Source organism: Ochotona curzoniae, unplaced genomic scaffold, assembly GCF_017591425.1.
Source record: "Ochotona curzoniae isolate NIBS_2020 unplaced genomic scaffold, NIBS_Ocur_1.0 contig_2754, whole genome shotgun sequence".
In the NCBI taxonomy this organism is placed as follows: Eukaryota; Metazoa; Chordata; class Mammalia; order Lagomorpha; family Ochotonidae; genus Ochotona; species Ochotona curzoniae.
In genome coordinates, this window is record NW_024465582.1 from 4107717 (window position 1) to 4235559 (window position 127843).

The following is a 127843-nucleotide window of genomic DNA, read 5'->3' on the forward strand; positions in this document are numbered from 1 at the left end:
ATCCTATGTGCTGTACTTCCAGTCCAGCTCCCTGCTAATGGCCTGGGAAAGCAACAGTGGCCAAAGTGCTTGGGCCCCTGCACTCAGGTGAAAGACCAAAAAGAAGCTCCTAGCTCCGGCGCCTGACTTCAGCCAATCATGGTCAGAAGAGCTCTCTGTCTTTTCTTCTCTCTGTAACTGCCTTTCAAAAACTAAAATATATCTTGTAAAAAAAAAAAGTCTGCAGGAAAAGTTGTGGGGTCAGGGGGTCAGGGAGGGAAGGTCAAGCATGCAGACAGCGCAGCATCAAGGCGGCCAAGGTCTGTTTGTGCAGAGTGCTGCAAGGAAGAGGGCAGGAGGCAAGGGCTCGCATCTGGCAAGGTGTGGACAGACAGCATATTTGAGGGCAATGTGAGGGGCAAACTAATGCATTTATTTCTTTTTCTTTTCTTCCTCACTCACTCCTGCTCAGTAGTGAAACTCTGCAGGTGTTTCAAGTGGACACACACACACTGTTATATGTTGGCATTCAAATCTAAATTTATAGACTTTGTCAACAACTTTACTTTCTGGTTTAAAAGATTCTGAGGGCTCTGTGATGGATGGGAATGGCCCATCATCCTAGAGAAGACCCAGGCTTTTGCAAGAAGAGGGCTCTATTTTGTCACCATTTGGGATACTATTTGTGTTAAGTTTACCCATTGCTACAGAACAAACTTCCCTAAAACTTAGTGGTTTACAACTTATCATGTCTCTCGTTCTGGCACTTTCCCCTGGGCTCAGGAGCTTAACTGCAGGAAATAACTGATGCCGGAGGCTGTCATGTCTGAGGTGTGACTGTCAGTGGGGCTCCTCTCTTTAGGAAGATAGTACTGACAATGGAACTTCCACCATCTTCCATGTCCGGTGCGAAAGGCCACACAGCGCTGTTTATGCTGAATGGAGAACCATGTGCCACCTGTCTGTCTTCAGGAGAAGCAGTGAGGACTGTGAGGGCTGTGCCAAAACGGCTGTACACTCCGCCACACTGTCACTGCTGTTGTTCAAGGCTTACACAGCACTCAGCTCTGAACATGAGACACAAGAAAAATGGGCTGAAAGGGTATGTTAGGGCTCAGAGGTTCATGTTCAGTCCAACTGCAATGCAATTAATTCTTCCTTATAACTATCAAAACTCACTTATAATTGAGTTGGAGAAACATGAGCCTTTAGTTTTTATGGGAATGGAAACAATCCACTAAGAGGAAAAAGGCCACAAAATCCATTAGCTATTTTTAAATGGACTATCACCACATTGTAGGTCAATTCCCTTTGCTTTCCTGACATCTAAACATTTCACAATGTTGTAGAATTATGCAAGAATTCAATTTCAAGAAGATGTGCACAAACGTGAACTTAGCTGTGCACTACAAACAGAATTGTTGGAGAAAGACTGGGATAATCCTCGTGCGTGCAGCAGCTCAGAGCTGGGCCCCTGTCAACAGAGGCTGCCAGACCTGTCCTACTCTGGTGGTGAGGAATAGTGCTCCGATGTGGCCCAAGGTCACACTGACATCTGAGCACCTCTGCAGTCTGGGCTAATTCCAAGAGATCCTGGGAAGAAAGAGCCACGCAGAGACGCCGGGTTGGGGAAAGCTTCACAGACCTGCCCGCAGCAAGTTCACGCTCTTCCCCACTCCAGCTTTGGCAACAAACAGTTCTCCTTGACCATGAATTTGACCCTCAAGGTAGTAAAGCTGAGGGTGGGTGTTGGGTGCAATGGGTTGGCCCGCTGCCTGCAATGCTGGCATCCCATATGAGTTCTGGCTCCCATCCTAGCTGCTCCAAATTTAGTCCAGTGCCCTGCTAATGTAGCTGGAAAGCAGCAGCAGATGGCTCAAGCCCTAGTGCCCCTTGCGCTGCTGACACCCACAGGGGAAGGCCTGAGGAACTCGGGGCCCACGGCTTCCTCTGGACCCAGTTCTAGCTGTCGTGACTGCCAGAGGATAGAATATCCGTGAGTGTGTGTATGTGTACATGTCTGTCTGTATCTATAACTCTGCCTTTCAAAAAATGCATAAACCTGAAATAAAACAAAATGAAAAAATCACAAAGGCTCCTATGCAAACCAAAAGAATCTGTAGGCATCTCTCCAAGTTCTGAGCATTCTTCTACAGCTGACTTCTAAGAATGCAGTATGATGAAACAATGCCTTGGGTGCTGGAAATGTCACAGCCAAGGTCATTCTCCCTCCGGTGGAACAAGGACCGAAATAAGCTGGCTTTGTCCTCCATCTGTTACACAGGCCAACGGGCACCCTGTTCACTCACCTCCTGCCTTTACTGGACCCACAGTCTGGCTCACAGCTCCTCCAGATGGCAGCCTCCTCCAACTCCCTCCTCCCAGACCGTGTCTCTGGGACATGAGTCAACCACCCTGCCCTACCCCAAGTCCTTGGATGGTGCCCTCTGTCTGTAGGTTCAAGTTGGAACTCCCTAGTGAAGCACTGAAGTTGGGGTCTCAGTTTGGCCTCCCACACCTGTGTAACCCATTCCCTCCTTCCTTCTCTCATCAAACACTCCCACATGCCTGGGTTTCAGCCCAGGCTTTTTCATACAGGAAGGCTCTTCCCTGACCTGCAGCCAGATCCCAAAGTCTCCCGGGGGTGGCAGCATGTTATTTTAGCTGTACAGCTATGTGCCAACCACAGCTGGGTGTTCCTGCCCACCTCTACACTCCCTGGGCTAACACAGCTGTGGCAGGGTGCGTGTGTGTCAGGACCATGGAAGGAGCCCTTCTTCAACCCCTCTTCACACGGGAGCTTCCCTGCCTCACCCGCCCTGGGAGGTCATTTCCTGGGTGCTGCAGTACATCCATGCCATGGCTTTTTGAACTGATCCTGTTCTCCTCCTGAGTTCTTCAAATTGTTAGACCTAGAGTTCCTGTCTGGCCCAGCTATTATTTCACCCAAAAGTGGACAGCCAAAAGAACTGGAAGCCCAAGTCCACCCAGAGGCTTACACACCAGTGCTCACAGCAGAGCAATTTATAACAGTCCCAGAGAGGAAGCAACTAGTACGTGTGTCTCCCCCATGAAACAATGAACGAAAGGAAGGGAGTAAGACACTGATACCTTAAACAAGGTAGATAGACACTGAGATGGGAACAGCCAAAGAAACCACTTAGAAAAGATCACCTAGCTGTCCTGGTACAATGGCTCAGTGGCTAACTCTTCATCTTGCATGCGCCAGGATCCCTATGGGCACTGGTTTGTGTCCAGCTGTTCCACTTCCGATCCAGTTCCTGCTTGTGACTTGGGAAGGCAGTAGAGGACAGCCCAAAGCCTTGGGACCCTGCACCTGCATGGGAGACCTGGAAGAAGCTCCCAGCTTTGGATCGGCTCAGTTTCAACCGTTGTGGCTACTTGGGGAGTGAATGGCTGTTGCAGCCATTTGGGGAGAGAACCATTTGCTCTCTCCTCTTGCTATGGGGTGTGAGCAAGAACACATCAGACATGTCTAAGGTTTATTAAGGAGTCTTCATTAACCAAGCTTGATGATAATAGAGCACAATAGCAAGTCACAAGTCCATACAGCAATCCACCCAATCATAATCCAACCAAACACAACCCCAAGAGGAACAAATGGTCATTACTCTCAAGTCCGTCGTTAAGCTGAAGACCTATGTCCCAGTTTCCCCAACAATATAAGTTATCCTAAAAGACATGCAACGAATAACCTGGACACACTTACAAAGCTATAGACATTCACCTTTCCCGGGCTTCTCTGCCCACATTCCATCACTGCTAGGCCTCACGTCTCCTGGAACTGCTGATAGTACACAAACCAGAAATAACACTGCTATATCTATTGTCCCATCTAAGCAGTACACAGGGACCATGCTCAGGGGATTACCCGTCCTGGGTCAGCCAAGAGCCAAGGTGGCAGAGCAATGGAAGCACCTGACAGGAAAGAGAGTGAGCCCCTGCTTCACGAGACTTTTAAAGGGGCTTGTGAGGGGAGTGGTAACACAACAATGTAATACCATCTGCTCTCAGGTGAGAGGTGAGCCACAGGTGGGCAGGAGAGAATACCTAGGTAGCGGTGGGGAGTGGCTGAGGATGGGATTAACATTCCGTTGCTGTTAGGCCCACCTTCAGGACAGAGGGCAGGGGACACAGCCACATTCCATTTGCCACTGTCAAGAGGAGCTGGCTATCACTGGCTGCACTCCATAACACTTCCTATTGCGTGTTCTCTTATACCTCCTCTCCTCTCCGTTTCTCTCTCTGTCACTCGATAAAGAAATAAATCCTTAAAAAAACATATCCAGCAATTCTGCTGCCTAAGTCAGCCTCTCGGCTGGTCTGGATTCCCTGGTCTCACTCTACTACAAGGAATAAGGTCGCCCTGAAGAAATGGTGAATCCCAGGGTTCACTGAGGAAGGAACAGCATGAGCCAGGATGTATTTTATTCTGCTAGACAGAGGAAGTATGAAAAGTAGCAATTGATCCATAACAAAAAGCTGAAAGCAAGTCAGATTGAAAGAGCTTGAACCAGTCAAATCCGGTGTCATTTGTACAACAATAATGATAGTATTGAATTACAGCACGTTTTCCTTTACTGTAATTACAGTCTCCAATAAGACTCCACAAACACACATTAAGGCAATTACACAAATGACAAAAATAAGCAAAGGGGGCAGGGAATTGTACGCTCTTCCTATGGTATAACATCAGCTACTGCGTACAGGAAATGTCCGTTGGGACCACCAGAGCAAACAGTTATGTGAGGGGAGTAATTACTCGTAGCTCAACGGTTCAGGTAAGTTTGGTGAGAAACAGGAAGGGGTATATGGTCTCTAACTGCACAACAGGCAACAGTAACTTCATAGTGAAGAGATCTGGCAACTGTTTTATAAGATTTATTTATTTATTTTTTAATTAGAAAGGCAGATATACAGAAAGATCTTCTGTCTGCTGGTTCATTCCCTGAATGCCTGCAATGGCTGGAGCTGAGCCAATCCAAAGCCAGGAGCCAGGAGCTTCTTCAGGGTTCCCCATGCAGGGTCGGGCTCCAAGAGGTTTGGCCATTCTCCACTGCTTTCACTGGTCACAAGCAGGGAGCTGGATGGGAAGTGGAGCCGCCAGGATTAGAACTGGCGCCCATATGGATCCCAGTGAGTGTAAGGCAAAGATTTAGCCACTAGGCTATTATGCTGAGCCTGAGGTTTGGCAAATATTAATGAAGCAATCAGAATTGTGCCACCAGGAGGACAGACAGGAGGCACCATTGTAGCCATGTGGCCATTTGCAGAGTGAGAGGTCTTACAGAGAGAAGACCTCTCTCTGTAAATCTGCCTTCAAATAAAAACAAATAAATCTGGCCCAGCGCCGTAGCCTAGCAGTGAAAGTCGTCACCTTGCACACACCAGGATTCCATATAGGTGCCGGTTTGTGTCCCAGAAGCCCTGCTTCCCATCCAGCTCCCTGCCTGTTGCCTGGGAGAGCAGTCGAGGCAGGGTCCACAGCCTTAGGAGCCTGCACCCACATGGGAGACCTGGAAAAGGCTCCGGGCTCCTGGCTTTGGATCATTGCAGCTCCGGCCATTGTGGCTACTTGGTGAATTAATAAACAGACAGAAGATCTTCCTCTCTGTCTTTCCTCCCCTGTGTATATCTGACTTTGCAATAAAAATTAAAAGATAATAAAATCTTTAAAAAAAAAAAAACAAATAAATCAAAAAAGAAAAGCCCTTTTTTTTTCTCCCTTAAGAAGTAAGCGATAGAAGTGAGTTCTGAACTGGGATGGGCAAGTCCTATGTCCCTAACGAGCAGGATGAACCTGGACCCTTCAACAACCCTTAAAGTAAGAGTTGGAAATCTCTGAGGGGGAATGAAATGGGACAGGTGGGTAGCTGGCTTAGGGTCACCTGCTGGAGGTCACACTCCCAGCTCTTTATAAATCTCCCCAACTGTCAATCAATGACTCCTCCTCCAGGACGTATTTCCCCTCACCAGATCTGGGTAACAGTGTGAACCCACTTCCCATCCCAAGATCATCTGAAGACTGGCTATTCCAAGGGCCAATCTGTCTCCGCCTACAGATTAAGGCAGAACCATTTCCTCCTCTCCCATCTTTCCACCTTTCCTCTCTGATCCTATCCACCCCAGAACATGCCCCATGTGCGTCTGGGATCTCCTCATCTTTTAAATAAACTTAAAAGAAAACAATGTAAAATTAATATATACAAGTATGAAGTGGTGCAAGGATGGATAGGGATTTGAAAAGCAAACAAATGTGAAAAACAGTAACATTTGGGGAATGGAGGTGAAATGTAAAGGAGTAATCTTGTTGCAACTTTTTTAATTGGAAAGTCAGACATACACAGAAGAGGAAAGACAGAGAGGAAGATCTTCCGTCCATTAATTCACACCCCAAGTGGCCCCAGTGGCAGGAGCTGAGCCAGAGCCAGGAGTCTCCTTTAGGTCTCCCACATGGAGGGTCCCAAAGCTTTGGCCGTCCTCAACTGCTTTCCCACGCCACAGCCAGGGAGCTGGATGGGAACTGGGGTCACTGTGACTAGAGCTGGTGCCCATATGGGATCCTGGAGCGTGCAAGGTGACAACTTCAGCTGCTAGGCTATCATGCCAGGCCCTGCAACTTTTTTTTTTTTAATAAGCCTAGAGTTATTTCAAAATAAGCAGTTTGAAAATTTAGCAGTCTGACTCATTGGGAGGAGGCCCTCTGTGGAGGAAACAGAAGGACATAGGCTGTGGCACAGCGAGCTGAGTGAGCCTGGCTTTGGGGAGGCCGCAAGCTGGTAGACTCAGGAACATGGGATACAGGAAACATGACTTGCGGGCAGAGGTTGGAAAGGAACCGGGGGCGGCCCTCTTCATATGTAGAGAAAGGCTAGTGCCCAAGAAGATGGGTGCCATGCACCTGGATTTGGCTCAGGTGCACATCGCCAAGGGTTTTTCAGGAATGGGGAAGGTGAGGCAGGCAAGGGAGGAGCCCTGTAGAATTGGCCTTGCTACTGCTGGGAAAGCAAGGGACGCCTCAGCAGATTCTCCTGCACCCGTTCCTCCTCCTCCTGTATTCACATGACAGAAGATCTCACTGACATGACTGATGTCAGAAAAGGTCCACGCAGGAGTGTGGTCTCTCAGAGAAGGTCCACACACGAGTGAGGCCACTCAGACGCAGAAGGTCCATGCAGGAGTGAGGTCAGAGAGGACCCACGTGTGAATGTGGTCTCTCAGAGAAAGCCATGCAGGAGTGAGGTCACTCAGAGAAGGTCCACTCATGAGACAAGTCACTCAGATAGGGAACGTCCACAATGTCCAGTGCCATCTGTGTGAAGTTCAAAACCAAGAAGGACATGGGAGGGTGACAGAAGTCAAGCCCTGTGACTGAAGGGCAGGAGACCCTCGTGGTTCCTGAAAACCTACAATATGGTCAGTCACTGCATATAAAGTGACTCCAGCAGACTACCTTTAGGACTCCAACTGGAAGCCTGGATGCTGGCTTCCCACCTGCTCAGGCCGGATCTAATCCCACCACCCGCAGACCCAAGGAGCACCCATCCCCGTGAGGAAACAGCAGCGATACACGGTCACCATCTAGTGACAGTGAGAGGCACCTGACACCCGAGACCTGCAGCCCCTTTGAGTTGCACCATCACCTCTGCTCTCCCTTCCCCCCTCCGCCCCCCCCTGCTTCCTGGTCAGCTCTCCAGAGGCCCCAAACACCCTCAGCCAGCAGAGCAGCTGCCCAGGAGACTCGGAAATGCACGGCACTCCCATCTGTCCATGATTAAACGTTCTCTTCCCTTCCTCAAACCCTGTTCTGGTATTTTGATTGCCACTGGGGACAAAGACTGAGTTTTCAGTCTGGGTGATAGTTACAATTTACTGAGTTGTGCAATTATTCCACAAAATTGAAGGAATAAGGAGGCATGAGTCCAATTTCTACTGTATGTTCTGGGGTCTGCACACACGGCTGATAACAATATGTTGCGTACCTGAAAATCGCAGGGAGTAGGTTTTAAATGTTCTTACCACAAAAAAGATAAATATGTGAATTAGTGTATATATTGATTAGTTTGATGTAAACATTCTATAAAATATCTTGTGTATCATAAATATGTACAAATGTAGCTATCAGTAAAAATGGGGGAAAAAATCTGGCCCAGCGCAGTAGCCTATTGGCTAAAGCCCTCCTTGCCTTGCATGCACCAGGTTCCTATATGGGCACCGGTTCATGTCTTGATTGTTCCGTTTCCCATCCAGAACGACGCAAAGCCTCAGGACCCTGTACCCATGTGGGAATCCAGGAAGAAGCTCCTGGTTCCTGGCTTCAGATTGGCTCAGCTCCCGCTGTTGTGGTCACTTGGGGAGTGGATGGAACCAGTGGATGGAAAATCTGTCTCTCCTTATCTCTGTAAACTTGATTTTCCAATAAAAATAAACAAATATTTAAAAGATTTAAAAACAGGAAAATTAAAAATGGGGAAAATCAGGATAGAAGGAATAAAGTAAATATGGTCATTTCCATGCAACATGGAAAAAGGAGCGACTTGTGCTGTGCACAGCTCGCAGTGGTTGTCTCTGCTCCATGTCCATGGCCTGTCCCTCCTGGCCACGGCATCCTGTGCGGCTTGCATCATGCCGTGTCCAAGCTCATAGGACAGCTCTGTGTGCCGGGCTACTCTGCAGATCTCTTCAGCTCGATGCTGGCACAGAGCCTTTGTGTGTAGTATTTTCTCAAAAGTGTCTTTCAAAATTAAGATAGTATTAATAGAATGTATCCTAATAGTTTTTAAAATGTTGCACTTACACCTTCTGCACTTTTGTCTGTGTGTGCTAATCCTAAACTGAAGGGTATAGCCTTCCCCACCCCCATCTCAGCATAAAGCATTGGGACTGAATCCACATAAACAAGGAATTCACACAGATTGCATGGAGATTCGATTTATGTTTTTATGTTGTTGCTAGGCAGCACAGCCTCAGCTGTGGCACCCGGAGACTGGCCAACCATGAACTGCCAGTCTGTGTGCAGGAGTGAAGGCAGTGACTCAAGCGTGGTGGACGGGGAGGATTCCCACTCCCTCTCCTTTTGCTCTCCACGGTGGCCTTGGAGCACAGGCTCCTTTCCTGGCCAGGGCTGGCTGCTGTGAGACACTCACCATGGCCTGCTGCATCTATCGTCATGGCAACTGCTTTCTTGGCTAACATGAGGCTCAGTGGGTGTCTGGCACTGACTGGAGGGCTCCCCTGCCATAGTGAAGAAGTGATGATTCACTGTAAGGAAGGCTGGTACTTGTTTGCCTGGTCATGGCTGCCACATGGGACAGATCTAGGGAGGAGGGTGACCACACAGGCCTCAGGGAGTGATAAAGAGCTCCCGAAGACAGGGGCAGGTGGGTGGAACAGCAACAGAAAGACCTAAGGCTCCATGGGAACAAAAACAATGTGGCAGTCCACAAAGACCACCCAAGTGGGAACAACAAAGCAGGCTGCTCAGGGCTTGTGTACAAAAGGAATTACCTCTCATCACTTGTGTTTGGCAGAGCCTCAAAAACCAGTAGAGGATGGAGAGAACATCTTCAGGAGCACACTGAGGGGAAGTTGGGGGCTGGACTGGAGGGAGGAGCTGCAGGTGCATTAGGGGAGCAGATTTTGCCCCCAAGTGTGGTTGCTGCCATGTAGGGAGCTGACACTGGCAGGCCAGTGGCTGCAGAGGTTGCAGTATGGCACCCTGGACAGGCTGCTGTGCCCTGTCTGACACAGTTCTGCTGTCCCTTGTGGGCTGGTCTTTCATGGTCACACTCTCAGCATCCACTGAGAAGCTGGACAGGTTGAAGGGAGGTCCCTAGGAGCTGATCAGCAGAGATGGGGGACCTGGCCGTGGCAAGGGGCAGTGAGGCTCCCAGCAAGGAAAGCAGAGGTGGTGGCCGAGGTGGACTCCTGCTGAATGTGGCCCTGCAGGTGGGCCTGGCACCTCTGACTCAGCAGAGTGCCATTGAACCTAGCCTGTGCTTCCAAGCCTGGCCTCGCCACTGGGCAGCTCCTGGGCTAAGCAACTCCCTGTGCTGAGCAAGCTCAGTCCCTACCCCATCCAAGGGCTGTGAGAAATGAGTGACTTTCTGTTTCTAAAGATCAGTTTTACTCAACCACTATCCTACAACTTCTGAACCACTGGTTATATGATCCTGTGTTTCGTTACTTTAATGAAATACTCAAGGAAGTCTGCTTTACTAAAGAGAGAGAGAGAGAGAAGAGATTTGAGCCACAATTAAAGAGGAACAGGCCTGAACCCAACACAGTAGCCTAGAAGATGAAGTCCTCACCTTGTACGTGCCGGTATCCCATGTGGGCATCTATTCTAATCCCAGCAGCCCTGCTTCCCATCCAGCTCCCTGCTTGTGGCCTGGGAAAACAGTTGAGAATGGCCCAAAGCCTTGGAACCCTGCACCCACATGGGAGACCTAAAGGAGGCTCTGGGTTCCTGGCTTTGGATCAGGTAAGCTCCAGTGGACGGAAGATCTTCTTCTCTGTATATCTGACTTTCCAATTAAAAAAAAAAAAAAAAAAGAGGAACAGGCCTGAGGGGTCACGGTGGGTAATGGGCCATGGCTTTCTGCTGGCAGTCCCAGGTGGCACACAGTACCACTTGGCAAAGACAGGGAGTGTGTGCATATGTCTGCCTGGCCTCTCTTCTCCCTATAAAACTATCACTATTGAGTCCTGGGGCTCCACCCTAAAGACCCCTGCTAATCTCCCCAAAACGCCCTCCTCAACACCACGGCTGGATTAAGTCTTCAGCCCCTTTAATACTTCTCAACATAGGAAGTCTTAATGGGTGATGCTCACACCATAGCACTGGCTACAATTTTATTATTATTATTATTATTATTATTATTATTATTATTATAAAGGCAGATTTCTAGAGAGACAGAAAGAACTTCCATTCACTAGTTCACCCCCCAAATGGCCGCAATATTGAGTTGGCCTGAGTTGATCTGAATCTAGGAGCCAGAAGTTTCTTCTGGGTCTCTCACGTAAGTGTAGCTTCCCAAGGCTTTGGGTCATTCTCTACTGCATTCCCAGACCACAAACAGGAAGCAGAGCAGCAGGAACATGGACCAGTGCCCATATGGGATCCTAGTGCTTGCAAAGGGAGGATTAGCCAACTAAGCCATCGTGCCAGGTCCTAAAAATATGATTGAGATCAGCGCCAGAGTAGTAGCAAAGCAGGTAAAGCTGCTAGCTGTAATACGGGCATCCCAGTCTTGGGTACCTCAGTTCATGTAGCTCCCTGTTAACGGCCTGGCAATAGCAGATGAAGATGGCCCAGATGTTTGGCCATCACACACTCACTCCATCAGGAAGACCTGGATGGAGCTCCTGGTTTCAGCCTTGCCCAGCCTTGACCTTGTGGCCATCTACAGAATGAAGCAATGGATGGAAGATCGCTCTTCTACTCTGCTCCTTCCTTTCTGTAACTCTGACTTTCAAAACAAATAAATCACTAAAAATATTATTAAGATCAGTATCAAACTCTGCTGTTGAACCTGTGAACTGAGTATCAGCAACCTGGACTTGAGGTGGGGTGGAGAGGAGTTTGGTGGATTGAAGGGGCCAGGCGGCAATGCGGTACAGTGGGCACCAAGGGGAGCACTCTCCTGGGGGCAGCTGCCATGCCTGCCCTCCCTCGCAGCTCCCCCTAGAACTGTGTGTCTCAAGTGATGGGGCAACAGTTCTCTAAGGAAAAGCGGCAAGGGGATCTGTACAGACACAAATAACTTGAGGGTGCATCCCACGCAGCTCCAACAAACAAAAGCTGCAAGCCTAAGGGATGTGGCAATCCTAGTTAGAACTCTAATGTTGCATGGAAGCAATCAACCACCTGTATCCATACCATTGGCATTCAACTGTAGAGGGAAACTATCTGTGGGCCTGGCACAGTAGCCTAATAACTAAGGTCCTCACCTTGCACACGCTGGAGTCCCACGTGGGCGCCGGTTCGTGTTTTGGCAGCCCTGCTTCCCATCCAGCTCCCTGCTTTTGGCCTGGGAAAGCAGTCGAGGATGGCCCAAAGCCTTGGGACCCTGCACCTGCATGGGAGACCCTAAAGAAGCTCTTGGCTTCGGATTGGCTCAGCTCTGGCTTTTGTGGCTTCTTCAAGAGTGAATCAGTGGATGGAAGATCTTCTTCTCTGTCTATCCTCTCGGTAGATCTGTAGATCTGACTGTGAGGGTGATCTGGCTGCCTCATCTGTCACCCCACTGACTGCCAGGGTTGATCCGGCTGATCTGGCTGGCTAGACGGGTGTCCCCTTCCTCCCTCACCGCTCCATGTGCGTCCCTCCCGAAGCTGCACGCTCAGTCAAAGAGGACGACCATCCCCGCTAGAGGAGGACCGGTCTTCGGTCAAGGGTATACGAGTAGCTGTGCTCCCCTGCTAGAACCTCCAAACAAGCTCTCAAAATAAATAAATCTTAAAAAAACCCTCATATCTGTGCTGAGCATATACAGCCTTCTTCCCTGGTCATGATTCCATACACAACCTAGTGTGACAACTATTTACATAGTGCTTATGTTGTATCAGGTATTGCGAATAATATGGAGATGACTTAGAATTTACAGGAAGACACACATAGGTTACATGCAAACGTTGCATCACTTGAGCATCTGCTTCAGTGTCCTCGGGGACCCTGGCCCAGGCCTCTGGAGGTAACCAAGGGTGACTACACAGTGGCCCTCTGGCTTTCCCATAAAGCAAAGCCGAGCCCCTGAGCCAGCCATCACCTTTGAGAGGGTGGGGATCAGGTCACAGGGCTGCCCGCCTTGCAAACGCTCAGGATGACTGTCTTCATCACAGAATGTCCTAGACCTGAGGGGCTCAGAACACTTCTAGTTCTCATGTTTCTGGGGAAACTTGGAAAGTTCAAGATCAAGAAACCAGCAGGGTCCTCTCCTTGGTCTACAGGTGGCTGCCTTCTTACTGTACCTGTGGCTAATCATGTGGGAGAGGGAGACACAGAAGGAGCAAGAGAGGGAGGGAGGGAAGGAGAAAGATGCACAAGCTCCCTCGTGCTCCCTCTTAAAAGGACAGTAACCCCTCACGGGATCCTACCCTCATGACCCCAGCTAAACCTAACCATCTCTCCAGCTTGGGGCTGGGGGTCTTCATCCTTTCTTAAGATTTATTTTTGGGGGCTGGTGTTGTGGCATAGAGGGTAAGGGACTGCCTGTGATGTTGGCATTCCATATGGGTGCCAGTTTGTGTGCTGGCTGCACTACTTCTGACCCACTCCCTGCTAATAATATAAGAAGCAGCAGAGGACGGCCCAAGCACATGGGCGTCTGCCAGTCACGTTGCAGAACCCAGAAGCTCCTGCTTTCTCTATGTCACTGTTCCTTTCAAAATAATTAAAGGAAGAACAACAGAGAGTAAAGGGAAGGAGTAAAGAGAGAGGGAGGGAGAGGGAGGAAGACCTCTTTAAGCTGTTGGTTCCTAGCAGCCCAGGCTGGGCCAGGTGAAGGTCCATGCCAGAACATCACTTGTGCCTCCCAAGTGGGTGGCAGGCTGGAGCATTAGCAGGGAGCTGGATTGAAAGTGCAGCAGCCAGGACCCAAACCAGTGCCACAACCCTCCCCACCCCTGCCCCAGGATTTTACCTTGTAAATGTTGAGGGGAAGCTGGGAGAGTGGAGCACAAATATTCCATTCCTGACAATAAAAAGACACAGAAAGACAGCGAGGGAAATTCAGCTTCAGAGTTGAATTCCATGAATAATCCCTCAAGCCTGCTCTGGGACCCTGAAGGCCGCACACAGCCGAGGACTGGAGACTGCACCTGCGTGCTCACGCCAGGGCTGGGCTGATGCGCACGCAGCTGCAGGTGTGTGTCTTCCAGCTGATTCTCTCACAGCTTTGGAGCTCAGAAGTCCGAGATGAAGCTGCAGGCTGGGCCTCTTTGTATTTGCACTCTGCCTCTCCCAGTTTGTGGTGGCAGCCGATCTTTCACGGCTTGGGGCCGTGTCACTGGGTCTCACCTACCTTTATCTTGCCTCTTTCACCTCTTTGTATCTCAAATTTCTACCTGGCTCACTCTTCCTTTTAAGATTTATTTATTTTCATTTGAAAGGGAGATTTGCAGAGAGACAGAGAGAGATCTTCATTTTTGGCTGTTTAGTCCACTCCACCCACCTCCAAAAGCAACAGCATTGAGAAGTTCACTGTTTACTGCTACCAGTGCATGTCAGGGGCCATGGAGCTCCCGTGATGCTCTGGAGCTAAAGCCTACGAGCTCATGCAGGGCAGCCTGACATCACTCTCAGAGAAGGGCCTCCTCGCCAGTCCGGAGATCCCACACGGCTGCGAGTGACGGCCACAGGGGTCTACGGCTGTGGACAGTTCTGTGGTGATATCACAGCTAAATGCTTATGTCTCCCACAGATTGATATGCTGAAATCCTCACCTCTGAGGTGCTGTGATTAGGAGGTGGAGCCTTTGGGAGGAAGTGAGGTTGTGAGAGTGGAGTCCCCGAGAATGGGATCAGAGCCATCACCCTCCAGTTTGCCAGCACCTTGTTCCTGGCGCTGGCCTCCACAACTAGCAATGATTTCTCTTGTTATACTCTATCCGAGTTGCTGTGCCTTGTTCCAGCAGCCCGAACAGGCTAAGCTAACTAACTGCATTCCTAGTCTGTGGGACAGACTGTTCATCCATCCCTGGGTGTCTGCAACCATGCGTGGTTCAACATTTTGCAGAGTGCATCTGGGTGCACTCCAGCCATGATGGTTCAAAGGTCCAGGGCAGTGAACAACACTGGTAACTCACTCCCCTCTCGTACGTACTCAACATGTTTCAATAAGTTCATGTCACCCAGAAATCAAAGCTTGATGTTTCCCAAGTTACTCACAACCATCTGCAACTCATGAAATAAATGTTGCATCTCAGCTTGTGGCTTGTATATGACTGTACACAAAGCCAGGACAGGTGCCAAGTGCTGGCCCTAAGTGGCCCTGACCCTGCTAGGTGCCTGTTCTGTTTTGCTCCAGGACAGGGGTCACCTATGTTTGTCCTGGGTCCATCGACCTTGTCCGTGCTGCCACAGGGAGTCAGGAGGCCTCAGACCAGCCCTCCCTCCTGAGGCCCTCCTCACATTCTTTCTCTCACTATAGTGCAGGGACATGCCTTGCCTGTGGGTGAAATTGGGGTAAGTGAGTACTAGACACAGCTGAGGCTCATGGTGCAGAGGGAAAGGCAGGGCAGTGGATGTGGATGTACGGATGGCGTGAGGAAGCAGTTCACAGCTTCTCTGTCCTCCTTCCTTCAAGGCCCACTATGAACCCTGAGTGTTTGCCAATCAGGAAGGCCTGTGGGAGTCAAGTCGGATTTTATGTCTTTATTTTGGCAAGGATTAGGAGACCAACATAGACAAAATCAGGTCTATTTCACTGGAAAAAACTATTACTGAGTTTTGTGATAAACAACTAAGAGGGTTTTGTAAAATATTTTATTTTAATGGATTTTTAACTTGAATACTTTTAATTGATAACATATTTAATAATCACTTTAGGGACTGGCTAAAGTCCTGGCCTTGAACACAAAGGAAGGTCTTCCTCTCTGTGTATCTGACTTTGCAATAAAAATAAACAAATCTTAAAAAAAAAAAGACGTCTCCACCGTACAGTCCTTGTTGTTGTTGGTTTTTTTTTTTTTTTGCAATGTTTGGAAAGTAATTCCAACAATATGTCAAAAATCTGTTCCTTATCAAAACTTCACTCATTAATAACTCTTGGCCTTCACTGACACTTCCAGCCTGTTCCACTGAGTGGTTTAACATATTTTTTCTATTTATATCATCTTTCTACACTGGTTTCTTCTTCTTTTTAAATTAACATGAGGGTGAGCTCATTGATTTCTAGTTTAATCAGTAGGCCACAACCTGTTACTGTAAGTATTTTCTTTTTTTTTTTTAAGATTTATTTATTTTTATTGCAAAGTCAGATATACAGAGAGGAGGAGAAACAGGAAGATCTTCCATTCAATGATCCACTCTCCAATAGACCGCAACAGCCAGTGCTGTGCTGATCTGAAGCCAGGAGTCAGGAGCCTCCTCTAGGTCTCCCATGCAGGTACAGGGTCTCAAGGCTTTGGGCCATCCACAAGCAGGGAGCTGGATGGGAAGCTGGGCTGCTGGGATTAGAACCGGCATCCATATGGGATCCCAGTACATTCAAGGCCAGGACTTTAGCCAGTAGGCCACCACACTGGGCCCTGTAAATATTTTCATACTCAACTTGTCGCCAATTTGCACAGTGTGAGCCAGCTCCCTTTGGGTTCTGTGTCTAGCTAACATCCACTTGCCAGTCCTTGAACACATCTTCCTGTTCGAGGTTCATTCTGTTGTTTCTCTGCTTTAATTCGGAAACGTGCCATCCTTTCAAGCATTCCTGGTTCTGGTGGAACATGGCATCAGAATCCCATGTGTGCGATCAGCGTGCTCAGAGCTGCGTGCTGATCCACCCCGGGGAAAGACACAAGTAATCATCCCATTCCCTAGTGTAAGCATCCCCCCTTCCGGATCAGCACTATGTACTCACAGGTGGGCAAACATTTTCTACTGAGGATCATTTAGATAGTTACAACACTATTCCTGGGACACACAAAATTATCAACGTAAAACCAGCCTTCAAGGGCAGGCGCTGTGGTTGCGGCATACTCACATTGCATGTGGGCATCAGTTCTAGTCCCAGCGGTTCCACTTGTGATTCTGCTCAATGCTGGAGTCCTGGAAGGTAGCGGAGGATGGCCCAAAGCCTTGGACCTATGCACCAACGTGGGAGACTGGGAAGAAGCTCCTGGCTTCCAGCTTGACTGGACCAGCTCTGGCGGTTGTGGCTGCTCTGGGAATGAATGAGCAGATGGAAAATCTCCTTCTCTGTTTCTCCTCCTCTCTCTATAACTCTAACTTTCAAATAAAATAAGTCTAAAAAAAGAGAGAGAGAAAGAAAGATCAGCCTGCTTGGGCCAGCACTGCAGTGCAGCAGGCTCAGCTGTCCCTTGTGACACTGGCACCCTATCTTAGCCTGCTTCGAGTCCTTGATGTTCCACTTCCAATCCAGATCTCAATAATGCACTTGAGAAAGAAGTGAAAGATGGCCCAATGCTTGGGGGCTCTGCCACGCACACTGGACCCCTGGATGGAGTCCTGGATCCTGGCTCCACCTGGCCCAGTCCAGGCTATTGTGGCCATCTGTAGAAAGAACCAGTTGCTGGAGTGAACCAGTGTCTGAAGCTAGGAGCCAGGATCTTCTTCTGGGTCTCCCATGTGGATATAGTGGGCACTATTTTGGCAGGCCATAAGCAGGGAGGAGTTGGGTTGGAAGTGAAGCAGCTGGGATTTGAACTGGCACCCATATAGGATGCCAGTGCTGCAGGCTACAGCTTAGCCTGTTTCTATCATGCTGGCCCCATGTGCTATATACACGTTCACACCATTAGCAAGTCAACTTGTTTAGATCAGCATCATCATGAACAAATAATGACTTGCGTTACAAGGACTATAATGTCACCAGGTGATAGGAATTTTCCAGTTCCTATAAAATTCACTATATTTTCCAGTTCACTATAAAATCACAGCACTGTCACTGTGCATGTGATGCCATGGATCAAAACATCACGATGTGACGCATAACCGTATTTCTACAGCTGTCTGTATTTTTTAAAGTGAGTTCAAAAGGCCAGTCCACTACAATCCAGCATCTTGGAGTTCTTTCAAGCCTCTCCCCCTTGCTTGCTTGCATCTTCTCCAACAAGGAGAAGTCTGGCCATCACTGTGCTTATGCACTGACCTGCTCAGTTTGAGCCATTAGCTCCCACAGGTGCTTTCTCTGTACTACTTACCTGCCCCTCTTTCAACCCCCATCACTATGGGGTCTCACTTTTAGAGGTGATGAGAAACAGGAGGGAAAGGAAGAGGGTATGCAGAGCAGCTGACAAGGGAAGTTTAATACTAAGATAATGCTATACATCGCTTTCAGTAATTTGGTGAAGGCAGTAGGCCAAGCTTGATATTACATACTTGTCTAATGATCTCTCTCTGCTTCCAGAGCAGCAATTTTACGCAGCTGTCACAAAGTCAGGTATTCTGCATCAATGTGGGCTCATGGTAAAAGCAGGAGTTAAATGATGGTGCCAAGAGGGAAGTTCCTAAGACAAATCGCTGAGGCTGTAAACTTGGAAGCCTGGCCCAGCTGTGTCCTAGTGGGTAAACTGCCTGCAGTGCCAGCATCCCATATGGGCACTGGTTCAAGTCCTGGATGCTCCATTTCTGATCCAAATCCTTGCTAATGTGGCTGGGAAAGTAGCAGAGGCTGATCCACGTTCTTGGGTCCCTGTATCTACATGGGCGAACCAGAGGAAGTACCTGGCTTCAGAACAGACCAGCTCCTACTGTTGTGGTCACTTGGGAAGTGAACCAGAAAGAGCTTTCTGCCTCTCCCCCTCTGTGACTTTGTCTTTGAAATAAATCAATCTTAAAACAAACTTGGAAGCCTAGAGTTGGACTCACCATTGCACGACTTTGGCTTCCTCTTCTATTAGGTGTCTGGCCAGCTACTTAGTCAATTGCAAGTCTGATTTGTCATTTGTAAAACGCGCATGACACTCATATTTACCTCACAGGATTCCTGCCGATGCTCACTGAACTTGACGGGGAGAATTAGTTATCATTCATTCATCATACTGTTGCAAAAATCCTTCTGTTGGTCTTTCCTACACTTCCCTTTTATTCAATTCATTGCTAGATGGAAAGTGCATTACTGGAATATAATATTTCTTTTTTTGAAAAGATTTATTTATTTCGTATTGGAAAGGCAGATGTACAGAGAGGAGGAGAGACAGAGAGGAAGATCTTCCATCCGATGATTCACTCCCCAAGTGGCCGCAACAGCCAGTGCTGCGCCAATCTGAAGCCAGGAGCTAGGAACTTCTTTCCAGGTCTCCCATGCAGGTACAGGGTACCAGTGCTCTGGGCCGTCCTTGACTGCTTTCCCAGGCCACAAGCAGGGAGCTGGATGGGAAGTGGAGCTGCAGGGATTAGAACTGGCACTCATATGGGATCCCGGCGCATTCAAGGCGAGGACCTTAACCACTACGCTATCGTACCGGGTCCTGGAATATAGCATTTCAATGATACAGTGTGTGCACACACACAGCTGGAATTAAGTGTATACCAGGCACTTAACAAAGAGTCTCAACAGAAGTAACTTTCCTCAGGTTGAAATTCTGTACTGGATAAAAGTGTGGCCAATCCCACTACTAGCTTACCATCTTAGTGGCCTCAGGCGAACAGTGAGAACCCTAGTTCTAGTGCAAACGCACACGTGCTGTTCTGTCTTCCTCCATCCTGTGGGAAAGGACATCTCTACACTTCCACCGTGCGGTGTCCTGCTCCAACCTGGCAGGTCCACAGTTCCACAGTCAACTCCTTGTGTAAGGGCTAGGCAAGTAGCTTGACCAGACAACTGTCCTTCCTTGGGAATTTTTAAAAAAAGTTTTATTTTATTATTTTTTTATTGGAAAAGAATATACACAGAAGAGATAAAGATCTTCTGTCCGCTGGTTCACTCTCCAAGTGGCTGCAACAGCTGGAGCTGAGCCAATCTGAAGCCAGGAGCCAGGAGATTCTTCTTCCAGGTCTCCCACATGGGTACAGGGTCCCAAGGCTTTGGGCGGTTCTCGACTGCTTTCCCGGGCCACAAGCAGGGAGTGGATGGGAAGCAGAGCGGCCAGGACATGAATGAGCTCTGTTTGCAAGGTGAGGATTTAGCCACTGAGCCATCGTGCAAAGCCCCTTCCCTGGAGATGTTTACACTGGGGCCAAAATCATCCGTGTCTGCGTGTATGATGGTGGGGCTGAAGATGGGCGCGGCTGAAGATGGGCCTGGCTGAAGATGGGCGCGGCTGAAGATGGGCGCGGCTGCAGCGGGTGAGAGGCGCTCCAGCAGTGCACTAGTGATCAGCTGTGCAGAGGGTGACTGAGGCTCCGCAGGGAGGCACCCTTCCCATCGGGTCACAGAGCAGGTGCCTGCTCTTCTCCCTAACCGTGCGGTTGGCTTCTGGTGGGCAGGAATCCATCCAAGGACTGTTGGGAGACTCAGCGTATGCCCATGGTAGAGATTCACCACAAGCTGGTTTATTACTCAGAGGTAGCACCCACATTCTGGATGCAAAACCAAACCAGACCAAGCCAGGTTGCGTAAGTCTCAGAAGGGCGTTATGATGAAGGGAGAATTAGCCACATGCTTCAGTTTCCTTGGGGCACCATCAACGGGGGCACCTGAGGATGGGAGGCCCCTCCATCGGCACATCTGCCAGCATCCCTGCAGACAGGCTCAGATCGGCCCTTTGGGGCTCACCTACCTGCCTGCAGGTCCGGCTGGTGCTTCCTCCGCTCACCTGGCTCGCCCAGGTCCTCTCTCGGCTCTGCAGGCCTGCTCTTGGCTGCCCAGCTTTGTCACAGGCCTCTTGTTGGCCTGCAGACAGGTTTGCTCTTAGTTCCCCGGGAGATGGGAGCATATGCAAGCACGGCTGTCTGCTCGTCCTCCCACCTCAGCCCTGTCACCCGGCGGGACTCTCCCTGCGACAGCAGTCCTCCAACCAGTGACACCAGCCAAGGGCTGCGCTCTTTCTGAAGGCTTCATTTCACCAGTTTTAAAATTCTAACCCTTATACTGCTTGATAAGGAGCGATGTGTGTGGGTGTGTAAGGGCTTCCGGACCCTTTCTCACACTTTTGAGAACAGATGACTAGCGTGTCTGCTAAGTCATATGCATGTTGTTGAAACTTTCCTTTTGGGAAGTTGGAGTGCTGTGTTTCTGCCCAGGCCCTTCTAGCCCGTATTCCCTCACCGGGAGAGCAGGCCTGAGGCGGAGGTCGCCTCCAGTCAGCGGCTCAGCTCCCTCCGCGGCACAGGTCGGGTACCCCCGCCAGTGCACTGTCCGGTCCCCACCAAATGCAGACTGTCGGACCCCGCGGGGACAAGAGGCGCAGAACCGTGAAGCAACGGGGGCTCACGGAAGCCCCCATCCCTCCCCTCGCTCCCGGCCTCCTTCCGCCGCCCGCGCCGCCCTCGGCGCCTCCGCAGCCCCACGGAGCGTGCGCCGCGCCGCGCCGCGCCGCGCCGGAAGTGACACCGCCCCGCGCGGGGCGCGCCCGCCCCTTCCGCCCCGGCGCCTCGTCCCTCGGCGCTCCCGCCCCCTCCCCGCCGCCGTCTCTGTCAGCCACTGTCCCTCTCCCCCTGCCCTCCGTCCTTCCTCTCTCGCACCTGAGCACACGCACCTGCCCGAGCCCGGCTCCCGGTCCCTCCTCCCTCTGCCCCGTCCTGGTTTGCCCGCCCGGCCGGAAGGCTCGGGCCCTGGCCGCGGGAGGCTCGCGGCTGCGTCACCGCCGCACCCCCCAGACAAGATGGACACCGCGGAGGAAGGTAAGTGGGCGGCCTGCGACGCCCGCGCCCCGGCCCGCGCCCGCTCCGGCCCCGGCTCCGTGTGGCTGCCGGGGTGGCGGGAAGCGGGCCGTTTGCCCGGCGGGCGGCGCGCGCGCGAGGACGGAAGGTGACCCCCCGCGTCCCGCTCCCCGCCGCCGGGACGGGGACCCGGGACTTGGGGTACGGGCCTCGGGACTTGGGGTGCGCGGGCCTCGGGAGGAAGGAGCTTGGAATTCTACGGGAGGGGTGCGTTTTCGCACACTGCCCCGACTCTGCTTGTGGGGTGTCTCTCCCTTGGCCTGTGATGGCCCCGTGGGCCCTACCCGGTGGTCAGCAACTTCTTTTGTTGACTTTGAAACTTGGCAGGAAATGCCCGGCCAGGTGACGGCGGAGCGGCGTGAACCCAGCTGACCCCTGCCGTAAACCCTTGCCCTCGAAGGCATCGGCTTGCTGAACCGGGGAGAGGGCAGGCCGAGAGCACCGGGGCTCCTGTGGCTCTTTGTGCCTGCTGTCCTTGACTTTGAACCCCTGGCAGCAGGACGCAGGGTTTTGGTTGGCTGGCTGTGTGTTTGGGAGGTGGTGGTCTTCTCGCAAGCTGCCCACTCCCGCCCCCGACTCAGTGCCCTGGACAGGACACATCCAGCACAGCGTACAGGAAGATGCTCCTGCTGCGGGCTTGCCCCTGACGGTAGTAGATGCTTTTTCAGCAGTTTCCGTGTTTTTAGAGTGAGTCGGTAGCGGACTTGCTACATGACCCCGCCCCTTGATGGGCTCAGAACAGTGCACGTACTTTTCAGACTTTTCAACCTAGTGGTTTGCGATTTTACATGAACGTGAATCCGCGCGTCACGAAGCCCAGTACTGGGTGGTCAAAGGTTTACTGCTGTCCGTGGCGTGGAATTGGAAAGAATTGGTTTATCATCTTTTGATCTAAGCAGTCTCCTTAATAGAGACAGGTGCAGTGCCAGGTGGCCCTGGCAGGTGCATCCACAGGACTTAGCTGGGCAGCATTGCCTCCTTTTACACATGTGGAAGTTGTAAGCTGTGTTCCCGGCCCTCTCACAGATCCGATCCTATGTAACCAGTTTGCAAGTCACTTGTCTTTCATTGTGCCATGTTGCTTATTGGTGGTCTTCGAACCCTGGGATCACCACCTGACCCTCCTTCGGAAAATGAGCACTTTGAACTTGCTGAGTCAGCAGTTACCTTGTTTGAGGGGGGTCCTTACGTGTACATTTCTCTACATGGATTTCACATTTTTTAGGCTCATGTTTTAATGAGTGCATCTGGGAAGGCAGGTGATAATGTCTCACTTGATGTGTATGACTGTAAATTAAATTTGTTGTCTTTTGCCTGAGTGTTTAATACCTATGTGACAGTGGTCAGTAATAGCTGGGGAATTGCAGGCACTGAAAGCAGGATGGAATCGTGAAGGAAACGCTAACTTCTTATTTGCTGAGGACTCTATCTGTGGTGTATGCTTTACTGAACACTTTGCGTCCATCTCATTTAGTTCAACATTTGTAGTTAGGAAGTAGCCCCTTTTACATAGGAGGAGACTTAGTGAAGAACCAGCCTGTTCCTGGTAGCACAGGTATTAACTGGCAGAGGCTGCCTGCAAACAGCTTCGTAGACTACGCCTCACGTGGGCTTTTGGTGGTGTGGATGGTGACTGTTCAACGTTGAAATGACTTTTTTGTCACTTTTGTTTTAATCACATGTTTTATTTAGGTGAAAGGGAGGGAGAGAGATGTTCAACCGCAAATTCCTGCCACAGCCAGGGCTGGGCCAGGTGGAAGCTCTGAGTGTTCAGACAGATCTGGGTCTGGCACGGTGGGGTGGGGAGCAAACCCTAAGCCTGCAGCTGCTGGCTGCGGGGTGCTCGCGAGGAGAGGGCAGCAGGGGATGTGGGCTCCCCAGCCCAGCTGCTGGCTGCGGGGTGCTTGTGAGGAGAGGGCAGCAGGGGATGTGGGCTCCCCAGCCCAGCTGCTGGCTGCGGGGTGCTTGCGAGGAGAGGGCAGCAGGGGATGTGGGCTCCCCAGCCCAGCCGCTGGCTGCGGGGTGCTCGCGAGGAGAGGGCAGCAGGGGATGTGGGCTCCCCAGCCCAGCCGCTGGCTGCGGGGTGCTCGCGAGGAGAGGGCAGCAGGGGATGTGGGCTCCCCAGACTAGCAGCATCTGCTGCGTCACACACCTGCTGCTTACACTCCTTTTATAGGATAGATCATTTCTGTGATTTGGCACATCCTTGTTTTGTGTTTGTTTCATGAAATTACTAGTCATGAAGTGAAAACCAATTTTAATACTCTCATGCCTACTTTTGTAAAACTCCACATTGGAAAACCAAAACTAGAAAAACAGGGATGGCTGCAGAACATTTCATGATTGAAGTGACTGAGGGGTTGCGCCAAAGCTTGTGAACAACAGATAGTCATTTCACGTCATGTGGTACACAGAGTAGCCTGGACTTTTATCTTCTTACAAATAAAAATATTTGCAGGGGATTTGGAAAATTAAAAACAATAAATGTAATTAATTAAAAAATAGTAATCTTACAATGCTATCACTGAAAACATTAGTATTGTTGTGACTCACTTTTCAATTTTTGCTTTTTGTATTCTGGACAAGGAGACGAAGATGTTACTAAGATACCAACGACGCTGGTAGGGAGCAGCGCTCAAGCTTCGGCTCACAGTAGCATGTTTTCCCTGTTAGCATTATGTGTAGCATTCTGATGTTGACAGCGCTCTATTTCTGTAGTAAACAGTACCAAATTCTGTGGTTTTTGTCCTTTTGTAGCACTTTTGTCCTGGATTTGCAGATCTATGAACTGGTTGTTCTGTTAAATTTTTTTTTTTTTGTAAAATAAACCAGTTCACTCTCTCTCTCTCTTTACTAATATTTTTGTTGAAAAGGCAGATATTCAGAGAGGAGGAGAGACAGAGAAAGACCTTCCATTCACTGATTCACTCCCCAAGTGGCTGCAGTGGCGGGAGCTGAGCCATTCCGAAGCCAGGAGCCTGGAGCCTCTTCTGGGTCTCCCACACGGGTGCAGGGTCCCAAGGCTTTGGGCTGTCCTCGACTGCTTTTGCAGGCCACAGGCAGGTAGCTGGATGGGAAGTGGAGCCGCCGGGATTAGAACCAGTGCCTATATGGGATCCTGTTGCATGCAAGGCAAGGACTTTAGCTGCTAAGCTATGGCATCAAGCCCGCTTTATTTTTAAAGATTTATTTGTACTTATTAGAAAGGCAAATATACAGAGATGAGGAGAGATGAACAGTAAGGTCTTCTGTCCACTGGCTCATTCCCCAAGTGGGCTGCAAGGACTGGAGCAGAGCTGATCCGAAGCCAGAAACCAGGAGCTTCTTCTGGGTCTCCCACACAGGTGCAGGGTCACAAGGCTTTGGGCCATCATCGACTGCTTTCCCAGGCCACAAGCAGGGAGCTAGATAGACGTTGGGCCACTGGGATTTGAACCACTTCCACATGGAATTCCTGCGTGTTCAAGACAAGGACTTTAGCTGTTGGGCTATTGCCCTGGACCCAGTTATTTCTATTTTTAAAACGCTTGTATATTTTTAAAGATTATTTATTTTTGGGAGACAAATATTCCATTTACTGGTTCACTTCACAAATGGCTGCAACAGACAATACTGGGCAAATTCATAGCCAGCACCTTGTCTGAGATATGGCCCATGGTGCAGGGGCCTAAGCATTAGGGCCATTTTGTTGCTTTCCCAGGCCTGTTAGCAGAGAGCTGGAACAGAACTGGAGCCCATATGGGATGCTGGTGCCACAGTGTGGAGGATTGGTGTGCTGGGTCACTCTGCTGACCCCATTTTTTCCTTTTTCTTTCTTTTTTTTTTCCTTGCATTACAACAGAAGTGTTATTTGGAAATACAGTTTGATACTGTGTAATCTGCTAACATACTAGGTTTCCTCATGCTGTGCTGTGTAATATCTTTTCTTTTTAAAAGACATATTCATTTTTGTTGGAAGGAAAATTTATAGAGAAACAAACAGACATAAGATCTTCCATGTGCTAGTTCACTCCCCAAGTGGGCTTAAGGGCTGAAGCCAAGCCGATCCTAAGTCAGGAGCTAGGAGCTTCTTCTGGGTCTCCCATATGGGTTCAGGATGCCAAGACTTTGGGCCACCCTTGACAGCTTTCCCAGGCCACAAGTAGGGAGCAGCCTGGACATGAACTAGGTGCTTAGATGGGATCCTGGCACTCATAAGGGAAGGGTTAGCCTTTTGAGGCATGGTTCTGGAACCACAGATTTTCATGGTTTTTTTTTTTTTAATTTATTTTATTTTTATTGGAAAGGCAGATATACAGAGAGGAGAGACAGAGAGGAAGATCTTCCGTCCGATGATTCACTCCCCAAGTGAGCACAACGGCTGATGCTATGCCGATCCGAAGCCAGCAGCCTCTTCCGGGTCTCCCACGTGGGTGCAGGGTCCCAAAGCCTTGGGCTGCCCTCGACTGCTTTCCCGGGCCACAGGCAGGGAGCTGGAAGGGAAGCGGGGCCGCTGGGATTAGAACCGGCGCCCATATGGGATCCGGGGCGTGCAAGGCAAGGACCTTAACCGCTGTGCCACCGCGCCGGGCCCAGATTTTCATGTTTTAAAGATAGTTTATTTGAAATACAAAGTTGGGGCCCCGGCAGATAGCCTGGTAGCTGAAGCCCTGCATGTATCAGGATCCCATGTTAATGCTAGTTTGTATCCCAGCGGTCCTGCTTCTATCTAGCTCCCTGCTTGTGGCCTGGGAAAGCAGCAGAGGATGACCCAAAGCTTCCCAAATGGGAGACCTGGAATAGCTCCTGGCTCCTGGCTTCAGAACTGCTCAGCTCTAGTTGTTGTAGCCACTTGGGGAGAGAACCAGCAGCTGGAAGATATTTCTACCTCTCCTCTCTGTATATGTGCCTTTCCAATAAAAATAAATAAAAAAAGAGGGAAGACAGATCTTCCATTCACTGATTCCCCCGCAAAAGTGGCCACAATGACTGGGGCTGGGTCAGGCCACATCCAGTTGCTTGGAACTCCATTCAGGTCCCCTTGTGGGTGGTGGGGTCTATGCATTTGGACACTCATTAGCAGGACCTGGCTCAGCAGCGGAGTGCCTGTGCTTGCATGGGTTGTAGGTGGTGGTGAAGCCCACTGCAGTGCGACCCAGTGACAAAGCACTGGCAGAATGTAATACAAGCATCTGAGTATATTTATGGAATACTGAAGTAACAGTTCTTCATGGTCTGTGGAACTTGTGTAAAAGAAGTGAAGCTACAGTGTTTCACAATCCAGTTTACCCAGCATGGGACACAGGAGGCCCTTGAGTTAAAAGAATGAAAGTTGTCAGTGAGATAGGCAGCTGTTCTCTCTAGAACCTCATGGTTGTCTGTCTCCGGACCTGTCTGCTGCTTTCTTTATACCAGACATCCACTTTCACTGCTTTGGCGTGCTTCCGGCTGAGCATATGTGCGTTTGTTTGACAAGGGTTTACTGAGCACCCGTTGTAAGCCGTTGCCACTTTTTGTTCTTGGTGTATGCAGGGAAAAAATTAGGAAAAACCTCTTTTAGAGAGTTTGACAGAGGAGAAAAGGAAGGTAGGAGATAAATATGTAATGAATTTATGGCATAATAGAAGCTTGTAAGCATTGTGGAACATTACTGGTTTACTCGTTGGAAGGGACAAGGTAGTGACAAGCCAGGGACCACTGTGACAGTGAAGCAGCGATGCCCACTCCCTATGGGTAGGGCATTCCGGGCAGAAGGACTGGCCAGTGGGAAGTAGAGTGTTCAGAAAGAACCTGAGAACAGTGTCACTGGACTGCAGTGAATGAAGCAGAGGAAATGTCGGTGTAATAGGGTCAGGTCATGGGACCAGTGGGATGTGTAGAGAGGATACTAGAATACAGAACTTAAAATTGACTTTTACTTTTGGTGGCATAGGGATTTAAGGGAGGGTTTTAAGCAGAGGTGAGATGTAAATTTGTCACTGGTTGCTTGCCTAAATGCTCGGTTCGTAATAAACTTGAGGATGGTCCAAAGCCTTGGAATCCTGCAGCTGTGTGGGAGATCTGGAAGAAGTTTCTGGTTCCTGGCATCTGATGGGCTCAGCACTGATCCTTGCGGCCCTAGGGGAGTGAATCGGAAGGTGGAAGATCTTTGTCTCTCCTTCACTCTGTAAATCTGACTTGCCAGTAAAAATAAGTAAGTCTCAAACAATAAATAACTACACTGCTTGGCAGCAGCTAAAGGAAACTGTGTGTCTACTTGGTCCTGATCTGGAGCCCTAAGCCCTCTCCGGTCTCCCCACAAGCAACTTGAAGCCCCAGTGGGAGTGGTAGATGTTGCATTTTATGTATTTAAACTGGTTACATTCAAGTTTTTTAGTGGATATGCTTTACATCTGACTTTTTAAAAAAGACTTTTTGAGATAAGTTAATTTTTTTTTTTAAAGATAAAACCAAATCTTTGTTTGTAACTTGAACTGGTTTGTTCTTATGGCCAGTGTAGAGTTACACTATGTGAATATACTGAAGTTTGTTTTATTGTTGCTAGGTAATTGAGGTAGATTCTGGTTTTTGTGTATTGTGAGTTGTGCTGCTATGAACATTTTTTTTGTACATCTGAACGTATGTATTTGGAAAATATTGCTTTAGGAAATAAAATATCAGTGAAACACTACACGAATATATGTAATAAACTGCTTACACAACAAAGAGGAAAAATTTCCTTTCCCCTACTTCTGATCCATCATAGATTTACAGTTTCTTATGCATCCTTCCAGAAAAAATATTTAGTCATGAGGTATATATCTGCCTTGTTGAAGGTTTTTCTGTTGAGTAATCAATGGTAGGGAAGCAGTGTTCGTCCTGGATTGACCAAGCTGTGGCAGTTTTGCTGAGGAAAGAGAGCAGTTGTAGCGCATCTCTTTGGCACTTTTCCCTGGTAATTTCCTAATGTGGCATGTCTGTGCCTATTAAAATTCAGGGCAGGCTGGCTGGATCTGAGTATAAACAGCCAAGTGTTTGCCATGTAGGTGTTTTAACTGGGGCTTGCTGCCGTTCTTTGAGGCCTCGTTGCAGTAACCTTGGCTTTTCCTGTTAGCGTGCTCTTGAGGGAAATTGATGTGGTCACATTTCATTGTGAGTGAAATGCAGTCAGTTCTGCAAAGGTTTATAGTATTGATTCTTGAACCAGGTCTGTGTAGAAGAATTTGTAACGAATGGTTTTAAGGTAGAATTAGGTTCCTGCTTACCTAGAAATATGCTTTTAGGGACTTGAGGCGTACTACTTCTTACCCTTTCTCATGAAGGTACAAGTGTATTCAGGGTCTCTCCAGAAACTGACTAGTGAGAGAAGCACATTCCTGCCAGGAGTGTTCCAATTTGTGTGTGTTACATAATCCTGTGCTAACACTTCTTGCTGTCTTTATCTTACAAGCGTTACAAATGAGCCAATGTTTGTTCCCGTGATGGTTGTTGAATTCCGCTTAGGATTTGCAGACTTTCCCTTCTGTCTTTGGGTATAGCTGACTGGGAGGTTCTGCTCTTTATGTTATTCCAAAGTTCCCAAATTCTTCACTGTGGTTAAGAGTTGTTTGTGTGTACATGGCATATATTGTTTAATTGTGTTTGGCTTAGGAGTTTTCATTTTACCATAGAGAACTCAGGGAACATCCTAGTTGTAAAATAAGTTAATTTAGAAGTTTAATATTTTGTTTTCTTTTGTCATTGGGGATAATAAAGGTTGCGAATTTTCTGATACACTAATGAAAAATTTATGAAGCTGTATTTTGGAAGAGCTGTTGATCTTCTCATTTTTTTTACCTTGAAGTACAGACGGATGTCTTTGGAACTGCTTGGCTGGTGGCGAGGGTGAGAGGCTCTCCTGTACTGACACATTGGCCTGGGCTCTCTTAGCTTCTGCTTCAGGCAGCCCTAGATGGGTTCTATCTGCCTGAGTTGAGTCCTGCCCCACTCTTCTGTTTCCAGTTTCTGGGGTGAGGTACCTTCTCAAAGGGGTGTCTCCTATTCTTGTCCCTGTGTTGTAGTGTTAAACCCTCATTTATGCTGTGTGGAATTCAAACTGAGTTTAATTAGTACAATAAACCAATAATACTGGAGTTTGAAACTGTTAGGACACTATTGGTGACTTGATTTTTGTTTCTGTTCAATAAATGAAAATGTGGTTTTAAATAAAGTCAGTTGTTATTGTTACCTGAACTTTATTTACAGAGTTCTCCCATGTAAGAACAACCTTTTAAAATTCTTAAAGGAAGTTTTAAGATTTTATGTAGACACATATCAGTCATAATCTTCAGTTTTGTATGCAATTGATTAATATTTTGCCAGATGATAGTATTTACCAAATTAAACTATTTTTTTTTTTAAGTTATAGCTCATGATTGTTCAATTTTCTTTTCCATTAACAGACATTTGTAGAGTCTGCCGGTCAGAAGGAACGCCCGAGAAGCCTCTTTATCATCCTTGTGTATGTACTGGCAGTATTAAATTTATCCATCAAGAGTGGTAAGTTGCACTGAGAAAATTTTATAAATCTCAAGGTTTTGTCATTTATGTAATTAGAATGATCATTTTAAGAAACTCTATAATTTTAAAAACTCTTAAAATATTGAAAAAGGAACTGTCTGTAGTTCTTAATACCATGCCTATTATTTTGGTAGATGACCTAGATGCAATTGAGTACCCTTTTGTTATTTCTACTATGGAGAGCTTATTTTTGGACATTGGAATTTTACTTTTCTGGTTTTGTTTGCATTGTGGCTTACATTTATGAAATACTTTTATCACAAGGAAACTAGTTTAAGTCTTTACCAGGAATTCTTGGGGTGGAATATTATCATGCAGCTGAGGAAACAAAGCTCAAGACCCACTTTTCTGATCCCTGTCAGAACTGATGGGACTGCCTGGAGATTCTTCCCTAGTTATTTAATTTGAGGAGTTACAAATTACCATTTAGATTAACTGGCTCTTTATAGTAAGATTGTCACTATTTTTTATAACATTGATACATTGTTTTGTGTTTTTTACTTTTAGAAGGGATTTATGAAAAGTTAATATTTTTTAAGTTTGAAATTGTGAGAATTAAAAAATTTGGAATTGTCAGAATTGTGAAAGCTCTGTAATATGTAGAGCTTAATGCAAGTAACATTAGTTTTCAATGAAACCTTGATGCTTCTTGTTTGTAAGCTGTTCTTAAGAGTATATTTGTAATTGCAGCTTAGTTCAGTGGCTGAAACACAGTCGAAAAGAATACTGTGAATTATGCAAGCACAGATTTGCTTTCACACCAAGTAAGTTGTTTAGAAGCTTTCAGTGTGGGGTGTGTGTGTGTGTGTTTTGTTATTACTGGCAGCATTAAGTGTTCAGTCATTTATTTTAGAGGTTTATTTATTTGAAAGGCGGAGTTAAAAGGATTCACTGCAGACTCACTCCCCAATTGGCCACAGTGACCATAGGTGGGCCAGTCTGTGCCCAGGAACCTCCTTGGGGTGTCCCACTCCCACAGTCCCCCGCCCACTGCCGCGGTGGATCACTGTTAAGCTAGATGAGGAGTGTGGCAGACCCTGCCCTCATGGGATGCCAGCATCTCTTCACCTACCATGTCATGGCTCTAGCCTCTCGAATAGGTTTTAGTAATTTTAGAGCAAGCATTTTCAGCCTCATTGCCTTTGGTAATGATAATGCATAAGAACTCATCTTTTAACATATCCCTGTTATTTTGTAGGTTCTATTTTTGCTTTTATTTTTAGGCTTGTAATTATAGACAGGGTCAAGCATCTACAGAGGTGTACATAATGAGCCTACTTGTACCTATCTCCCTGTTTTGCTCACTTTCAACTCTTTTTTTTTTAATACTGTCAATATTAACAATGTATTAATATTGTAGACGGGGGTGGGGGGTCAGTTTTTTCTAGTCTTTATATTTTGTGCATCTCCCAGATTTTATACCATGGGAAAACATTTTTTTCTGGGTATCTATACTCTGTCATTTTCATTATGTATTATTTTTATAATTCCTGTCTTTTATTCTGTTAAAAATATACCATTTATTTTTGATGATGTTTACAGAGCTGAGAAGGATGCGTGCCTGTGTGGACCACGGGTTAGCGTAGGGAGGATCAAGGAATGGGGGATAGTGGATTTGGGGAAAGCAGCCCAAACCACATCAATACTGGGGGGGGTGGATGGGGGATGGCCACCTAATCTCATCCCGGGGTTTCCCGCTGTGGAGCATGTTCTGAGCATACTGCTTAAGTAGCTTTGGTAGTTCTGAGATGCTGCTGATTTCATTGCTCCAAGGTTGAAGAAATCCTTCCCAGGTCCATTGGCTGACATAGTTCACCTTAGAGTCTCAACTCACCCAGATACTCACTGTCAAAGTTTGCCCAGGAGAGCTGTCCAATTTGTTCTGTCCTCCATGGTACTAGATGTCCTCTGCAAGCCTCAATGGTTGTCATGTCTCCCATCTGCATCTGAGCTTGCGGTGTGCTCTACAGGCTTCAACAGCTGAGGAGACACAGTTCTGACATATGCACTCCATGCTCAGATCACAGATCCTGTAATCTTCCCTGTATGTTTGGAGTTCTGAGTACAGTGATCCAGTTGTAGAAACCTCACCAGTGGTAACCCCGGACCTGACTCTTGTGTGTACCAGTCAGTGCTGGGTCCAGCTCAGTCCCACCCACATCAGTCTACACACAAACTTTGTGTGTACCTGGTGGATGTGGCAGCCTAGCCTACCCCACACTTAATTCTTGGGTGCACCTGCAGATGATCAGCCTGGATCTGGCTGGGCTATTCCCAATCCCAGTACCCATGAGTGTTGGTGAGTTCTGTGGTCATGCCTAGCTTGGCCCATCACCATTCCCAGGCCTTGAACAAACCAGCTGGTATGGCAGTCCCATGGGGTGAGTCCACAGAATCTGCTCCCAGACCTGGTTCTCTTGCATGCTGGTTAGTGTTGTGGTCCAGCCTGACATGGTCTACCCCCTGCCCTGACACTCACTGGTGGGTAGTGTGGTTGAGTCCTGCTAAGCATGCCCACCAGCCATTTCTTTTGTGTGTGCCTGTAAGTGGTGATTGATACCAACAAGCCCAGCTTGGGTCTCCTACATGAGTGGATGTATTGGTTTGGCCCTAAAGGGTCCTTGCATTTCCTTCCACCTAACTACATGGTGTCAGTCTCCTCTCTTACCTGTAAGTGCAGTAGCCTGGTTGGTGAAAGTCTTCCAGAAGTCACTCCTCATCTGCCAACATCCTTCCTTAGCAGGCCTCCTTTCCTGAGCAGTGTACAGGCCCCATGCCTGTGAACTTGCAACATGGTACTCCGGTGATGTCATGCCACCCTGGGGCCTTGCCTGCCTGGGGCCCCAAGCCTCAGGTCTCAGATATGCCTGCATGCCAGTTTCTGCCCATCTATGTATCTTTGGGGAAAAAAAAGAATAGAATAGGCAACTCTGCTGGCACAGTGGTATAGTTAACATAAATTTGGCATTAATGAGGCCCAGAGTGGCATTAATGAGGCCCAAATGCAGCTATTAGCTGCATTTGTTCTAGTAGTGTAACACCTGCTTATTAGGTACAAGGCAACCTGGGCAGTCGCCTACAATCGGGGCCACTTTCTACTCTTTGGGGAGTGTTTTTTTATCTGTGCTCTTATTTCCTACTTTACTTTTTAGATTTTGTTGCCTTAAAAATAGAACAACAACCACCAAAACCAAACCAAACAAAAAAACCCAAGGCTGATATTGTGGTGCTGCTGGCTAACCTTCAACATTGGCATTCCATATGGGAGTGCTAGTTGAAGTCCTGGCTGCTGTGCTTCCAATCCAGTTTCTTGGTGGACATACCTGGAAAGACATGCCCCCAAGGCTTGGGACCCTGATACCCCACACGGGAAAACCCCTGATGGATTTCCCAGCTCCTGGCTGGCCTAGCCCTGCCCCCACCTCTTTTTTTTTTTAATTACAAGGAGAGGCAGAAAAAGAAATCTCCCATTCACTGGTTTACTTCCCAAATGGCTGCATTGGCCAGAGGTTGCCTGGTTTGAAGCCAGGAGCTTGTTACAGGTCTCCCACATGGGTGCGGGGGCCTAATGACTTGAGCCATAAGCCCTCTGCCTTTCCAGGCCGTTAACAAGGAGCTGAATTTTAGAAATCAAGCCTTTCTCGTGTGAGGAGAGAGCCAGTGGACAGATTGTTCTCTTTCTTTCCTTTCTTTCTTTCCTTCATGTTACTCTACCTTTCAGATATATCGATCTTTTTAAAAAGTAAATGTGGTCAAAATAAATTTATTTTTAAAAACTCAAGAAAAAATACTCTCTTATTTGAAAGAGGAGAGACAGAAAGGGAGCGATTGATCTTCCATCCACTGGTTCGGAGCCTTCTGGAGCCAGGAATTTCTTCTGGAACTCGCATGTGGGTGCCAGGCCCAAGGACTTGAGACAGCCTCTGTTGCTTTCCCAGGCCGTGACCAGGCAGCTGTATCGGAAGTGGAGCACCTGGGACTTTGTCCGGCAACCATTTGGGATACTTACAATGCAAATATACTTTTTAGATTAAATTTAAAAATTATTATTTTTATATTATTATTATAGTGTTACTAAAACTAAACTTTTTTTTTTTTTAAATAAATAAAACCACCCAGAAATACTTTTAAAGCAGATGTGCTTTGGCCAGCATTATTTGTTCAGCAGATTAGCCCCCTGCCTGCATTCTGGATGCTTCCATTTCCCATTCAGCTCCCTGCTAATGCGCCTGGGAAAGCAGAGGATGGCCCAGAGGTTGGGCTTCTGCGCCCATATGAGAGACGAGGAGAAAGCTCTGGCTCCTGGCTTTGGCCAGGCCTGGCCCTGGGTGTTAGTCAGCAGATGGAACATGCTCCCTGCCTTGTCCTTCTCTCTGGAACTCTCCCTCCCAAATATATAAGCAAAGAAGCAGTTGTGAAGAATACAACATTCACCAAAAATAAACTGTACAAGAGAGTTTCAAAAAATAAAAAGTACTGTCGGGCCTGGTGTGGTGGCCTAGTGACTAAAGTCCTCGCCTTGAACGTGCCAGGATCCCATTTGGGTGCCAGTTCTAATCCCAGTGGCCCACTTCCCATCTATCTAGCTCCCTGTTTGTGGCCTGGGAAAGCAGCCCAGGACAGCCTAAAGCCTTGGGACTCTGTACCTGTGTGGGAGACCCAGAAGAAGCTCTCTTGGCTTCTGGCTTCAGCCTGGCTCAGCTCCGGCTGTTGCAGTCACTTGGAGTGACTCATCGGACGATCTTTCTCTTCCTCCTCTCTCTATATCTGACTTTGCAATAAAAATAAATCTTTTTAGAAAAATACTCTGTCTTTTATAATTCTGTAAGTATCTCATTATGTGTCTCTAAACAGTAAGGGTTCTCTTTAAAAACGTAATTCCAAAACAATTATAGAGATTAAAAAAAAATTAACAGCAGTGGCCTTGGTTTCCAATACTGTTCAGATATGAATTCTTTTCCATGGGATTTTTGTTAACATTTTAGCTAGTATTTGTAAATACTTGGTATTTTACAGGTCTTTAAAATTTTAATAATTCTTGTGCCTATTAAAAATTGATATTTACCCAAATTATAGGATTGTAATGGCATGTTATTAGCAGTTTGAGGTATTGCTCATTTTGGGATTCTTCCCTGTCACAAATTTGGTTCCTGAATTGATTGGCTTTAAAAAACAAAACAAAAACAACATAGCTGCTCAGTATGAATGTCATAAATTAGTGATGGCTTTACTTTGTTTTTATGTGATAATTGTAATTGGTTAAAGATATGACGTTACTTTTGGTGCTTTATATTAACAGCATAAAAAATTACAGTTGTATTACTTTGTAGTATTTCCTTTTCAGTAGTGGGTAAAAGTACTGTGAGTTATTAAGGTGTATAGCCAATTAAGACCAGGTGCATGTCTTCATGAAGCTTGAGATACTTATGTGGGTTTTCACTTTGACTCCAATTAAAGCATGTTTTGTACATTTTAGTTTTAATTGCAATCGTATGCTGTTTCCTTAGGAACAGTTATTAATGGTTAATGACTTGCTCTTGTATAGCAAATATTCTGTTGAAGTCAGTGGTCTATGTAGTTAAGCTGTCAAAAGATACCTCTTGCTAATTGCTCCCTGTATGTGGATGTTAGTTTATGGCAGTGCTTTTAAAGTTTCTTGAACTTTGATTTTTAAAATATTTATGTGTGAGAGCTTTTGCCTAGGTCTCTGGAGAAAGAATTGTTTATCTTAGAGTTTCTTTCTCAGTTACCTGTTACAGAGAACATAAGCCATGGTTTTTATTGAAAGTATCTTTAAAAAAAAAGTCTTTGTAAGGCATGACCAGATTGTTCTGTGAGCATGTTGAGTGTGTTGCAGGGGACCTGGGGAGGCCTGACGTTGTCATGGGAGACTCAGCAGTGTGTGTGAACATGGGACGGTGTGGGTGCTTCATTTGCTCTCATGTGAAATGACTCTGCTGTTTGAATGCTTGGTCTCATGCTTATAATGTAAGAAGTTCTTTATAATTCCTCCCTCTGCTCTTGTTTGCATCATCTGATTTTTTATAGTGTGGAAAACTAAATAAGTATGCTATTTAAATGCTAACACGTGCGGTTAGCGTTGTGTGAGTCAGGACTGAATGAGGGCTAGGAGCTTCTACTCAATCTTTCTTCCTGCCTGAAGCTCTTTTTTGTTGATTGCTGCATCTTCCGTGTTATTTGCTTTATAAATGATTTTTCTTGGGTAAATGGGATATGACTGTAAGTATTTGATTCACATTTTTAATATGAGAAAATTTTAAGAATAATACAGATTTGGAAAGTTAATATAGTTTTACATGTGTATTTTATTATGCCATTTTAAAAGATTAATGAGATTATATGCCCCCCTTTTTTTCCTTTATAGTTTATTCTCCAGATATGCCTTCCCGGCTTCCAATCCAAGACATATTTGCAGGACTGGTTACCAGCATTGGCACTGCAATCCGATACTGGTTTCATTATACACTTGTGGCCTTCGCGTGGTTGGGAGTGGTTCCTCTTACAGCATGTGAGTATCGGGCATCTGATTGGGATGATTTAGATACTGTTTAGCCGTTTATTTTTTAAAAATAAATATTTTTTTTTTATTGCAAAGTCAGATATATATAGAGAGGAGGAGAGACAGAGAGGAAGATCTTCCATCTGGTGATTCACTCCCCAAGTGACCACAATGGCCGGTGCTGCGCCTGCCTGAAGCCAGGAGCCAGGAACTTTCTCTGGGTCTCCCTTGCGGGTGCAGGAACCCAGGGCCTTGGGCTGTCCTCGACTGCTTTCCCAGGTCACAAGCAGGGAGCTGGATGGGAAGCTGGGATGCCCGGATTAGAGCCGGTGCCCATATGGGATCCCGGAGCGTTCAAGGCGAGGACTTTAGCCGCTAGGCCATGGTACCGGGTCCCTTGCCGTTTGTTATTATGAAGTAGTGATATATTATTCTTATTTGAATTATGTCCAGTTTGGTGCTATATTGTCATATATTTAGTCATGTTTCACTTAGAAAATATTCATCTGATCTGAGGTTTTAATAGGTACTTTCTTAAATGTGGGAAAGAAAAACAGAGTATATAGAGACAAGTAATGAAAGTTCTTGGAAGCATTGAAAAAGTAAAATCAGATGATGCTTAGCAGAAATTCAGGTTGTATTCCTTGAAGTATACGAGAGTTTTTCAAGGAGTCCAGACTGCGGATTTTTCTGAGAATACCCTCTTGCTTTTACAAAGATACCCACAGACATACTGGTGCTGAGGAAGGGGAGCGTACCCCCAGACCCTGCGCTCCGACCCTTAGGGGGTCTCTCGCAGAGGACTGCATAGACTGCTGCTGGCAGAGGAGACACATACAGGAAAATACTCTTGGAGTTTTGAATAAATATTAATATCTTCATGTCTTCTTAAAATTAGCTTAATTGATCATGGAGATGAACCTCTTGAGAGATGGAGCAAATAGAATCGACACCGTTGAGAAGTAAATTACTGAACGCAGAGGCTGAACCCTAAGTGGTTTCCTCGGGTGTAATGCAGAAGAAGGAGCAGATAATTCCAAGTGTAAGCAGGCGCGTGTGTGCATGGGCGCGCACACATCGAGGGGGCTGTAAAGATAGGAGAGATTCAGAGAAGGAGAAGCAAAGGTATTTCTTTTTTATATTTGACTCAATTATTCTGACTCTACAGAAATCAGATTCTAGGTAACAACCTGAAACTAAAATTCCAGGTGAATTTGAAAAAAGTTCATCTGTTTATTTGAAAAGTCGAGTGATGGAAGCAGAGGCCTTCATCTGCTGGTTTGTTCTCCAAGTGGCCGCAACGCCAGGAAGTTGATCCTGGCTTCCGTGTGGGTGGCAAGGACAGGAACACTTGGAGCATCCCCTGTTACCTTCTCCCGCGCATTAGCTGGGGGCTGGGCAGAGGCAGAGCTGCTGGCCCTCTAAACGGGCTACTGGCCGGAAGCTGCGGCTTACCTCACAGTGCTAGCTGGCCTCACAGACCATCTTAACATGGAAGATGCAACTGTATGCAGCTTCTGTTTTTTTTTTTTAAAGATTTACTTTATTTTATTTTACTTTATTATTGTTTTTTTTTTAAGATTTATTTATTTATTGGAAAGTCAGATATACAGAGAGGAGAGACAGAGAGGAAGATCTTCCGTCCGATGATTTACTCCCCAAGTGACCACAACGGCTGGAGCTGAGCCAATCTGAAGCCAGGAGCCACGAGCTCTTCCAGGTCTCCCACACGGGTGCAGGGTCCCAAGGCCTTGGGCCATCCTCAACTGCTTTCCCAGGCCACAAGCAGGGAGCTGGAAGGGAAGCAGGGCCGCCAGGATTAGAACCAGTGCACATGTGGGATCCTGGTGCGTGCAAAGCGAGGACTTTAACCACTACACTATTGCGCCAGGCCTTGTAAGCAACTTCTGTTGCCAATTTCATTTTGGGGGAGAATTATGAAATGCTCTAGAAATAGAAAAGTAGCGTCAGGGCTGATGTTGTGACGCAGCAAATTAAGCTACAGCTTGTGACTCCGGCGTCTTAAACCAGAGCTCTGGGTCAGGTCCAACTGCTTGGCTTCTAATCTAGCTCCCTCCTAGTGTGCCTGGGAAAGCAGGAGATGATAGATATCCCAAGTATTTGGGACAGTACTACCTGGGAGACCGCACATTCAGCTCATTTAATACCAAGCTGGTAAACCTTGACAAAACTTACAGGGGCTGACACTGTGGCTCAACCGGCTAATCCTCCATATTCCAGCCCTAGTATCCCATTTGGTTACTGGTTTGTGTCCTGTCTGCTCCACTCCCCATCTAACTCACTGCTTGTGGCCTGGGAAAGCAGTCGAGGATGACCCACAGGCTTGGGACCCTGTACCTGCATGGGAGACCTGGAAGAAGCTCCTGTCTTCAGCTCAGCTCCAGCCCATTGTGGCCACTTGGGGAGTGAATCAGTGAATGGCAAAGCTTTTCCTTTCTGTCTCTCCTTTTCTTTGTAAATTTGTCTTTCCAATAAAATTAAAAAAAAATCTAAGAAGTAAGCATTGTGAAAATATCTGTTTTCAGTGGTTACTTTATGTTTGCCCATGTTTTTAAAAAATTGAAACTGAGTCATATAATAACTAAAAACGATTATGTTGGTGGCATTCATGGAATTCCATGTTAAACTATGATTTTATGATGTGAGCTGTGTCTCTTTGGTAGGCCGCATCTACAAGTGCTTGTTTACTGGCTCCGTGAGCTCACTGCTGACACTGCCACTAGACATGCTGTCCACGTGAGTATTGAAGCTGTGATGGGAAACGCTGTGCAGTGCTGTTGTCATATGCTTGTATTTCCTTTTGTTATGATCTGAAAATTATTTTGTTTTAAGGGCATATAATTCATGCCACTTATGTGGCAGTTATAGCTGTGGTACAAGTAGCTGAGATTACATGTAACTGATGTTTCTTTGAAACACACTGATTTTATTTTATTTTAATTGTATTTTTTAAAGACACACACACACACACACACACACACACACACACGGCCTTGGGCCATCCTCGACTGCTTTCCCAGGCCACAGGTAGGGAGCTGGATGGGAAGTGGAGCTGCCAGGATTAGAACCAGCACCCATGTGGGATCCTGGCGCACTTAAGGCGAGGACCTTCACCATTATGCTATTGTGCCAGGCCCTGAAACACACTAATTTTAAATGACTGTCTTGTAATAGTACAATGACTTTGTTGATCAGGCTGTTATATAATTGAATATGTGTCTGTTATTTATATTTTAGTTTGTTGGAACGTGTGTTTTTAACATATGTTTCCTGAGATTACTGTAGCTGCTGAAGCCCGTTTGCTGTAGTTCTTGTAGCAGGTCCTTCGGCTCACTTAACTGGACTGCTGCTTGATACCAAGGAAGGTGGCTGCAGGCAGGCCTGGCTGTTTCATTCTATAATCCTATGTTACCTTTATAATTTGAAGAAATGAGCTGGCATTTCTAGAAACATTTGTAACAAAAGTTTTTTGAGTAATATTTGAAATTTAAAGTTCTTTAGTATCTTAATAACCGCTATACAAGACAGAATTAAAACTATTTTGGTGCATAAAATTTTGAAGCCTGTATATAGCTGTCTCATAATATTTTAAATTTTATTTTTTGGCCACATTTTGTGATATTCATTTTCTTTTGTTTGATTTTTATTTTTTTATGGCTTGTTGATTGTGGTTTTCTTTGTTGTTGTTGTAACGCTCAGTTCTTTGAGTCCTCTCGGATTCGTCATTACCAGTTGCTGCAACACAAAGTGTCTGAAAAACGAATGGCTTAAAACAACCATTTTTCACCTCTCTTCTGTCTTTGGGAGTTAGTTCCTTGTGTGCTCAGCAGAGTTTTGGGACTTGTCTTGGTTATTTCATGGCTTCTCTGGGAGCCCAGTGAGTCAGGGGTGCTTTATGTGGTGGTTATGATGGCATTTTAAAAAGGTGAGTGTGGCAGATAGCAGGAGTGGTTAGGGTTCTTTCTGGTTGAGGGTTTTTTCCCAGATGGTGTTGTCTTAGGGACCGCTCAGCATTCAGAGCCACTGTGCTGAGATCTTTCTGGTTGACGTTTGTTCAGCTTTCCTGTGGAAGAAAAATCACTCCGTTACAATAGTAGATTTTCCTGTAGCAAGATTTAATTATTGTGAAATCACCAACATGATCTAGGGAAGGATTGGCTTCTTTAGACAGAACAGGGAGTCTTCTGAGCTTTCACATATATGACTACTCTATAAAGTTGCTGAAGGGTCAATATAATCATGGTGTATTTGCAGTTAATATCAAAGCTTGATTTGCTTTCCAATTAAAAAATTTCAGTGAAATGTAGACTTTGTCATACAGCATAGCATATTAATATCTCCAAGCTTTCATTTCTTTATTTTGTCATTAGTGTTATTTGTGGAGGAAATTAGGGATTTTTGCTAATGTGTTTGAGTTTAGGTATTATTAAACATATTTTTAAAGTTGAATGTAAAATGAAGAAAAGTAAGCATTGGACCTGAGCTGTGAACCTTAAGTAACTCACAGACATGAAGTCCTTGGCCTGTGTTAGGTATTAATTGCTTTTTCCTTTTAGCTTGCTGCCTTGTTCTTAGTCATGTTCAAAATATAGATTGTGGATGGCTAATTTCTATATTATTTTGATTTTTTATGGTATTATATAGATTTATGTGTCTGTGATGCAAATATTTAAATACTGTATTGGTTATTTATCACAAATAATTTGGAGAAACTGATTTTCACCCTAAAAGTTGTGATTTTGGGGGGGCCTTTTTTTCCCTGAGATTTTGGTATGAACAAGGAATGTTATCTTTGGTTTCCTAATTTTAAGTGTTCCTTGAAGTAATTTGTGTAATTTTTTTTTAATAGGGAAAATTTGTTGGCAGATTGTTTGCAGGGCTGTTTCGTGGTGACGTGCACGCTGTGTGCGTTCATCAGTTTGGTGTGGCTGCGTGAGCAGATCGTCCACGGAGGAGCCCCAATTTGGCTGGAGCATGCCGCCCCCCCCTTCAACGCTGCCGCGCACCACCAAAATGAGGTAATCCCCCACCTCCAAAATGGGTGCTAGATGTGAAAATCTGATCACTCTGCGATCAGACCCTTGCAAAGGATAGCAAAAAGGTATGGAAAATGAGGGAAAATGTAACAATTGAAAGATTGCCATTGTGCCTTTACTCTTGCTTTGTAGCCGGTTGGGAGCAGTTTTGGGACTGTACTGTGATGCTCTGTGCTGTAGTTCCCTTGGTTTGACTGTTAGCTCGAGCCTCCGGTCAGGAAGGAGCTTCGCTGGCATGCTCCTGAGAGTGCATGTTACACTAAGGCAGCTGCTCCATCTCTGTGGATGAGCTTCCCTTGTGTAAAATGCCACACCTGCCCTGACAGGAGGAACAGTGTTGGTAAGAATCTGGTAGATTTCTTTTGTATTTTATGAGTGGTGTTGTGTTAGATGCTGCTTGCTAGAGTTGTCAAGAAGAGAAGAATATACATTGATTTTTGTTACCTTACTGAAATATCCTGAGACCACAAAGCCACAGATTTGCTCTCTGGATATGAAAGCAGTATACACTTTACAGAATCTCCCTGTGAAAAATGCTAGCGTGAAATACTTAACAGTAGTTAACAATTCTTTTTTTTCTACAGAATACATATTTTACTTGAAACCCATACACTGACGGTGGACTTGTAGAATTTGTACTTTTGTCCTTGCACTTCATATTTAGAAACTTTAATACAACTTTTCCTTTAGAATCATCATTCACAACATCAGAGTTGCTTCCACTGAACTGTTACTGTCACTTGAATGCAGTGATGGTTTGGCATGTGGCAGATGGCAGAACTTGAGAAGAGCTCAAAGGAGGGGATGCCTTGTTGGGAACGGGTCCTGCCTGGGTACAGAGCCTTACCTACGAAGCAGCAGCTGTTAGGTCACACTCGCCCATCACCCATATCGAGTAGCGGTCAGCAGTCTCCTAGGAGCTGTAAGAGGTTTCCTTCACAAGCCAGTCCATGTTGGGATCAAAAGAAGTGACTGTGCCAGGCATGTACCACAGCAGTGGAGATGCTGGAACCATACATCAGCCTCCCATCTAGGTTCAACACCCAGATCTGACCACTGACTCCAGCTTTCCTGGGAAGGAGTTCCCTGGGAGGCATCGGTGTCCGTCCAAGTCCGTGGGCTCCTGCTATCCTGCTGGGAGGTCAGTCCCAGCCCCTGGTTTCAGCCCTGGACTGGTCCCTGGGTATCTGTGATGTGATTCCGTCTCCGTGCTGCTGCAGATCCTAGGAGGCAGTGGGGACGGCTCCGGTCACTGGGTTTCATGTGGGAACTCAGGATTCTGAGTTCTCAGCTCCCAGACTTTGGCCAAAGTGTTTCGGGATGACCAGTAAATAAGAATTCTATTTCTTTCTGTTTCTTCCTCTCAAATATAAAATAAAAAAGGATTATCAAGTAACGTATGCAAAGTAGCCAGATCTGTACATCTTATAATGCTTTGTGAAATCATCATTTGTAATTGATGCTGAATGAATTTTTGTACTATGGAGTGAGTTTATGCTTTCATATGCCAAGTTGATCTAAAATCAGAGGATCTTAGAAAAGATGACTTTGAAAGAAACTGAGTTTTGAATTTAGCAGTGTTTGTGTGTTTTAGCGGAGTGCAGTTTGGATGTAGAGCAGAACTGAATTGGCTGACTTTCTGAGCTTTCTTGTCCTCAGGCTCCGGCGGGAGGGAATGGTGCAGAGAACGCTGCTGCCGAGCAGCCTGCTGACCCCCCGGCTGAGAACGCCGTGGTGGGCGAGAACCCTGAGGTACAGGAGCCTCAGGCCGAGGAGGAGGAGGAGGACAACGAGGAGGAAGAGGACGCAGGCGTGGAGGATGTGGCGGACGCCAACAACGGAGCCCAGGGTAACTACTGTGTGCACGCCCACACTCTTCTGGACTGAATCCATTCTCAGCTTACATAGAGGAGGGAAGGACTAAAATGTTTAAATACTTATGTTTTCAAGGTCTGTTTCTAGCCTCGTTTTACTCTTATTTTGTGCAATTGACTTTTATGGTTTTATGTATACATGGGCTTTTTCTGTGTGGACACACATTTTTGCTTTTTTTGTGGTTGTTTTGTCTGAATTATTTTTTAATAATCTTACTTAGTTGATCAGAGTACAAAGGGTCAAGGGCTACAGGGTGAAAGTGGGTAATACCATTGTTTCCACACTAATATTATCATTTTTCCCTGTATCTGGGGTCAGGGGGGAAACAAAGGGGAAAGCTCCACCCAGCCTCCCACCCATCCCAAATCCCCAACATGAGACACGCTACTTTATTTATTTTTTAAAACATTTATTTTGATGGAAAAGATTACAGAGAGAGAGGGAGGGAGAAACAGATCTTTGTTCCACTGGTCCATTGCTTAAATGGCTGCCAGGGCCAGAGCTGGGCTGGTCTGAAGCTGGTAGGCAGGAGCTGCTTCCAGACCTCCCGTGTGGGTGTGAGGGCTCAAGGACTTGGGCCTTTCTCCGCTGCTTTCCCTGGCCATTAAGGGGAGCAGGATTGTAAGGGGAGCAGCCAGGGCATGAACTGGTGTTCATATGGGATGAGGGTGCCTCAGACTGAAGATTAAGATGCTATACCACCATGCTGCCCCTATTTTGTGCTTTAAAATCCTACTTTTATTTGGGACTTTTTGGGAAAGATTTTCTTTAAAGATTAACTTTTATTGGAAAGGCAGATTTAAGAAGCAGAGACAGAGAGAAGGATCTCGCATCTGTTGATTCACTCCCCGGAATGGCCAGAGCTGAGCTGATTTGAAGCCAGGAGCTTCTTCTGGGTCTCTCATGTGGGTGCAGGGTCCCAAGGCTTGGGCCGTCCTCTACCACTTTCCCAGGCCACAAGCAGGGAGCTGGTTGGGAAGTGGAGCAGCCTGGACATGAACCAGCGACCATATGGGAAGCCCAGCATTTGCTAGAGGAGGATTAGCCACCTGAGCCATTGTACCAGCCTAAAGATTTTTTTCTAAAGGCATAGTTAGAAGAAGGGGGTGGGGGCGGGAGCGGCGAGAACACCAATGACAGCTTCCATCCACTGGTCACTCCTCAAATGGTCAGAAACCAGAAGCCAAAACCTTCTTCCAGGTCTCTGATCTGGGTGTAGGAACCAAGCATTGGACCATATTCGGCTGTTTTTCCCAGACCATTAACAGGAAGCTGCATTGAAATTGGTGCAGCTGACTTAATATTAAAGTTGGAATAAAGCCTACTTTTTAAAAATGAGTTTTATTGGGCCCGGCGCGGTGGCGCAAGTGGTTAAGTCCTCGCCTTGCACGCCCGGGATCCCATATGGGCGCCGGTTCTAATCCCGGCAGCCCCGCTTCCCTTCCAGCTCCCTGCCTGTGGCCTGGGAAAGCAGTCGAGGACGGCCCAACGCTTTGGGAACCTGCACCCACGTGGGAGACCCGGAAGAGGCTCCTGGCTTCGGATTGGCATAGTATCGGCCCGTTGCGCTCACTTGGGGAGTGAATCATCGGACGGAAGATCTTCCTCTCTGTCTCTCTTCTCTGTATATCCGCCTTTCCAATAAAAAAAAAATAATAAAAATAAATCTTTAAAAAAAAAAAAATGAGTTTTATTCACATCGTCCTTCCTTGTTTGCTTCTCTCTGTCCGTGTATATTGTGTTAGTCCAACCTTTCAAATTGGAAAAGGGCTTCTCCAAGTGCGCTACTGCAGGCCAAGTAATGCCCATCCAGCTTTTCAGGTTTGCAGTGTAAACTCTGTGGTGTGAAGTCTGGTTCAAGACAGTCTGCAGCCTGCCCTCAGTAGCTCACTGCCTCGGCTTCCCCCCTCCTGCCACAGCATCGTCTGTTGACGTCCTGCCCTGTCTCTGGGTTTACTCAGCACTGTGCATATTTGAATCTCTGTGGTGTTTATGAGCAGAATCACGGATCTTGTGATTTAGGGAAGAAATAGGAAATGTACGTTGTGCTAAGTGTATTGCAAGGTGCACGGGGAGACACCAATTTTACGTGGTGTGTCCTCAGAAGTGTTTGAGAAGCAGGCCTTGATGGAAGGGCATCGAGGTGTAATGGGGCAGGGAATCTTTGCAGGGGAGGCAGAGCTGGAGAGCACAGCCTGCTGCTACTGAGAGGCCGGCGTCCTCTCTCTGGCCGGGGCTGCGGCTCCGTGCTGGAATGCCTCTGCCCAGGGCTGCTTGCGAGTCTTGCAGTGCTTTCCTAAAGGAAACGCGTGCTCTGGGAGAAGCTGGTCCCCGACTACACTTCATGCTTTGTCTTCTACCACCCTCCTTGTTACTCCTGTTCTCTGGCTTCCCTCCTTTTTTCTTTTTTTTTTTTTTTTCTAAGATTTACTTATCTATTGGAAAGGCAGATATACACAGAGGAAGAGAGACAGAGAGGAAGATCTTCAGTCCGATGGTTCACTCCCCAAGTGGCTACAACGGCTGGAGCTGAGCTGGTCCGAAGCCAGGCACCAGGAGCTCTTCCGGGTCTCCCACGCGGGTGCAGGGTCCCAAGGCCTTGGGCCATCCTCAACTGCTTTCCCGGGCCACAAGCAGGGAGTTGGAAGGGAAGCTGGGCCGCCAGGATTAGAACCAGTATCCATATGGGATCCTGGTGTGTGCAAGGCGAGGACTTTAGCCACTACTCTATCGTTCTGGGCCCTTCCCTCCTTTTTTCAAATCCACCAAATTCATTTCTTACTCAGCAAGCTGTTGAATTCTTCTGTTTCATATGTCCCTGTTTATTTCCTACTTAACGTAATATTGGATGACCTTTTTTTATATCCTTGTTATTCAATTTTTGTTACCTAACAAATCCAATTTGAAAAAAAATTATTCAAATGGTGTAGAGTCACAAGAACAGTATAAGAATATATAATTACAAAGGATGGCTTTTATGATGTGTGGCTGGAGTTCCCTCGGTAAATTTTGACCTGCACTTGTGTTTCCAGATGACATGAACTGGAATGCTTTAGAGTGGGATCGTGCTGCGGAAGAACTCACGTGGGAAAGAGTGAGTGGCGGTCATCCTCTGTGAGAGAACTTCCTTCGCGAGGCAGGATTTCTATTTCTAGAGAAAATTAAGTTATATGCTATTTGTAGTGAAAATATTGTGATGCTGATGGCATTTCCTGTCTCTGGCTTTTAGTATAAACTTTGCCCCATGTAGGGAATATTTCACTTGACATTGTGGGCTATTGAAGGAATGAGTAAAACTTTAAGTAGCATTTTTGGGTGGGATGGGCCCATGTGTTTGGGCCATCTTTTTTTTTTTTTTTTTTTCCTGAAGCCAGGAGCCTCTTCCAGATCTCCCATGTGGGTACAGGATCCCAAGGCTTTGGGCAGTCCTCTACTGCTTTCCCAGGCCAGAAGCAGGGAGCTGAATGGGAAGTAGAACAGCTGGGGTATGAACTGGTACCCATATAGCATCCCAGGCATGCAAGGTGAGGATTTAGCCACTAGGCTAATGTGTTGGGCCCTTAAGTAGTATTTTTACACTTTAGTTCTCTCATGACATCTTGACTGCCTGTTACCTAATGTAAAAATTCAGCTCAAGAAAAAATCCTTTGTTTTATAATTATAGATTTGGAATTAAATTGTTTTGCATTAAAGGAAAGCCAAAATAGAAAAATTTTCAGAAAGGTTTTTAAAGACTTATTTTGTTTTTACTTGAAAGAGTTAACACATCAGGTAGGAGAGAGGGAGATCGGAAAAGGGGGAGAGAGAGAATGAGAGAGAAAAGACGAAAAACCACTACACGTTCACTCCCCAGTGGCCATAGTGACTGAAGCTGAGCTGATCTGAAAACCACGAGCCAGGAGCTTCTTCCAGGTCTCCCATGTGGATGCACGTGCCCAAGGGCTGAGCCGTGCTCTGCTGCTTTCCCAGGCTGTAAGCAGAGAGCTGCATGGGAAGTGAAGCAACCTGGGACTTGAACTAGTCCCCATACAGGATGCCAAGACCATATTTGGAAGTAGGTGCTAGCCCCGTAAACATTTTTTAAAGGAAGTTTTCATTTATTGAGAGAAAGAAATAGGTATTTTCCATGTGCTGGTTCACATCACAGATACCCAGGGACTAGTCCAGGGCTGAAACCAGGGGCTGGGACTGACCTCCCAACAGGATAGCAGGAGCCCACGGACTTGGACGGACACCGATGCCTCCCAGGGAACTCCTTCCCAGGAAAGCTGGAGTCAGTGGTCAGATCTGGGTATTGAACCTAGATGGGAGGCTGATGTATGGTTCCAGCATCTCCACTGCTGTGGTAATTCTTGATCCTTTTCCTTTTTTTTTTAAGAGGCAGAAACCGCAAATATTTGACTCTTTGGAAATAATAGGCAGTATTGGAAAGTATTGGGTGAAGACTTTGTTTAAATATATTGAAAGGAAACGAGCCTTTTTGATATGTGGTGCAGAAAATATTGTTGCATCTTGAATTAATGTGTATCACTTGTTTATTCTAGATGCTAGGACTCGATGGGTCACTAGTTTTTCTGGTAAGTAAAACTAGTAATTTTTTGAAGGTTAGTTATTTTACCAGTAGAATGCCCCAGACAAGGGAGAGTGCAAGTGTACGTCTCCACCCACTGGCTTGTGCCCTGATGGCCAGGGCTAGTCCAGGCTCATTCTCGCAGTGCTCACACCTCCTGTGCTGCTGCAAGCAAACAGCTTGCTCGTGTTTGACCCCTGAGAGCCCAGGCTGATCTGGAAGCTGATCTGACTCCTCTTTACCCCACAGTTCTTGGTTAGAAAACATCATCACCCGCACAGGAAATGCAATCCTTTGCTTTTTAAAAAAGATTTACTTTTTTATATTTCAAAGCCAGATTCACAGAGAAGAGGAGAGACAGAAAGATTTTCTATTTCCCAAGTGGTTGCAACAGCTGGAGCTGAGCCAGTCCGAAGCCAGGAGCTCTTCCAGGTCTCCCACACAGGTGCAGGGTCTCAAGGCTTTCTGCTGTCCTCAGCTGCTTGCAAAGGCCACAGATAGGGAGCTGGGAGGGAAGTGGAGCAGCCTGGACACCAAGCGGTACCTGTATGGGATTCTGGTATGAACTTTAGGTACTAGACTACTGCATTGAGCCTGCAGAGGAGCAATTCTTTAAAGGACTTTTTCTGTAAAAGAAATGTGTTCAGGTTGTGTAATATAAAATTGCTTGCTAAAGATTTATTTACTTATTTAAGTTGGAGTTAAACAGAGAGAGCAGAGAGAGGGATTGATAAACCTTCCATCTTCAGGTGTACTTCCCAAATGGCAGCAACAGCTAGGGCTGGGCCAGGCCACAGCCAGGAGCCAGGGGCTTCAGTGGGTCTTCGCTATGGGTGCGCTTGGACCCTCTTCCAGATCACAGGTATGGTAGACAGTGCCTGTATTTTATGTCAGTTTGCAGGCTGCAGCTTAGCTCCGCCCCACAATGCTGGTCCTTGGAGTTTATCTTCCTTTTAGAAAACTATTTATTTTATTTCAAAGAGTTACAGAGGAAGAGTGTGAGGAACAGACAGAAAGATCTTTGATTTGTTGGTTTACTCTCCAGATGGTCGCAGTGGCCAGAGTTGGACTGATCTGACGCAGGGAGCAGGAACTTTTTTCTGGTCTTCAGTTGGATGCAGGGGCCCAAAGCTTGGGTCATTCTTCACTGCTTTCCTGAACCATCAGCAGGGAGCTGGATGGGAAGTGGAGTAGCTGGGACACGATCTGGTGTCTATATTGAGTGCCGGCACTTGCAGTCATTAGATTAGCTAGTTTAGCCATTGTGTTGGTCCAAGAATTTTTATTTCTTCTTTTTTTAAAGCTCTGTTTATTATTTTTGTTGGAAAGTCAGATTTACAGAGAGAAGGAGAGACAGAAAGATCTTTATCTGCTGGTTTGCTCCCCAAGTGGTCGTAACAGCTGGAGCTGAGCCGATCCAAAGCCAGGAGCCAGGAGCTTCTTCCGGATTGCCAATGCGGGTGCAAGGTTCCAAAGGCTTGGACCATGCTTGACTGTTTTCTCAGGCCACAAGCAGGGAGCTGATGGGAAGCTGAGTTGCCGGGATTAGAACCGGCGCCCATATGCGATCCTGACAAGTGAAAGGCAAGGACTAGTCACTGGGTTACTGCACCAGGCCCAAGAATGTGGGAATGTGATTTAATGAATTTCTGGTGAAGGTTTGTTTGCAGTATAGACGGTATTATTTGTTCACAAATACATTTATATTTGTCTCATTGGTTTCTCATAAGTGAATAACAAAAGTCATTACTGAAGTAGTAGTGTTGATCCAAAACCATTTTAATTATTGACAAAACTGCTGGATGACTTCATTGCTTCAGTGAAAAATATTAGTATGTAGCATGTGCCAGCTGTTGTGATAGTTATCTGAGGATTAAGAGGCGAATGAAACAGGTTCCTGTTCTCACAGATGCTTTGAACTTCAGAGGTATGTGTTAAACATGCAGTGAGAACACGTGTGCTCTGAACCAAAGTGGGCTTGGCGAGGTTTCTTTTTGTGTTGAAGAGAAATTATCAGAGGTTTGAAGCAAATAAGCTGTTGAGAATAAGGGTGAGTTTGGAAACCCTTAAGGCAGAGAAGCTGAAAAAATTGCTAACCGCACTGTGGTAGTAGGTCCAGGTGCATGTCTTGGACAGTCTAGTGCATGTGTAGAGTGCAGTGTGCCTGTGGTGAGTGTGATGGAGCTGCAGGGTGTGTGTGGTGAGTGTGATGGAGCTGTAGGGTGCAGTGTGCCTGTGGTGTGTGTGATGGAGCTGCAGGGTGCAGTGTGCCTGTGCTGAGTGTGATGGAGCTGCAGGGTGTGCAGGGTGCAGTGTGCCTGTGGTGTGTGTGATGGAGCTGCAGGGTGTGCAGGGTGCAGTGTGCCTGTGGTGTGTGTGATGGAGCTGCAGGGTGTGCAGGGTGCAGTGTGCCTGTGCTGAGTGTGATGGAGCTGTAGGGTGCAGTGTGCCTGTGGTGTGTGTGATGGAGCTGCAGGGTGTGCAGGGTGCAGTGTGCCTGTGGTGTGTGTGATGGAGCTGCAGGGTGTGCAGGGTGCAGTGTGCCTGTGGTGTGTGTGATGGAGCTGCAGGGTGTGCAGGGTGCAGTGTGCCTGTGGTGTGTGTGATGGAGCTGCAGGGTGTGCAGGGTGCAGTGTGCCTGTGCTGAGTGTGATGGAGCTGTAGGGTGCAGTGTGCCTGTGGTGTGTGTGATGGAGCTGCAGGGTGTGCAGGGTGCAGTGTGCCTGTGGTGTGTGTGATGGAGCTGCAGGGTGTGCAGGGTGCAGTGTGCCTGTGGTGTGTGTGATGGAGCTGCAGGGTGTGCAGGGTGCAGTGTGCCTGTGGTGTGTGTGATGGAGCTGCAGGGGGTGCAGGGTGCCTGTGGTGTGTGTGATGGAGCTGCAGGGTGTGCAGTGTGCATGTAGTGCCTGTGGTGAGAGAGATGGAGGGAGAACATGGGTGAAACTATGTCATTTGGGAGATGAAACAGGGATCCAAATGAGAATGTGCTTATTCTTTTACTTGAAAGGCAAAAGAAAAGATACAGATATCTCCTCTCTGCTGGTTCATTCCCCAGATGCCCACAGATAGCTGGGCTTGGGCCAGCCTAATGGCAGAAACCTAGGTGGCAGGGACCCAAGTAGCTGAGCGTTGCCTGCCACACTGGGGGTGCGTAGCTCTGGCACAGGTGGAGCTGAGAGCCCAGCCGGATGCTGTGCTGGGAGAGGCCCCATCCCCGAGGAGAGTCAGAGTCAGAGGAAGCTGCAGATCAAACCGGAGTTTTCCAAAGGGTGATAGCCAAGCGCAAACCTTGGTGAGACGAATTGAACAGTGAGTGAAACAAACACTGTGTAACTTCAGCACATTTTGTGGAATTAATGTGAATTTGAAATTTTTCAGTAGTGTTTGGTTTAAATGAACTCTTCTGTACTACTTCTTGCAGTTGGTTACATATATAATAATGCCTAGAAAGGAAATGTATAAATTGATGTATAAAATTTTTTAAAATGTAAAAATTTATAAATGTGTAGATTTCTCTATGTGAGACATGCACTTGTGAAGGTTAATTAAGTATTATTTTGGGAAATTCAGTGAAAAGTTATATAATTTCTAAGTTGATATTTTGAAACTGTGGAAAGAAAATTTCAGTCTTAGCTATTTTCAGTATTTAGCTGTGGCTAGATAAGTGGAATAGTCCCACTGAAAAATTGCCAGTTGTAACTTGAATGTTTTAATAAAGCTATTTTCCCTTAGGAACATGTCTTCTGGGTGGTGTCTTTGAATACACTGTTCATTCTTGTTTTTGGTAAGTTGTGTTTTTGCTGTTATTCCTTAGGGCATAGTGGTTGCAGTTCAGTTTGTAGGAGCCTTGTTATGGGCTGCTCTTTCATGTTAGCGTAGGACTATTGAGGAATGCGTTACAGATAACTTTGGATGGGAATTGTGTCTCGGAGGCCCCGGGGACGCATGTGTGTTTCTGAGCACACAGATTGTGCTGGCCCACGCGTCTGCCTGGGTTGTGCAGTTCCTGTCTCCTGCTGCAGCAGCTAAGTCTAGACTGACCTGAGAGAGTGCAGTGTCGCACCCTTGGGATGGAGTTTGTGCTGATTACAGACTTTCCTGTGGCAGATGGCCTTGTTTCCATCTGTCAGAATCAAGGCCTGACAGGAACCCTGATTTGGGGCTTCACCAGAGGTGGATATAGGCTTGTGGGAGGACAGTGCGCTTTGCTCCAGTTCCCCTAGAAGCAGGTTCTAGCACACGCTTGTAAACACTGTGAGAATTCTGTGACAACATGAGTATGTCTTGTCCGTAGTAATTACAGAGAAAGGATAGTAATTAGTGTAGGGTTGAAAGGTACAAGTTGACAAGTTTTTCTGCTTTGGGAGAGATCATGAAAACTCCATTAGATGTATTTGATTCCTGCTTCTCTCAGTGGAAGGGATGTGTGGTTCCTAAGAGAAACGGGAGTTGTTAGGTGTGATGGGATTGTGTCTGAGACCTCATGGCCTGTCCAAGAGTGCATGTGAATTACCCTCATGTCTGCTGAGGAGGAAGGATGCCTGCTTCCAGGGCTTATTCACCAGGTTCCAAGTGCTTTGTTTTTTTGTTGGAACTGTATAATACCCGGGAAGCCGGTTGTCTTTAACAGGAAGCCGTGTGATCTAAATCACATGGATGACAAAGAAGAAAATATATTTTTGACTATAAAACAGCAAAGAGATTTCCCAAGCCTAAAACATTCCGTCACTTTCAATGTTTAGTGGATATTTAGGCTATTGAATATTAACAGGAAGCTGATTCGTTGTGATTTACTGTTGCACATGGAGTGGACACCTGTGTCTTTGTGCTGGTTTGGACCATGCGGCTGTGTTAACTCAGGTTTCTTTGAGATTTAGTGTTTGCTCTTGCAGAAAAAGTTGGTGCCCAGTTAGCCTTTGGAGGAACAAATCTTAACACATGAATTACAGATAAGAACTCTGCATCTTTATACACCAAATTCCGTCTGAGTACATTTGTTTCTAATACAGTCTCCTCATTTATTTGAAAGGCAGAGACAGATAGACATAAATGGATTTATTTCCTGTTTGTTGGTTCACTCCCCACCTTGCATCAAGGCCAAAGCGGGGTCAGGAAGTTGACGATGGTGACCGGCAGAGGCCACATGCGCCATCTGCTGCAGCTCTCCCAAGTGGGAAGTTGGACTAGAAATGAAAGGAAGGCAGTTTAAATAGCAGTGATTAATATCTTCCACTGTAGTGTCAGCCCCCCAAGATGGTGCATTTTTGTCTCAGTTTTAAAATCTTGCATTTGTCTAGGAAATACTGGTTCGTATCGTTGGTGATGTACCAAAAGTGCTCACTGTTTTGATGTTAAAATTTTCATTTTTTCCTCCCTTTGTAGCATTTTGCCCTTACCACATTGGCCATTTCTCCCTTGTTGGCTTGGGGTTTGAAGAGCATGTGAGTATCGCACTTCTGCCCACTTACTTCCTTAGTCGCTCTCAGTCTCATGTTTGCTGAGTAACAATAGACTTGCTTCATTACCATATGCAAAAAATAGTCTGCAGGATCTTGCTTTTTTAAATAATAGTGGCTTAGGAGATAGTAGGTAATGTTGCTATATTCATTTCCAATGAATATGTGCCATGAATTCCCATAATTTTTTTTTAAGATTTATTTTTATTTGAGAGATTTTACAAGAAGGAGATACAGAGGTCTTTTATCTCTGAGTCGCTCCCTAAATGGTAGCAGTGGCTAGAGCTGAGCTGATCCAAAGCTGGGAGCCTGGGGCTTCTTCTGGGTGCCCCCATGTGGGTGCAAGATACCAAGGACCCAGATCATTTGCTGCTTTTGCAGACTGTAAGGAGAGAGCTGGATTAAAATGGAGTACCAGCACCCATATGCGATGCTGGCGCTTGCTGGTGTAGGATTAGCCTGTCAAGCCCTTGCTCCAGCCCTGAAATCCCATCTTTGCATGCCTTCCTACTGGGTGGGGCCATGGGCACACTCTGAGAGTGTACTTCGTACATTTATGTGTTCCTTCTTTTCCTTTCCCCCAGGGAGCTCCATAGTGAGCATAGAAAAGTAGCAGGAAATCAATTTAAAAGGAAAATAGACCATCTTAGATGAGTGGGCTAAAGTGTTTCCTAAAGAATTTGCTTTTGTTTTGACATTCTATAATTTTCAAAAGTCAAGTAAATGAATGGATGTGATTACCGTTTTATTGAGCCCTCTAGAAAGATTTAGTCTTGATTTTTAAAATGTATTTGAGAGAGGGCCCGGCACGGTGGCGCAAGTGGTTAAGGTCCTCGCCTTGCACACCCGGGATCCCATATGGGCGCCGGTTCTAATCCCAGCGGCCCCGCTTCCCAACCAGCTCCCTGCCTGTGGCCCGGGAAAGCAGTCGAGGGCAGCCCAAGGCTTTGGGACCCTGCACCCACGTGGGAGACCCGGAAGAGGCTCCTGGCTTTGGATCAGCATAGTATCGGCCGTTGCACTCACTTGGGGAGTGAATCATCGGACGGAAGATCTTCCTCTCTGACTCTCCTCTCTGTATATCCGCCTTTCCAATAAAAAAAATAAATTAAAAAAAATGTATTTGAGAGAGAGAGACTGTCCACAGGGTCAGAACTCAGTACGCATCTCCCTGCGGTGTCTGCAGCCGTGCTGGCCGTCTTCACCTGCTAGCTTCCAGGCTGGGTTTTAGCAGGGACCTGGGATTGGGAGTGCAGCTGGACCCAGTGGAGGCCTTCAGAGCAACGAGGCCAGCTTCTGTTCAGCGTGATTGCAGGAGTCCAGGGATGCCATTCTGAAGCATCCCAGTTCTGAGGACATGAAAGGTTCAGATAAATGCTTTGGTTAATTTTGGGTTTCTAAAATGTTGCATTTGGTGTCTGAGCCTTGGGAACCAGGAAAAGATGAAGATGAGTGGTCTTAACTTGCTGTATTCACCAACGGGAACAGTCGGGTAGCAAGGGAAACTTGCTGTTTTCCACAGAGCTGGGTGGCTGCTGGCTAGTTTCGAGTGAAATTAGGGCAGAGTGTTGTATTAGCATTTTTAGTTTTATAAAAATTTACTTCAATCTACTGTTTTGTCTCCTTGAACAAACTGATTATTTAAATTTTTTTTCCTTGTTGCTGTTCTTTAGTGAAATATAGTAGTTTCTGTGTGGGGAGCATCTGGTGTGCAGAGATATCAGCCAAAGGACATTTTGTGCTTGCCTTTTTCTGGTTAGAAATGACTTCCAGTCATTTGGGACTGTTTGATACAGGTAAATTGGAGTGTATGTCATGTGGTAAAACTGATTTTATTTTTTTTAATTTAATTTTAGGTTCAAGCATCTCATTTTGAAGGCCTTATTACAACCATAGTTGGGTATATACTTTTAGCAATAACACTGATCATTTGTCATGTATCCTTTAATGGACCAATTAAATATTTAATAATGATATTCCTATCAGTAAGTTCTCGTTAATGATAGTGTTCTCTTAGTTAAGAGTTGTAGGTGTTTAAGTAAGTACAAAATGAGAAAGAAATTCTGTCAAAAAATATCAAGTGTTACTGAAATAATTACCTGTTCCGTTTGCCTTCAAGTGCCGAGTTTTTCCTTGACTAGATGTTATAGGGCCTGGCAACTCTCGTCAAATTTCACAGATCCCGTCGCTTACTGGGAGTCTGCTATATTGTTGTTAAGGTAATCCATTTGCAAGTTAAAATTGGAAATGAGTTTTCCTACATTTGGGGGATACTAATGACCTTTATTTTTACTTTAGGTCTCTCTGTTGGTAGTAGTTGAAATTGGAGTGTTCCCTCTGATTTGTGGCTGGTGGCTAGATATCTGTTCCTTGGTGAGTATTCATTGTCTTATATTCTCAAAACAAAACATTTGATAATTTTTTGTTTTATTATTATTATTAAATCAATTTTATTATTTTAGTTTGATAATTTGTTGAATTTTAATTTATTAAAGTAAAATTTGACCTTTTTGGCTTATTTTTGCCTTTTTTTTTTTAATTTATGCATTTAAAAGGCAGAGTTACAAGACAGAAGAGAGAGAGAGATCTTTGATCTGCTGGTGCATTCGCCAAGTGACTGCAATGGCCAGGGTTGGGGCAGGCGACGCCAGGAGCCTGGAGTGGCTTTCAGGTGTCCGACATGGGTGCAGGGACCCAAGTACTTGAGCCAGCTTCTTTTGCTTTTCCAGGGAACTGTACCTCAAGTGAAGCAGCAGGGACTTGAACCAGCACCCTAAGGGATGCCAGCATTGCAGGGTGCAGCTTCACGCGTTATGCCATGTGCCCAGCCCCTGTACATTTTTGCTTTCTCTTCAGTACCTCAGTTTTTGGTATCAGAATATTTTGAATGCAACCTTTTTAGTAACCAAAGTGCCCTTTTACCCTTTTAAATTTTATGATAATGTTGACATTATTTAATAAAAAGTATAGTTTGATAAGAGAGACTGTCTTTGTAGTAATGAATTCAACACCATTTAAAATGTACAGTCCTCATTACTCTGGTAAATGACTTTCATTGGTAAGCAGTTTTTGATTTTTCAGAAACAATGCATATATAGAAAAACTGACTTAGATTCTGAGGTTCTTTACTCTTAGAATGTGCAGGTTTGAACCAAGGAAAAAAGATTAAATAAACCATTTCTAATATAGTAGTATTAACAAAGTTCTTACTTACCATTGGTTTAAGATCTTTAGAAAGTTTTAAGGAGTTATCTTTGAAGTGATTGCAGATCTTCCATCTAGTTCTGGGACACTGAAAGGCATGGAAAGACCTGCCGCTCTAGCACATGGTATTGCGTATAGGTAGTGGTTTTCTTCACTTTCTGGTTGGAGGGTGGACATGTTACCCTGACACCTGGAGAGGTGCAGCTCTCTCACCTGCTGTGTCCTGGCTCAGGAAATGTTTGATGCTACTTTGAAAGATCGAGAACTGAGCTTCCAGTCGGCCCCGGGGACCACCATGTTCCTGCATTGGCTTGTGGGGATGGTGTACGTGTTCTACTTCGCCTCCTTCATCCTGTTGCTCAGAGAGGTGAGTCCCCCGGGAAGTGCTGCCACGCCGCAGTCCAGGGCCACCCGTTGTGCATCAGAGTTGATGATTTCTTCACTGAGCCAAAGCCTGTTCCAAGGGAGGCTAAGCAGAAAGGGGCTTCAGCTGATTGATATGAACTGTTTTGGTTGTTTGTCTCAATAATTGGCAAGCTTAAGTCTGAAAGATGATTAAATTGAGGAAAAAGCAAGTGAAATCACATTTTTTCTTTTAAGATTTATTTCATTTTTATTGGAAAGTAAGATCATATAGAGAGGAGAGACAGAGAGGAAGGTCTTTTATCTGTTGATTCACACCCCAGGCAGCCCCAACAGGTAGAGCTGCGCTGATCTGAAGCCAGGAGCTAGGGACTTCTTCGAGATCTCCTATATGTGAGCAGGATTCCAAAGCTTTGGGCCGACCTCGACGAGCTGGATGGGAAGGAGAGTTGCCAGGATTAGAACCGGAGCACATATGGGATCCCTGCACGTTCAAGGCCAGGACTTTAACCACTACGGTTTTGCACCGGGCCCAGAAAAGGGTGCTTTGCTACTTGTTGATTTGCAGGCAGTCTCTTGTCCCTGCCATGTGTAAGAACTTCCTTACTTAGCTGCATTTCTGCTTCCACTGGAGCTTAGAGAGTGAGAAGCCTGGCATTTGAGAGTGGGAGTGATGGTGGCACAGAGGTAGCCTCAAGACACTAGAGGCACGGATTGCTTTACCGGTTGAACTCACTGGGTGTCTTCCTAGTAAATAATGGCAGCTTCAGAGGATGTTGATCACAGGCTAGTTTTCAGGAAGATTCTATTTTAGGTGCTTCCTTAGTTGGGGAAACCATATGCATCTTCTGGGGACCATTTGGATCCCAGAGTAATTTTAGGAGCTGATTTTTCTGTTAATCTTTTAGCTTATAAACAGAGCCTGGAGACATTGATGAATTTTTATGGTACTTAAATTATGCTTACAGGTTCTTCGACCTGGGGTCTTGTGGTTCCTACGAAATTTGAATGATCCAGATTTCAATCCAGTTCAGGAAATGATCCATTTGCCCATTTACAGGCATCTCAGGAGATTCATCTTGTCAGTGGTGAGCAGATTTTCCCATTGCTTTTGAGAGAAATGTGTTTTGTTTCATGATGGCTGGTAGCACATATTGAATGACTTACATTGAAGTCTGAAAGTCAGTTGTGAAAAAGCCGTTTCACTGGTCACACTAATAAAGTAAGGGATAGTTACTGAACTGATTGCCTTTTAGGTCTGCGTAATAGAAAAGGTGATCAAATTATGTGTGACTGAAATTACATTTAATTTGCATTATATCAAATATTGGCTTGGAAATAAAGTTCTTAGCAGAAACATTTCAAAATGCCTTCCCTGCTTGGAAGAAGCAGTTGCTTGGGTATAAACATAAACTTCTTAAGATAGAATTTTAACAGCAACATTGTGCCTTTTGGACACTTTTGTAGCCATGCACATGGTGGTGTGTTGAATCATGCAATGATACCATGGAGAGGTATCTCTTGAGGGTTCTGCTTTAGTCTCATGTCCTAGAGAGAGGCAGATCTTTAAAGCAAAAGGACCAGCCATCTTAGGAACACATTTCTATACAACATGACCGGAGGACGGTGTGTCAAGTGTGCACCCTTGGGTGTGGGCTCCCAGCTGCCCTGTGACTGGGAGGTGGGTGCTGGGGTGTCAGTGCTGTCGCCTGTGTGTGTCTGCAGATTGTCTTTGGTTCCATCGTCCTCCTGATGCTCTGGCTTCCTATACGCGTCATCAAGAGTCTGCTGCCTCATTTTCTTCCATACAATGTCATGCTCTACAGGTAAGAGTTGAAATTTGGAAAAACCTACTAATTTATATTTTTGTATGATTTTGATACTCAGATTCTATTAAATATTTAAAACATTCATTTCTTATAGATATTGGGAGTCATCTCACAGGTAAATTTTACCATATTCTAGATCACATAAACATTTGTTGGTGACATTTTCCAAACAAACATTATCTTTCTGCAAATGAAAAAGTATGTGTATGGTCAGCATTGAAATGTTTTAGCATATCTAATGTGAGTGTGGTGATAGCATTATCTTTATATCAAAAAGCATATCATAAGAAATGAAGCCAAAGTTAACATTTCATTATGGACTGAATGTAGAATGTAAGATGTATAGATGGAAAATAGTTTAAAAGTTTAAGTTGCCTGGAAACTTAATTCCTACCCTTCACCCTATACTCTGTTTCTTAGTAATTTGCATTATTCCTGTGGTTGGCTTCCCAGATGCAGCTTGGCTTGCCATTTGGGTATCTTAACTCAAGCTGACCTCGTGCTTTCCATTCTCAGTCCAGCCTCACCATTGCCTCTAGGTTTTCTAAAAACATGCTTGTACTCTTTGTGAGAGGTGCCATGGGGCAGGTGGCTGCGATGCCTGTGTGCTGTATCCACTGCCCAGGTTTGAGCTCCCCTCCCCTCTGGTTCCATTTCCAGCATCTTGCTAATGTGCCCCCTGCCTCAAGGGAAGTCTTAAGTACTTTGGTTCCTGCCACCTATGTGGGAGACCTGTGTTGACTTTCTGCCTTCTGGTTTTGGCCTGGCCCCAAACAGGCAGGCTGTTGAAGGCTTCCGGGCGAATGAAGCAGCAAATGGGGGCTACCTCTTTTCTGCTTTTCAAGTAAATATATGTATATAAATAGTGACCAATGCAGATCTGAAGAATGACAGCTGGGGGAAGCTCTGAAGGAGAAGTGATGGTGGGATGAGCCGTGCAGATTCCTGAAGGCAGGTGTCTTTCAGAGGCTCTGGTAGATAGTTTTGTTTGAGAGACGATAGGAACATGAATTTAGCTGCAGTACAAGGGGAAGGCAAGCTAGTTGGCCTAGAGTCAGAAATCCTAGAAGCCCTATTGCTAGAAAGCCTTATGGATCGTGCTGAACCTACACTCTTGGACAACCTGCAAAGGGTCAGTCTGAAGTGTCACTCCGGCTGCTGTGATAAAGAGATTGGGTTAAAATGGTTGTTCACACAGGAAGCTATGATTATACCTCAGGAGGTTGAGTATAACGTGGTAGATGTGGCAGAGATGGAGGCAGTGGCAGTGAGGCTGTGAGAAGTGGATAGGATGTAAGGTATTGTTAAGGGACAGGACACAGGTTTCTCCAGCCGTTTGATTGTAAGATGTAAAGATTATCATCGACAAGTGAGCCTTTGTAAGAATAGAATTGTCAACTGCTGAGATGAGTACAACTGTGGGAGGAATGGGAGCCTGATGCCAACTGTGGTCAATCTCAGACATCCAGCACATGTCACCATGGGTTGATGAAGTGACACTAGATCTATCAGAAGTTTAGGAAGATGTCTGAGAAATATGCAGAAAGCTGATATTTCAGCCCATATTAAGGCTCCCATTCACCCAGAGAAAGTGTAGATTAGAAAAGAAAGGTCGAAGCTGAGGACCTTCCAGTGTCTGCAGGGAAGCAGGAGGCCTTGTTTGGAGAAGGAAGGAGTGAGCAGTTGTGGTACATGTTGCTTAGGGAACAAGTGAGGTGAGAACCGAGAACCTGAGCAGTGACGTCACAAGCTCCGGGTTGTTCATGATGCTTACTAGGAGCAGTGTTGGTGGAGTTGAAGGGGATGCTCACTAGGTTTGAGAGATTTGGAAGAGAAATAGTAAAATTAGTGAGTTTATTCAGCTTTTAAGGAACTTTGTTGTAATTCCAGTAAGTGTTTAGATAATAGGGCTTTAAAAGGAAGTAGAATGTACGTGCTAAATCAGGGCTCTGTGTTTTGCAGTGACGCTCCGGTGAGTGAGTTATCCCTGGAGCTGCTGCTGCTGCAGGTCGTCTTGCCAGCGTTGCTGGAGCAGGGACACACGCGGCAGTGGCTGAAGGGACTCGTGCGGGCGTGGACTGTTACTGCCGGATACTTGCTGTGAGTACAGGCAGCACCGTGTCGGTGTGTGCTTGATGACCTCCTGAACTTCAACTTTTGGTACATGTTTGGCATCCTGCAGATAGACAGATACCTTAACATGAAATAGGGATTTGGTTATGTTTGAGATCTGGCCTTTCCTGATCACTGCCACCACCCTCCCCTGAATTACTTTTGCATTAACTGATTTGTAGCTGGAGGCTCTAGTTGATATTACACTAGGCATTTGTACAGAACAAAAACTCCGTTTCTCTACATTGTATTAACATGGAATTTTAAAGGTTTAATGTAAAACATCCCAGCATTTAATCCAGACTGAAGTAATAGTGTGTGTGGCTCATGGCTGCTGCTTCATTCTGACCTCAAATGAGACTTCACTGATGTAATTCTTACATAGGGATCTCCATTCCTATTTATTGGGAGACCAGGAAGAAAATGAGAACAGTGCAAATCAACAAGTCAACAACAACCAGCATGCTAGAAACAACAATGCAGTGCCCGTGGTGGGCGAAGGTCTGCACGCAGCTCACCAGGCCATACTGCAGCAGGGCGGCCCTGTCGGCTTTCAGCCTTACCGCCGGCCTCTGCGTTTCCCACTCAGGGTAGGTACGGGGCCATCTTCACCAGAGCTGGTTCTTCCAGGTTTCTGATACAAATTGGTGCTGTTAGTGTCCAGTCCTCTGAGTAGACATGGTTAGCACTTTATTACTAACAAGAACTTGTTGGGCCTGACATCCCCTGGTGGCTAAAGTTCTCACCTTGAACGTGCCAGGATCCCATGTGGGCGCCAATTCTGATTCCGGCAGTCCTGATTCCCATCCAGCTCCCTGCTTGTGGCCTGGGAAGGCAGTTGAGGATAGCCCAAAGCCTTGGGATCCTGCACCCGTGTGGGCGACCTGGAAGAGGTTCCTGGCTCCTGGCTTCAGATCAGCGCAGCACCAGATGTTGCGGTCACATGGGGAGTGAATCATTGGCTGGAGGATCTTTCTGTCTCTCCTCTGCATATATGACTTTCCAATGGAAATTAAAATAAAACTTAAAAAAAAAACCTGTTTTACCACATTATTTTGTGATTGAGTTTATCTTATGCTGGAGATGGCTCTCTTATTTTGAAGTTGTGATCTTGTGGTGCTCATGGGCCTTGGGTTAGAGAGCCAGTGCGTGCGCTGCCTAGGCCGGCCTCCCCGTCACCAGAGGGCTTCCTTTTCTCTGCATTTCTCAGCGGGAGAGCCACTAGCAACTCACGGCTATTTACATTTACTTTTCTTTTTTCAAGATTTGTCTTTTATTGGAAAGGTAGATTTACAGAGAAAAAGACAGAAAGATCTTCCGTCCGCTGTCTCACTCCCCAAGTGATCGTAGTGACCAGATCTGAGCTGGAGCCAGGAGCCAGGAGCTTCTTCTGGGTCTGCAAAGGGAAAGCCAAAGCTGACTGCTTTATTTTTCTATTCTGATTAAAGATTGTGTGTTAATGAAAGATGCTTCTAATTATATGAAAATAGATCCTTATTTTCCTTTAAGTATAGATAATTTAAAGATTTTTCTTTCAGCGTGAAGTTGCAGGAAAGCTGAAATACAGAGGTGCGCAGCCGTGTAGTGAGGCAGTTGTGTGGGCTTTGGGGCGCTTCCGTCGGCACTCAGGAACGCTCGCATCCCTTGTGTTTCAATCCACAGATATTCCTGCTGATTGTGTTCATGTGCATAACCTTACTCATTGCCAGCCTCATCTGCCTTACTCTACCAGGTATGTCCCGATTTCTGCTTTCTGCCGATAACATCGTGAAGGCTTTCTGCTTAAAAAAGAAGAAGATGGCCATATCTGAGAGCTCATTTTTGTCAAATATGGAAGAAGTAGTTGTTCTTTGATTGACTAGCATTTTGATTTAAATTTAATTTTAGAAGTAAAATGAGCTGACTTGGATTTTGTGACATGTGTGGATTTTCTAAAAGTCATCTGTGTGACTTAAATCATGTTTTTCCAGAAAGTCTTTGGTGTTAATTATGTTTATTCTCGTAATTTCATGAAATTTCAGCAGAGCAGTGCTTCTTTAGCTAAGTGAGGATGTATGTGGGTGAATATGGGAGCTGCTGACGTTCCCCTGCGCAGTCCCGGAGAGCTAGAGCTGCAGGGCCGAGCCACTGGCAGATGGGCAGAGCGCCTGGCTCCCTCGTCGGCCTGTAAAGCCTACTCTGCACTGGTGTGCACTGACCGCCGAACTCATCAGTAATGTAGGCTGAGTTTCAACCGTTACGAAATATAAATATGTTTATTGAGTTGTTCCTCAGTATAACACTCAGATAATCTTACAAACAAACTTTGTACTAAATATTTGTGTTTTCCCATGAGAGCTTAGTCTGGGAAAGAACAATTAGGAAAATTAACTTCAAATGATGTTTCTAAAGAAAAAAAATCTTTTTGAATTCATGGAAATTGTGATTTTTTTCCCCTAAAACTAGTGAAATTGAAGATTGTTTTTGTGTAGTGATTTTTTACTTGTACAGCTTTGCACCCACTAATGACAGATACTAGCTAAACAGTGAGTTCCATATAAGAAAATATTGATGAGAAAATGTAGATTTTAAATTTGGGGCAGTTTTATATTTGTGATTGTTACATTCATTTTTAAGTTTTCATCAAATATTAAAAATTTAACAAAAAGTAAAACGCTAGTTTTATACTTCTGTTTCGCAGTGAGTGATTTTGCTTAACATTTTTGTTTCTCTTTAATACAGTTCCGCAGATTCATAAAAAGAATGCAGCTGTTTGTGGCTAATTACAGAAATGTTGAGGCTCTGAGTGTGCATGGAGGTGATGAGGGTACTCCAGAGCTCCAGCTAACTGATATTACGTTTCTCAAATGAACAACTAACCCCATTCTCTCAAAAGCGCTTCTTTGATTAGAGTATGTGAAGTGGAGGCTAGGCCATGCCGTTAAATGAGAAACAAGTTACACCGGAAAGTGTAAACCCTAGACTGGAAATGAATGGACAGGTCTAGGTATTCTGCGCAATGATCAGTGATGATTTTGGTTTCTTCAAATGAACATAGAGTGACATTGACATATATTTGTCTTTGAAAGTGATTTTCACCGCCAGGCTGTTTAGCAGTTTGCAAGCAGGCTGTGATGCTCAGTGAGTTGTAAGACTTGGCTGTTGAGCTGTGCTAAGTTAGTGTGGAGGCGTTGCTGTTCTGTGGTGAGGAGCATGGGTTTGGCCTTGAAGACATGCCTTGGAGTTGGGCTCTACTCTGAGTGACAAGGCTGGGAAAGGTTGCCACACTGAGCTTTGGTTTCTCAGTCTTTACACCGGAAGCCCCGTCCACAAGGGATGTCTAATAGAGCCTTGCTTGTTATAGGTACTCGCCATCTCCTTCGAGATTAAGTTCAGTAACACCACATTAGAAAGGCAACCAAAGGTGGCAGAAAAACTCAAGAAATTTGCTTCTTGCTGTTCAAGTTGCCGAAGTACATAAATGGTCTTAGCACTGCTGTGGTGCACTGTAGGATTTACTCCTCAGGATTCTTATGGGAACCACGCCCTTCAGTAGCTCTTAGATGGGTTTCTTATGTTTCAATACATTTATCTTAATTCTTTTCTAAGAAATTTTACTGTTCTTTGATTGTTGTACTGTGGGATACTTTTGTTTTGCCCATTCCTTGTTAGAATAAGCTTAGTTTTCTGTCTTGATAAATGAAACAGTTGAAAGAAAGTTCCCAGATACTGAAATTGTTTATAGCACAGAAAATAGAAAAGAAGTTGTCCACCTTTGTTACATTTCAGGGGCAGGGAAGCTTTTTCTGCCTAGGGTCATTCGGGTATTTAGAACATCATTTACTGGCTACAAAAAATTGTAACTTAAAAATTAGCCTTCTGTAGAGGAATTGAATTATGAGTCCCAAAATGACAGGGCCAGACCAAATGATTCTGTGATCCTTGTTCAGCCAGTGGACTGGCCGGCCCCTGCCCCTGCCCCTGCCCCTGCCCCGGCCCCTGCCATACTTGGAATGATGTCATGTAATGAGAACACAAAAAAGAACAGGGTCTTCAAGCCTTTCCAGACCCAAATGAACTGTTTGGCAGGATAATCAAAGTGCCTAGCCCAGGAATGTGGATTCACGTGGATTCAAGTGTGATTCAAGTATCGTTTACTCTTTAGAGTTTGATTTCTGTTGTTTTTTTGTTTTATTTTGTTGGTGGTGTTGTTGTAATCATTGATGCACATCAGAGTATGATACATTTTTCTAATGTGAAGGTGCTAACAGGACATCAGGATTACAGTTCTCTACCTGGCGGTGGTGAGTCTCATTTGTCAGCCTTTCTATTTTCAGTATTTGCTGGGCGTTGGTTAATGTCGTTTTGGACGGGGACTGCCAAAATCCATGAGCTCTATACGGCCGCCTGTGGCCTCTATGTCTGCTGGCTCACCATCAGGGCTGTGACCGTGCTGCTGGCGTGGATGCCCCAGGGCCGCAGAGTCATCTTCCAGAAGGTTAAAGAGTGGTCCCTCATGGTGAGTTGTTACAGAATACTGGTCTTGCCTGAGGAAGAGTAGTGAGTGTTTTTCAAGCTATTTCTTAAACCGTTTTTTCCCACACTTTAATAAGTTTTCTTTATATTTTCCTGATACTGTAAGGAGAGTTGACTTTTTTATTTAGAATAGCTTTAAGATAGTAGCTTTCTGATTCATTGTGTGAACTTCAGTCTTAGATTTATTTTTGAGCAATACAAGAAAAACATGTACTTAAGTGATGTGGTTAAATCCCTTATGTAAGTAAAATAATTAAAAGTCTAGGAAAACTTATCATTGTATTTTTAAGGAGAGATATTCTGTAGATTTAAATATTAAGTTTAAGCAGAATTTTCCTTTAGGATTTTTAAATCTCCTTGAACATATGTAATTATCTTGTTATTTTAAAGATTTATGTATGTACTTGGGAGTCAGTTACAGGGAGAGCCGGAGGGACAGACAGGTCCTGGGCCCTCTTGTTTCACTCTCCAGATGGCCTCAGAGGTCAGGGCTGGGCTGGCCAGAGCCAGCAGCTGCTTGCAAGTCTCCGGTGACCTAGCCATCCTCTGCAGCTTTTCCTAGGCTGTCTCAGGGAGCTGCGTCAAGTAAAACAGCTGGCACTCGAACTGGTGCCCATATAGGATGCCAGATTTACAAACTGCTATGCCGCAACATATATTTTCTTAGGATCCAGTTAATGTTTTTCAAATAAGTGGGGTTCTTTTAATTATATAGCATACTGCTAATTCAGAAATATGTTGGCTAATGTAAAAGTATAATAATTAGTGGACATAATTGCTCTTAGTAAAAAAACTGGATGCCAGAAATGTAGGATTTTTAAAAATTTAAGATGCTTACCCAGGTGTGGTAGTTTATATCTGTATGTAATGTTGGCATTATATGTAATGTGACAAATATTTCTCATTTGTATTATCAACTCTAGTTTTGTGTCTGAACTTATACTTTGGTTTCACTAAAAGTTTATCCATTTAATGATAGTGTTAAAATTTATTTTTATAGTGAGAGATTCTTGTGTATTATGAGTAAAGGAGTTTGATAATCAATCCCAAAGATAACAGGACATTTTACTATTGTCACACTTTAAGAAATGACTATTTCTATTTTTCATTTGTCATGTAGATGAACAAGTAAAGAAGCCAGTTCTGTGTCTCCCATGCATGTTACGTGCAGTCGTGCTCACCAAGGCTACCTTAAGAAAAGGAGAGGTTCTCAAACTCCTATGACATTTTAAAGGCTGACTTTGTGTCAGACATCTGTGGCTGCTCTTCCTTAGTGTATATCCTCTTTGCCTCAGCTTTATTCTCATTGTCTGCTTGGTCTGAATTCTCTAGCTATGCTGTCTGCAACATGCAGAAACTACTCAGCTAGCATATGGGACAGTCAGGACCTTTTATCATTTCAGTAAGCTCTGTTGGGCTGCACTGTTCTGAGGCACCAGATTGATCAGCCTGGTTAGTTCTCTAGCATTGTGCAGAACCCTTCCAGTTCAGTGTGTGTGTGTGTGTGTGTGTGTGTGTGTCACTGCACCACACCAGCAGTTGCACCAGAGAACCTAACCAGTCAGTTTCCTTGGACAAAGCTTGATTGTGAGAATGGGATTGGGAGTAAAGCAGCACAGCCATTTCATTGATGTATTAGTGAAATGAATTTTCTGTCATTTTCTCTTTTGTAGGAGCATTGCATAGTAATTTTAGGTTTTGATTCTGGGCTCTTACAATTACATACATACAAAAGTCTTAGACATCCTGTTAACATGGAGTGCCGAGTTTGGCTAAAGTCCCGCAGATATTCTTGGATGACACGGTCGCTTGTTTCCTAACAGATAATGAAGACATTGATAGTTGCCATGCTGCTGGCTGGAGTCGTCCCGCTCCTGCTTGGGCTCCTGTTTGAGCTGGTCATTGTGGCTCCCCTCAGAGTCCCGTTGGATCAGACTCCTCTTTTTTATCCATGGCAGGTAAATGTGTGTCTTGTTGATGTCATTTCATTAAGGATTTGGAATCGGGAGGTATTGTGACAGTGGTTTAATGATCATTAATCTGCTTTCAGAATATACCATACAGGGCATGGAATTCCTTTAAAGGAATTTTATAGTTTCTAGATTGAAATCTCACAAGTATATGGGTTATTTCTCCAACATTCAAAGGTGTAATTTAAAATGTCTTGGTCTTTGCACCTTTGTGTGTGATGCGGCTTTTGACTTTGGAGCATTTATTACAGCATGTTTTCCCACAAAGTCAGTGGGTCGTTAAGAGCATCCTGTGGAATCCCATGCAGGGTACAGCAAAGGTCTTAAAGCTCATTGGAAAATAAGGGTAACTTGGCTGTTGTGCTTAGAACCTGAAGTTACAACTGTATAGAATTAAGATCTCAAGTTCTTAACTGGAGAAGAGAACAAGGCACTAATGTCAGTCATAAAAAAGGCATTTTATAGCAATTTCTGTTTTTACCTTAGGGTGGGTAAGCTAGACAGGTTCACAGGTGTGTGGGCTGCCTGGGGATGCACAGTAGCCTTCAGGGTATTTTACCCTGATTTTGAAACTTTCAGATAGGGTTTTCTGAAGATGGTAACATATAAGCCCAGTTTAATTAGTGGAGTTTAGTGAAATGGGCAAGAAAGAAGTGTGTTTCAGGAAGGAGCCAAAGGCAGACTGATAGTGCAGGAGCGTATTGCATAGGAAACTGCTCCTGGTGCAGTCTGACTCAGACTAAAGTCAATAAGAGAGGCAGAGGTGACATCTTTGTGTAAGAACTATATAGAAAAGTCTTTTCTTTTTCTTCTTGCCTAAACAGAGTGATGCCAAATAATGAAGGTGGAGTGAAATCAGTGTTTTTGAGAGAGTTCCAGGAAGTGAGAGAGACAAACATAACGATGTTTTCCAGCCACTGGTTCACTCCCCAGATGACCGAGAGTTTCATCTTGGTCTCCCACGTGGCTAGCACGGCCCAAACTTTGGAGCCATCCTCTGACTTTCCCCAACCTCCCAGGAAAATATGTAGATTTCTAAATGATATAGAATGAATGTGATAGAATTATGAAACTTGAGCTGTTGAGGAAAAAACCAATCCTGTGTATTTTCCAATATGCTAATCTTCTGTGAAATTCTTACCAGTCCTGCAGAAGTGAAATAATGTAAGAAGTTTGTTTGAGCAACAATGATGTGTGAAGTGGTTTTTATTACCTTAGGACTGGGCACTTGGAGTCCTGCATGCCAAAATCATTGCAGCTATCACACTGATGGGCCCTCAATGGTGGCTGAAAACTGTAATTGAACAGGTGAGTACCATTCGTGATCAGAGAAAGGCATTGTGGAGTCTCTCCTGAGTATATTTAGCTGAAGGAACTCTCCTTTTTCTGCTTTTGTGAATTTTCTGCAGTTTTTTGTTTATTTGTTTATAATGAGAAAAGTCGTTATTTCAGAGAGCTAGAGAGGGGCAGACAGATGCCTTCCGTTCTCTAGTTCTCTGAAGACCAGGGTTAGGCCAGGCTTCTGTGAGGTCTCCCCTGTGGCTGCAGGGCCCATACACTGGGGCCGTCTGCTGCTGCCTTTCCCAGGCCGTTAGCAGAGGGTTGGATCAGAAGTGGTAGCTGGGACTTGAACCGTTGCCCAAGTGGAATGCTGGTATTTATAAGCAGCAGTTTTATTCACTAGGCAAGACCCACATATAAGTATCATTCAAGGGAGTTTTGTTTTACCACTGTAGGAAAGATTAAATATTTCATTGATGTTTAAAAATTACTGGTTGCTTTTGTAGAAAGAGTTACAAAACAGCGAGCCGGGGAGGGGGGAGAGGGAACGAGAGCAAGAGCCTTCCGTCCACTTCCCAGATGACCACAGTGACCGGTGCCTTGGTCAGGCCGACAACAGGAGCCCAGAACTTTGTCCAGGTCTCCCTTGCGGGCGCAGATAGGGGCCGTCTGCTGCTGCTTTCCCCAGAGCATTAGGCAAGGAACTGGATTGAAACAACCAGGGCTCAAGCCAGCACCCATTGTATCTGAGTACTGGCCCTGAGAAAAATAATATATTTATTAATTTTGATAAGTTTTCAGTTTAAATGGAATTATATAAGAAATGAAATGACAGGTTAACTCAAGAAAAAGTGAAAAATATAAAGGTATTATTCATAGGAGATAATTAGGGAATGAATAATTTTCAAAAAAGTGCTTCTGAATTTCAGCATGTGTGGCATCTTCAGTACAGAATAAAATTTTGGAGAAGTGGCAGGATAAAGGAAAAGGGCTTTAGGGACAGTAACTTGTAGAGGTAAAGCTTGTTCATCAAGATTGCGTATGCCGGGCAGAAGGGTCCGGCCTTTCTGCAGTGCCTGAGGCTCGGCACACGGGCATGGCCCGGGGAGCTTTCCCACACCTGTGCTCCTGCAGGGTGCACAGCAGGACCCCTGCCAGAGGTCCCACACGCCAGCCACTTCCTCTGTCACTCTCAAGCCTTCTGATAGCTGAAGGTTGATCAGACAGGAGGGTCTGCACACTTAGGCCGTCCTCTGATGTTTCTCCAGGCTGTTATCAGGAAGCTGGCTCAAAAGTGGAGTAGTCAGGACGCGAACTGGCGCACGTACGGGCTGCTGGCATCACACACAAAAGCTTAACATGATACACTGCTATGCAACCCCTAGGTAACACTGCAGAGTATTCATGAGTAAACATGCTTCCTTAAATACCTATGGGTACTCTGCCTGTGTTTGTATTTCAGAATTTGCCTTTGCTCAAGAAAAAATAACCAATTCCAGCCCTTTTGGTTTGGTGGATTCAGTACCCTGTGAACGGGATCCAGTGGAGACAACTCTGCCTGGAGCGGTTTGTCTTGTTTCTGTGCTAATTTGTTTTTTCCTGTTGTTTCAGGTTTATGCAAATGGCATTCGAAACATTGACCTTCACTACATTGTTCGGAAGCTGGCAGCTCCGGTGATCTGTGTGCTGCTGCTTTCCCTGTGTGTCCCCTACGTCATAGCTTCGGGTGTCGTTCCTTTGCTGGGTGAGTAATGCTGGCTGTGGACGTCAGCCTGGAGGCGTTGCTCAGCAAGGAGACGGCTCCAGGAGCGTTGTGCCTGCACGTCTAGCTCAGCAGTGACCTCAGACTGCTCGGGCGAAGCGGATCTCTAGGAAGATGACTGGATATTGAGATTCACTCCTCTTAGATCACTGTGTTTTTGCTTGAATGGAAGTGTTGTGATCATAGCCTGAAAAATTAAGTAAAAATATTGTTGCTTTTTTTTTAAATTTTATTTTTAAAGGTATTTACATAGTTGATTAGGGTGAGAAGGGTCAAGGATTAGGGGAAAGTGAGTGAGCCCATAGCTTATAAATTTCTTTTTCTTCCTGTATCTGGCGGAAGGGGGTTAGAAGGGGAGAAGCCGACCTAGCCTCCCAGCCACCCCAGTACCCGAGGGTGGGGAGCTGCCTCCCAGTGTCATCCCAGGGTCCCTGCTGTGCAGCGTGCTCGGAGGACTTGTTGCATTAAATTTTTTAAAGGTTTATTTGAAAGAATGACTTAGAGAGGAGAGACAGTGAGAGCTCTTCCACTGCTTCACTCCTCAGGTGGCTGCAGGGGTGGAGCTGAGCCGATCCAAAGCCAGAGGCCAGGAGCTTCCTCTGTCTTCCTGTGGGTGCAGAGGCCCAGGACCAGGGCCATCCTCTGCTGCTCTCCCAGGACAAGCGGGGAGCTGCACTGGACACAGAAACAGCTGGGACACAACTGGCACTCATATGAAAAAATTATTTAATTTTTAAAAATATTTATTCATTTTTTTGGAAAGCCAGATTTACAGAGAGGAGGAGAGACAGAGAGGAAAATCTTCCATCTGCTTACTGATTCTCCCCCCAATTGGCTGCAATGGCTGGAACCGAGCTGATCTGATGCCGGGAGCCAGGAGCTTCTTTTGGGTCTCCCACATGGATGCAGGGTCCCAAGGCCCCTGGGCCAGCTCCTTTCCCAGGCTAGAAGCAGGAAACTGGATGGGAAGCAGGGCCGCCAGGATACAAACCAATACCCAAATGGGTTCCTGGCGCTTGCAAGGTGAGGACTTCTGCCATTAGGCTATTGCATCAGACCCAGAAAAAATTATAATTAGTTTTTTAAAATTTTAATTACTTTTCTTCTTAATTGGAAAGATATACATAGAGGAGAAGAGAGAGAGGAAGATCTTCTGTCCACTGATTCACTTCCCAAGCAGTCGCAACAGCTTTAGCTGTGCCAGTCCGGAGCCAGGAGCATCTTCTGGGTCTCACATGGGTGCAGGGTCCCAAGGCTTTGGCCCGTACTCGATCGTGTTCCCAGGCCCCAACCAGGGGACTGGATGGGAAGCCCGGCTGCCAGGATTAGAACTTGTGCTCATATAGGTTCCTGGTGCATGCAAGGCAAGAACCTTAGCCACTAGGCTGGTGCGTCAGGCCCTATAATTAATTTTTTCAGTGTTTTTTAACATACAAGGAAAACGGAAGAGGTTGTGCTAATTTGTGGAACTTCAGTAGCTAGAGAGCCATTGTCTTATTGGTTCTCAGTGTGTCCAGGTCAGCATATTTTTTAAACTGAAAGTGGGATTTTCCCCTCCAAACGTGTCTTTTCCTTAGTTCTCTCATTGACAGTGTTAGCATCCGACAAGTTGCCTAAGTCAGTCTGGTAGACAGACCGCTGTTTCGCCACAAGCACTCATCCGGTTGGTAAACATCTTTAGTTGATTCTTCCATGACCTGTAAAAAAACAATCCAACTCCATGAAATACTTGATGCCAAACTAGGTTAATCTGGCCTCTTTGTTTAGTTGCTGCCTCACTCTGTGTCCTGCATGCTGGTTTCAGTTCAACAGCCACAGGGGGCTCTGTTCGAACACGCCCAGTCCTCTCGCACTTTGTCCTGCTTCTGCCAGGAGGAGCAGTGCGTTTGCTCTGTCACCTGGCTGCAAGCAGAGGCCCTCAGCGCTGCAGGGAAAGCTGCGAGCCTAGAGGGGCCTTAGGAGAACTCTCCTGACAAGCTCCCTCCGTGTGTGCCCTGCCTTCCCTTCAGAGCGTCTCAGTGGCTTCTCAGTAAGACAACAGTTAGGAAGCAGGCTATGCACTGGCTGGTAGAGGAAGACCAGCCTTCCTTTGTCTCCTAACAAGCAAGTAGCCCGGGTAACTGGCAAGAGTTAAACTGGGGGAGGCCATAGTCAGCAGTTGACCTCATATTCTGGTTCCTTCTGAGTTAAAAACTTAGAGACTTTTGTTGGGTTTGCATTGTGACTATGCCACACATATTGTATTAAAATATGTAAGACAAAATATAATTCAAAGCCTGTGACTTGGTTTGCAGAACGCTTCACTGAAGTTTATCATTTTGACTCTTTAGAAGGATACTTTTGTCCCGCATTGTGGCACAGTAGGGTAAGCTGCTGCCTGTGACACTGGCATCCCGTAAGAGCATGCTGCTTCACCTTCAGTCTAGCTCCTAATAACACCTAGACAAGCCGCGGCTGGTGGCCCGAGTCTGGGCATTGGATCGATGTGGGGGAGACGGGGTAGTTCCAGGCTCCTGACTGCAGCCCCCACCCCCACCTGTTACCTCCCACTGGGACATGAACCGGTGCATGAAAGATCTTTGTCTCTCACTCTCTCTGCTCCTCTTGCTCTCCCTTGGTGTTTGAAATTCCGCCTTTCATATTAGTATCTTTTAAGAAATTTTTTCAATAAAAATTATTTACTTTTGTTACTATTTTGATTATAGTAGGAGCACCCTAATATCTTAAAAGTGTTATGTTCTACTTATTAATGTATGTTATAATCTATTCATTAATAGTATGTAGTTATGATTTACTATTGGATTTTAAAACCAAAACTGTGTTATATTTTCATGATTAAAGTTTCATTGTGAGCCTATTGAAAAAATTTTAGAAGGGGAAAATTAGTGAACATTTTTAGCGTTTTCTGGCGTCTGTTTAGATGCTTAACGTAATTCTTACTATTATTATCGGAGGAGCTTTTGGGGTGGTTTTTAATCTCTGTGTTAGGGATGAGGAAAGTGAGGTTTATGGAGTCCACAGACTCCACACTTCGATGTAAACCCAAGATTTTTTCTTTATCTTACCACAGAACTGTGTTGGAGCTTCCTGCTTCCCTTGGGAATACCAACTCTTGATTTCTAGCCACTCCCTCCCATCCCTCAAGGCAGAGTTAGAATTTATGATGTCAAGAAACAAGGTTGAGCGTCCTAAAACAAGCCAGATGACGGGGGCACGAGTGGTCAGTGTGCATTTCAGGACTCCTTTCTCGGAGGGGAAAGGAATAGAGCCTGCAGTTAGGAAAGCCCGTCTGATTGGTGGTGTTTCTGCTGCAAGTGCCTGAAACGGGTACCAGGCATCACTGCTGTGGGCACTGGAATCCACAGTGTGTGAGCTCGGCAGTCATCCAGCCCACCTCTCCCATTTATAGAGGGGAAAGCTGGGTGTTGGCTGGCAGGTCACAGAGCCAGAGCTTAAAACTCACTTGAACACTTACTCTGCTGTGCCTGGCGCCCTCTCCCTGGGGGAAAAGCTGTGTTTCATTCCACTGTTACTTCACATACACTTACCAGTTGGTTTTGTTGATTTTTAGGTGTTACTGCAGAAATGCAAAACCTGGTCCACCGGCGGATTTATCCATTTTTACTGATGGTCGTGGTGTTGATGGGAATCCTGTCCTTCCAGGTCCGTCAGTTCAAGCGCCTTTATGAACATATTAAAAACGACAAGTAAGTCTTGTATTCCATTCATCTTGCCACTCTTGTTAAGGTATCATCAGAGAGAGTGCTCAGATTCTGCTTATGTTTTGAGGGAGGATTTGCTAACATACTGGGTTTAGGAAGTGGAGGAGAGTGAATCAAGGATTCAGTTGCTCTTGAGTGACCAGAAACTTGAAGTTGTCACTTACAGAGCTGGAAAAAAGTTGGAGGAACTGGTTTGGAGAAGAAACAATTTTAATGCCATTTCTAAATAGTTGTTCAATCTGTTTTCTTACGTTTTGGTCTGACCACATAGTAAATCATTGATATCAGATGCTTTCATTCAAAACCACAGAGCTGCACTTGCCTTTTTGGTGGCCTAGGGCTTCCAGGTTTTTTGGAGATTGCACAAAGAGATTGTGTGTTTGAAGAAACTCTTGGAAACTGGATCTCAGGGAGACATCATGGAGAGTCAAGGAAGTGGCTTCCTGGGCCCACAGAGCTCTTTGTCCTGCCCTGCCCTAATGAAAATTGGGTCCTCTGCTTTGATGGTGTCTGGCAGCTTGTGTCTGTCCTAGCCTGCTGGGACATGTCCTTATCATCAGCACCCTCTTTGACTCTTGGGTTTCTACTTTGAATGTGTGCTGTAGGTCCTCTTACTTTGAGGACTCCAACGAGCAGCATTTCTAAGGAGGAGGTTGAAGTGTTCAGGTCCTCCAGAGCACCTGCCGAAAGTAAAGAATACACAGGAACAGTCCAGAGACCCTCCGTGCTGGAGGAAGGGGCTGTCTGCTCAGTGCTGACTCTATCTTGCTGGAGTGAAGGAGTGAGTACAGCAGACGGTACTACAAACCTGACAGCCAGGGGGCTTTCTGCCTGCTTCCACGGTCCCAAGTGGAGTTGGCCCTTCTTCATCCCTGCCCTCACGGGTCTTCCCAGCATCCATGCCCATTGCTTTCACCATTTCCTATCATTCCTACTGTTTTCCTTCCAGCCCAGTACACCCTTTTCTCTTGCTGTTTCTCTAATCAGAAAGCTTCACTGTAGACTGCACTGAAGACGCAATCCCCTGGTGCATATCTGCTGTGCACCATGGTGTAGCCGGTGCTGGGTGTGCATGTCCTGTGTGATGGACATGGGGGTGCAGGAGTGGGGGGGGTGAGAGTCAGTGGGGGACACAGGCTCCTTGCTCCGAGGCACCATCAGTGTCGGGAAGTTCATGAGCAGGTTTTTTTTTACTTGCTTTCTCATTGCCACAGTCTGGTTGTGTTTCGTGATTATGATTACGTGTGTGTATAATGTGTCATGTTGCTCTAGCAGTTCAGAGGAAACACTGATTCCTTGGAGAATACTGGGATGAGAACTCATTGGCTTTTGGCAAAGAACTGACAAAATAAAGGGATTAAACTGATATCAGACAGAAGCAGTATGAATATACTTGGTAATTTTGTGAAATGCAGAGTTGGAGGGAGGAAGGGCACGAGTGAGCAGTCTCCTGCCTGCTGCCTCATTCCCCAAATGGCCGCATCAGTCAGACCTGGGCCAGACAGAAGCTAGGAACGAGGAGCTTCTTCCCGGCCTCCCACATGGCTACGGGGGTCCAAGCACTTGGGCCATTTTCCGCTACTTTCCCAGGCAGCTGGATTGGAAGTGGAGCAGCTAGGTCTCCAAATGGGCACCCACATTGGGATGCTGGTGCCACAAACAGTGGCTTCATTTGCTATGTACACCACAGTGCCAACCCCTGATAAATGTACTTTTAAAAGGTGCCTGTGAAGTTGCCAGGGCAAAGTGCCAGAATACCTTATGTGAACTGAGAGAAGATGGTAGTTGTGACTCAGGGTGCAGAAAATAGTGGAGAAAAGCAAGAATGACCTCGGGGAATGTGAAGTGTGAGCCAGTCTGTGGTCACCAGCACTTCATCATGTTGCGTTTCATGCCACAGTCAGATGGCCTGGGCTCTCGGCGAGCCCAGCTGAGCTTCACCATCCTTGAGGCTCACTCAGCACAGAGGTGCCGGCTTGTGCTGAGCAGCTCCCGGGCCCGGTCCTTCCCTGAGCACAGGCCTTGTCATCCAGCTTCCCCGGCCCTGTCATCGGTGGCCAGCCCCCAGGGCCTTGCACTGAGTGGAGCAGTGGAAGCAGGCTGTGCTCCACGCACCCTCGCCTTTGGAACCTGTGCTCTGTCCTGCCGTGAGAAGTGTCTGTCTCCCTGGGGGTGGGAGCTCCAGGTACACCGTTTCTGCAGTCCCACACTTTTGGACGTTGCCCTCTGCCCTCATCACATCATGAAGTCAGGAGCAGTCACTGTCACCTGCTGTGTGAACCCACTCAGAGCCTCAGCATCTCCCCCTGACGTCACTGGAACGTGTTCATTTCCTCAGCTCTGTTCACCAGGCCGTTTCTGAGATGGGAAGTCTGGTAACTACTAGCTGACGCACCGCTTAGGAACCCTTCCAGGTGCTGCTGCTTCTCCCTTTCCCATAAACCCATAGCTCAGTGTCAGCTTCCCACCTTGGTACCCTTTGGAGATTTTCATTCTAGACTCCTCTTTGGCCTGCCTAACCGTCGAAGGATTCTAAGGAGTAAGGTGATCCAGTTTATTTTCAACAAGTGCAGTATTTGCTGCTTTGAGGAGGGTGTTTGCCTCTACAAGGGTACACCAGAGTAACCCCTGTGTTTTCACACCTAGATACCTTGTGGGGCAACGCCTCGTGAACTACGAACGAAAATCCGGCAAACCAGGCACATCTCCGCCTCCACAGTCATCCCAAGAATAAAGTGATTGTCTCAACTCCTTACCTCCCCATGCCTTTATGTGTCCTTTTTTGTGGACTTCTCTGTTTGGAGATCTTCCGTGCTCTCAGCGCTGTTTTTAGGTTTCCTCTGTTTGACTTGTGTCTCCGGCATTCAGCAAGCAGCCGCCTCAACTCTGCTGCTTGCGCGGGTCTGCTGCCGTCACTGCTGTCTGAGATCTGTATATGTGTAAATAGAAGCTCCCTGAGGCCCTCACACCTTGGATTAAACAGAATGTGCATTGTACATCTTTAAACAAAATGTATATTAATTTATTAAATCTAGTTGTCACTTTATTTTGGACCTGCTGTGATCTCGACAGGAAACGTGCCAGAGTACTGGTGCGCAGGTCAGATTCTGCAGTGACGTCTCGTGGCGTGCACTTGTCGCTGTCCCAGGCAGTTCTCACTGAGGAAACTGCACATTCTGTCTCGGCTGTTGAGACCTTACCAGGAACATGACGGAAACAAGTTGAAATCAGCAGTGGCGTGTCTTGGTAAGAAAACATGAACTCTGTGCTTCACTGTCAGTCGGTTTTGGGAAGTTATTTTGTATAACACCAAAGCTGTTGCACATTTTCTACTGCCTGATTTTTTTCATGTGTCTGTGTTTGTAATATTGTATAGTATCTTGTGCTATTAAGGAAATTATTTTTAATTTTGATAATTTAATATTCCTAGTGATCAGCATTGGGAGTTGGGTCTTTGTGCTTGTTAGGGGCATGTCTGTACTTAGGAAAAAGGAAAAAAAAAAACGAAGATTTTCATTAGTTCCTCTCCCAGCTTTTCTACACAAAGCTGTCTCTCTTTTTGGCAGCAGTGGCCAAAATTGCCATGTCAAATCTTAAAGCTCACAGAATACCGTCACCAGCAGCACTGCGTCCTGCTTGTGTTGGGTCATTCTGAGATGCTCTCTGAGCGCGTGTGCTTTGGAGAAGACCGGCTGAGCCCCGTCCTCCTGCTCGGTACTCCAGTGCTGGGGACAAAGACCGTGCATTTCTACTGCGGCTTCAGGAAATCCCAGCTTTCCCAACACTGTTGACAGAGCAGAATAGCGACGGAAACAGCCTTGTTTCCACTTGTCCAGAATGAAGCCGGCCGAGGTGGCCTTTTAACGTAGGAATGTGTTTCAGTGGAAATGTGCTGTAAAACTGAAGAGACTGAATGCTTACAAACTGAGTTTTCACTTACAACCAAAGCTTCCAGTTAAATGTTTAGGAAAACAAAAGGGTTGGACACGTGATTGAAGTATTCAGTGGTAACGGTGTGTTGTTCTGATAGTATTTGTTTTTGGGTGACAATTTACACATTCTCATTGAAAATAACATAAAATCATCAGAAACTGTGAGAGAATTTCCATAAAGTATTAAAATCCATGGACTAAAATTGAGGAATTCTGAAAACATGCAAGTCAGCCAGACATAAGCTAACCAAAATCAAGAACAACCTGTTTTGGTTGTCTTAGGTTTCAAGAGTTTTTCCCTAAGGGGTAAACAGTTACTTTTAAAATATATATCAGTATAAAAATAAACTTGACAGAATTCAGTGTTACACTATTTGGCACTTTGGAGTAATCCATTCTCGTATAGGAAATGGGTGTTTTTAACTCTACCTTTACATTGAAATGTAGTCCCTGAAAAATTACCATTTCAAAATGGGATTCCACCTGTTATGGTATATGTCTATATTAATTGGGTTTTTTTAGGGGGAAGAGAAATATTGAATTGAGATGTAACCTGATTATTTTAATTTAGGTTTCTTTTCATATTTTGAAGAATTTGTAAATCTTGATACAAAGTCACTGAAGTATATCTAGTAACAAAAACAGATAGTATAAAAGATTAAAAAGCTTAAGGCTGCAATATTACAGATGAGTCTTGGGTTTTGTAAAACAGCAATATGAGTGGCCGAAGCCTGCTCTCTGTTTTGCTGGCCATTAACTTTTCATTGTCTCACTTCAGAATTACCCTCGTTTTTAAGTTGTGCTTTGTCCTGTTGTTTTCAAGAAGATAAATTCTTTAATAGGGAAAGAACTTTCTGGCGTATGTTTGCTTGACTAGCATGCAGGTTTACTCTTAAGCAATAGTTTTATAAATGCAGAAAACCCATACTTCAGAAAGTGCTGCTGCTGCTGCCCTTCATGTAGAATTTTTTTTAAAAAAATCATAGTATAGTTTTGCTTTATTTTGCATTGGGCTAAAAGTCTTCAAGGAACTTTACCAGGAAAGAACATTTTGCTTTATTACTATCTGTATGTTGGAGACAAATTGACATTTGGATTTCACATGGCCAGTTACAAATGGTCTGAAGTGTGCACTTGTTCGTTATTAGCAAATTATGTTTGTTTTTTTACACTATGAAATACTAATAGTTGAGATAAAAACTGAGGAAAATGCCAATGTGAAGTTTGTGTACAGTTCGTTGGCCTTTCAAAGTTCCTTGTTTAAGGTGGTCTCCTCCCCTCCCCCTTTCTCTGGGCAAACAGCGAAGATGAGACATCTCAATTCCAGATGTAAACAAAAAGGACTTTTGCTTGAGACATTTAATATAAATATTACTACTATGGCTTTTTGTGTTATGTTTTTTCTTTCCCTTGTTTAAGTAATAGACAGTAACTTTCCTCAATTTATTTGATCCTAAATGTGTCATTTCTGTATTGGCAAAATGCTATGAAAGTGTACTTCTTGGATTTAGGATGAATTGATGATGTTTTAAAACAAAACCAAAAAGTCACACAGAGTGTGAGACTGCCATAGAAGAACAGTGGCATTGTTTAACTGCAAGGTGACTACTTCCATTCTCAGGACTGGCCTTTTAAAGTCTTTCATACTGTAAAATTAAATGAATGTTTAAAAATGCTGCTTAGAATGTTCTCCAGTCACCATCAGGAAAAGGCCGACGTCAGATGTTATTCCCCCAAGATACCCTGGGACGCCACCTCCCCTGTGGGCCCCTGCAGCCAGCCTGCTTTCCTTTCAGCGGAGTCCTGCCCCACGTCTTTAAGAACAGCTGTCATCATGAGTAAGGGCTTCTTCCGGAACCATCTCCATCCATGTCTTTGGCATCAGCATCACACAGAGCGGTGTGCGTATGTTTTCCTTCCTGTCTACTTTGTAAGAGTGCCTCATTTTGTAGTCATTAAAGTAACAACGTACCCCACATGCAAGTGTAATTACCCCAGCCTGGGAGTGACTGTGGTGGAGGCTGAATAGAACATGTCGTTAGCGGGGATATCCGTTTTCTATTGAAACACCTAGACACCCAGCCCAGTTTTAGTGTATATTAAGATGCTCCCTTTTTATGTGCTCATTTGTTGTCTTACGAGTTAAGAAAACTGTTGAATAAAGTGAATGTTAGTTGTATGTAGCCTATTTTCTGTTTGCTTTGTTGCAAGATTGCTTTACACTTAGATAATCCAGATAATTTAAATATAAGAAAAAAAAAACTCATTACATGTGATGTAGCCCCTTCCTGCTCAGCTAGAATGCAGTTACAGAGGACATGGCCCCCTTCCTCTCAGCCTGGGTGCCGTCCTCCCTCCCCGGGAAGGGCAAAGCCCCTTGCTGTGTGCGGTGGGTCAGGTGCCACCACAAGGTCTGAGAGTCAGAGCTGTCTCTTACAGATGGAAACAGGATGAACCAGACCCAAGCAGGTGTAGTGGACCCTGTGTGTCAAAGGGAAGAACTTCACACGTCCTGTGCCTCCTGGCGATCTTACAGACTGGCCCTAACGGGTGCTTCTAGTTTCAGAATTTTTCATAATTTTTTCTCCCAATCAAGTGCTTTTTTATTGTTGTTTTAATTGCAGGGATGGTAGGGCTGACAGCTTTACTCTGTGAACCTGATGTTTTTCAGCAGTGAAAACTGGCAAAGTGAAACTCGGCACTGTTCGTTCATTTTCCCCTTCCGCCCTTAAATTGGCTTGGAACAGTCATTTAGGAGAACTGACTTACCAGTAACATTACTCACTCCCATTTTGTTGTTTTTGGTGTCTGTCTGTTTCTGGCACTGTACTTAGTTCTGGAGTTGAATGACATGAATGTCTGCTGCCCAAAAATTCAGAAATGGAAAAGAACAAAAAAATGAACAGAAGGTTCTGTTAGAGACCTAAGATCAAAACACTCCCAGGAGGGCCCAGCACTGCAGCCCTGGCATCCCGTGTGGGTGCGGATACAGGTCCTGGCCAGGGGAAGCAGCAGCAGGCCCTGTGGGAGACGGCACGCAGTTCCTGCCTCAGCTGGCCCAGCTCCAGCCACTGCCATCATCGAGAGAGAACCAGTGCACGGAACGTTCCGGTTTCTCTAGCACCCCACTCCCTCAAGCTGTATTTCAAATAAAGAAATGCATTTTTAAAATGTCCTGGGGAACCCTCACCTGACTGAATGCTCAATAGCTTGCAGTACATACTCCTAACTGGCAGTACATACTGCTACATGTTCCCCACCTTGTTCCTCTCACAGCCGTCTTTTTTGTATTTAAAGATTTATTAATTTGAGAAGGCAGATTTACAAAGAGAAGGAGAGACAGAGAAAGACCTTCCATCTGCTGGCTCACTCCCAAAGTGGCCACAGCAGCTGGAGCGGAGCTGATCTGAAGCCATTTTCCGGGTCTCCCACATGGGTGCAGGGTCCTAAGGCTTTGGGCCACCCTTCACTGCTTTCCCAGGCCACCAGCAGGGAGCTGGATGGGAAGTGGAGCAGCTGGGACATGAACTGATGCCCATATGGGATCCTGCCGCGTACAAGCCAGAACTTTGGCCATTAGGCTACTGCGCCAGGCCCACAGCTGTCCACTTTCATTCAGCCCACCCTTTGTAAAGCCATCCTCATGGCGCAGGAGCCTGGGTGAGGATGCCTTTTGCATCATTTTGCCCAGTGATTTTGGAATGTGTTTTGTGTTAAGTGTCTGAGGTTTTCCATGTTTATTCAGTAACTCCTTAGGACCTGCCTGGAGAAGAGAAATGGCATGGCCAGGGGGCCCCATTCACTCCTTATTTCCGTGCTCAGTTGGGACGGTCCCTTCTGGCTGGCTGTTGGTCTGATGGAACAGAATGACAAATTTCGAAATAGGCCACATGCGTGTGAATAGCTGACTGTTGATAAAATGTGTAAGTAAAGGTCTTGAGAAAAAGGTGGAACGATTATGGTACAAAATGAACAAGTTGGCATCTAACTGCAGAAATTAAAGTGTGTTATAGTACGAAACCCAACCTGTCAGTGAAGAAAATAGGGATCCTGCACCCATGTGGGCGACCCAGAAGAGGTTCCTGGCTTCAGATCAGCTCTGCTCCAGCTGTTGCGGCTACTTGGGGAGTAAGCCAGCAGATGGAAGGTCTTCGGTTTCACCTGTCTAAATTTGAATTTCCGATAAAAATAAATCTTAAAAAAGTTGAGTGTTCTCTGCCCAGTTGTGTTCAGCAGAGATTGGCAGAATCTGTTCTCACACTCAAGGTGTTTTTCTGTCTTGTAAGCAGTTACCTCCTCTCAAGTTGTGGCTTTTATGTTCCGCTGTGCGGACAGCTAGCGTGCTTACACAGTGCACTAAACTTATTTGTTATTGCTTTTTCACACTCAAATTGTAGGATAAGCTCCCGAAGACTGCTAGAGGGTAACAGCACAACCAGGTTCCCCCGCAGCCTCGTGCCCCTGTGGGCAGTCCTGGGCAGTGCCCAGCAGGTGTGAGGAAGCCAGCGGGAAGCCCAGACCAGCTCCCTTTCTGAGCAGGAGTACCTAGGGAGCCAGAGCCAGGGAGAAGTGATCCTTCATCCATCCGCTGCTCTCACTTTAGGCTGTGGGCGCACCGCCAGAATGTCTGCTCGTGACGGAGGGCGTCAGAGCCAGAGTGCGCAGGCGCGCCGCTGCCCAAGTCCCACCCCTTCACGGCTGGAGGCTTGTGCACGTGCGCAGCCCAAGGGCGGAGCCTCGAGCGCGTCCTGGTTGCCTGGAGACCGCAGCGCCACTGTAGCGGTCGGCGGCGTCGCGAAAGGGACGGTTATCCCTTATTTCCCAAGGAGCAGGAGGAGGAATCGGTGAGTACCCCGAGATTCCGGGGAGGTCGGCCGCCGCAGCTCCCGCTGACTGGTCCGCCCTCTCTCCACAGCCGGGTGCGCGGAGCAGGATGCCGCTGCCCGACACCATGTTCTGCGCGCAGCAGATCCACATTCCCCCAGAGTTGCCCGACATCCTGAAGCAGTTCACCAAGGCTGCCATCCGCACCCAGCCCGCCGACGTGCTGCAGTGGTCCGCGGGGTAAGCGCCACCGGGCCTCCTGTCCGAGCCAGGGCTGGGGGCAGAGCGCAGCCAGGCTCCTGCCTGCCCACCCAGGACTAGAACGGAGGCCAGGAAGGGGCAGAATGGGCGCTCACCTGCACCGTCGTGGCCATTGGTGCCTTGGAGAGCGTACGATGGTGGATCCAGACTTGGTCATCTGTGGCAATGATTGAGAGACAGGCCGGTGACTGAGCCCCTCCCGGTCTGCTCCTCCCTGGGTACCTCCTCTGCAGAGAGTGCCAGCATGTAGGCCTCAAGCCGCCTGGCCCCAGGGCCGGCCCTGGGTGGGGGAAGGTAGACCCCAGACCACAGGGCCATTCAGGTCAACCCTCTCGATTTCACTGGGCAATTTCTATAATTACGAATCTTTATCATTGTAAGTCCAGTGTGTGTGTTTGAACCATCTTGTCTTTTGTTGAATTTCTCAACTGCCAGTAACCAGGAAGGCTTAGTGTCCTATGCCTGCTGAAAGACATCCCTGCAGTAGGGTTTTTTCATTTTTTCCTTTTTTAAAGATTTATTTATTTTTGTATGAAACGTTTGTAGAGAGAAAGATATTCATTCTGCTGGCTCATTCCCCAAATGACTGCAAAGCTGCAGCTGAGCCGGTCCCAAGCCCACAGCCAGGAGTTTCTTTGGGTCTCCCATACAGGTGCAAGCACCCAAGGCCTTGGCCATCCTGTATAGCTTTCCCAGGTCCCAAGTAGGGAGCTGGGTGGGAAGTGGAGCAGCCAGGTGACGAATCAGTGTCCATGTGGAGCTGCAGGTGGAGGATCAGCCTGTGGTGTCACTGTGCCAGCCCCCTTGCAGTGAGGTCTAAGGGTTTAACATACCCTGCATTCTGAAGATTCTGAGCGCCAGAGCGAATCACGCTTTGATGGCCACCTGCCTTAGCGTCCTTGGCTTCAAAGCCAGCGTCTTCCCATCTTCTTGGGCTGCCTCTCCAAGGAGCCAGTGTCCTTTGCCCAGATGGCCCAGGACGGTTGTCCCATACCATGTCAAGGAGTAGCACTGGTTCCTGGGATTGGAACTCTATTTTGGGGATTGCTATTTAACCAAAAGGGTTAAAACTAGCACTTGCTAATCCAGCTCTCACCTTCTGAGAAGCACTTTGCCAGTTACTTCACAAGATCTCAGAATTCTCAAAAAAGGAAAAATATACCATCTCTGATCTTAATGATCGTCCCGATGTAAATGAGAAAGTTGGAATTTTTTTTTCTTGGAACAGGGCGGCATGTCTGGTAATACTTTAAAGGTGAGTATTTTAAGCTTTGCTCGGCCGTGATGCAGTAAGAATTTCTGAATGCCACGTGCTGCTCGTTTCTCTTAAGCACACTTCTAGAATTCAGGACAAGACCCAGGCGTTACTGCTTGCCAGGGCTCTCTGTCAGGGAGAGATTCATGAGGAAGCTCCTGGGGCAAGTGGGGAGGGAGCTGGTCACTGCGGCAGCCGAGGGCCACAGAGGGCTGGAGACTGGAAGAGGCAAAAAACCAATGGGAGCAACATGGAAGCTCCCCCACTTTTTCTGCCCCCCCCCAAAGCTGATGGCCATGGGACACTGCAGTCGTCCTTCCTGTTTCCCAGGGCGGAGGCTTCTCTACATGCCTGGGTTTCTAGTGGCCAAGCCTGGTGACCCACTCTGCGTGCCTAGAGTGATGAAGAAGGCTGCTGTGGCTCATAGTGCCCCCAGGCCACTCCAGAGTGACTGGAGTTGGCCACCCCTCCAAAGCAGGTTTTCTCAGCCCGACTTCCTGTTGGGACAACTAGAAGCATGTCCAGAAATAGATGACAAAAGCTAACTGTGAGACACACACACATGCCTAGGCCTAGGCCTTTGGTACACTGCAAGGAAAAAGTTGCCCTGAATCAGTGGAGACCCTGCTAAGGGACAGTGTGGCCCACTAAGCCCGCACGTGCCTTACAGGAGTCCAACCCTGTAGGCGGCCAGGTCCCTGTTGGCTTTCCTGCTGCTGAATGGGATCAAAGTCCCACAAGCATGAGAATAGAATAGAATTTGAGGGGCAGCAAAAGAAAGGGAATGAGATGGGCACTTGTTTTGGACAAACGCCATTTGATGCAGCTGGATGCTTCTAGAAGACCTTGGTCACTTCTTAGGGCTGGTGTCTCCCCTCACTCACTCCAGCGTGAGCAGGAAAGGGGGAGCCCCGGGAAGGAGACACCACGGGAGGAAGAGTGGGAGAGAGGCAGCAGCCGTCACTCTGGAGCAGAGACTGACACTGACAGCGAGGCCAGGAAGTGGGCAGAGTGCGCCCAGGCCACCCACAGCAGACACACATTATGGGCATTGTGCCCAGGCCTGCCCTGCCCTCCACCTGTCCTGGGAAGGCACGTATCAGGGAGCCCTAGAGTGCTGACCTCACTGTTGAATGCTCCCAGGAACCCCAAGATGGGAGCTGTCATGACCCCCACTTTACAGACTGAGAGAGAGGCACACGGAGATGGTGGGAGCCAGAGAGCTCAGTGTCGGCCGCGCAGCCTCAGCCGCCTTGAGGCTAGCTGGGCCTGTAGCCTCGCCTGTCCTCGCCAGGTATTTTTCAGCTTTGTCAAGGGGAGATCCACTTCCCGTGAAGGACCGAATGGAGATGCCCGTGGCAACCCAGAAAACGGACACGGGGCTGAGCCAGGGGCTCCTGAAGGTGTTGCACAAGCAGGTAGGAGAGACCCACTGGCCCGCTCGCCCCTGCTTCGCCACCTGGGCCCTCTCCTCACCCCTGGGTAAAGCAGGAAGTCCCCAGAAACCTCCTGTCCCTGCTGGCATAGTTCGTGCAGTGAGCGATCCTGTTGTGTTTGGTCACCTTGTCTGGGCTAGAGAAACCCAAATAGCTGTTGATGGATTTTTATTTCAAATGCAGTTACAGGAAAGAGACACAAAGAGAGATCTTTCATCGTTAATTTACTCCTAAAATTGTCACAAATGGCTAGAGCCAAATCCAGGAGCCCGGAGCTTCTTCCAGGTCTCCCACTTCTGTGCAGAAGCCCAAGCACGTGGTCTGTCTTCTGCTACTTTCCAGGTGCAATAGCGAGGTGCTGGATTAGAAGTGGAGCAGCTGGAGTCCAAACTAGTGTCTATGTGGGATGTTGGCACTGCTGGTGGAGGCTTGGCTGACTATGTCACTGTGTCATTGCACTGACCCCAGATGTTTTCTTTAAAAAAATGTATATACATATATATACACATTAGCATGAATAGGACAGATTTCATGTGCTTTCTTTAAAAACTTGTTGTGTATTTTCATTGTATTTAAAGGCAGAGGTGCAGAGACCTGGGGTCTCCCACCTGTTGATTGATTTCCCTAAATTCCTGCAACAGCCTGGGTTCAGCCAGGCCGAGGTCGGGAGCCCTCCCATGCGTCTGGCGTGGATCCCAGGACTCGAGCCATCAGCTAGCTGCTGCCTCCCAGAGTGTAGCTTGCCATGAAGTTGGAATTGGGCATTCTGCTCTAAAATACGGACATCCTGGCAGGGCTGTCTTGACTGCTATTCCAAAGGGGGAACCCTGTGCCTTCTAGTCGGATGACACTAGATTCTTCTAGACTGAAAGCCATAACGCTAAATTCTTGAAGCTGACGTTCTGGAGCGGAGGCTTCAGCACCCTCCTGAGCTGGGTTTTGGTGAGGGTCGTGCAGACATGGACACACCAGTTTGCCCTCTTCCTCTGAAAGGCTTGCTCCCCGACCAGGCAGCAGGGGAGCCCATTCAGGCTGTCCAGAGTGCCAGCCTGGCTACCACCCCGCTACCCTCTCTCCACATCCTTGGCAGTTCTGTTCTGATGCACCATCTTTTTAGAGAAATGAGTGGTAGGGAGCAACTGTTATAAAAGGAAGCTTGACATTCACAATGTTTGGGTCATATTGCTAAAAATGACACCGGTAGGGAGCTGGCTGTGGCACAGCAGGTGAAGGGTGCAGGTTTATGTCCTGGCTACTCGACTTGCCATCCAGCTCCCTGCTTGTGGCCTGGGCAAAGCAGTGGAAAATGGCCCAGGCATTTGGGCCTCTGCCACCCGTGTAGGAGACCTGGGAGAAGCTCCAGGCTTCTGGCTCCAGCCTGGCCCTGCACCAGCTATTGTGCCTTTATGAGGGGTGAACTGGCAGATGGAAACTCTTTCTCTGGAATTCTTTCCAATAAATAAATAAATCTTAGAAATAGCACCAGTGGCATAACATTACTTTTCAAACTCATCTGTCCCCATTATACAAGGGCAATTGAAAAAGTTCATGGCAAAATGATTGTGGAGTGGGCATTTGGCCTGGTAATTAAGATGCATGCATCCCGCATTGGTGCCCGGGTGTGCTGCAAGGCTCTGCTCCTTACCCCACATGCTGCTCAGACCTGGCAGGCAGTAATGACTCCACAGAGCTGGATCCCTACCTCCGCGTGGAAGGCATGGCTTGAGCTCCCTGCTCCTGGCTTCGGCCCCCCGTCCCAGAGCTCATGTGGGTACTTGGGGGCAGTGAGCCAGTAGGTAGGAGCGCTGCTTCTCTCTGTTCTCTCAGATAAATGAATCCGGAAAGTTTTGTTTTATTTTTTAAAGTTTCAAAATCCGTACATGTTTTTCCCATGAGATGCATGTTGCATGAACTTTGCAAAGACCCTGAGTGGTTACACAGCGTCCTGAAGCTAGGCCTTCCCACAGCTCTGCTTTATGGGAAATGGACCCCCAGGCAGAGTGGGTTTGCAGTGAAGATGCTGAGACCGCAAGGTGCTGCCAGCAGGTGGCAGAAGCTGTCCACTCACACACCCTCAGACCTAGGAGAGGGACATTTCTATGGAAGCTGGCTTTGTAAGTGTATCTGTTGAAGTTCCTTTCTGCACATGTCTTCATGCCTTTGTGCCACCTGCATGCCGGGTCAGTTTCACTCCACTTTGTTCCCCTAAGGGACACAGTGAGACTAATCCCTGGTCCATGGCAGCCCTCTCTACCCACTGTCCCTCTATGGGTGACACCCTTCACTGTCCCCTTTCCCACATTTCACAACTTCTGAAAACTTACCTCGGCTATGTCCTGCTGTTTTCTCTAAACAGTGTAGCCACAAGCAGTATGTGGACTTGAACGATCTTGAGCAGAAATGGAAAAACTTGTGCCTGCCAATAGAAAAATTCAAAGCTCTCTTACAACTGGATCCTTGTGGAGGCACGATGGAGTGGATAAAGTTTTTAGCCCTCGGATGCAGCATGCTCGGTGGGGTAGGTACCGTAACTGGTGTGTCCTTAGGGGCCTGGCTCAGAACCAGTGTGGGCTCTAGCTGAAACACTCCCATTGCTTTGATAACATCATCTTAGAAAAACAGTCCTTTTCAGGCTGTTATTTTATTTAAATTTTTAGAAATTCGATTATATTGAATGTAGAGAGATATAGAAGGGAAAAGACAGAGACAAGAGAGAGACCTGCCATCCACTGATTCACTTGCCAAATGCACGCAATAGTCAGAGCAGGGGGGCCAGCGCGGGGCCAGGGCAGGGCCAGGGTGGGGCCAGGGCGGGACCAGAGCAAGGCCGGGGTGGGGCCAGGGCGGGACCAGAGCGAGGCCGGGGTGGGGCCAGGGCGGGACCAGAGCAAGGCCGGGGTGGGGCCAGGGCGGGACCAGAGCGAGGCCGGGGTGGGGCCAGGGCAGGACCAGAGCGAGGCCGGGGTGGGGCCAGGGTGGGACCAGGAGCCTGGAGGAGCTACACAGACCAGATGTGTTACATGTGAGTGGCAGGGACTCCGCTACCAGCATCAGCCCCCGTTGATTCCCAGAGATGCACCTGCAGGAAGGCAGAGTCAGACACCCCAACATGAGCCCTGCTAAGTACCTGCCCTGCAGACTTTAAATTTTAATACTGAGGGGATGGCATTTGACATAACAGTTAAGACGCCTTTTGGGTGCCTGCAGGTGATATTGGGTACTCAGCTGCTGATTCCACCCTTGTGGGAAAGTGCCCCCAGAGGGCATCAGGCGATGGCTCAGGTATTGGGTCCTGTGGCCCATGTGGGAGTCCCAGGTTGAGTTCTGGGCTCCTGGCTTTGGCCTGGCCCTGCTACTGTGGTTTATCGAAGAGTGAACTAGCAGATTAAAGATCTCTTTCTGTCTCTCCTTCAAACACAATGAAAATAATAAAAGTTTTTTTAAGTTAAATATTTACGAATGCTTGTACTTACGAGCATCTCAGTTTACAATATTTTCACAGTAGATTCAGTGCACAGATATGATGACAAAGTATTTTGGTTTGAGGAGAAAAGGCCTCAAAGTCTTTTCATTTTGTAAACGCATTCTGGTTTTCTTATCAGTGAAGAGAGGCATCAAATTGTCTTCCCCTAAGTTGTAAGTTGGGTAGCAGTGCAGCTTGGCTGGCAGTCCAGTCTGGCCACTCCTGCAGGAGCCAAGGTGGTTGGCAGCGAGCACAGGTGTGGGGAGGCATGGCAGGAGGCCTGGCGGGGCGTCCCAGTGCATGTGGCAGTGGAAGCGGTGGAGTGAGGAAGGATTCTTCCTTGAGATGGGGAGAGATCCCTTGTTGTGCAGAGCCAAGATCTACTCTTTCGCTCCTCCCTCTGCTCCTCCTCCTCCTCCTCCCTCTGCAGTGGACCTGCAGGTGCACACTGGCTTCATCTTTGCATGAGTCTCTTTAATTCCATTTTAATTCCTACAACTTAACCGTACATAGAAAGCACCCAGGAGTCTGTGTGCTTGCATTGTCCCTAACACCCTGACAAAAACTTGCCATGAAGATCACGCTCCTTCCTGGCCAGTCAGAAGCCACAGTGCCCGGAATCAGGCGTGTGGCACTGACTCGCCCTTACGCAAAGAGCTTTTGATTATGCACCAGGAAATAGCATTATTCAGCCGTGGCTGGCTTGGCTTATGGAAAGGTAATCCTGTTGTTAGCAATCTGTTGTCTGCAAAGCATGGTGCCATATTTCTTACCTTTGTCACCGTGGATCCTGCGTGATGTGACACTATCCTGATGGCCACCTGCTGCCCTGTCCCCATCCTGTCCCCACAGGAAGCCCTGTGCCCTCAAATAAGCCAGGGTCAGGCCAGCGGCTGCGTGGCGAGCAGGTCTGGCTGCATACCGCCCACGGTAGTAGTGGGGTTGTCTGCCGGCTGCCTGTGCCCCGCCTGCGCCCCCTGGATGTGGAGACAGTGCTTCGCATGACTTTATTTCTTCAATAATGCAGTATGGTCACTAGTACAGTGCTTTCATCTGGCGTCATTTGTGAGCTGGTTTGAAACACCTCGGCATCACCCCAGCTGGGAAGATGACTGATCCCCGACTCCTTCCGGGGGCTCTGCAACAGGGCAAGTTTCCATCCTGTTGCAACCGGTGTTGCTGCATTTGTCCGTACGGCAATACAGAGCCGTGGCTCCAGCAGCTAATATAATGTATTTGTTGTAAAAATCAGGTGTATGTTTCTGGTGGCTCTGCTTTGCCACTTTGAACTTGCAAAGGACTTAGTGCATTTCTGGCTAAAGCAAACATTCTGCAACAAAAATACAACTGCAGCCAGTACTGTGGCTCCTGCTTTGTTGCGAATCCCGCTCCCGCGCCCTTGCAGAGCCCTGAAGAACAGAATGCCTCTCAGTTGAGATCAGGTCAATCATTCTTCTTTTTTGGGTGCAACTTTGTCATGTTCACCTCCCTATATGTGAATATTAAGCACCAGATTGAAGACAAAAATGAGGTTCCTTGTCCATCTGCAGTGTGTGGCACTAGAGGGAGACATTCGGCCAAGGACAGGGCCTGCCCTAGCAGGCCGAGCCTGGGAAAGGCGCCTCCTCTTCCTGCTGTTTTATCCTAAGGGGTAGGAGGGCGGGCAGAGCGTGCCACTTGCCGGGCAGCGTGCCCCATGGTCACTGTGCGTCCAGCCTGGCCCCTTGCTGCAGCCAGAGGACTGGCTGCTTGCCTTCCACTGCTTCCTATGTGCCTGTGTCCCCTTCTGGTTGTGGTGCTGGACTCAGAGAGGGGTTCAGGTGTGACAGCTGACCAGGTCCTCGCCACAGGAGCATGTGGTCACCCTGGTTTCATGCTCAGGGTCCCTGCCTCTGCCCCGGCCACACACACACACCCACACACACACACACACACACACACACACCCTGGTGAGCACAGTGTGAATTCACCTGCTTGCAGCATGGTTGTCATCACTGTACCAAGGGAATGCACCTCTGGCCCAGGCTGGAACTGGGTGCAGAGTGCTTGGTACCTGGGCACTGGGTGTCCAGGCCCACAGATGCTGTTGGTGCCACCCTGTGGCAGGTGCGTGCTCCTCGCTCTCTGCACTCCTTGTCACATCGGTCAGGGTGACCGTCAGTGAAAAGGGCAGAACTCAGGCTTACATTTTGGAGTCCCCTGTGCCCCTCATGACTTTCCTCATGCCTTCCTTCCACAAATGTTTCCCAAGCACTTTGTGCCGGAGCCGCTGGGTGAGGCTTCTGGAGTGGACAGGGACAGGTGATGTCCCAGACTGCAGAATCTGATGCTCTGGCACGGCCCTGCACCCTTGAAGGCTGCTCTGTGACTGGGAACCGCTGGCTGGTGGCACCCAGGGCCCGCTCTCTGGAGGACAGCGATGGCCGCATGTCCTGGCTCTGTCCCTCCCTCTCGGCACCGCCGTTCAAGCCTCCGAACAGTGAAGCAGTGGATCAGGATGTCAGGCTTGTTTCAGTGTGGAGAGTCAGATTGTTTTTTTCAAACATGATAAAATTGTGTATAAAGTCTTCCATCCTTACCACATATGGACACAGGAAGTCCATAGTGAAGAAGAACCCAGCCAGACAAATACAAATAGCAGTGACTTTGGTCGTACTTAACTGCATTTGAACTTGGCACGGGAGCACCTGTGTGTTTGCCAGGACACACACGTGCACATACACCTGTATTTTTTTAAGATTTATTTTTTTAATCTGAATGGCAGATTTATAGGAGGAAAAGGAGAGACAAAGATCTTCTGTCTGCTGATTCGCCCTCCAAATAGCCACAGTGGCTCAGGCTGGGCCAATCTGGAGCCAGAATCCCAGGACTTCCTGTGGGTCACCCATATGAATGCAGAGGCACAAACACTTGGACCATTCTCTGCTGCCTTCCAAGGCCAGAAGTGGAGCAGCTGCCAGGACTTCAACCAGCCTCTGAATAGGCTGCTGGCGCCACAGGCAGAGGCTTAATATGCAACAGCACTGTGCTGGCCCTACACTTTTCCATCCAAACCCACTGCTGGCAGCCGTGACAGACACCTGTGCCCCAGGAGGTGCAGTGAGAGCCACTTGCCACATCAAGGGCCATCGAACTGAGCCAGCAGCCTGATTATCTACAACCCTTTAGGACCAAGAAATATGTTCACAGGCAATGCAAGTCCGAGTGCAGGAAAGACAAGGTCACGTTCCGTGCGAGTCCTTGGGCTGCGGTCACAGCTGTGTACCCGGCAGAGGCAGAGGCCACACAGCTGCTCTGGGCTCTGCAGCCTTTTCTCCTTCAGCACGACTTGCTCCAAAGCCTGCATACATGGCATGTGAGGCTCTGGCCTGCCTGCTTGCTGGTGCTGCCCGCCTCCTCCCCTTTCCCGGTTCATGCCCACTGTGCCCTGGTGGGGTCAGACTGGGGCCCAGCGCTCAGCATGGCCCTTCGCCTCCCCCGTGCCCTAGGACCCCAGCTGCCCCTCCCTGGTACCATCATCTGCCTAGCCAGAGTCAGCCCAGGGACCCCAGGACTGTCCCCACAGACAGAGTCCCTCCGACAAGGCCCAACTCCAGGAGAGGACACAGGGAGAGGGCTGGGGCAGGAGTCAGGTCTCTTAGACCTCCTGTGGCCAGAGGACACCTGTGCCGTCGCGGTCTGCATGTCAAGGAGATGTATGCATTGGGTTCATTTGTGAAAACCTTCCCGTGTACCCCATAGATGGTGTACAATTATTGCTTAACAACGGTGAATTTTAAACAATGCCCGGGGACAAAGAAATGCCACTCAGCAGATGATGGTCCCACTGCGCTCACAGACATGTACAAGTGAGATTGCTTTTTTAAGTATAGTAATCTCGTTAACAGGATCCGCACCCCTCTTTAAAAAACAACAACAACAACAACAACAAACCTTTGCCTATTTCCTACAGGATGAACTGGGGGAGTTGGAGGGGAGAGTGTGAATGGGAAAGAGGCCGTGGTCCATTGACCACTGCTGCCCTGAGGCTTCCGGAGAATCCCAGGACTCTGGGTCTATTACAGGCAGAAGGGGTGGCTTCCTGGGCAAGCCTGGCAGCGGGAAGGATCGAGAGGGAGACGCCCTGTCCTTAGGAGGGATGGCCCGTGCATCCCTGGACCCAGGAGCCTTCCGTGTGAGGGTGGGGGACAAGATGGAGCCTGGTTGCACTGTGCTGCCCTCCAACCTTGGGCAGCTGAGGTGCGCAACCTGCCAGCCCCTTCGGTCAGGAGCACATGTGGGTCTACACTGGCCAAGGACGCCAGCGTGGAATGACACGGGTGTCACCTCTTGTCAGAATCTATGGGTTGGAGTCTTTCCTGCCTGCTGGCACCTGAGCCGACCTCTCCTCTTTGGCTTTTCACTGTGGAGCAAACCCAGGCAGCTGGATGGAACCCAGGCAGCTGGATGGAGGTGGGCCCTTGGAGGGTGTGCCTGGGGTGGGCTCCCAGCCTCTCACCGTGCCCCCTCCTCTGGTCTCGCTAGTCCCTGAACTCGGCCATGAAGCACCTGTGTGAGATCCTCACCTCAGACCCCGAGGGCGGGCCCGCCCGCATCCCCTTTGAGACTTTCTCCTACGTCTACGAGTACTTGGCCAGGCTGGACCCAGACATCCCTCCCACCGACACGGAAACCTACCTTGCCACTCTGAAGGAAAAGGTGTAAGTCTCCTTTAAGGATAAGCACGTCGTGGGCAGCAGAGCTGCCTTTCCCTCCCTAGTCCCCGCCTCTTCCCAGGTAAGGTGTGTCAGCAGTGACTTCCTGCCACAGTGGGGAGGAGGAACACAGAACGCCTTCCCAGATGGGTCGGCTCAGGGCAGCCTCTGCCCACATGGGCTTCGGCCCCAGCGGGACTGGGATCCTCTTTAGTTTGTAGAGGAAGAAGATGTGCCCTGCAATGCAGAGCTGCTCGTCCCCAGCGTGTCTTGAACCGTGAGCACAGTAGGCCAGATGATGACAATCCTGGTCCGCCATCCAGTGAGAGGACTTGGTCTCCTCCCCAGTGACCGCTGGCAAACAGTCTGGGGACCGTGTCCCTGTGTTTTGAAGAGGTTCTTGACTCCACCAACTTGGGTCTTGGTTGGTGAACTTGTCCTCAGGCACGTGGTGCACTGCCCCCTTAGGCTGCTTCAGGTCTCAAACTGACCCCAAGACAGTACCTTTTTCATCCCACCAGCGGCCTCAGGTGCTGTCTCCCTGTGGCCTGTGTCTGTTCACACGTCTGTGCTCTGTCTCCCTGCAAGATGATCCTCTCAACCTGGAAAGATTGCAGTGTGCTTCCTGAGAGTGTCTCCTTAGGCTGCAGGGAACAACACAGCCATGGAAGTGCAGGTTCACTCCCCAAATGGCCACTATGGCCAAGAGTTTGACCAGACTGAAGCCATGAGCAGCAACCAGGAGCTGCTTCCAGGTCCCCCACATGGGTGCAGGGCTCCAAGTATTTGGCTCATCCTCTGCTGCTTTCCTAGAAGTGGAGCAGGCAGGGCTTGAACTCATGACCATATGGGATGTTGTCATTGCAGGAGGCAGCTTAATGCGTCAGGCTGCATGCTGGCCCTAAGTGATCCACAGCCTGTTTGGCAGCTCATGCGTCTGTCCACCCATCCATTAGCTCCCTGCTTGGTCCCTAAAGCTCCTTAAGCCCCTGAGTTCCCCTTAGAAAATGATGCTGCAGTCGGCAGCCATTGAGGTGACAGTGAGCTTGGTGGGGTTGACAGCTGGGCCTCCCTGTAGCCTCATGTGCTCTGCAAGAGGGGGACAGGGTCCTGCTCTCCAGGCTGGGCAGGGGGCTGAGCATGGGGCAGTGAGGGGAACACCCAGGAGATGCTCCTTGCCAACTGGCGTGGGGGCAGGGCTCAGGTGGTGTTTGTTCTCAAGCCACAGGAGGCTGTGTGTGTTCGTGTTTGCAAGCAGGACTCATGTTTCCATCCAGCAGCAAATTCCCACCTGCTCACAAGGAAGTTGAATGCCTTGTTCTGTGGAGTAAAGGTTACTGATGGGAGTGCATGAATGATGAGGTTTTTAAGTCAGACTTAAGCAATTAAATTGCGTTTCATCTATACTCTGAGAAAGTGCTAACGAGTCATTTATCTGTTTCCAATGTAGAGAATCTAGGAAGAATGACCTGATAGGAGTTTCAGATTTCTTCTCTGCAAAGAGAAGTATTTAAAAAACCTCAACAAGAAAACTCTGAAGATGTAGACCATTAATACGGAGAACATCATGCTTTAATGTCAAAAATAGTGCTGTTGAAAGACCCTGACACCAAATACAACTTGTCATTAACCACATGCATCTGTAGTATGAATTTCTCTCCAGGTGGAGATAACACGTGGTAGGTGTTTTCCCCTGGCCTCTTCAATTCTCGTTTCTTCCTCAGAGCATCCTGCAAGCACCTTAAAGCAGAGCATGGGTCTCTCTGTCAGATAATCAGTTCACAGTCGGCAAAGTAGGATGAGAGACTGCCGTCCTTGACTCGGAGCTGGAGCTGAGCAGGGCTGCAGATGGATGCGTGCTGGCCGCCCGGGGCCTCCCTGGGCCCCCTGGTCCCCAGGCACCCCAGGAAGGGTATGGCCGGCAGAAACCCGGCTGTCTCAGCCGTGGTCGGGAAGCCACAGACTTCAAGCACCAGCACTGCACACTACGCTTGGTCTATTTGTACCGAAATGAGCACCTGCAGCCATCCCCACAGGAAGCTGCTCTACCCAGAGGAACCAGCCCCAGGTCCCCGATCACAGATGGCGCCCCGACACTGTCCACCAGCTAGGGACCTTCTGCCCGGCCTGTGGACAGAAATGGGGCTCCCTTGGATGCTCAGGTGTTAGAGAAAACTGTTTCCCATAGTTAGTGAGCTTGTTAACAAATAAGCTGCCTGGAACAAAGAAAACACCACTGGAGAAAAAAATCACAAAATTCAGAGTGGAAGCCATCACATGGGGACATAGGAGATAAGCTGAGCAGCCAGAACCAGGTTCTTTGGAAATCTGATACAAGAGCAACGCGTCAGCCAGTTTGGGCAAGAGAAGTCCCAAAGAAAGCAGGGGTGGTGTGTCAGCACAGACAAGACAACCACAGCTGCCTGCCAGCAGCTGGGAACACTCGGGTACACAGTGCAGAATCTAAAAAACAAGCACTTACACAGAAGTGGGGAGCAACAGAGCACCAGAAAATGGAAACCGTGGCTAACCCACCTGCACACAAAATGTCAGTCCCTATTTTTAAGATTTTTATATGTTCCATGTAACAGTAAAGAGCCCAGTTGATTTTGAGATTAAAGATGAGAACCGTCCCCAGCCCAACTGCACTCCTCAAACCCCTCTGCTCACACCCCTCTGCGGGCCATGGCCGCTCCTAAAGCCTCGGGGAGACTGTCCAGGGAAGCCAGGGCAGAGTGTAGTGTGGTTTCCGAGGGTAGGGAGGGAGGCGACAGAAACCAGCCTCTAGAGGCAGTTGGGGTCTTTGCCGCTTACAGACCGGATCAGCACAAGCAGCAGCGAGGGGTGCTGGGACCGTGGCGTGGGAGGCAGGGTCCGGGTACCTCACACTCCAGCTGCCTGCTGAGGGCGGACAAGCTGCTGCCCCCAGTCAGCAAGTTCTGCTTCCACCGCAGGCTCCTCCTCGCTTTACTCGACATCTGCTAGTTCCTAATCGTATTTCCAGTCATCCTCATTATACAATGCAATTATGCCGCATTTTAATGCACTTGGCTTTTTATAGAACCTGTGGCTTAGCTTAGCTTCATGGTGAAACTCAGTGATTCACCTTGCACAGGGTCCGGCCCATGTTGGATATTAAGTGTTTGGGGAGTTAAAAATATACAGATGGCTATATTAGTAAACACAACCATGGATCAATCATAAATAAATAGAAAGGCAACTTACTAGGGTCCCCTCGTCTTTTGGGAAAAAAATCCCCCCTTTTTTTCCAAATATTTATTTTAAAGATGGGTCTATAGAGAGGGAGACACAGAAATCTCCCATCTGCTGGTCCACTTCCCAAATGAAATGGCCACAATAGCTGAGGTTGGGCCAGACCAAAGCCAGGGGCCTGGAATTCCACCCAGGCTCCCAAGTGAGTGGCAGGGCTATCTTCAGCCACTTTCCCAGTAGCATTAGCTGGAACTGATGGGGTCAGTTGGAACTCAAACTAATGCCAGTACAGGGTACTGGCATTGCAGGAGGCAGTTTAACTCACTGAGCCACATCTGGGGCTGGACTCAGCGCAGCATCCACTCCCAGCCCTGGAGCCCCAGCCCAAGGCCAAGGACGGGCAGAGTAGTGTGGGTAGCTTCTTCCCTTACCCTCCAGCAACCTGGATCGTGTGGGTCGCTGAGCTCAGCTCAGCGAAGATACAAGTTTGGGAGGAGCACCTCTTTCAGCAGTTCAAGCCCCTGCTCACCTTGAAAAGCCCACTGAAGTGCTGCCCTCTGGCTGGCCCACAGGTAAGCACACCCCAGCAGGGCCTGTCCAGGGAGAGCTGGAAGGATGCAGGAAGCTGCTAGGAAGCTGCCACCTCAGACTATTGCCAGTCCCTGTCCCTGTCCTTGGCCTTGCATTAGATCATTCCATTCCCCTCAGGGCTCAGAATGGGCTGTGCTCAGTTCCCTAGACTCCCAGCCGGCACAGGGGCTGTGTAGGGGCACCAGGGCCACTCTCAGGGCCAGGGAGGAGAAGGGGTATCCTAGGGCTTGGGGTGGCCATCAGAACAGAGAAGAGGACATAGAGTCCAAAGGGGAGTGTGGGGGGCAGGATCCAGTCCAGAGCCTAGGGCAGGCAGAGACAGGAGGCAGAGATAATGGGCATAGAGCTCTGTGGGTGGTCTGGGGCCTCTGACACAGCAGGCGCTTTTAGCAGGAAGCACACCCCAAGGGCTCACAGAGCAGCCCCTGGGCCAGCCACGAGGCACCTGCCAGGGTTACTTAACCCCCAAGCCCAGAAGTCCCTCTGGCCAGGACTTCCCAGAGCTCCAAATGCAGATGCTGTCAACAGGATTCATTTTTGCCAGTAGTATTTGAGAGAAATGGCATCTTTTCATGCCAGTGTCCCTTCCTTTGATTAACCACAACAAAGAGCGACTGGCACATGTCTGTCTTGGAGATTCTCCCTCACCTAGTCCGGCATTTTGCTCATGCTGCTGTCAGCTTGTTTTTATCCTCGTGTACAGGAGTCCCTGCGAATTGTGCACATGGGACTCCATGGCACATGTTGCAAGCGCACTTCTTTTTCTGACTCTAGATTTCACCCTTTTTATGGGCTCTGTGGAAATGTGTGTTTTCACATCATCGTCCAATCCTGTCCATTCAGAGCCTGCTGTGAGGGAGGGCGGGGCTTCCTTACTCCAGCACGTGTACTAAACACTCAGTATGTGAACTTCCAGGGGAGCCTCTGTGTGTACCTGCTGGGCGGCTGAGCCTGGAGAAGCGGAGGTCTAGTCTTTTCCTGGTTCTGGCTGCAGGAAGTCCAGAAGCGAGGTCTTCGCTGGACTGTGCTTTCTGGGACGGGTGCTCTAAAGGAGCCTTCTGGCTTCGGTGTCTCCAGCAACCCGTGGAGGCCCTCGGCTCACGGATGCATCACCTTCTCCGTCTCTGTGTGACCCCTTCTGATTGGCTCTGCCACATCTCTCCCTCTAAGGACATCGGTCCTAAGGGACTAGAGCCACCCCAATGAGCTCATCCTAACTTAATTTGATTCTATTACAAGACCCTATTTGCGAATGAAGTCATATTCCCTGGTACAGGGGCTGGAACATTGGCATATCTGTGCCAGGGAAGCACAAACCAACCCATACTACATATCACAAAACAGAATTGCATTTCTTGTCCTGAATGCCTGGCTTATTGTCCTAATGCCACTGGTTGACCTGCCCATCCCCTGTTCCTGGGTCTCTTACAAGACTCTTTGTTCTGATCAGGTAGCAAACTAGTTACTTTGTGCTCAGGTGGTCTCACACTGCCCTGCAAGGGCAAAGAGCAGAGTTTGGCCTCCAAGGAACTTGGGGGAAAGCCAAGGTTCACCCTCCAGTGCTCATGTGGGGCCCTGGCTGAATTCTCCCCTTGTGTCCTGCAGGTCAGTCCCTTCAGTCCCTTTCACACGCCACCGTGAAAGTGAGCAGCTTCCATCGGCGTTGCCTTCCGGAGCGCGTAACTTCCAGGAAGGGCTCTGGTTGACTCAGCTGGAGCGAGGCTTCCCAGCTGTGACCACTTGGTGGGGGCCTTGTGGGTGGAGTCCAGGAGAAGAAGATGGCTCCCATGGATTGTCCAAGTGGTTGTGAGCGGGAAGAAGGAGCATCTCCCAGGAGAAGCCCACATGTTACTGCAGCAGGTGAGAGATTCTGCCTGCTCCAACTACCTCCCAGCTTTCCCCAAGTAGGGGCTAGCCAAGCACTCGCGCAAGTGTTGGGACCACATACACACAAACCTCCAGATTTCTCTTTACTACTAGTTCACCGGGTATCAGGGAAGGCAGAGAGGAGGAGCCAACACTCCAGCAGGGGCCCAGGGATGTGAAAAACCCTGCACACATTGGGGTGCATGTGCAGGGGTGTGTTAAAGATCCTTTACTCCTTAAAAACCCAGGTTCAAGCCCAGCGCAATGACCTAACAGCTAAATCCTCACCTTGCAATGACCAGGATCCCATATGCGGGCCAGTTTGTGTTCCAGCTCCTCCGCTTCCCATCCAGTTTCCTGCTTGTGGCCTGGGAAAGCAGTAGAGGATGGCCCAAAGCTTTGGGACCCTGCTTTGGGATCCAAAGCTTTGGGAGACCGGAAGAAGTTCCTGGCTCCTGGCTTCAGATCAGCTGATTTCCGGCAGCTAAAGCCACTTTTGGAGTAAGCCAGCAGATGGAGTTCTTTCTCTCTGTCTCTCCTTCTCTGTAAATCTGCTTTTCCAATAAAAGTCAATCTTCTTTGTCAAAAGGTCCACAGTTCCCTGCCCTGCTTTTGCCACAACCCCTCAGATTGCTTCTACTTTCATCAAGGCCCTCGCCAAAACAAATACCTTCCTCCATCCTGCCTGCACCCCGTCAGGTGGCAAAGGCCTCTTGCACAAGGAAAGGACCAGGGGACCGAGTCAGAGGAAGCCCTGAGGGGGCAGCAGCGCTTGTCTGTCTCCCCAGGACTGTCCCTGCCCTCTGTCTGTTTAGGGGATGAGGGTATCAGAGCTAAGTCACAAAGCCCTCCCTGTCGGTTACTTCAAGTGTGTTGAATGTCATTCATTCAGGACTGTGTGATTAAAGAGAAACCATCTGCCGGCCTAATGAAATCAGAACAGCCAGTGTTTTCCATTCTTACGTCGGGGATTACAGAGGAAAAGCCGGTGTAAGCAGGGCGCCTGGGTTAGCACAGCTGCTGCGATGGGTGGCGAGTGGATTGCGGGCTGGGCTCAGCCTGACTCAAGGTCAGTCGGTGAGGACACAGCCCCAGAAGCTGGAAGGAAGGAGATAGGGAAGGGAGGAAGGGAGAAGTAAGGAGGGAGGAAAAGAAGAAGGAATGATATTTAGAGTTTATTGCCTACACAGCTCATCTCAGGAGATAATTCAGGACAGAATGGCTCTCTTGAACACACGTAAGGCTCTGTGTACTTGGTGATTCTCCCAGGGGCAGAAATAGGGAAATGGTGAATATTTTGCCCAAAGGCATTATTTGCTTCTATAAATTTTCCTTCTGTGGTTGTAGCTTGCACAAACCCCTTTACCAAGAAGTTTCCAAACAGGCAGGCTGAGTCTGAATGTGGGGAGGAAGTGGGGTGGGGTAGAAGCTGGGTTCGGCTCATCTCCACCCTGCCAGCCCAGGTGGGGGCCCTGGCTCGGCAGTGGGGTGGCAGAAGATCTCAGAGGGGTGCTTGGGAGGGAGGTGTGCCCAGGGCAGAGTGCTTGGTCTCTGCCAGCCTGTCAGCTGGCAGAGCAGCCAAGTTGGTGGTTTTGTCCTCTCCAGCCATCCTGTTCTGGGGTGACTTCAGCCTAACCCACCTAACCACAGTCACTCAGCCACACAGCCCTGCTCCCAAGTGAGTTTGCATTCCAAGGCCCTGGGGGAAGAAATGAGCTCTAGGCAGCACCATTTTAACTTGGTGCAGGCCCCCAAAGTTGGACTGAAAATGTGGAATGGAGCTCCCAGGAGGAAGCTGGTGACAGAGGCCATCAGCTGGCCCCACCCTGGCTCCAGGGACAGTGAGGGCCATTTGTGCAGTGGCTCTGGGTAGCCTTGGCCTCTGCCGTTCTTGGTGGGCACCCAACTCTGGCCTTGGTTTCCACAGGAGCCCATGTCCCAGTGCGGGTGTTTTGGAGGCAGTGGGGGTCCCTGGGAGTGGATCTTTGGGGTCACCAGAGGCAGAGGTGGAAGTCCCCCTCCCTCCCAATCCTGCCCTTTCGCGTCATCACACTGCCAACGATGAAGATGACAGTATAGCATGTGCCCTGCCAGAGGGTGGCCACTGGTCTGTGCGGCTTGTCCAGGATTAGTTTCTATACTGAACACACTCCTGCATCTGGGAACTCCTCAGGCTCAAGCAAGCCAAGACAGCTGGTCCCCTCTGTTGGCCCCACGGAATCCCTGAGGGCAGGGCCACAGCGTCTGCCCAATCCCTGCCTCTCCTATGCCAGCATACAGTACCTTGCGCGGTGCGGGCATCTGTAAATATTATTGAACAGCAATAATGATTATCATTCATAGAAATCCTTGGGGAAAATCTGCTGAATGGACGCCCCCATTGCCAGGGACCAGGTGCCATACCCCTTAGCTTAAGGAGACAGGCTGGCTTTACACATCTGTCCAAGAAGAAATGGAAAAATTTTGTGCAAGTACAAAGTGCCAAAAATCCTCAGGAAGATCCACCAGTGACCTAAAGGCATTTGATCTGACTTCCACATCAGTGTTTAAGCAGTAATTACAGGTCTCCAGTTGCTTCCAGAGCCTCCCAGACACAGGGGCCCAAAGCAAGAGGACACATGGTGGACTAGCACAGCAGGAGGAGTGAGAACTTGCATGGTGTGTCTCAACCTTAGCTCCACAGCACTGTCTTGGTAGGATTGCATGAGACTTGGGCTTGGAGACATGACGTGAGTCCTTTAAGCACCCACGCCAGTCGAGAAAGCCAGGGGTGCTTCCACAGCCTAAGTCCACACTGCGCTCTTGGGCGGTCACAGCAGCCAGGTCCCATGGCTCGGGTTTCCCGAGACTGTCGAAGCTCCAAGCCACCCAGAAGCATCTGCAGTTGTGAGCGAGAGAGCCTTGAGACAATGGAAGACAGCACCAAGGAGCAACTGCTGGTTCCTTCTGCGACTCCAGGGACACCCTGGGTGATGAGTGCCCCTTGGCCATGCCAGGGCTTGTGGCTCTGGGATGGGTGGTCCGAAAGCATACCCTTGAGCGGGGCATACCCATCTTGCTCGTTAGGGCGGTTTGTTTTCACAGCAGGTGTTCTGAGGGTTGGCTGCTGAGCAGGATTCATCAAGTGCACTAACCTTCCTGAAACCTGGCATCCTAGAACCCTAGGTGGATTTCCACAGGTGCCCTGGGAGTTCTCTGCCTAAGGACACAGCCTGAGTCCGCCAGGTGAACAGGCACGCAGGAGCCCCTGCTGGACCAGGGCATGGCTCTTGCTCTGGCTGCCTCACAGTGAGAATTCTCAGCCACGAGCATCACTTGCTGTAGGGCCTTGTCAGCACTTCCGGCAAGACATAAACACAGCAGAGAAGCCCCTGCTCACTGTGTGAGATGCTGCCTGGCCCTGAGACCCTGGCCCACACACACAGTGGGACTCCCACTGGGATTGGGAGATGTCCGGGTTAGAATAGTTACAGTTTGCCAGCAGGGCAAACTCTAAGCCCCTGGCAGGGGGTGCCTCCTGCAGCTTAAAGCTACAGGGTTCATCCACTTGGAAAATGTGCCAGGAAAGCGGAATGCCAAGGGCAGAGGTTTGGGGGAGCGGGAGGAGAGTGAAGGTCCCTAGGGAGCAAATTTCAGGGCTGATTGCCTTTTGGAATCTGGGGGATTTGTGGACTCAGATTAATTTGCATAGCAGGAGTAAAAGCCACAAGGGCTTCTCTGCTGCTTATTATGGGCTCAGCCGAGCAGGCTGGGTCAAAGGCCTCCGCAGCCCTGTAAATCCCGCTCCATATGGGCAGATTTTCATTGCGTGGTACACAAGCATGGTACCTTGCAAATCCGGTCTCTGTTTATCTATCTGCTAGCTAGCTACCCTTCTGCCTATCAATCATCTGTCTTTGCTAACATTTACGTTCATATGTATTTGTGTTATAACTAATACTACATTTATAATTTCTATTATATAATTATATATATATATAATTTACTGAGCACAGTCATGGATGGAAAAGTCAGTCACATGACTAAAAAGTAAAATAACCAAATAAATACCAATGATACGATTTAAGAAGAAAGCAAACTGCAATTACAGGCTTACTATTCAAACAAAGTCCCAACATTGATTTTACATAACAAATGAAAGACTTATCTGAATAGCCAAAAAAAAAAAACAACCCTGCAAAAAAAGAATAAAGTAGGACTCAGACTTACTCATTTCAAAACATCCCACAGAGCAACGGGGTGAAGACACTGGGGTGCTGTACAGGACAGACGTACAGTCTAGTGGAATAGAACTGAGAGTCCAGAAACAGACTCATGTGTCTATGTTCAGCTGCATTTTAATAAGAATGCTAAGACCATTTGATAGGAGAAAGCTCCTTCAACAAATGCTGCTCAGGCAATTGGATAGCCGCTTGCAAAGGGCTTCTGAACCTTCCCTCACTTCTGTATCAAAATCAACTTGAAGATCTAAATAGAAGAGCTCGCCTTATGAAATGTGCAGCGAAAAACCAGGAAAGGCTCCGTGGCACTGGATTAGGTGATGACTTCTGAAGTAAGGCAGCAAAGCACAAGAGACAGAAGGAAATATAGATGAGAGCTCATCACAATCAAGAATTTTCTTCCATCCAAAGATACCAGCAAGAGTGTGAAAAGACAGCCCGCAGGATGGGAGAAAATCCTGCAAACCGTGTAACCGACACCTCTGTGTTTGGCATCCAGAATTCAGAAATCGACAACTCAACCAAATCACTGAGTTAACAACTGGCAAAAGACTTACATAGATTTTTTTTTCTCCCAGATGATTTATACATGGCCATGAAAAGAAGTGCCTCATCATTAGACATGAGGTAAGTGCAAAGCGAAATACCAGTGAGGGACTGTTTGACCAGGGTGGCCATAATAAAAACAGATGGGCAGGATCGACCAGCAAGGGTGGGCCAGGACCTGGTATATTTCTGGGGGACTGCGACATGGTGCCAGCGTAGGGGAAACAACTCTGGTGGCTCTTCAAAAAGTCAACTATGGTAACCAGATGGCCTAGGGGGTGAGGAATTCACTCCTATGCCTGCTCTGAAGTCCCCCATTATCTGCAGGTTTGATTGTTATCTGTGTCAACTGTGGCCCAAAACTAGGAAAAGGAATGTTCCAGAAACAGGCAACTCCTAAGTTCACAGGAAATACATGTGTGAAGGGTTCAGGACTCCCTCTGGTGCTGGAATGTATCCTCCACAAGCAAAGGGGAACCCCCCGGATCTCCCTCTTGGAAAACACATGCTTAAGCACGTACTTCTACGCAGATGCCCACAGCCACATCAAAGGCAACGCCGAAGCCCACCTGCGGATGAACAGAGAAGCAAAGCATGAGAGATCCATGCAGTGGGACAGTCGTTGCCCGTAAGAAAGCACACAATACCGACACGCTTCCTAGGGTGAAGGAACCTTGCAACTACAAGGCTGAGAGAAGACAGTCACAGAAGACTCCATACCACATGCTTGATTCGAATAAGATGTCCAGAATCAGCAACACCACAGACAGAGAGCAGACCTGAGGCCGCCTGGGGCTGGAGGCATGCAGCAATGAGTGCTGGCTAAAGGACATGGGGTTTCTCTCTGCAGTGATGAAAAAGTTCTCAAATGGTGCTGACAGTCTTGTGTTTCTAGGGATCTACTAAAAACCACTGCATTGCGTACTGCATTGCCTGACCTGTATGGTTCATAAACCATCTCTCAGTCAAGTTGTTCTGGGAGAATGGCATGTGTTCCTTCAGCTAACAGCATATGTCCGCCTTTTACTCTGTCCTTCCCCACTCATCGCTATCCAGGAGGCTAGCAGGAGGGACCATGAAAGTAGAGCAAGGATTTAGCCAAGTCCAGAGCCCAGGCATATGATGAAGTTGTTAAAGTAGTGTTCTAGCTTGGAGACACACACACACACACACACACACACACACACACACACACTCACACGTAGGCTGTGATTCTGAGGGTCAAGGATTCCCAGGAGATCCACATGCAGACTCTGAGTTAAGACTCCCATGGAAATGAGCACATCCAGGGACAGAGGCAACCAAGAGCCATGGCTGTGGGCCACAGCTGGGAGGGAGTGCCCAGCACTTGGGAAGCCTGTCCTAGAATGGGAGTGCTGCTCCCTCCAGCATGTAGCTATCAGAAAGCATGGCCACAGTGCGTTTTCCCATAGCGGGGCGGATGGAGCCCCAGCCCCACTGCGCAGCAGGCAGCCCACGTCATGGTTTCATTGCTCAGTTCTGAGCAAGTTCCTTCAAGTCAGTGTTTGTGTGTTTCACATCTGATTGGAAAAGTAGATTGCTTCTGTCAGTTGGCATCTCAGGAGAGTTCATTTAAATATACTTAAACAGGTTTAATGTACTGGTTCATTAAACTTTTTAAGAGATGTGTTTATTTGAAAGGTAGAGTTCCAGACAGAAAGGGAACAAAAGAGCAATCTTCAATCTGTGGGTCTATCCCCAGATTTTGGCAACAGCAGAGCTCAGCCAGAGTGATGCCAGGAGCCAGGAGCTTCCTCTGGGTCTTCCTCGTGGGTGCAGGGTCCCGTGCACTCAGGGCATCTTCTGTTGCTTTCCCAGTGCATTGGCAGGGAGCTGGATCAGAAATGGGACAGCTGGGACTCGAACCAGTGCTAATAGGGGATGCTGGAATTGCAGACAGTGGCTTAACACCCCCCATGCCACAACGCTCACATTCTGGTTCATTACGCCTCTCCATAAAAAAGTTGCTAACATGTTTGCACTCAATTTGTAGGTTAGTGGTGTCTTTCCAGCACTGCCCAACAGCCAAGATGTTGGATGGAGCGGAGGAGAGGGTGGGCGGCTGCTCCCCCCTCGCTCTCAGAGCTCCTGGAAGGCCACAGGGGCTGGGGATATGACCCTTGCTCTTGACCCTCGTACAGCAGTACAAGGCAGTGATAGTCATGCTCCAGACTATGTTTTGATTCTCTACCCACTGATCACCACGGAGGGGCACCTGAACAGAGCTACCTGAAGATTCGTTTTTCAATGCGGAGAGCTGCTTGCTTTTACCAATGGACAGGTGGCAACCAGGGTGGCCAAATTTTCAAGGAGGTATTTTTGAGGCAGGTGCTAGATGTGCAGTGGGTTAAGCAGCCACTGGCAACACCGGTATCCTATATGAGCTGGATTCCAGTCCCAGCTGCTCCACTTTTGATCCAGCTCCTTGTTAATATGCACAGAAAAGCAACGGTGGGCGATCCAAGTCCTTGGACCCCTGCCACCCACATGGGAAACCTGGGTGGAGTTCCAGACTCCTGGCTTTGGCCTGGGCCCACCTGCTGGGTGCAGACATCTGGGGAGTGAACAGAGCGCATAGATTTTCTGTCCCCCCCCCACCGCCTCTCTTTATAATTCTGCTTTGCAAATAAGTTTTTTAAAAGAAGGTGAACACTGAGCCCCGTGGCGGCAGGCTCCTGGCATTATCAGCTGCCCAGGGCTGTGTTTTGCTCTGACTGTGAAACAGCTGTCCCCAGGGTGCTGTTACCACACTCTGAAAGACCTTGAAGCCCCTGTGCTGGAAATGCTGCTAAGGCCAAGCTCATCTCCCAACATTTGTCTGTGTGCACCATCTGCCTTATTAAGGGCAACAACTGGATGGCGTCCCCAGCCAGAACCCTGGTAACAGATGCTCCCTACTCAACCGAAAAGATTTCAAAAGAGTCACTTAGGGCTCCCAAATAGTTAAGCCATATTGTGCCCGTGGTTGGTGCATAGTGGGCACTTGATAAATGTTTCTGGGACGAGAGTGAGTGAATAACTGGATAAAAGACCCTGGCAGTTATGAGCACCTAATTAAAACCTCTCTAATTTCCATCTCCCAGCCTGCAGCAGCTGTGATTACAAGCACCTCCCAGGCGGACGTCTGCGCGTCGTCGCGTCCTGCAGAGGGCCTGATTCTGCTAAGGGCAGGAACAAACACAGCAGGAGGGCCAGGAGTACAGCTGCCAGGCCCCTCAGTCACCGCCCTGCCTGTTGCAGCGTGCACCTGTCCCTCTGGGGTCGCTTCCCTAGCAGCAGCCTTGGATGCGTTAGAGTGGGAATGTTGGAAAAGTTCTCCGGGGACCTTGAGCCTCCTGTAGAACAAATGGGTCACAGACACAGCCTTTCTGCCGGAGGATTCCAGCGTTGAGCTGCCCTGTCATTGGCTTCCTTCACAGCAGCTCTGGGTTGGAGTGTGCAGGCCAGTCACTGGTCCAGTGAAAACAAGTCCCTTCCTCTCCTTCCTGCATGCAGAGGCTTTAGAAGGCACCCTCTGGGGAATTCTGGGAGCCCAAAGGCGTCAACTCCCACTCTGTTTCCTCCTGGGGAAGCTCAAGCCAGGCAGGAGGCAGTGGGCTGCTGATTCCAGAAACCAAAGGTCCTAGAGCAGTGACCCTGAACTTCAAGATGCAAATCCACGGTTCCCAGTTCAGTGGACTGCTTTCAAACCGTGGGCCAAATTGCTTTGATAAAAAAAAGAAAAAGGCCAAGAAGGGACAGGCATCGTGGGGCAGTAGGGTTAGCTAGTGCTCGGAATACCCACATGTCACGTGGCCGAGCTGGCTGAAACTCAGGACCTCTGCTAATGCATCCCAGGAGGAGCAGGTGGAGGGACATGTGCTTGGACACCCTGCCACTGATTCAAGAGACCTGGGTGAATGTTCAGGCTGTTGGCTTCAGCCTAGCCCAGGCCTGTGTGCTGCAGCCATCTGGGGAGTAAGCCAGCAGACAGAGGTTCTCTCTCTCTCTGTCTCTCTTTCACACACACACACACACACACACACACACACACACGCACACGCGCGACTGCTGCCCTCTAAGTAGATGGAAACAAATAAATAAGCACTAGAAGAGATGCCACACTCGCTCACACCACCCTTCATTCTTTGGCTTGATTTGAATTCTGCGAGAGTTGAGTCATTCAGGGAGGAGTCTGGTGAGCAAGTGGCTGCTCACGTTTGAAGAAAGCATTTGCTGCCCCACAAGGACTCCTGGTCTGCCTGCGTCCTGGGCAGACTCATCTGCTGAAAAGTGCTATTTCCTAGAGCAGCTGCTGACACCATTCATGTAGGTGGGCAGAGCGAGGTGTGGACTTTTTCCTGGTTTTTTCTTTTTTGTGTGTGTGCCAAGTGCTGCTTGCAAAACAGCATGGGATAAAGCGCAAAGGCTGAAGGCTCCCCAGAACCCCCAGGCCGTCTTTAGAGACAGCTCAGTCTGGAAGGCCGTGGATTGTGGTGCCTGCTGTTCCCACTTTCCTTTCTGTGCCCGCAGGTCCAGCGGAGGGAGCTGCTGTTCCAGGGCTGCCCCAGCTCCTAGCATCTGACGAAGGCGCTGAGCCAGGCTCTCTCCTTGCCACCTGAGCTCTTGCTTTGCTCAGGTTCGGGGCAGATCTGCTAGTAGTCCACTGGGCACTGACTCAGCTCTTCCACCGTGCTGCGGAAACCTGCTCTTGGCCCAGCCAACTCATGCTCCTTGCAGCCAGAGGCCCAGCAAAGGAAAGTAGAAGCCAGCCAGCTCCTGCAGCACTGGTGGCCCCTTGATAAAGCAACAGACAAGCCTGAAGCCCCCTCCTCTCCGCTTCCCAAGGTTCTGCAGGCAGACGCACTGCCTAGAGCCACAGCAGCCATCATGGAGCTGGGAGGAAGGAAGTGTGAGGCAGGAGAACCAGCCAGAACAGGAGGAGCACGAGCCGAGGGTGGTGGGCAGCACACGAGTGGAAGCCAAGTGGGCAGCAGCCTCCAACGTCTGGGCTCTCAGCACAGGGACACTCAGGGTACTCCTCCCAGCCGACACAGCCCTCCCGGCCAGGCCACCGTGTCACTCCCTACTCCCACGGTGAAGCGCAGCACATGGCAGGCGCTCGGCCCTGCCTGCCTAAGGAAGGAATAACAAGCTCTGTCAGCTTCAAGGCTGATGCTTCGGAGCTCCAGAGGATTCTGGAATCATTAGCTCTTACCATAATTTGCAGTCCCTGGCTTAGAAAGCGCTAACATGACTGCATCAACGTTTTGAATTTGCAACAACTTCCGAGGCCATATCCTGTGTGGGTAGCAGGAGAAAGGACTGGCAGCTTGTGGAAGACGCTGGTGTTTGCCATGTACCGACTGCATGCAAGAGACTCCACCTTCTTCTTTGAGCTCTGGCACTGATCTTGACAAGGAGTTTTTACTCTTGCTTTTTGTGTATTTTGACCCTGTGTCTCAGAGAGGTTGGGCGTTTTCCCCAAAGGCACACAGCTGGTAGAACAGATTGGATTCCCCCGCGTTTGTCTCGCCCCTAGCAGCCACACCCCGCCTGGGTGTGCACGCCATCGCTCACGCTTGGGTGCTGTGGGGAGTCAGGAGTCAGGCCCGCTCAGCTGCAGCACCAGAGCGCAGCCTTCCTTTTCTTGCAGCGGGTGGGAGGTGAGTCAGACTCTCAGCTCTGGCGTTTCTTGTTTGAAGCACTAACTCAGGGAAAGGGCTGTGTCGCTTGCTAACCTGTTTAGAGGGAATGTGAGTTAGCAAGTGTTGCGAGAGACAATAATAGCATGGAGCTTCCTCATGATTAAGCTGTACGATTTTCTCATGATTAAACAACTGGTGCGTGCTCCCTAGGCACGGGACAGGGCTGTCTGCTGAATTTTCCTTGCTGTTTTTGGGAGGCTGGAGCGGAATGAGGGCTGAGGGGCTCGCCCACTGTCTTGCGCAGTTCTGAGGGATGCGGAGAGAGCTGGGGGTTGGAGCTGCTGACACTTTACGTGAATGCCACAGGACCTGAATCACTTCTTAGCTGGTCTAACTGCTTTTAAAGAATGTTTAAACTATTTAAAGGCAGAGCTACAGTGATAGTGAGAGAGAAAGAAAGAGAAGGAGAGAGAGAGAGACTTGTTTTCTATCCACTGGTTCACTCCCCAAGGCAGGGCCCGAGCCATGCCCAGTTCAGAAGCCAGGAGCTCCGTTTGGATCTCCCACGGGGGTGGCAAGGACCCTCCTCTGCCGACTTCCTAGGAGTGTTAGCAGGAGTTGGATTGGAAACAGAGCAGCCAGGATTTGAACTGTTGGTGGCTTACCTTGCTCTACCACAATGCTGGCCCCAATCGAATTTACAAAACAAAGCAAAACAAACAAGACAACAGCTCCCAAAACATCCGTACACAAAAACACAAACAAAAAGCCCCAAATCATCCAGAATATTGTGCATGAACTAAGGGTGCGTCTGAGAGTGGAGAACAGCCCAAACCTGCCTCTTCTGAAGCCATTGTCCCCCAGTGGGAGGTGCAACCCCCAGAAAGCAAGGAGGGAGAAGGTTTTCCTACCTTATGCAGCAAATCTCCTCCCTAATTCACTCAAGTTCTCAGTCCCCAGCACCTCAAAATGTGGCTGTGTGGTGTTCATGCAGTGGCATTACAGGTTAATCTTTTGTCTACAGCAGCGGCATCTCATATGGGCACTAATTCATGTCCTGGCTGCTCCACTTCCAATCCATCTCCTTGCTTATGGCCTGGGAAAACAGTAGAGGGCCCATGCCTTGAGACCCTGCACTTACGTGGGACACCCAAAAGAAGCTCCTGGCTCCTGGTTTCTGATGGCTCAGCTCCTGATATTGTGGTCATTTGGGGAGTGAACCAGTGGATGGAAGATCTCTTTCTATGTCTCTGGTCCACTCTATAAATCTGCCTTTTGAATAAAAATTTAAAAAAAAAACTTTCAAAAAATATGGCTGTTTGGAAATTGTATGTTTGCAGTTGTCATTAGTCAACTGAGGTCATGCAGAGTCAGGTGCACCCCAACCAAAACATCTGGGGTTTTTACAAAGGGGAGGGGCATTCAGAGAGAGAGAGCTACATGCCCAGGAAGTGGTCACATGAAGGCAGGACCAGGATTGGGCACCTCCTGGGTGCCAAGGAATGCCAAGACTCACCAGAACCCTAAAATACCAGTGGAGAGGGTGGGACGGGGTCTCCTGCACAGCTCTGGGAGGGGCCAAGCTTGCTGTTGCCCAGGCTCGGGTTTGGGGTCCCCAGCACCAAAAGGCTGCACACTGCTGTGGGTACCACATGTAGCTGTTGGCTCCTGCTATGGGGGTCTTGGCTTGAGAATGCATCCTGTAGGAGACATGCTGGGTGCTGGCTTTCTAAGCTGGAGACCTGGTCCCTCATGTATTTGCTCTGCTCTGCTCTGTTTGGCTTTCTGCAGCAGCTGATGGGCCCTTAGTACGGACCAGGCACCTGGCTGAGCCTTCAGAAGCCAATTCCACCTTCCCCACACAACCGCCACCACAGTCCTTGTTCTTGCGTGTGAATTGTAGACCTGCATATGTATATGTCTGTGTGTAAGGGAGAGAGGGAAAGAAAAAGAGAGAACAATAGATTTGCCAGAGGTTTGGTCTCCTTGTCTCTCTGGAATTAGACATTAAATTCACCATCGTAGGAAAGGAGGCCTTGTGGCAGGGTCCCTGGCTTCACACCAATGGGGTGGGGTGTGGGTCGGCAAGGCCAGAAGGGGCAGAAGCTGCCCCATGAGAAGCCAAGGGACCTGCTGACCTGAGCTTGGAGGAGTCCTACCACTGAGGGACAGAAAGCGACTTCAGATCTTTTTACGAAAAGCTGGTGTCAGTACCAACCGCGCTATTCTGCAGCTGTAATTTAATCAGGAACTGCATGTCCACTTAATGAAAAAGTATGCGGCCCTGGAAAATGAAATTCCCAGGGCATATCAGTGCCTGGGGAAGCTTGCAATAGGTAGGAGATAGACCTGGAAACTGTGGTGGGTGTGTCTCTTGTCTGGGGAGCCATGTGGACTTCCTGGATTCAAGCTTGGCCTCATGTTTGCTAGGCGTGTGTGCCTGCCTCAGTTTCTGCATCTGCACCAAGGGAACGGCAAATACCACCCCTGCTCTCCAGGGCAGTGGTGTGGCACTGAAGGGATGCTGTGAACACAAAGTCCCGACAGGTGGCATTTGTAACTTAGAGCTCGCAATGGTTTAACAACCCAGTGTCGCTGTTCCTGACACCTTAACTACCATCTTTTCAAGTCAATTGGCACTGTCTCTGGCACCCCATGATGAGGGCTATTTCTGGGGACCGAATGGATGGCTGTACGAAGCCCTTTGAGCAATGCCTAGCACAAGACAGCCAGGAGCTGTGAGCGCCTGGACGTACAGTACCGGGTGAGTAAACATGAAAAGAGCGGTACAAAAACCAGGGCATGGGGTGGTAACGGCTAACCCAGCTCTGCACCTCCAGCTCCAAAAATAATTTAAAAGTATATGTCTGGATTTGAAGAAGAAAGTACACAGAAGTACTGCGTGTGTCACAGACAGGCCGTATAGAACGAGGGAGAGTTTTCTCAAGTTTTGTAATGTGGGTTCGTGCACTAATGGAGAAGGACCTATGTTCATTTAGAGGCAGAATGGGAATTCTATCTCTTCGGTGTGGACAGAGGGAGTGGAGTCCCCCTCCTTCCCCCAGGTCACAGGAGAGCCCAGGAGGAGCCGCCCAGGTGGAGGGAGCCCCTGTCACCATCCATCAGATGGTCCTTCCCCCATGCTTGGTCCCACATCGCCTTCACTTCCTGTTATCTACAGTGCAGACAGTCTCTGTATGGTCTGCCTGCCTCTGGGATGCGGCGGGAGGCAGCCCGGGGACCTCTGCAGGTGGGCCCAGTGTGTGTGCCCAGCAGCTTGAGCAGGGAACAGTCTCCTCCCGAAAGTGAGTGCAGGCTCAGAGCTTGGAATCTGACCCCATCTGGAAATCAGGGCTCTGCAGGCCATGAGAATGAGATCAGACTGCAGTGGGATGACCTCCGGTGCACCATGATGTGGTCCATGTGAAGGTGGGGACATGCGGAGCGTCCTGTGGCTATGCAGCTGGAGACGGGGTCAAGGGTATGGCAGGGTGCATGCCACCCTCCGCCCCAGAAGTTTGTGATGATTTGCAAGAGGGCCACAGGAAATGAAGCCTGGGTCAAGGCCAGGAGACCCCCACAGACCCCAGAGCAGTGGCCCCAGCTCCATCGAGGACACCCCGCACGGGGCCAACCTGTGCCAGCGGCAGGGACATGGGCACACCATTAAACAGGCTTCTGTTTGCTCCAGTTTTGCATGCACACTGAGTGGATGCTGACCACGGAGGCAGAGACAGCAAGAGAGCATGTGTGGGAGCTGCCCGGGTGGCAGCGATGGTGGGAGCCGGCAGGGCAGGGCAGGGCAGGGAGAGCAGCCCTCTGGGAGCTGGTAGCACAGAGCTGGGGCACGGCAGATTAAGGGTTGCTAATTTGGAAGCAGGGACTGATGTGCTATAAAAAGGCAGGAAGCTTTGGGATCCGCTCGGCTTTTAAAGTGAGCCATTTTAGAAGCTCATCCCACACAGGAAACCAGAGAAGGCGTGGGATTTGTCCCCCTTGCCAGTTCCTCTCTCTTTGGCTTTCTCCCCAGCCTACCCAGGCCCCTGCCTACCCTGCACTGGGTGACAAGGGGCCTGGGTGACACATCCAACTCCTCAGACAGGCAAGTGCCACAAAGAGGTGAATCCACGTCCAGGGGTGGCTGGGCTCCGCGGCACAGATGGGCAGCAGGTGGAGGTGACGGCCTAGGCCCTAGGACCCTGGAGGCTTCATTTCAGCAAGCTACCAGGAGAAGCATCCCTGGGAGCGTGTCCCTTGGGCTGGATTCCTTTGACCCCCATGACCTGTGGACATGCATGTCACACATAACACACAGGACATGTGTGCATCATGACATGGTGTACACGCACACACGTGTGTGAGCGTGATGACATACCTGCACTATGTGGCATGGATTCACAGTGATCTGCACACACACATGATGTACCACATGATATATGTTGTGCTTTACACGATGCATGCATATAAACACACAACATGCCACAGATGATGCCTTTGCAAACACATGCACACGGTATGCACACACTATGCATGATACATGCATACACACGACATGCACACACACATGCATGCCACACCCTAAGAGTTTCTGGTTGTCTCAACTCCATAGTAAATGATCATGAGGAATCTGGGGTCATACTATAAACTATTGCATTCTATTGTGCATCATATCTAGTGCCATATACAGTACCATGATTATGTAATATCATGCATGTAGAAATAGCATTGTCACCCCTCAGTATCCAGGACCCCTGCAGGGCGCCAGAACCCCAGGACACTCGAGTGTCTTGTGAAAATGCAGTCTTTGCCTTTATGCTGCTCGCATCTCGTCAGGCTCCTGGCCATCTCTGGCTTGCTCATGACGCTGGATCCAATGTAAATGCTGAGAAAACACCTTTCATATTGTGTCATTGAGGAACTGATGACAGGAAGACTTTGCAAACATTCAGGACAGGTGCAATTTTTTTTTACAGACACTTTGGATCTGAAGGTGGTCGAAGCTGCGGATGTGGAATCCTCAAGTCTGGAGGGCTGGCGAGGTATTTACGAGCACTGGGGTTTATCAGCCTGTGTGTGCTGACAAATGCATACAGTCATGGACCCACAACTGGAACTTCCTGATTCCGTCCTGTGGGAGCATGCGCTCACCCTGCTCAGTTCTGCCCCTGACAGCCCTCCAGCCTCTGGGTCTGGTTCTTCTCATGCCCTGCACCTCGAGGCCCCTGAGGCTTCCCTGGTGAGCCAAGCAACCTGGGGTGGGGAGCTCCTGCCCTTCAGGTTTAAGTAGATTATTTGTGCTCAGCTGACTTGGCTGTCATTTCGCTTTCCAGACTTAGGCAGAGACCGACTCACCTGCAACCCCTGAAGATGCATTCCTTAGCTTCTTTTGTGCAGTGATGCTGTGGTGGACCACTTGCCAATGCCTTTTCAGAATCTAAAACTAATGTTCACTCATTGCCATTTGCTGCACTGTATCTCGCAGAGCCTCCTCGTGGCTGTCATCCTTACAGCTGGGAAGATGGAGCTAGCCCATGCCACACCCTGTTTGGGACTCCTGGATCCGCTGTCTTTCCACCCTGGCCCGACAGCTGTCTCTGGGACCCAGCAGCACAACCCATGCCTACTGTGTGACTCAGGTGTGTCTCCAAGGGGTGCAGCCTGCCTGGCGCTTCCCACCAAGCTCTGAGGGAAAGCAGCCCAACCTGTCTGCCTCACTTCTCTGCTCTGCACTGCAAGCAAGCGCTTATGTAACTCAGCACCCACTCGCTCACTTGCTCACTCTGGGCCTGGTCCTGTCTAAACTTTCTCCTAATTGGCTGCTGCCAGGAGTTTTCCAGGGGCCCTGGAGTGACCGGGCAGAAGTCAACAGTGGGGGAAGTGGCTGCATTCATCATTGGCAGAGGTCTTTGGAAATCTATCAGAGCTATAGTTATCACTCAGCTTTTCCCAGCACCCCGGGACCCTACACTGCTGCCCCCACAGGTCTGGGGAGAGGAAAGTGCTGGTTGTTTGGGTGAATCCAAGCCTGTCCCTTTAAGGAGGATGTCACATAGGCACTGGGTGAAGGGGAGGCTACCAGGTGTCCTAAGGCGGGGGGTGGGGGGCAGAGAGGGGTCCTGAGGGAAGGAGCACCTGCTCTGCAGGCCTATGCTGTTGCCTTGGGTGCAACACCAGGTCTGAGCATCCTGACTGCGTCCTCTGTCTGCCTGCTGATGTCCGTCCCCAAATGATCTGCTGTGTTAGCAGTAAATCATGCACGGGGTGGAGCTCAGCCCCTGTCCTTGACTCCTGTCCAGGTGGAGGGAACAGCATGCAGGAGGCAGGACGTGACCTGTTCAGGTGCTTGTGCTCAGCAGGAACTGCAGCAAGGCCGGGCCAAGGCAGCTGGGGAGCCAGCAGGACAGTTCGGCTGTCGCTCATACCTGCCCTTCTTGCCATTCTTCGCTGTGCTGTGGGCTCATGCGAGAGGGCTGCAGGGGAGGAGTCCAGCACAGGAGGGCAATGGCCAGGACATGGTCACAGGAGGTACTGCAAAGAGCAGAAAAGCAAAAGGAAACAGGGACTTGACCAGGTGGTCACTTTTGGTCCTGCCTGCAGACCCCTGAAGGGAGGCCCTCAGATACCCTCTGAGTGCAGGGAGGATGGTGGGGAGGGAATGTGCAAGTGTGAGAGACGTGTGAGTGTGCTGGTGTGCAAATGTGTGTGAGTGCAGATGCTTGAGCGTGAATGTATACCTGCCTGAGTGTGAGTTGTGTGTGTGAGTGTATGCGTGCATGAGTGTGAGTTGTGTGTGTGAGTGTATGCGTGCATGAGTGTGAGTGTATGCGTGCATGAGTGTGAGTTGTGTGTGTGAGTGTATGCGTGCATGAGTGTGAGTGTATGTGTGCATGAGTGTGAGTTGTGTGTGTGAGTGTATGCGTGCATGAGTGTGAGTGTATGCGTGCATGAGTGTGAGTTGTGTGTGTGAGTGTATGCATGTGAGTGTCGCACATGCATGGGTATGAGTGAGTGTGTGTGTACTTATCTTGGTGTGTGAGCACAGGCACCAGAAGTTTTGCATATGCTGCTTGGTCAGCGACCAGGGTGTCCTTATTTCCTTCAGGAAATCTCTGGGGCTCCTTTCCCATCATTTCTAGGCCTCTGAACTTGGCCTTGGTGTCCCTCTGCCTGGTAGACGGAAGGTGCAGAGCTGAGCGGGAGCCACGCCCCCTGGCAGCCTGGCGCTGAGACAGGAATAAACCCCTTGCTTGAAGAACACACTGTGCTAGGTACAAGGGAACAAACAGAAGCTCCCCACGCCTCCTCCCCAGGCTCCTTCGGGAAGAGAGGGGTATTGTGGGGAGGCGGAGTTGCAGATGTAGAGAGCGCCCCAGCTTGGCTGGCATTCACCCTCCTGGCTCCTTCTGAAGAGTCCCCACAAACCCTCCAGAAGGGTCCCTGTGCCCCCCACTCACTGACACACATGTACGCACCGTCATTCACTTAGACACAGCCCAAGAAGACGTGCAGGAAGGCACAGCGACAGCTCCCTTAGGTTGGCCTATGCAAAACCACCTTCTTGTGATGCTGCCAAACCCTGCTTAGGTCCTGCACGGAAGAGGTGGGGGCAGGAGATGAATGGAGGAGACACATTTCCAGGAGCACCTTGTCGCTTGCCTCTGTGCTGGCTGGACCCTGCTGTCCTTCCTTTCTGCCAGGTGACATGGGTCCCTGGCAAGCTGTGTGTTTCAGTTAGAGTCAGGCAAGGCTGCAACTTGGGATTCAGTGGTCACCCTGCTGCTGTGAAGGCCTGCAGCCCCATTCTGGGAAGATTGCCCCACTGCCCAGCCCATGGCCCCTTCTTAGCCTCCTACCCTGCAGATGTCTGTCCTCTCACTGTGTTCTCACACGACGGAGAGAGGAGCCAGCACACAGAGACACACATTTGGTCACAGGGGAGCACTCATCGCCTCACCTAACCCTAACTATCACACCAGGGCTGTCACACTGGGGACTCCAACCTCTGGACTGTGGGGACACAGGCTTCCAGCCCATGGCCGCAGACCCAATGACCTGACCTGTGACAGGTATCTCCTCTCAGCTAGAGGACTCATCCCATGCACCTGTCAGGGTCTTGGAGTTTCAGAGGGTCCGGTGAGAGTCTCCCTGGAGAGGTCCTTGGATAAGAAGGAAACCTCCCACTTTACTGAACTAGTTTAGGAGCTTCTGAACATGCCAATGGGGCAGGGCCAAGATCAGAGACCAGGGCCTGACCAAGGCTTGTGGGAGTGGGTAACACATGGGCCCCTGCATGCCTCCCAACAGCCTTAGAACTGTGCTAGTAGTTGTTAGGTGCAACCCATTTGCATTCTACAGATACATCAAGGGCCTAATGGGCATAGGGCAGTGGGGAGGAGGCATGAAGGATGACACACAGGAGGTGGGCTGGGATGCCAGCCTTCCCTCAGCAGCAGATCAAGAAGAGCCAGCGAGGAGGGGGAGGCAGCTGGAAGAGCCCCGAGGGACTGTAATGGTGATTGAAAAAATGACCTCCTACCATTCCTGCCTCGAGCTGCTTTGAAACTAGACTAAATAAACCCTGGCAATGTTAGGAGAGTGCAGAAAGGAAGGGGAGCCTGAGGTTGGCAGGCTCTGTCACTCCACCCCAGGGTCAGCGTCTACAGGGGCAGTCGTGTGGGGGTTGTGCACCTGCTGGGATGGGGCATCCTGGCCGCTCACCTCAGGGATCCTTCTCCCCTCCTCAGGGCTCCTCCTTCCAGGTGATCACGGGAAAACAGCCGGAAGATTCTGAGAAGCGCATCTGCATTGTGCCAGGACTGGTCAGGCCTGTCAAGGTCATCAGAAACCGTCACAGCCGCGGGGAGCTGAAAGACAGGCTGACTAAGGGCTCCACGGGATCCTAAGACACAAAGAGGGTACTGCACGAAAACCAAGGTGCCTCGAGCAATCTGTGTGCTTTTTAAAATGAATGATTAATTTTGTTTATCTGGAAGCCAGAATGACAGAGAGGGAGAGAAAGAAGAAAAACTTTTCTCTGCTGATTCTCTCCAAGTGGCCACAACAGCCAGGGCTGAGCCGGGTCGAAGCCAGGAGCCTGGAACTCCATCTGAGTCTCCCCTTTGGGTGCAGGAGCTCAAGCAGAAGTGCTCTCCTAACGCTATATTTTACAATTGTATTTATTTACTTGTTTGAAAGGCGGATTAGCAGAGCGAGGAGAGACAGATCCATCTTCCATCCACTGCTTCCGTGCAGATGTCTGCAGCAGCCAGGTCTGAGTCATGCTGACAAGACCGGATTGCCCCGCTCTCCCACATGGTGGCAGGGGCCCAAGCACACGCGCCACCTTCTACTGCCTCCCCAGGTATTAGCAGGGAGCTGGATCAGAAGCAAACAGGTGGATCTCACAGCGGGACTCTGATACGGAATGCCAGCATTCGAAGCGCTGACTCAAGCAGCAGCACTGTAGCACGGGTCTCTGCTATTAGATATTAACCATAGGAGAAACCCGGGAAGGAGGATATATTGGAAGTCTGTGCTATCTGGGTAATAAATCTGTGAGTCTAAAACAGGTTTTAAAAATAACCTTCATTTACAAAGAAACGCGGCGGAGGTGCACTCTGGGCCGGTCAGCCTGCGGGTTCAGACCTGTGCCTCCAGGCAGCTCAGTTAGCTGTTCAGCATCTTTGGAAACAGTCCCTTTTCTGCTGGCTGCCACCAGGGCTACGCTGACGTGTGCCTCCATGTGAGTGTACAGTGCTCGAACACAGGGACAGACCTGGTGCCACTTTCCACTTTGAAAAGAGGGCAGCATGCTTGTGAAGTACCTGGGGGCACTGTGTATCGTGAAATAGCATCTAGCAGAGGCGTGGAGCCCCCAGGAGCTGCCAAGCACCAAGAAGCTGCTGCTGTATCCTCATCATTAGGAAACGCCTGCTTTGAAAAGTCGGGCAGGCAGGCAGATATAAGTAGAAATCAACTCAATTACTCATGCCTTTCAAAATAGACAAGTTCTGCAGAAGTTAAAGTGGGGTTTTTTTTTTTTTCCTCTGCTGGTGAATCAAATTGCTCTTGACTTCCTCTGTCAAGCAGCCCTGTTCTTGGGGCTTTCTATTATTTTTGGTTGGGCTCCCTCAGACAAAATCTCCAGGCAGCTTTCTCTGCGTCTGGCTTCTCCGGCAGAACAGTCCTATGTTTCAACATTTATTCCCATTTTGAAAGAAAAATCATGAATTCCATCTGCTTCTTTCCATGTTATTGGAAATCTCAAAACAAATCACCCTGCCTCCAAACAAACTAAGACAGTGGTAGTAATAGAAGAAAACATTTTTTTTTTTTATCTTGAGAGAACTATATGAGAAATGTGTCTGCAGGTAGAAAGATGGCATGAGCGTACAGACCAGTCTTCCAAAACAGAGTAGGCCTGTGAGGGAGGGCAGCTGAATGCAGTAATCCCTTGGTGTCTGCGGGAATGCCCCTGGGGTACCAACACCCGAGGATGCCCACATCCCAAACATGAAATGGGATCTGCCTGGAACTGATGCATAACGTCCCGTTTGCTTAAGGTCCCCTTCAGGTGACTCATTCCATGTACACAACACAGAGGCTGCGGGAACAGTTAGTGCACTGCATTATTTAGGAAGTGATGACAAGGGGAAAGTGTCTACACCAGCAGCACATGTGCAATTTCCAATTCTCCTAAATATTTTGTTAGCAATTGGATAAATGCATGGACGTGGGTACCACAGATATCTGCCCCACCACATGTTGGGTGAAAATGGACAGTGGTCGGAATGTTTTCCTCCTAGGTTTGAAAGGAGCTGTTTTACCTGTAGTTCTGCAAAGTAGTTTACCAGCCGAGGCTCTCATTACCAGCTCTCTGATTCCAAGCAGGCCGTCTACAGTCAAGATTTTTTTTTTTCTTTTGAATCTTTGCAAAAGATCACAGAAGTCAGCCAACTTATTCTAGTAACTTTATACCAGGTTTCCTAAAACTGTCATGGTGAATACAGGGTTTATTTTCTGTGACGTAAGGAAAGACAGTTTGACAAACCATTTTGCAAAGATGAAGCGAGAGCTATCTCTTGCAGACTGATCTAGAGGGGGCCTCACTCTAAGCAGGTATGCCTCTGAGGGTTTATGATCCAAAGCCTGACTGCTGGGGCTTAAACGACAGAGGGGAATTATCGGTTCCACAAGAGTTGCCCGTATGTGCAAACAGTTATCCCGCTGTGGGCGCAGGAGACCCATCTTCCCCTCTTTTGCAGATGGCTTCATCCTGAGACAAGGTTCCTGTTTGTGCTGGCAGAAGCCAAAGCTGTCCACTTCGTGCCTGTGGAAGTCCCTGGTCGGCAGCTGGAGGCTCATTTGAATTATAGTTGGATGATGCAACCACTCTTGCACCAACAATGTGACCAGGATACTGGGTGGTGGAACCGGAGGTGGCATCACCCTCCTGGGAGCCATGTGAGGCTTGCCAGGACTGGCACAGTGCACCAGGGCAAGTCCAGTTACCCTCAGCAGGGTGAAAGGGTCACATGAGCCCTCAGGGCCATCAATAAGGGCGCAGCAGCGAACCCCCCAAAAAGAACATTTTCTTGTCTTTGGCAAAGCTTGAACTTCAAAATTTCTTCTAGTACAGGTGGGAGTCGAGAGGGAAAGAGGGTTCTGGATAAGTTCTAGAACAGGATATTTCAGCCATAGCATCTACAAAACAGTACCCAAGCGCATCCTGTAAATACATGCAATAGGTGGTGTTCCCATGAAATTCTTTTAGAGTCTTGCTTTTGAAAGTTTTAAGCAAAGCAAACACATAAGAAAAGACAATTGAAGTAATGACCCGCAAAGACTTGTGCCTTCAGCCTCTCCAACGCAGCTGTCTAATAAGACAAGCTCTGCAGGAAGACGTCATTTCAAGGGGGTTCAAGCTGCATTAAAATGTGGGACACTTGCCTGGTCCAGCTGGGGAGGGTGTTGCTTTCCTGCAGACAGCCGGCAAACCACTGAGCTTCCAACTGCCCCTTACACCCTGGGCAGATCAAAGCACACCATCCAGATGCTGCTGGGTAGCTCTCCGTGTACTTGGCTGTCTTTCAGGGAGGGTGCTCTTGCCAGCGTCTGGGCAGACTTCTGAAAGCTGTCAGTGATGGCGCACAGCACGCACCAGAGACAAGTCTCTCCCTTTGATTTTCACCTTCTCATCGGCCAAGCTCACCATCGCTAGAGCCCTGCCAGGACGAAGCTCCATTAATGCTTTTCTTCTGTTTGGACAACTGCAAAGAACGGTCACACAGCTTCAGAAACTCTGTCAGATTTCGTGATGATGCTCAGGGCAGAGGAAGCCACATTCCTTTACCAACAGCATTTGGACTCATGGAGCCCCCAGCAGCCCATTGTACTGAATTTCCTATATTGGTTTGTCCATTACAAAGCTGGAAGCTTCACACCCTAAGCTAGCTCAGTTAATCATCCTCTGGTTGAAGAGCTGAAACAAAAATCTAAACATTTTCTGAGAGTGCTCTCCAAAGGAAATGTTGGCAACAAGCAAGAGACAATTTTCACACAGGAATCTCTGCCATAAAGGGTTGGCTTTTGTTGTTCTCATCTTGTAGATGGAAAAAGCTGAATCACACCGACTCCCAGCAGACACCTGATATTTTGTTCTGTCATTTCTTTTTTCCTGTTTCTTTGTTTTAAAGATTTATTTATTTTCATTGGAAAAGCAGATATACAGAGAGAAAGAGAAAGATCTTTTATCTGCTGGTTCACTCCCCAGTGGCCACAGCAGCTGGAGCTGAGCTGATGCAAAGTTAGGAGCTTCTTCTGGGTCTCCAAAGTCGATGCAGGGTCCCAAGGCATTGGGCCATCTTCTAATGCTTTGCCAGGCCACAAGCAGGAAGTTGGAAGGGAAGTGGAGCAGCTGGGACACAAATTGGTGCCCATATGGGATCTTGGCACTTGCAGATAGAGAATTAGCCAGTTGAGTCATTGAACTAGCCCCATGTCCTTTCTTATATATTGCAGAAAATGTTTCTTAGCAGGAGAAACAAATGCATAAAAATCCCTCTTAAATACTTTGATGAGAATATTATTTAAATAAAGAATTTCTGGCAAAATTCAATATTATTGAAAATCCAACATCCTGAGATGAGAATATGTTCTCCATTTGCACCAATGTATAGGTGATAGCAAGATTATAAAACATTTGAAAATATGATCTTAGCTGCCCCTCCCAAAAGTATATATATAATGAAACGTTTTTGGCACAAATGCTTGAGGAAGGTGAAAAGGGTTTGTGGCTGACTCAGGACCCCCATCATGTTTGAAACTTGGTGAACTGAGGTCACCTTTGGTCTGTAGCTCTGTGTCCCTGGCCTGACCCTCCTGCATGGAGCGGCCACTGAGGCAACACTAAAACCATACTTCCTATCAATGGTAGGACGGTGTCCTTCTGTGAGTCAGGACAAGCAGTAGTCTGGGGAGACAGCAGACAGCTTCAGTGCCTATTTTTATACTTCTCTTGCAGTATATATAAAAACCCATTACTTTAAACACATACAAATATTTATATTTAACCAGAAAGTGCATAGGTCTCGCAAGGAAAACACCAGGACAAATGAGATTTTGTAGAACAGGTAAGCATGGCCCATTTCATTAACATTTGGATTTCCTCCAGCATTTTAAATTTTTTCCTTTACTTTCTGCCTATCTTCTCTTTTTCAGAGGGGCTTGTCAGCATTTATTCTTTATAGTTTGGATTATAAAAATAAATATATTTTAAAATATTTCCAAACATAACATTGGGTTAGGATATTTCATAAATTTCATGGACATTTGGTGTGCCTTCCTTCTATACTTTGACATGCTCCTTTCTCAAAAAAAAAATCTCCTAAAATGAAAGGGATGCTCCCAGGAAATGGTCTAGCTGTAATGTCAGGAAGGGAATTACTCTCACTACACTCTTTTCTTGGGCAGTCATAAGCAACACGTTAAAAATATCTGAGGTTATGGGCAGCTAGAGGCATTAAAATGATCTTGCGGTTCGTTTATTTGGAATATAGAATCATGTCTCCATTAAGTAAAATATTGTAGGCGGTGAGACAACAATATCTCTTACACACCAATGGAATTATGCTGACCTAATGACTCAGAACACAGGCAGACTCTACACAAGTAGAGCAAAAGAGCCGTCCACTAGCCTAAGAGTGATGGGGCAGGACTGGGAAAAGCTGCTTCCGTGGAAAACTGCGCCTTGTCCACCCACAGCACCAACTTCCAGTGAGCTGCTTGTTGCCTTCTTGCCTTTCATCATCTCTTGCTAAGCTGTGGGGGACCGTGCTGTTCTCCATTGCACAGCACCACAGAGTCAGTCTGTTGCTGAGAACAATAAAAATTCATGAGCTTTCAGTCCCAAGTCTCAAGTCTGAGATGAAGCTGTTGGCAGGGCTGTGGTTGGCCTGAAGTTCCAGGAGAGGTTCCTTCCCCACCTCTGCCTGGTACTTGCTGTACCAATGCCTTGCGTTCCTTGGCTTGTGGGTACATCATCACCCTCTCAGCTTCCATCCTCATGTGGTTTCTCCCTGTGTGTCTGTGTCAAAACACCCCTCTTGTTTAGGAAGCTATCAGACACAGAAGATGTAGAGTCTGCTCTAATCCAGTGTGACTTGAGCTGGTTCATCACAACCCTAGGTTCCGGTGGATGCCACTCCACCTAGTACTGGATGAAATTATTCTTGGTTATGAACAGGCAAATTCTATCCTATTCAGGAGTGATTCAGCTGACTTCCTGCCCAGCTCACCGTGGAAACACCAGTCTTGCCTTCATTTACACATTCATTTCAATATTTCTCATTATAAACACACCTGCTCTTCAGATTCCCTTTCAACTGATGGGAACACCTGTCTGATGCCTTTGTCCATTAATAAAATCCTTGTGAGGGGTTCATTTTTTATGACTTGTGAGCATCATGATTTTACTGCTTTAAAAAAAAAAAATCTTTCAACTGGCAGCAGAGGGAAACAAAAGCTCAAGGGAATTCCCTTTCCCTTTTCAAGCTCTGGACCAGCCCTGAGAAACTTGTGAAAGTGGGTCATGGCTGTCACAGCCAATTTTGTTTCCATCTTTGCTGCTTCACTCCAGCTCCCAGGAGACATTTCCCCAGGTTCTCTGTGCTCTCCTCTCCTGGATCTGAGCCCCTGAACCAACGGCTTCCTCCTGAATCCAACTGGCCTTTCCCATCCCCATGTGTGTTATTATGCCGAAATGAGTCTGATGTGGGAAATCAGCAGTTTTCCAAGCTCTCCAGATTTCCTATATCTGGGAAAACTCAGTTTGGGACTGGCGATGTGGGACCTCCATTTTGACCTTTGGTCTGTTTGGTCTTTGGAGACTCAACATAGAAACTGAGTTCAAAAGATGGCCTCCTGTAGACTTATCAACCTAGCACTCATGGAGACCGGGGAATACCCACAGCAACACCTTAGGTGGCTCGTCTATTTTCAGGAGTGGGCAGCAGCTACGATGGCTCGGAGGATCACATCTTACCTGGGAGAGGAGTGATAGTGGGGTTGGGGTGGAACAGGTAGGCTCCACGGGGTATAGCAGTCATGATGGAAAGGAGCTAGAAACCTTGGGTCAGGTCTGTGGATGGGAAATCTGCACAATTACGGAACCCATTCCATGTTTGCTACTCCTGGGCTTCTGCCCCAGGTTACAAGTACAGGAGCCCATCAGATTGGAGCTGACTGAATTCTGCCACACATGAGAGATGCAGGGAGGCTGGAGAGCAGCTTGGTCTCCTGGAGATGGCCCCAAAGTGGATCCAGTGCGGGACCTTAGGGATGGCCACAACATCCCTGCCTCATGCTTTTGGGATCTTTCTCTGTCTCCATTTTGGATCTTTCTGAATCACTCTTAGGTCTCCAGTGGCGACTCCCTTTGCTCCTTCTTCTAGAAGCAGCAGGTCAGCCAGATCTGTCACTTGGGGAGGCTCACTGTAGGCCAGAGCCTTTTGGTAAATTAGCTCATTTAATCCTCCCCCAAAGCTATGCACTTCACAGACAGGGAGCCCAAAGCAGAGGGAAGCTAAACAGTAGCCAAGAGGCTGATGAGTTTGGCTAGGGAAGCCCAGGCAGTTTCCCGGCCTGGGGTGTTCCCTGGGAAGGCAACAGCATGGAGCCCTTGACCTCCAGAGCCCTGCCTTGTGCACCTTCTTGGTTAGCCATCTATGCCATTCTTTGGCTTTAAGTGTGCAGCAACAAGTCTACAGGGTGCACCGTGTGCGTAGGTTCCCAGTGGGTGATCTGGTCATGGGGAATTCGATGCAAACAACTAAATGAGTCACGGCTAAACTCGGAGCCAACAAGAATTGCCTAAGCTACGAGTAGTAAACAATCCCCAAATCCAGTGGGCTCAGTGGGTGGGGTGGAGGAGGGATTATATTCCCTGAGTGGGCCTGGAGAGGGTGGGGCAGCCCCCTCCCCACCAAACCTTGTGAGGATCAGAGGGATAAACAGGGCCAGGAGGAGTTTCCAGGACTTCTCTGCAGAGTTCCCACTTGGTGACCTTGGGCTACAGTGTCTGGCTGCAGGGCGACCCTCCCCTGGGTCCTTGCCCCATCACACCTCTGAGGCCTGGGGGAGGGAGCCCCCCCAGAGAGGGCAAATAACTTAGAAAGTGTACGAAGGTAAATAACTTACAAAGGTACAAAGTTCTGAGTGAAAAATAAACATTACAAAGTCACACCCGAACACCCCCGAAAGATCTTCAAGAAGTTCATGGGGGGCAGGCAAGTTAATTTTGGTGCAAAAAAAGGTTTTCAAATCCATGCTTCATTTTTTTTTCATAGCATACACCTTAATTTTAAGCATTTTTTTTTTTCTTTACCACACAATTTGTTTCTGGAATAGTGCCTGCTACTGTTTGGTGGCCCATGCTCACAGACGGCCACAGATGGGCAGTAGAGTATGCACCAGGGTGCAAGAGTTTGGGAACAATGGGATTAAAATATAAATTTATTTTGATATAAGCTTTTATTGAAATCTATGCATGCACGGGACCTTCAATTTGTGGAAAACAAAAACTAGATATATATTTCAAAAAATTTTTCCCCCAAACAAACTCACAAGCTAATTCCATTTCCCACACTCTTCTGAAGTGCTCCATATTACGGAAGTCCTTGCAAATGGGCAATCATGTTTTCTTGCAGAGAGAGAGGCGGGGTGTATAGCCTAAGGAATTCTTGGTGTGGTTTTGTGTTACGCAGAGGCAGAGTCACTGCTGCTGGGAGCCACTGAGCTTCCAGTGCCGGAAGGAAGGCAATGCAGCAGAGTGGGCAGTGACCCACAGAGTGCTCGGAGGGGAGCAGGCAGGATTGGGTGGGAATGTGGGAGACCAGGCCCCAGGCCGGGAGAAGAGGGGCACTGCTGAGGCTGGAGGCAGCCTGAAGGAGCGGATGAAGCCTGCAGAGGGCCTGTTGACAAAGCAATCCCAGCGAGGCTTCCCAGAAATGCTGGCTAAGGGAAAGGAAAGCCAGTTCAGTTTGAGGCGGATTGAGAGTTCAGAGGCAAAGTTTCTCTTTACAAACAGGCTGAGATAGTTCAGAAGCTACTCCAAAGGGTAGATGGTCTGAACCAAACTGACAG

General features: G+C 48.0%; 2 protein-coding genes and 1 long non-coding RNA gene across 13 annotated transcripts; all 3 read left to right on the forward strand.

The window, feature by feature from the left end:
- The first annotated feature begins 21238 nt into the window (after positions 1-21238).
- On the forward strand, positions 21239-80359 carry MARCHF6 (membrane associated ring-CH-type finger 6). 9 transcript variants are annotated; one of them, XR_005883517.1, is made up of 27 exons: positions 21239-21462; positions 29901-29997; positions 30709-30782; positions 36404-36547; positions 39223-39295; positions 41409-41577; positions 43255-43444; positions 46503-46564; positions 48015-48047; positions 51773-51824; positions 53423-53481; positions 55353-55433; positions 55647-55715; positions 55795-55869; positions 56933-57067; positions 58032-58151; positions 58789-58889; positions 60855-60992; positions 61390-61594; positions 62667-62736; positions 65321-65502; positions 67343-67477; positions 68708-68797; positions 70382-70514; positions 74104-74239; positions 76901-77500; positions 77821-80359. XR_005883517.1 is itself a non-coding variant. In XM_040977405.1 (26 exons), exons 1-26 carry the CDS (start codon positions 21444-21446, stop codon positions 76986-76988), a joined length of 2730 nt encoding a protein of 909 aa, XP_040833339.1. In that variant the 5' UTR covers positions 21239-21443; the 3' UTR covers positions 76989-80359. The 9 variants fall into 9 exon arrangements, 6 of the variants coding, with proteins under 6 accessions (XP_040833339.1, XP_040833338.1, XP_040833340.1 ...); XR_005883518.1 differs by having other exon boundaries at positions 79983-80359; XR_005883516.1 differs by lacking the exon at positions 77821-80359 and adding an exon at positions 76457-76798 and having other exon boundaries at positions 76901-77009.
- On the forward strand, positions 50313-50804 carry LOC121154437. The gene is made up of 3 exons (XR_005883519.1): positions 50313-50446; positions 50486-50672; positions 50712-50804. It is a non-coding gene; the product is annotated as an uncharacterized LOC121154437 (long non-coding RNA).
- A 1974-nt stretch (positions 80360-82333) lies between the features above and the next one.
- Positions 82334-95752, forward strand: ROPN1L (rhophilin associated tail protein 1 like). Of its 3 annotated transcripts, XM_040977411.1 has the most exons (6): positions 82334-83030; positions 83102-83250; positions 85821-85944; positions 88319-88480; positions 93950-94125; positions 95570-95752. In XM_040977411.1, exons 2-6 carry the CDS (start codon positions 83120-83122, stop codon positions 95631-95633), a joined length of 657 nt encoding a protein of 218 aa, XP_040833345.1. In that variant the 5' UTR covers positions 82334-83030; positions 83102-83119; the 3' UTR covers positions 95634-95752. The 3 variants fall into 3 exon arrangements, with proteins under 3 accessions (XP_040833345.1, XP_040833344.1, XP_040833346.1); XM_040977410.1 differs by having other exon boundaries at positions 82997-83250; XM_040977412.1 differs by lacking the exons at positions 82334-83030; positions 83102-83250 and having other exon boundaries at positions 85056-85944; positions 93950-94123.
- The last annotated feature ends 32091 nt before the right edge of the window (positions 95753-127843 follow it).

Coding starts and splice junctions, on each gene's coding strand:
- ROPN1L (XM_040977411.1), top strand. CDS start 83,120: ATGCCGCTGCCCGACACCATGTTCTGCGCGCAGCAGATCCACATTCCC. Junction 83,251..85,820: donor GTGCTGCAGTGGTCCGCGGG/GTAAGCGCCACC, acceptor TGTCCTCGCCAG/GTATTTTTCAGCTTTGTCAA. Junction 85,945..88,318: donor TGAAGGTGTTGCACAAGCAG/GTAGGAGAGACC, acceptor TTCTCTAAACAG/TGTAGCCACAAGCAGTATGT.
- MARCHF6 (XM_040977404.1), top strand. Junction 41,578..43,254: donor CCGCGCACCACCAAAATGAG/GTAATCCCCCAC, acceptor TCTTGTCCTCAG/GCTCCGGCGGGAGGGAATGG. Junction 57,068..58,031: donor TCATCCTGTTGCTCAGAGAG/GTGAGTCCCCCG, acceptor TTATGCTTACAG/GTTCTTCGACCTGGGGTCTT.